At 42.2% G+C, this 109403-nt stretch overlaps 3 protein-coding genes across 4 annotated transcripts; 1 reads left to right on the top strand and 2 right to left on the bottom strand.

The window, feature by feature from the left end:
- The first annotated feature begins 6719 nt into the window (after window positions 1-6719).
- Ndf (Nucleosome-destabilizing factor) lies at window positions 6720-76407 on the top strand. Its single transcript, XM_080286536.1, has 12 exons — window positions 6720-6754; window positions 6863-6899; window positions 11379-11458; window positions 12687-12816; window positions 15477-15557; window positions 19747-19923; window positions 22196-22369; window positions 70930-71040; window positions 73065-73166; window positions 74034-74196; window positions 74612-74791; window positions 75662-76407. Exons 1-12 carry the CDS (start codon window positions 6720-6722, stop codon window positions 75859-75861), a joined length of 1470 nt encoding a protein of 489 aa, XP_080142662.1. The 3' UTR covers window positions 75862-76407.
- On the bottom strand, window positions 29122-67734 carry LOC145418107 (uncharacterized). 2 transcript variants are annotated; one of them, XM_080286639.1, is made up of 5 exons: window positions 67551-67734; window positions 34691-36510; window positions 34206-34338; window positions 33403-33543; window positions 29122-31593 (listed from the first exon to the last, which is right to left on the bottom strand). In XM_080286639.1, the coding sequence occupies exons 2-5, from the start codon at window positions 36493-36495 to the stop codon at window positions 30412-30414; spliced, it is 3261 nt and encodes a 1086-aa protein (XP_080142765.1). In that variant the 5' UTR covers window positions 36496-36510; window positions 67551-67734; the 3' UTR covers window positions 29122-30411. The 2 variants fall into 2 exon arrangements, with proteins under 2 accessions (XP_080142765.1, XP_080142766.1); XM_080286640.1 differs by lacking the exon at window positions 67551-67734 and adding an exon at window positions 36858-36928.
- Window positions 76408-96483: 20076 nt separating the features above from the next.
- LOC145418034 (synaptic vesicular amine transporter-like) lies at window positions 96484-105679 on the bottom strand. The gene is made up of 11 exons (XM_080286567.1): window positions 105571-105679; window positions 104679-105049; window positions 103784-104354; window positions 103342-103425; window positions 102138-102323; window positions 101586-101626; window positions 101095-101241; window positions 100323-100466; window positions 98857-99040; window positions 97047-97186; window positions 96484-96597 (listed from the first exon to the last, which is right to left on the bottom strand). The coding sequence occupies exons 1-11, from the start codon at window positions 105677-105679 to the stop codon at window positions 96484-96486; spliced, it is 2091 nt and encodes a 696-aa protein (XP_080142693.1).
- Window positions 105680-109403: the final 3724 nt, after the last annotated feature.

The raw sequence follows: 109403 nt of genomic DNA, 5'->3' as shown, positions 1-109403 counted from the left end.
CTTTTTATTTACGTCCACCAGGAGGGATATGTTGTTGCCGACGTTGGTTGGTTTGTCTGTTTGTCCATTTGCCTGTTAGCAGGATTACCTCACTCAAAACATTATGAATGGATTTTGCTGAAATTTTTTTGGAGGGGTAGGATATGGCCCATTGAACAATTGATTAGATTTTGATTGTGATCCAGAACTTTCTGTTTGTTTGTTCACACCATGTCTCCAAGAGTTCTCAGTGAATTTCAATGAAATTTTGAGGAAGGGTGGGCCTTGGGCTAAGAAAGAATTGATTAAATTTTGGGTCGCAGTAGGACCCGGATCCAGATCCTACCACGTAGTATCTCCAAGTTCTCAGTGAATTTCAATGAAATTTTGTGGAAGGGTAGGCCATGGGTGGCCAAGAAAGAATTGATTAAATTTGGTGGCAGATCCAGATTTGGATCTGGCATTGGTGGAGGTATGCGCTCTTTGAGTACTATCTAGGTATCATTAGTTTTTATTTGTTGATGCAAGAATGTTGCCAGTTTTCTTACTGATGTATCATTATTTTGGTAGAGTATATTGTATTTTAAGTAAATATGCTTGCTATTAGTTATCTTGGTGGAGTATATGGTAGATACTTTAAATGAGTAAGAATTATTATTATTTTTGATTTGATGCTAGTCCTTGTTTAATTACCTTTGGGAGGGTAGTTTATTAGCGATGAGTAGCAGTAAAGAAGCTTGGGAAGTTGTTTTTGTTGTAGCTGTTGTGATTGTACTGTAGGGAAGTACAGCAGAATATCTGTCTATCTATTGCCAGACGCCATAATCCCGTAAGGGGTGGCCATTTGAATTTGAGTTATTTGTGAATACCTGTATTTTGATAACAGGTTGTCACTTATTTTAGGTACAGTGATGTATGTTATGTAGTTCAGCAGAGTCAGGTTGCATGATAAGGAAACATTACCACTTAAGTAACTGACGTGATAAGTTTATGGGTAGCAGAGTCCCTTGCATTGTCACATTACTGTAGGATCAGTCAGAGCCTAAGATCATTGCACTCAGGTCCCATCAGTTCCTGCTTCAGCCAGCCATTTGGTAAGATAAAGATTACACATTTTTTGCAACAGGTTAACTCTGGAACTGTCTCCCTCTGTCTGTATTTCCTACTTCCTATGATCTCCAGTCTTTCAAACGCAGTGTGTCCAGACATCTCGAAATGAACGTATCTTGAATTTGGCTCTCTTTTGTATTGTTTTTGTTTTTTTCTTGGAGGGAACTGTTTTTGTGGGCTCCTAGCCGTTGGTTCCTTCTTCTTCGCAAAAAAAAATAAAAACTCCCTGTTTTTCTTTTCTGTGTGTGTATTTGTTGGGGGAGGGAGGGGGGTTGATGACCACATTTCTCCTGACCTCTGTATATCCCTGATGAGCTCCCATGACAACCTTGACCTTGCTCAGCTGACCACGAGCAGCTTAAGTGGTAGTGAAGAGGCAACAGTTTACTTATGCTGTTAGTAGTAGATGCCCATTGATTGTTTGTTTAATTTTCATAGTTATTTGCCAGTTTGGAACAGTTCAGTTGCTAGACCATTTGTGTGTAGGTAAGGCATACAGGGTAAAATTTGGAAGAGGTACAGGGATATAGGGGTAAAATAGGGTTTTTATGTCCAGGTGGTCCGAAGGAATTGAGACCTTTATATTTGTTTTCCAGTATGATTTCAGTATTTTTTTTTAATAGCATAGCAGCATGGCATAAGCAGTGAATAATGTTAACAGACAGACCATTGGAATTTCTCTTGGATTATTCCCAGCTGAAATAAAACAGGTTGCATCCCATGTACCGTAATTTCTTAAGCCCCTCACTTTCAGAGCACCCTACCCAAGATAAATATCATCTGGTGTGCCAGGAAGAAAGTAAGAGACATCATCATGCCAATGGGATTAGTGGAGAAATTGTCATGCCTCATCACAATATCTTTCATAAACTAAATAGGGATACTTAAAGTCAGGATTTTAAGAGCACTAGTGGAACATCCCAGATGGAACCCATACTGGCAACCAGACAGAAAGCTGTGAGGGGGAAAATGCTTCACAGTCTTAACAATAGTTTCAAAGAATTTAGAAATCATTGTCATCATCATCTAATCCTTTGTTGCCGCAAGAGGAGCATAGGAGCCTGAGGCTAGGTAAATTGATCCTAACATTTAAGATTAGAATGATCGGCCCCACTCATTCCTGAGTGACATTGCATGAGCAATAAACCCCCTTAATTACCCACTGAGCAGCCAGGTGCCATACTGAAGTTTGGTTATGTGGTTACCACTCAGCATAGTAAATGGTTTCCTGATGCACAGGAAACCATATGGCCTGTCACTCAGTAGACAGAAAGAAAGAAGGCAAGAAGGACATAAGAGGAAGGCCGGAAAGAAAGGAGGAACTGAGAAAAGGCTGCCACCTGAGAGCAGCGCTACATCTAGTGAGTTGATGGTGAGTGCCCCCACCTGCCACTAAGATGCAAGATATTAAAGGAGTTGGACAATAAATAGAGGGTCAGGTGCAGTTACTCTTCTTCGAGTAAACTCCAGCAAGAAGGAAAGGCTCAAACTGACAAAGGTAAAGGAGTTTGCCTATGTAGGATGTCGGCTCAGAAGCTTGGTTCTTGATAACAAAAGGAGGGACGTCATCAGGATCCTGGGTACAAAAATATTTTGAAGAACTTTTGATGTCAGGTAAAAGGAAGTCAGAGGGGGAGAAAGTGGAGGAACATCACCAGATTCTTTCAAAGAAGAGAAACTAAAGTTTGAACAAAGAGTTTACCTGTATCAGAGGAAGAAATTGTTATAAAGCCATCCAAGTGGAAAAGAGGAGAGAAAGAAGATAGATTTACTGGAGCACTTCTGATCCAGATTTAAGGAGGAGTGGGAAGAGTCTGTATTGGTTAGTTCACTACACAGAAAGGATGACATTAACTTTGGGCAACTTGGAAAAATTTGGCATGATTCCAGATAGAATATTAAGGTGCATATGATTCAGCTGTAAGATGACAATAGCACCTTTAGAAAGGTACTTCCTTTTTTGTGAATAATAATAGAACATGTGTCTCAAACTAAGTTTTGTTGGCAATAATAAGAGGGTAAGAAAAAGAACGTGGAATTTGTGCTTGCATGCCTGAAGGGATAACTTCTAAGATGTTAATTCAGATGGCTCTTCGTTAATTTCATTTTGTTTTTGACAGCTCCAACATGCTTGCATGCTGTGGCCTTGGTCATGTAATGGTGGCTCTCCATGCTGCTCAGTCTCTGGCAGCATCCTTTTTAGTCCCTTATTCTTGAGGTCACACTCAATGACCTCGTCCCAGGTCTTTTTTGGTGTACCTTATGCTACTGTACCCCTAACATTAACACTTATTATTTTCTGCACCCAGTTATCATCCCCAATCCTCTTCCTATGCTCAAACCATCAATCTACCCTCTCCTCATAACAACACCAATACACGCCAGTTCCATCTAACCTCTCAGCTCGTCCATTGTAAACCTAGCTCCCCCATGCCTCACCCTCAGGGACTCACTGCACATCCACCTAATCATTGCCATTTCTGTAGGTGTGAGCCTGCGAATATCCTCTCCTTTACTGCCTAGGTCTCACTGCCATGCAGCATTACACTCCTAACACATGCTGCATACAAAGATCCCTTAGCACGGAGGGAGAGCCCTCTCAATGTCAGGAGAGGCAACAGATCCCTGAACTTCTTCCAACCACTCCTTGCCCTAGCCACAGAGTGACACAACAGTCATTACAAGGAAAGTAAAATTGCATTGTTCGAGGGTCTCCCAATTTGCATGTGTAATATCCAGAGACACCATGTCTTAGGAGGATCTAAAGGCTCTTCTGGAGTGATAGGACAGGTTATTTAGATGAAATTGTGATTGGTGGAGTTCAGCAGGAAAGAGAGATCAACGTAAGCTCAGAAGGATTACTTGTAAGCAAAAGAGTAAGTATATTGGAACTCTTTTATGCAGTCAGGAATACATGTAGTGTGCTGTACTAAGCTGCTTTATGTCAATAAGGATAAAGAAGATTTATTCTTGTTCACCCACTGGATCAGTAAGTGGAAAAGAGATGAAGTGGTGTTGGTGACCACTGAAATCAGAGAAAGGAGCAATGAAAAGAATTAGCTCCACTTTAGAAATGAGATTATTGAATAATTTTGGATAGCCAACAAAGTAAGATAACAAGTAAACAACACAAGTACAAGTAGTTTAATACTGGCAGGGCAGCTGTTGCCAGAGTATACAGGTTTTAAAAAAAATTAAGTTTGGAAGCATGAGATCAAGTTAGATTTTGTACATATGCATGCAGCAACCACCTTTGGCTTAGTAATAAGTAGAAAATGGAGGAAACAGACAGAATAGTGGTTGCTCTTGGTAGCAGATAAGTCAGTGAGGAAAAAAATGTGAGTTCTAGAGCATTAGAAGTGATTTTCAACAAAGAAATGTTGACTAACAAATACTCCACCTCTTTTTATTTGTGTGAATGTGCAGGTTTGCCCTTGAACACCTTTGCTAGGGTTCTAAAGAGATCATTTTTTAAGTGATCAAGACCCTTCATATCCAACACCAGTGAGGGTGTGATGTTTGCTTGCAGTGGTGTATGTATCACTAATGCACTTGTCCAAATCCCAAGTATAACATTAATAACATTAGGGTATTATTTACCAGCCTCCTCCCCCATCTCTAGTTGGCTGCCACCTTCACATTGCCACTTTCGTTTCAGGCCTACACGCATTTTGTTCTTATTACAGGAAAGGATGGAGAATGAGACTGACCAGATGAGTATATGTGAGTGAGGGGGAGAAGAAGACAGGAGATAAGATGAAAGGATGGAGTGGAGGTATATGAGAGAGTAGTGTGTGAGTTGGATAGAAAGCAGCCAAATGGTAGAGGACAGGGAAACATGGCAGCAATTTGTTTTTGGCCACACCTAATGGGATTGAGGCATCTGGCTATATGTAGTTAGAAAAATACTCACTGATATTAAGGGCCCTCTTTACTTTGTTTTTAACCAAACATTTCTTCCTTAGACTACATGTGTCACATATTGGCTATTCATAAGATGAAGCAGAAAGAAGGGGAGGAGGCACCACTTTTACATCAGAGCCAGTGCAGTTGTGAGAGAGGTTTTGTCTTTGATAAGTAGGGCCAATGGTAGTTCTCTCGTTTGTCATTTGTGCAGGTTTAAGTCCAGGTCTTCAGATAATACAAGTACAGTACATGCATATGAGGTGCTGCTATCTAACATGAATATCTAGTACTAATTTAGTCACATTTATGGGAGCTGCTCTGCACATGCTAACAAAGCCACCACAATTATCCTCTTTTCTTATATTGTATAGTGACAGTAACCCATGTACAATTGCAGATATTTTCACTCACAGAGATAGACAGGTACATGACAGGCATAATGACCCACTCTGGCAGGAGCATGTCAGGCACAATGACTTACTCTGGCAGGAACATGTCAGGCATAATTATTCACTCTGGCAGGAGCATGACAGGCATAATGACTCATCCTGTTCTCACTTGCCAACCTGACCATTAGTTGGGGTATTATGGAATCACCAAGTCCAAATGGTTGTGCAGTTATTGTGAATCTGTTAGCTGCTTAAATTGTTGAAAAACATGTTATTATACCTCCTGCATATACGAGGGATAAGTGTATGGTGTGATGTGCAAGTGGATGTAAAGCCTTACCAACACTTTTCCAGACAACCACCAGTTTATTTCATTTGGCATGGGGAAGCTTTTTGCAAGTAAGAGGTGAAATGAAAAAATTATGATGATATGGTTCACATGAATTGTATAAAGAACATAAAAAGGACAAAAGGGGCATCATAGTAAAGTTGATGGGAAAAGGAGAGGAAGAGTGAAAGAAGCATTCAGGGTGAGTGTAGCCTGTGCAGGGAAGTTAAATGGCACAGAATGTAGTATTGCAATAGCTAGAAATGGTTCCGCTGAGAATATGCAATAATTGTCTCTGCCATTTTGGATGAGCTATATAATAACAGAAATAGGACATGCATTCATGGAAATGTAGTCTTCTCAAAGGTGATGTATTGTTGCTTATTTGATGAATAATGCATTATTTTGTAAATCACTTAGATTTATGTGTATTGACTGATGATATTACAGTTTTAGCAATGATTTTTTGCAAATAAATATTATATTTTATGAAATGACAGTGAAATTTATCAAGATTGGATAGTCCTACCTTAATTTTAAAAGGGATACTTTACTAAACTGCATTATAGTCAACATTATAAGTTGTTTAGTATAACCTTTTGCAAAAATGATGGAGTGACTAGTATTAGAGAAGAGCATATATGATTTTAGAGCATATTTCTTTCACTAATTGTAGTTTATTGGCATAGTATGGTCATAAATAGAGTAAATGCTATGACCCATGAGGAGGTAAACAACATTTGAAATTGGCGCCCTAAAAGTTTGTGTACTGTAAGCTGCTGCCACCTGGTAGTGATATGTGGCCCCACTGAACGCTGGGTCGGGGGTTTTCGCCATTCCTCCACATTCCCTGGTTATCTCGGTGGGTAAAGCGATACTATTGATCGAGGGAGGGTATATGTGTCTGGAAATAGTGCTCGTGGAGTGTTTGAAAGTGCAGTTCGGGAGAAATAAGTGGAAATAAGACAAGCAACTCCCAGAATCCCTTGCGCTTCCCAGTTTCAAACATGGCGGACACCTACAAACTTGGAGACCTAGTTTGGTGAGTTTTGTGAGTCATTTATTCGATTATTAGCCACTATCATGATAATATGGCCGTATGAGTGATCCAGATAGAGGTGACTGATGATTTTTTTATTGTCTTCCACAGGGCGAAGATGAAGGGCTTTTCTCCATGGCCAGGCAAGGTGAGTGGCCAAGCAGGGGGCTAGCAGGGGTAAGGCTCCGGGCCGGCACTGTCCTTTACTAAGGAAATATGGGGGGGAATAATGAAAAAAATACTATATTCATGTCTCGTAAACTCAGAGAGAACCACAGACGCCTAGCCATAGGAGAGTAAAGGAATTGGAGGAAGGGGAGACCATGCATAGGCTGGCTCCCCACCCAGCAACTGAAGAGAAATGACAACCACCCCATAGCCTAACACGTCCAGCCAGTCGCCAGTTTATTCAGATTTATATAGGACAGAAACACAGGGGCTCAAACATAACTTTGTGTTAATTTCAAATTGCAGCCAGAATTGACATTGAAATTATATTCTCACCACTTTGTTTATGCAGTTCAAACTAACCTGATATACAGTGTCCATTAGCTGGGTTTGATTCTGAAAATTAATCCATTTTTTTAAGTTTTCTTGTTGGCTATTACTTTCTGTGTCCTCAAAAAGTATTTGGGTGACAGGATATGTTTGCAATTGACACACTCAGGCCACACACTTGAGTACGGTCAGTTGGTCCTGGTTTATGTACCTATTAATCCAGCCAAATCTAATTTAACCTGACCAAGCCTTGCTTAACCTGTGGTAATTATCAAACTTAACCTATGATAAACACTGGAATACCCTGTGGGCAGGTGGGTTTTGGGGCTGGGTCAACCTGTTAACTATATTGCCCCACCCAGGGTTTGTAGTGTCAGTACCATAGAATGCCCGAACCCATCCCAACTCCCTAATCCTTAATTTATTTGGGAAAGGTCAGAACAGGTAATTTGTATGGATTTTCATTTGTTTTGTGATCCTGCCAAATAATTTTAGGCTGTGTCAAGGAATGTGTAGATAGTTTTCAGTAGTTTCTGTGTTTGGAGTGCAGTGCAGTATAATGGTACCGTTACACATATATTTACTAGGAGCATGAGTGAGTTGTAATTCCCTAGAATATTATGTAAGGTGCCCATAATGTAGCAGAAAAAACTTATTGTATGTAGGCCTATATGCACTAAGTTTAGAAATACAGGCTATATTATTTTGGTAAGGTGATACTGTACTGTACAGTAATCAGCGAAAATATTGGCTATTTAACAACTGGCTTTTGCTTTTGCTGATTGTTATGTATACTTAAGTAATTTTTTTAAATTGAGGCATATGTTTCCCCATCTATTTTATCCAATTTCCACATGTATGCTTTGTTTCCTGTGCTTAATGGCAGAGACCATCATACTACAGTATAATGGCTAGAAAACCACCATAACGTAACGTAATCAGACCTTGCCTCACCCAACCTAGACCTAACCACAGCATGATTTTACCTGACTTGGTCATATTTCCGTGTGTAATTATTTGGATAAACCCAGCCATAGGTTGCAATAGGGTAGAGTAGCTTAACCTGTGAATTGCAAGCCACAATTTAGGGTGGGTAGTGTCACGTTGCGAGCCACAGCTCAAGCTGTGCTGGCCATGCATCACCTTCTTCTTTGCTATTCTTATCTCATTCTAGTAGTTCAGTTACTCTTCTAGGAGCTGCCTAGCATGGGCCAACCGGCCTACTGCAGTTATCCTCTCCTTATGTTCTTATGTAAACAACTCGACCCGTATGCAAACTTACGCATAGCACTATGCAAAGACAGAGAGAGAGAGAGGTTTTTTTCTTTTCACCAGATGATGCCCTGGGTGCTTATCTTCAAGTTAAAAAAAAAAAAAAAATCCTTCATTTTTTGCACAGCACGGGGTGGGATAAATAAAGGTAATTGCGCAATCCCTGGGTTAAGTATTAGCTGTAACAATCAAGAAAAGAGCAGTTTGGAATATTGCCCAGCTTAAAATTGCAGTAACATTTTAACAGACCTCAACTAATTTAACTTAACTCACTGGGGAAGTGTTGTCTTGAGTGATTCCCCATACAGTGTTTCAACCTGAGGTAGGTTAAGTTAGATCAGTCCCGCTAGGCTCACAGGCAGGTTTAGCACCCCATTGCAGTGCAAGAGGAAAAATGCATCCAGTAAGAATAAACAGGAAATTATTTGAGAAAGCAGTGATAGAAGGAGAGGAAAAATAGGTACCGTACACCTAAAAAAAGAATAGGAAAGAAATCAAGAAGATTAGTTTCCTAAAACATTTCTGCATCTTCACTAAAGCCAGATAAGATTTTTGAATACCAGGAAAAGTTATGTATGCTATTGTGTATTGTTACTGTCTAGGACAGGAAATAACCTAGACTGATTTTATATTATTATTGTATTATAGAATTTTAAGTCTTATGCTGCCTGCAGATGATTTTGTGTAACTTGAGACCTCATACGATTGGGATAATTGATAGCTGTATCTTACACCTCTAGTTAAAAAGAAAAAAAAAATCTCACCTAAGCTGAATAAAATTGTCTGGAGGGACCAAGGATGAAATAATGAATGCATCACCAGACTCAACTGGTTGAGATGTAGGGAATATACAGCGAAACAGGCTGTAGTGTCATGAGGAGAAACAAAGCATGATACGTAGAAAGTTAAATTCATTGCATTTGCATTATTATTATTATTATTTTTTTTTTACAGGTATTCTTGCTGTCTTCAGGTTGTTTTACTTAGCTTTGGAGAAACTTCCTGAACTGAGTGGTTAGATACTGTATTCCCTTCATTAACCAGTCCACAATTAGACATCCTTCCTGTAGTTGAAGAAAATGGTATGGTGGTAGCAGGAATAAAGCAAAAAAGGAGACATTATGAATTATTTGGAAGTACTGTACACAGCTTGCCGTAGGCATGATTATATTAGTTCCAACCTTTGCAGAACCATCTTATTTTTTTCTGAAGCCATTTTATGTATTCAAAAATATTAATTCCAGTAGTACCAGATAGAATTTAGGCCCCATGCTGTATTAAGTTACTGGGTATAGTTGCATAAATTTCAGTGTTCTGTGGTTATAAGATGGAACTGGGTCTGTTCTGTTACTAGTCAGATCAGCCTTACAGTTTGACTCTGTTGCTTTTGGACAGCGACTGAGCAGAAAGAGGTTAGGGATCTTTGTCAGGTTAGAGGAAATGTATTATAGTTAACTCTTGACTCTGGGTGACATCCTTTTTATTTTATTCTTACTGCTACCAGACAGTATTATGGAACTTAGGATGGCTTTTGGTATTGAAGATGTTTGTTAAGGCAATACCTAATCCCTCTGGTTTGTCAAGTCTGTCATATGCTGGATAAAATCTCATGAGATGGGAAAAATAAAGCAAAAAAGATGTCCATGGGCTAAATGCGTTGATGTGTGTGGAGATATTGTACTGTATATGGATACATGACCCAACCCCTTGTATCCTGTGACATCCGTTTAGGCTAAATTTGTTCTTGCTCTTTGATACTTTTTGGACTGGGCAGATTAGGTATACATTTTTTTTTTTTATATATATAATAACAATAATAAACAAGCTCCACAGCCTGTTCCCAAGGTCCAGTAGTCCTCCTACATACCGTACACCTCCACATGTCACCACTTCAGCACTAACACCCACCTTCCATATTGAATACATGCTAGGGCTGTCTCATACAGACTGGTGTATTGGTATTGGCGAGGATATTTCTATGACATGTCGATAGGTCTTCTGGTAGGTCAGTAAGGTCTGCTTTATGAAATTCATATCCTTGAACTGTTCCCTGCCCCAGCCAGGATTTGAACCTAGGACCATTAGGACTGCAGGCAACCTCTCTGCCAGTTCAGCCACTGTCTGTCATAAGTTGTTTGAAAGTGAGTGGGGGTTAGCAAGAAACTTAAACATACTGTTGCTCCCTCTCTTACAATCTTTCAGATACACTTTTGGAGAAGCATATGGTAGGCTATATGGAGTTATTTTTCAGCAGTCTACAAAAGTTGTGCTGAAACTTTAAAAAATGATGTGATAATTAGTTAACTTGAAAGAAGTTGTCTACCAGTGGAATTTCAGTTTCTACCTGTGTTTGTAATGTTCACTAGTGATTTGTACATACACTGTTTAACCTCAAGAACAACACTTTGTGTTTTGCCATAAGAACAATATTAGTGAATTTCAGATGATGAAATTTGGGGGTTGCAGACCAGCTACTGTATTGGAATCCACTAAATTTGTCTGTAGGGAAGCAGCTGTATGTCACTGGATTTGAGGGGTTAAGATGTGGTGCTGGAGAGGGACCCTTGCATGTGTTGGCACTGATTGACCCTTTCATGTGTTGGCACTGATGGACCCTTTCATGTGTTGGCACTGATGGACCCTTTCATGTGTTGGCACTGATGTTGGACAGGTTGCTTGGTAATACAGGCATCCCTCAGCTACTTCTCTGTCTCCCCAAAAGGGTAAGGTGGACAGCAGAAGGGCAGTTGAAGCCTGTAGTCCACTGGGATCACATTTAAGATGAGCCTGGGACAATAACAAGATGATAATGAGTATAAAGTTGTGTAGTAATAATGAATGGTTTGTTGTGTTGCAGGTCATCCCAGCCCGAGACAATGTCAAGAAGCCTAGCAAAAAGCACTGCCACTTTATATACTTCTTTGGGAGTGAGAATTAGTAAGTACTGTACCTTGATTTACACACACACACACACACACACACACACACACACACACACACACACACACACACACACACACACACACACACAAAGCAGCGAGCGCTCACATATTGTGTGAATATTGTACCTGGAAAGTCCCGCTGTATGAGATTTCCGTGTTAAAGGGCCATATGTTTACATGTTAAAGGTTTTCGAGGTACCGTACCTATGCCAGCCCCAAGTTAACCTTTTGGGGCAACTTTCAGGATTTTTTTTTTTCCAGGACATTTACCTACCTAATAAAGACTTCATTACATGGCTACAAACTCTGGAGTATTCCTCACCTTGAATAGTTGAGGTTGTGGGCCTGCTGGGGGGAGGGGGAGTGGGGTTCCATGGCCCCAACAAAAGAGCAATGATCACACAGAGCACGTGTGCAGCCAGAGCAAGAGGAGAGGATAGGCTGAGCTGGTGTAGGAATGCTCAGTGGACTGTGACAACACCCCACGCAGTCACGTGACAGTCATATGTCATAGACTGATTCAACCCACACTTTACCTGTCACTGGCCACGTTGTCTGTTTCCACTGCGTTATGACCCTAATGTGCTGTGTTATGACTTTCAAATAAATTGGGGCCTCTGGCCGTGTTATGTCTATCGTCGCTGCATAGTATGGTTCTCAAAAAAATGGGCAGCTACATCTGCCCTTGTAATGTCTATCATTTTCGTGTTGACTAAATTTTGGCATTAGATTTTGCCTTCCATGTTATGTGAGCATCATGCTATAGGATCATGCATTATATGAGCGCTGACTGTAAATATAGGTACTGATATATATATGGCGGGGGACAGGGCGACTTGGAGGCGATTTGTTTGTGGCCACCCCAAACGGGATTGAGGCGTCTGGCAATAGATAGATAGATAGATATATATATATAAAGCACTGTGAGTAAAATGAATAAGTTAGTAGATTGGAAACTGTAATAAAGTAGAATTATGCCTGTTTTGCAGGATAGTAAACCAAGCTGAATTATACAGTAGCTACTTTATCATTAGTTGTTTATCCCTGTCAGTAGTTGTCACACTGCCGTAGGAGCTGCCTAGCATGAACCAGGGGGCCTAATGCAGTTATCATCAGTGCTTGTGTACTTCATATTACCTATTAAATAATTGAAGGCATTCATTTCTGATATACCATATGCAGTAAATAATGTAATAAGGTTCACTTATCTCCCACCCAAACAGTGCATGGATTGAGTCTGCCAACATGAAGCCGTATTTCCAGTACAAAAATCGCCTGATGAACAACAAAACCTCCACATTCAAAGAAGCTGTTGAATGTATTGAAAGATACATTGGGGAAAATAATATTACGGTAAGTTTATTGTAGCTTTGTTTGCTGTGTTTAAAATAGAGTTACTGGTACTTTTCTGTGATTTGAGGATAACCTGCATACTGAGTACCACGTAGTCGGTTTGTTTTCATTTTAATGACACAGGCCACTCCTTCAGATTGAATACTGGTACCTACTAAGTTATGGTTGCATGAAATGTTAGGAGCCTCGGTTATGAAATAGGAATGAGTGTTTGGTAACTAGTCAGATTGACTTTTCTTTCATGCTATACTGGGACATTAATCCCTGTCAGTTTTTTTTTTTTTTTCCTCTCACTCTCTCTCTCTCTCTCTCTCTCCATACTGTACTGCTGTGGCTAATTGTATGAGCAATTTGTGATAGTATAGATTGCATCCTTGACCTACATTGAGGGATGGCTACTATCAGCCATGGGGTACTACCATGAGGGAGAAATGTGGCTGCAGTGGTAGCAAATACTGTACCTATAAAGTCATCACTCTCAGGCAGGAAACATTCAACCACAAGTACCAAGAGTCAAGAGGCTAAGATTTGACTCTCATGTTATTGCAATTCTTATGACACTTGCCATGTTACGTATTTTCCCAAGCAGTTTCTAGCACTTGTTGGGATGTACTCAGTTCTTCACTCAGCTGCCAGTCCATTGAAAGTGTTAGTTGTCCCTTAATGAACCTCGGTATGGGGATTCCTTGAAGAGGCAGCATGGTCTCAGACAGTTGTTAGATTGATTGATTGAAATAAGAAATTTGATTGCCCTAAAATATTTGCCAGTGATATATTAAATAAAGGTAGGTGAGGGCACTCACCATCCACTCACTCAATGTAGTGCTGCTCTCTGGTGCCTTCCCTTTCCTCTCTTCCTTTTTTCCTTCCTTCCTCTTCTGTCTTTCTTTCCTTCATTCTTTCCTCTTCCTTCTGCCTTTGGATGACTCTACACTGAGTGACAAGCCAAATGGTTTCCTGTACACCAGGATGCCATTTACTATACTGAGTGGTAACCATATACCCTAACCAAATTATGGCGCCTGATGGTTTTGTGGGTAATTAAGGTGCTCCAGTTGGAGTGAGCCTCTGCAGGTTTATATCCAAGGGGTGGTTGGGGTTTATTGCACATGTAGTGTTACTCCGGGATGAGAGAGGCTGGTCACTCTCATCATAAATGTTAGGACCAATTTGCCTAGCTCCGTGCTCCTGCGTTGCTCATGGGACAACACGGGATTAGATGTTGAATGCATGAATGATGATAGATTGAAGATTCTTAATGTTGGTAGGTGGGGGCACTTGTCATCCACTCTCTCATTGTGATACTGCCTTCAGGCAACTCTACATTGAATGCTAAGCCAAATGGTTTACTGTAACCCAGGAAACTGCTGACATTGGTGGGTGGTAACCTTCCAGCCAGATAATGCCTGGTGGTCAAGTGGGATAAGGAGTTCTAACTGGATAGGGCCAGAGTAGTTTATCGCTCACAGAATGCCACTCAGTGGCAAGTGGGACTGGTTACTCATGCCTTAAATGTCAGGAATGAGTAGCCTATCCCTGGGCCTCTACACTCCTGATGAGACAGACAAGGACTGGATGATGGATGGATATACACTTGCTCCAAAACTTATAAATGCCCACTTTGTGCAAGAGAATCTAACAACATAGGTGATGGCTGTTGCAAAATGTGTGATGATTCCTCTCACATTGGTAAACCTGCTTTCTTGAAGGTGCATTATATTATATGCTTGCTACACATGTTACTTGCTCAAAAAAGGATCAGTGCCCACTTTGCGCAAGAGAATCGGACAAAGTACCCACTGACTGTTGTAAAGTGCCTGATGATTCCACCCCACATTGATATACCTGCTTTCCTGAAGATGCATTATGTTATATCATAGGCTAGTTATGTTTCGTAGTCAGTATTATCACGTAAATATTCAGGTCATAAAGTGTTAGCTATGTTATCATACGACAGTCATGAGCTGTACTGAACATATCGAATACCATTGAGCCCTCCTGGACTATTCTTTTTGGAGCTAGTGTACAGCTGGTATCGATGTTGGATGGGATACTTTCTTGCGGTGGCACTGGTTGGCTCTGCTGCATGGTCATACAAATGTCCCTCCAATTCCCTCCGTGTCCCTCTAAAGGAGGATGGTAGATTGCAGAGGGAGGGTTTACATTCAAATGAGTCTGGGGTTAAAATTTTTACCACTGCCATAACAAATATTAACCCCTTTGATCCACCAGCATCTGTATGTATTGTATAATTTTTTTTTTTTTTTTTTTTTTAAGCTTATTATTATTATTATTATTATTTTTTTTTTTTTGAGTTGGAGAGAGTAGAAATTGTTAGCCCGCTCACTGTCCCCAGGTCTTTCAAAAGCTGCATGAAATAATCTGTAAATATAAAAAATGGTAATGCTGTAGTAGTATTTGTAGCTCCGGGTTCAGCTGAAATGCAAACCTGGTAGACTGCAGCTTTCTGTGACAGTTCACCATCCACCTTTTGGGGGATAGGGAGACAGTTGAGGGATACTTGTATTACAGAGCATCATACATGCCCAACTGTATCTGTGTTGCCACATGAAAGCATTCTGGTTTGGCACCAAGTAGCAGTAGTAAGGTGAAACAGTTCTTCATTGGAATAATGGTATTTCCTCTCTTCTCTTTAACAGGTACCAGACGTTAAGGAGGAAACAAACGATGCAAACCACACCGAGAAAAGTGTCACACCATCCAAAGAAAAGAAAATCAAGGTGAGGACTTTTTATCAGTTACCAATGTGTTCTGTGATGTCTTCTTATTTTATTTAATCCTCTCAGTACTGTGTAGTCCTGGAGAGGGATGCCTTTATATGGTGGCACTAACATATCAGGGCAGCTCAAGTGCTTGGTTATATAAATGTCCCCTGGCTATATCCCTGTCCCCCAAAAGGAGGATGGTGGCTTGCAGAAGAGGAGCAGCTTAAGCCTGCAGTCCATTGGACTCACATTCCGATGAGCCTGGAGTTGCAACTGCTACTACTACTACTACTACTACTACTACTACTACTGCTACTACTACTGCTACTACTACTACTACTACTACTAATGAAGCTGCTGCTTCAGCTGCTGTTGCAGCTACTAGCACTACTACTGCTACCATCACTACCACTAGTAATACTACTGCATCAAATACTATCACTACTACTACTACTACTACTACTACTACTACTGCTGCTACTGCTGATACCACTACCACCACAACCCCTCCAGTTCAGTTTCTGTATTTGCATCCCACATGATTTATTTATTTGTTTTTAAGTGGATGGGTTTGATTTTTTTTTTTTTCATAAATCGCTGTTGTGTTGGAGGTCCTCGTTAAGTTGAGTAAATGGGCTCGTAGGAGTAGTAGTAAGAGTATCTGTCTGTCTGTCTATAGCCAGTTACCTTCATCTCGGAAGGGTTGGCCACACATGAATCATTTCTTTATCACATGTCTTCCGTCATCAAACTGCCCTCTCTCCAACTGAAATTCACTGATAAAAGTTGTCATTGGACTGAAGGGGTGAAAGGGTCAAGGTATTGTCGGTTTACCTGTACTGGACTTCAGTTGAGCGTTTTCCCACCTTCCAGTCACGTGATGTAGTGCAACCTTAAGATAGCTGTACACTGAGTGACAAGCCAAGTGTTTTTATGTAACTCAGAAAACTATTTAATATTATTGATAACCATATAATGAAATGATGTAAGGTGGTCTAGTGGGTTAAGGTGCTCCAGTCAGATGGGGCCTGCCAGGGTTGACATCCAAGGGATGGTTTAGGTTTATTACTGTGATGCAGCTCAGGGGTGAGCAACTGAACACCATTGCCTTAAATGACAGGACTAAGCAACCTAAACCAGCTCCATATGCTCCTTGAGACAGTGAAGAGTGGGTGAGAGAGAGAGAGAGAGAGAGAGAGAGAGAGAGAGAGATTGAGTGAGAGAGAGAGAGAGAGAATGAAAGAGTTGTGTTACTTTGAACACATACTCACATATGAGGACTTGTTTTTTTTTTTTTGTTTTTTTTTTTTTTTTTTTAATGTGTCCGACTCTGGGCATAGGCTTCACAGCCTGCTATCAAGGCCCAGCAGTCCTCCTACATACCATACACCTCTACGTTTGTGTGTCTAATCCCAGGATGACAACAAACTGAAAAAGTTCTTGATTTTGCACCTGTAACCCCTTGAGGTTCACTCAATTGCAGTTCAGCATTGCAGCAGGAAGGTGTTGCCAAGATACGCAGAATTAGCAAATATAGTCATCCTGGTAGGTAGGGGCATCATCCATCACTTGATATAGTGCTGGATTCAGGTAACTGCACAGGTATGAGCCAAGTGGTTCCCAGTACAGTACTGTAACCCAGGAAACCATTTAATACACTGGGTGCCAACCATATAACCAGATAGTTGCCTGGTGGTCAAGTGGGTCAAGGCATTCCAACTGTATGTGGTCCATGAGGCTGTCAGATGAAGATTGAGTTTTATTAGTCAGTTAATGCCACTCAAAGGAGAGTGACTGGTCACCCTCACTTAAATGTTGGGATTATGTAGCCTAGCTCTGGGTCCCTTTGCTCCTGATTTGGCAGGAAAAGATGGGCAGAGATTGAAATAGACTCTAGGATGTTACTTTAGCCTGGACTCTCTGGCTGAGCAGACCCATCAACCACAGGTAAGCAGCTGCCTCTGTGGGACCGTCCTACTGTTGCAGTACAGTACATTCACTTTTTAGGGATCTGGGACCTCATTGTGGCACCATAGACTGCACCTCACCAGGGTCAGACTAGGGTACTTCCCCATGGCAGGGTGTGGGAAAATATGAGGAAGTTTGGCTCCTGGGTGTATGCCACAGCTGCTTTGCTCCACCCAGGGTGCAGTGCACTACTATGTGTAGGCTCCCCATAGTCACTGGTGTAAGGATGTAATAACTCTCACAGTCAACCACATTATTATCATCACAAGCAGAAGCTTCTGACAGTCCCCTGCCAGCATTGCATTGTGTCTTACATATTTCTCTTTCTTCCTTAATTATCATAAATATTGCTCTTTCCTCCTTAATTATCATAAATTTTGCTCTTTCCTCCTTATTTTTTATTTTTTATTTTTTTTAAATGCGAGGAAGAAGGAACCAAAGGCCATGAGCCCGCAGTTACAGTTCCCTCCAAGAGAAAAACAAAATACAATAGAGAGCCAAATTCAAGATCCGATCATTTTGAGATGCCTGGACACACTGCGTTTGAAAGACTGGAGATCATAGGCAGCAGGAAATACAGACAGAGGGAGACAGAAAGTAGCCTTTGATCTCATCCTTTTTTGGTTTTTGCTTCATATGGGTGTCTTCTAAAGTGTAATAATACTTCATATACAGTTGGTTCTGTATTTTCTGGGAAACAGGCAAATCAGTTTTACTGGGAGCAATTGGCAGTATTCTGTAATTTACTGAGGATTTTGGTGGTAGGTAGTGGTGACCATGATCTATTAACTTGATATACTGTAGTCCTGCCTACTTTTTCCTTCCTCCTTGTCTTTCCCCCTGTGTGTCTTCCCTCCTCCCTTTCTACTTCTGCCTTTTCTTACTGTCACTTTTATTACTTTTCTTTCCGCTTCAGGTGACTCTATTCTGAATGACAAGCCTAATAGTTTCCTGTAACCTAGGAAACCATTTATAGTGCTGGGTGGTAACCATATAACCAAATAATGGGGTGAAGTTGAGCCTGCTATGGTGCCCTGGTTAACTTGATGGAGAGTGCAAATGTGGCATCCATCCAGGAACCAAATCTCCATGCTAATCCCCACACCTCTCTGTGGCTAGGTGCTGTCAGCTGCAAGAGAACATCAGTTCATCGTATTGGACAATCCTACAGGGGCAGTTGCTTGCCAGGGGTAGTAGTAGTAGTAGTTGTTCCCTAGGCAGTCTGGCCGAACAGCCCCGAGTCCCTTAGGAAGGCCACGGCCGAGACCGGGCTTTCCCACAGAACTCTCAAAGAGTGTATGTTGTGTTGTTGGTGTAGGTGATTGTGTGCAATGCAGTGTTCCATAATGTGCCTTATAGTATGGGGTGCTGTGTTGCATCCTGGACAGGCATCAGCGACGGAGTCATCCAGCCTCTTCTGGTGCTTGCCAGGGGTTGATGGGTGTGCTCAGCCAGACAGACCAGGAGTTATCAGCAACAACAACTGAGGATTTAGCTCATTGAATCAGTATTTTACTCTTGCCATTTCCAAAGGGGATTCACCTTAGTAGCTATACGGTACTGTTTAAAGTTTTCAAACTGGAGGAGCTAGATTTAGCCTTCATTAACCCCTTCACTACTGGACATGCTTTATAACGTGAATTAAAATGTCTGGTTAGAGCCAGAGTTCAAATGAATATTACATTATCTTAGTGAAAGGGTAATAAAGGATAATGAATTTCATAAAAGGCTGTATTTATTGAGGTCTGCCCAGTAACTTAGAAGAAAATATACTGTACTTTAACTTTCATTGTGGTACTGGATTGGGACACCTTCTTGTTATGGCATTGATATAGCTGGATGGCTCCTCTGCTTGAGCATACAGATGTCCCTTAACTTCCTCTCTAGCTCCAGATAGGAGGAGGATGGATTGCAGGATAATGGTAACTTCAGGATGCAGTCCACTGAACTCATATGCAGATGAGCCTGGGATTACTATTTACTATTACTACCGCTCTTACTGTCTTATAGCTTTATATGAGTTCTACATCTTTATAATTATTGTCAAGGTTGCTTCCTAGTGTTAACTAAGCAGTGGTGCGAGTAGCGGCAGCTGTAGTACCAAGTGAGTCACGGTGTCAGAGCTGCCAAGGCTGAAGGATGCTGCAGCTATGACTTATAATGCAGCAGCTTCTGCTCTTACTGGCTAATGATGTCATAGAAATTAGTTACATCGTAGTTCCTCTTCGTTGTACAGACCACCCCGAAACGTCGACCAAACAGTGATGCGAGTAGCGGCGGCAGCAGTACCAAGAGAATCAAAACATCAGATCTGCTAAGACTGAAAGATGCTGCACTTGACTCCCCTTCCAGTCACAATGCCAAGGCTCGGGTCTCTGCACTATTGAACAGACCAGTACACATCGAGAGACCTGTGAGTTGATCTGTGGTTTTGTTAATTTTCCAGTAAAGATATGTAAGTACCTTTTAATCATTTGGCCAGTACAGTAAAACTGGATCATTCAGATTAGCATTTCTGTATGCATGATGTACACCTGTGGTCAGAAATACTGCTCCAGTTTTCAGTCAGACAATTGTGAAGCTCATACAGTACTCTAGCATGTGTTTGGCTTCGAAGATCACAGTACTGGACTGGGTTCAAAAGTCTTTGCTCACTGTCTCATTATTTATTATAAGGAAGTAGATTAATATTTATGTTTACAACTGCAGTCGTGGCTCAGTTGGTTAAAGCGCTCCGCTCTGACCAAAGGGTCGGAGGATCGAATCCACCCAAGAGTCATTGGTAGACATCGGGAAGGGCATCCGGTCATAAAATGCTACACACTCCAAACCAGAGTCCTCTACCCAGGGGCAACGCCTTAGCCCTTATCCAAAAAAGGAGGGACCTGGCTTATTATTAAAAAAAAAAACAAAAAAAAAAAAAAAAGGCCATAAATTCTTAATTTTCATAACTTACTGAAAAATAAAGTTCATATTCCAAATTTTGCGGTAATGTAAATGATATGCATGACTTTAACCCCTCCATGCCGAGCTATTTATAGCGTTGTTGTTTACTCACTACAGGAATTTCCCCCAAAGTAGCCTGTTTTCAAACCTTAACACCTCAAAAACTATAGCAGTTAGGGAAATAAAATTAAAGACCATTATTACTCGCCAACTCCTCTTCTTGCGAATGAAAGTATCCCCAGGCCTGTAGGTCATTGCATCGAGGAGTATAGACATGAGGAAGAGGGCTAATTTTTGCCTGGAGAACAGGATGTGTTTGTGCGTCTGCCATTGGCAGCGGCCCCGACTATGGCTTTGCTCTCAACGTAATTACTTCTCCATTGCTAGATTAACTAGACAGCAGTGTCCAAGGCATGCCCTACGGCACTGTCACTGAGTCCTTTCCTGGTATCGTTGGAAAGAGGCTTGGCAGGGGTGGATGAGGCAAAAGTCCATGTGAGGTGGGAACGGAATTGGATGAGAAGGGTTAAGAAAATGTCGTCTTACACCCCGCAGAGTCACAGAAATGACTGGGGTATGGTTGGCTCGGCTGGTGGGAATCCCTCCTTAGCTTTTGGTGATGAGACAAAGGGGCAGCCACTTCAGACTGTGGCGTGAAAAACAGGTGCGGTTCCTACCAACACCCGGTGTTGCTGGGCCACCAATTTCTTGACAGCTCCAACTGACACCAGATGGTTAGAGGTTAAGCAGCAACAGAATAGACATTGCAGATTTTTGCAGTGCAAATACTTTGCAGTATTTAATTCTCTAACATTATTGAGGCCTTTGAATGCTCATATACATTTGGAGAAAAACACATCAGTTATCTGTTCTTTGGTATTTTCATATATCAGTACAGCACTAGGTACTTTAAATTAGCAGAGGGGGGTTTTTCCCGAGCTGATTGAAACTAGTCAGAATGAAATAGAAGACATCAGAGATAAGGAGTAAGTGAAACCATTGATATTTTGCTTATTTATTTATTGATTTTTATATATCCTACTGTATGTGAAGTATACAGTGTATTCCCAGAGCATGCATAAATTAGACAGTGTGTTTCCTGAGTTTATTTTTATATCATACTGTGAGCACAAACATTTGAGTATGCCATGCATTGGAGCAGTTCATCATGTTCATTGGAGAGACAGAGAGAGAGAGAGAGTTTCTTTAAATATAGTCATTTAAGTAATTTAGTTGGTAAAGTGTTTAAGTGGGCATCATTTTGATTTGCTGTTGTCTTGACCACCAGTCAATAGATGCAAGAACATAACCAGGAGATAACAGCCTTTGACCCATTTGTGGTAAAGTGGCAGTTTTCTTTGTATTTTGAGCTTTCTATATAGTAACCAGGGCGCTTAACCTTTTTATTTATGGATGGTCTCATTTCAAACCACATTAAATTGTCTTGGTAGCAGAAATTATAAATACAGGCCATAAATCTGAAGTTAATTATTTTAACATAGTTTAACACTGAATCCTCAGTCTGGCCACATGCATTAAATTTTACCATTATTCTGCCTTCAATATTGGGAGAGGATAGCCTAGACTTGGGCCTATACACTCCTGATGGGGAAGATGGGGTAAAGGAAAAGATTGGATGATAGATAGGTAGATAGATAGATATTTTGTAGTTTTTGTTGTATATGTTCTTCACATACACATGCCAGCCAAAGTCAGTGTTATTTTTATCCCCCCAACAGGACACGCCACCCCTGGATGTAGGTAGTGTAACTCAGACCTTAAAAGACAAGAAAATTGAGCCATCAGGTCTCAAATTTGGGTTCCTTGGATTGGGCATCATTGGGTCCGGCATTGTGAAGAACCTCCTCAACAGCGGCCACAGTGTTATGGTGTGGAACAGATCAGCAGAGAAGGTAGGTGCATGGTTACTAGAGTTTGCAATACAGAATAAAAGTGTGGAAACATAGGGAGTCATATACAGTACAGTACTGTAATGTTTTCTCAGTTTGTTGGTTTTCGGTGATTAAGTCAAAGAAAATGTACATCGACATCCTTCTCCATATATACTCACACACACACATATACACATTATGTCATTACCAACTTGCCTAGCCGCGGGCTCCTATGTTCGTCATGGGGAAATATAGGATTGGATGATGGATGGATGAATGGATACATAGCTGGTGCAACGAAGACCTTGATAAGAAACAGAGGCTTGAGTGTTGCAGCTGCGCAAGGCTTACATGAAGGAGTGTTAGTGCCAACTTTAACATATGGATGCTAGACTATGGTGTGGCATGAAAATGAAAAGTCAGGAGTAAGAGCAGTGGAGATTGGACTGCTGAGGAATGTATGTGGAGTACTGAGGGTGGATAGGATACAAAATAATGTGATTCGTGAAAGATATGGAGTGAGGAAGTCTGTTGACACCAGAATCAAAGAGAGTGTACTGAGATAGAATGGTCATGTGGAGAGAATGGATAACAATAGAGTGTTGAAAAAGGTATATCTGAGCAAATTTGAAGGAGGGAGGAGGTGAGGTAGGCCAAGGAGAAGGTGGAGGGATATGGTGGATGAGTGTGTGAGGAAGAGAGGTTTGGAAGTCGGTGAGGCTGGGGGAGTTGCCCCATGAGGAGCGTAGGAGCCTGGGACTGGGCAAGTTGATCCTGACATTTAAGATAAGAGTGACCAGCCTCACTCATCCCTGAGTGGCATTACGTGAACAACAAATCCCATACACATACAGTTTGGCACACATTACATTCATACATTGACATATACATACTCTACAGGATGGATATTGCATTAAGGATGAATATTGTTATGCCGTTTCCCCTATGTTTCCAGACTTTTGACATACCTTGTATAGTGAACGCACAGTGTGTTGTGCTATTATATAAGGCTGCATTGTACGTGAATTCACATTTTTTGCCTTGCCTCTTCATCATTATTTGTTCTCATTAAACATTCATGTTGTGTGTCTGTCATGTTGAAGCACTTCCTTGTACTAGTGATGTATTTCATGCCAAAGTATAAAACCTTGTGTCAACTACATGATTTTCGTACTAGTGTTGGGTGAGAAGTAATAGAGAATGAGTACGAGTAGGGAGGTGAGAAGATGTGTGAGTTTGGGGTGAGAGGTGTGAAAGGCATAAAAGAATGGAATGATTAGTGAAGAGATATGTGCACTTTTTCACTGGGAACTTTTTTGAGTACTAGTTTTCGTATTTTTAGACTTTCTTTACAGTTTTGCCCTTGTAATTAAGCAGTGATTTCCAAAATACCAGCTGTATAAAATAACTTCTACTGTAACTTTATGGGAAAGCCTGCAAGTTGTCATGGAAGGTAAAATGGAACTTAGTAGACCATTTTTCTCTGATATACACGGAACATAAAGGGAAAAATGGCAATAAAAAAGGCTATTAATAATGAGGATTGCCTGCAGCAGTACCTCAGTTTTTAATAGCCTAGTGTATAGTGGGTGGTGTTTGGGGAGTTGTAGTCTCCCATTGGCTCATAATGGGGGAACCAAGGGAGATACTAGAGGTGCATTCAAATACAGAAGTCCGTATCCCTCGCCTGCGTCTGTACCATTGCTGGGTTCATGGACACTTGGATGTGATGCAGTGGAGTGAGGTGCATATTACCATTCTTCTGTGGATTGTTATGTGCACCCTTGTCCACTTCATGTGACTGTGAATTCAGCAGTGACCAAGCAGTAGAGGAGGTGAACAGACTTTAGAACAGATTCTTGTTTTTTATGACTTAACTGACTTGGTTGGTTACGATAGTGGATGGAGCATAGGGGAGTGACATCACAAGTTTTGGTGCATCCAATTGTCGTAGAGTTTAGTCGGTGAGGGATAAGGGAGACTGTGAGGGAAGGAAGCATGAGGAGGGATAAGATGAGTGAGGCAGAGGGGGAACTGGAGATGCAGCAGGTAGAGGGAGACATAGAAGGAGAGAGGTAGAAGGACAGGTGGAGTGGGGGAGGTAGGAGGAGGGATGGGGTGAGAGAGGTAGGGGAAGGGATAAGATGAGGGGGGTAAGAGGAGGGATGGGTTCAGTGATGTAAGAGGAGGGATGGGGTTAGGGAGTTAAGAGGAGGGATGAGGTGAGGGAGGTAAGAGGAGGGATGAGGTGAGGGAGGTAAGAGGAGGGATGAGGTGAGGGAGGTAAGAGGAGGGATGAGGTAAGAGGAGGGATGAGGTAAGAGGAGGGATAGGGAAGGGAGGTAAGAGGAGGGATGGGGTGAGGAAGACAGGAGGGAAAATGGGGTTAAGATGCAGAGATAGTCATATCATTTATAATACAGATACACTACTGTAGACGTGCTAGTTAACTTGATAGTCCATTCCTAGAGGCCTAACCGTCCTCCTCCTTGCCACACAGCTTCATGTCACCACTTGGGTATTGTACTGATACCCACCATCTGTGCTCAATTAATGCTAGGGTTCTCATTCAGGATTGGTATTTTGGTACTGGTGGGCATTTTTTCTTTCTTTTTTAATTAACATGTTAATGAGTCTTGTTGAAAACACAGTTTTGCAAGATTCAGATATTCAGATGGTTCCTTGTCCCAGTTTGAAATTTAATTCATTCATGCAGACAGTAAATCACTTCCCTAACCACTTGACCACCACCTCCCTGTCAGTGGAGGGATATTGTAAATTTCCTGGTATTCTGACACACTTCACAGCTTGTGTATATTGTAGTCTAGTAACTGGGCTGCCTTTGATGGTGCAAATATAGAATCATAAGCATATTGTAAACATCACACTTTTAATCAGATGACATATATGTGTTGTTGTTGTGGGTATGCAGGAGAGTGTTAAGAGAAGTACCCTGAAATGGTTTGGTCAAGTGGAGAGAATGGAGAATGAGAGATTGACTAGGAGAGTGTGTTTACTTAGGTGGTGGGGGAAAGGAGACTGAGGATGAGGTGGAGGGATAGGTGTGTGGAGGTACATGGGGAGGTGTCAGTTGAAGAGATGGCAGTCAGGTGATGGAGATAATTTGTTTGTGACCACCCGCTCCAGGATTAAGGTGTCTGGCTATAGAGGGAAGGATATATGCATAGATAGAATTGACCTAAGTTTTTATCAGGATGTATATCTATTGTAGCACTGTTTTTCATACACCTGACATAGAGAAAAAGCTTCTATACAATTTCAATTTGTGTTTTATGGGTCTGAAAGAAAAAATGATTCGTAAGAACGTGGATTTCTGTTGCAGGAGAATTGACCTGCCCCCACCCACTACTTCACACTTGGGTATAGGTGTATCTCTGTTAGTTTGCTGGGAATGGCTTTTTTTTCATTTTATATATATATAAATTTTTCAGTTACCGGGGATTTGTAAGTGATACTGTAATTTTAGGGAGTTGAATAATTAATTATTAATAATTATTCAGTTATATCCCCAGGAATTTGGGAACATTAGCTATGTTTTTCTTGCCTTTAGTAAAAGGTGATTGAAAGGGGCAGAACTGGCATCCTGGACCCCAGCCCCCTTTGTTTTAGCAGAAGGATATTAAGGAGCATTGTGGTGTTGATATGGATGTGCAGGAAAGGGTTGGAAGCACCCTGGGATGGTTTGGTCTTGTAGGGAGAATGAGATTGACCAGGAGAGTGTATGTGAATGAAATGCATGGGGAGACTGAGGATGAGTTGAAGGAAGTGGAGAGGTTTATAAAAGCGAGGTTTAAGTTGAAGGGAGGGCAGCCTGATGGTGGAGGACAGGGTGACGTGGAGGTGATTTGTTTGTGGCTACCTCTTCTGGGATTAAGGCATCTGTCTACAGACAATTAAGAATGTGGTAGTGTTACCACTCAGCACTAATGTTGCAGGCACTTTCTTACATATTTTGGCACTGGACATAACCTTGTACTTAGGGTTTGTTTTATGGTTTGTGCCCCCAAGGAAATCAAGGGTCTGTGCTTTCTTTTTCCCCATCCATTGTAAATATTGGGATGGGATGTTGTTGGTGAAGTTGTTCTTGCTCAACCCTGATCCATCTGATCAAGCAGATCCATTGACTGCAGGTGAGCAAGCTCCCTGGTGGGGTTGTCTCATAGGTTTCGTACAGTGTTCATGTTGTGTCAGCATCTTACTGTGGCATATGCTGTGCTAATATACAGTATTGAATTTTGGTCCAGTAGCTGTGGGGATGGGAGAAAGAGCTACGTTATCTTTCCAGACATTTTTTGCATACGGTATCACGAAAGGCAGTATCAGAGGGCAAGAGTGGTAGATGGGACAGCCACCATCCATTCACTACAGTATATAGTACTTGCTCATTTTAATTTACTTTAGGAACTGGTGATAAGTCTTCAGAACTCACTATAGCATGGTCTTTGTCATAGAAATGAAAAGAAATACAGTAGTAAATATTTGCAGTGGAGGACAATCAGTTCACTAAGACCACTTCTGTAGCACGTGATAGTCCCACAGCAGGACTTGTGTGTGTGTGTTTTTGTGCAGTAACATGCTGCAAATTTTTAAAACATCATCATCCTGACCCCTTTACCCATATAATGGTGGGCTGCAATAAAAATAGGTAATTTAAGCCAATTTAAATTTGAGTAATTGGGAGAGTGATAGCCATAGCTGTGATTATGCACAGTTCTGCATTTTCTAATAACTATACAGTTGTTATTTACAATTTACAGTACTGTATGCCAGATGCTTAGGTGGTGTGTGCTTATATATATATATATATATATATATATATATATATATATATATATATATATATATATATATACATATCATCCAGTCCTATGTTGCCCCATGGGAAGTGTAGGAGCCCATAGCTAGGCAAGTTGGTCCTGACATTTAAGATGAGTGACCAGCCTCAACTTATCCCTGAGTGGCATTACATGAGCAATAAACCTCCCCCTTTGGGGGAGGTGGTGGCTCAGTTGGTAGAGACGTGGTCTGCAGTCCTATCGGACCCAGGTTCAAATCCCCTCTGGGGCAGGGAACAGTTTAAAGATTTGAATTTCATAAAATCAGACTTTACTGATCTACCAGAAGACTCACCGACTTGTAAAAATACCCCCGGTAATTCCAGTACACCAGTCCTGTACGAGACAGCCATAGCATGTATTTGATATGGATGTTGGATGTTAGCACTGAAGTGGTGACATGTGGAGATGTATGGCATGTAGGAGGACTACTGGGCCTTGGGAGCAGGCTGTGAAGCCTGTGCCCAGAGTTGGACAAATTATGGCACCTGGTGGTTTAGTTAGTAGCTCGTTAAGGCGCTCCAATCGGATTGAGGCGGTGCAGGTTTATATCCAAGGGATGGTTGGGGTTTTTTGCTCACACAATGCCACTCATGGATGAGTGAGGCTGGTCACTCATCTTAAATGTCAGGAACAGCTTGCCTAGCCCCAGGCCCCAGTGCTTCCCATGGGGCAAAGTAGGATTGGATGATGGATGGATTATTATCATTATTATTACTATGGTGGGGCATGAACATGAAAAGTCAAGAGTAAGAACAGTGGAGATGGGACTGCTGAGGAATGTATGTGGAGTACAGAGAGTGGATAGGATACGGAATAATGTGATTCGTGTGAAATGCGGAGTGAGGAAGTCTGTGGATACCAGAATCAAAGAGAGTGCACTGAGATGGAATGGTCATATGGAGAGAACGGATGACAATAGAGTGGTGAAAAAGGTATATCTGAGCGAAGTTGAAGGAGGGAGGAGGCGAGGTAGGCTAGGAATAAGATGGAGGGATATTGTGGATGAGTGTGTGAGGAAGAGAGGTACGGAAATTGGTAAGGCTAAGGGACTGCCGAGTTCAAGCTGGCTGGATGAATTTTGGGCGAAGAAGTGCATAACTAGGGATTTGGCATCCCATTTTAATGTGTCAGCGTTCGGATTGGCTCTGTCAGATGGGTATATGTGAAGCTACAGAACATGGTGAAATTGTCTTTTTTTGACCTATCTGATGGAGCCAGGGTTTCGAGGGCCTGAATGATGAGTGAGTGGAAGTATGGCCCATTGAACTGGGCAGACTTTGGCTGTCTGAACGTTGCTACTCCTCGCCCTGCCCTAGGATGGGAAAGAAGTTCTGGATGATAATGATGATTTTTAATATTATTTGTTTTAAGTACTTGTGTACCTGGTGTCATGCCATTTTTGTGTATTATAAATTTTAGTAAAATGTTTGTCCCCAATTTCCTTTGGGTTTCAGCCCCCTTGGTGCAATACAGTCATGGTTTTAATATTTTAGTCTTGCCATCATTGCATATTCATTTTTTGAGAGACCCTTGTAATGAAAACATTAGGCTAATGTTGTTTCACTTAAATTGATGGAGATTTTTGTCATCTTGCAGCTTATTTTTTTAATAGCTTAATGGCAGAATAAGACAGTACCATGACTCAGCATCTTTTCAGTAGCACTTCCTTGTGACTAGCATTGTATTTTTAAATTTTGCCATAGCACGGCCTTCATTTTCGAGATATTGGACAACGGTTTTAGACAAAGTATAGTTTAAAGGAATTTCAGACACAACCGTTTTAGACAAAGTATAGTTTAAAGGAATTTCAGACTCACCATAGAGCTGTGTTCAGTCCCACCCATTTCACTGGTCTTTTATATATATCATCATCATATTGTAATTAATAGGGTGAATAAAACTTTGATTCTACTGGAACTTATATTTTTTAACTATGCAAATAACAACCCTAAAAAATATGTGATGAATATTGGTTCCCCTGCTTATGGCACTAACCTGAAAATATATGAAGGATGATATTTAGGATGATGAGGCTGTGGATCATATTTCAGGTGGCATAGGATTCTTAGCACCTCTTCATTAGCAGTTTATTATGCGCATCACAATATGATGTTCTCTTGATTGTTGTTTGTATTGCTTTAGTATTAATATAGCGTCAGTTTCTCCTCCTTAGCTGTTTATTATCCACGTTCCGTGATATCCTCTCGTGGGTTATTTGCATAATCTAGCGTCAGTATTAAATGCTTCCCATCCCCCTTAGCAACTTTTCTTTTATATTTTATCATCTTGCTTTTGTTTTGATATAGTTTGCACCCATTGCTCTTATGTGGTCCCAGGTTCATCTGAAATTGGAGCCCACTGGAGTGCAGATACAAGGTGACCTCCTACAGATCACCATTGTCCTTGCGAGGGGTAGGAAGGGAGTTGAATGTTTGTACAGTATAACCAGGTAGTGAGGCTGCCTGGTTATATAGGTGCCACCACATGAAGATGTGTCTCTAGTTTTCATCCATAACACACAAGAGGATATCAAGTTGTAATATGCAGAATAAACTGCCAAAGAAAAGGTGTTAGGAAATCTCCAAAGCCACTTAGAATACAAGCCTAATGACACGTTGGAATAGCAATTAGACGACTGCAATGGAGGTCACTGCCCAGCCAAAGACACGTGCTTATACCCTCCCAGACTCACCAGACTTAGTCCTGTGCAATGATCTAATTACAGACAAACGTTGGCACAATTGGTCTCACTCTATGTCATTCCGTAACTAATAGATTATGCCTTAGCCCACTGAATCCACCTGAAGAAGCTCATTATTTTAATCTCATGGCTACTATAACAATTTTATTTAGCTCTGGAAAGGCCTCTTGAATCAGAGGGACTTATAATGCTGTATCTAACCCCTCAAGTTCATAAGTCTATACTAAGCTGAATAATATTGTATGATGGCAAGGTAAACTGATGGAGATATTTCTAGACTGAGTGGGTTAATACAGTATAATATATCAGTTTCTTGTTGGGTTATTGTTTGGACAATTTATACCTTAGGAAGCTAATTATTGGTTACCACAGATATATTATGAGCCTAATTGATGCAATTATTCTCACTACCGTACTTCCAAACTGGAGAAGAAAAAAAAAAGGCAATCTTACAGCATACCTGTTTGACTTTCTGCTCTGGCAAAAGTGAAGACATTGGTTGACTACAGTGATGTCTCAAAAGCTGAAGAATTACTGGCAGACTCATCAGCCACAGTGGTCAGAGGAGAATCATCTTGTAGACCATAACTTTCACTATCACTGGCTGCTCTAGGATTTTCACTGACACTTTCACTGCCTTTCAATATGTCACTTTCCCTCTCGTCACTTTCCTGCTCTGGGGAATCTTGCTTCTTGGTAGGAGTGACACACTGTTGGAGTGTGTTGCTAGTAGGAGAGAGAACTCCACCCACACCACCTTGCTGGAGTGTGGTGCTAGTAGGCGAGACAGATCCAGCCACACCACCTGTGTTGCTAGTTGATGGTAGAACTCCACAGACACCACCTTGTTGGGGTGGACTGCTAGTAGGTGTGAGTGTCCCACCCACACCACCTCTGTTGTTAGTAGGGGAGAGTGCCCCAGCCACTCCCCCTCCTGCTTCCAGCAAGAGCCTTCTTCGGGAGAAGTGGGTGGGGGTGGTGGGGACTGAACTGGGTGCTGAAGGTGGTGTTAGAGTGCCTCCATCAGCCACCTCCTCCCGCAGAGTGATCCTGGCTGGCACACCCCTGGATTCAGGTGCTGGTGCCACCCGGTGTGAAGGGTGGCAGGCACTCAGGCTGCGTTTGTGCACCCTCACTGGGTCAGTCACAAATGCTGCCGGGCCACCCACGCTCAGGCTGCGGCTGTGCTGGCCACGTCCATGTGATGGCAAGGTTCGGGAGGGGCTGCTGCTTCCTGCCGTGCCAGATTCTCGTCTCAGCCAGAGCTGTGCCTCCATGAAGTCACTGGAGGCATTGGAGGAAGTGCAGGAGGGCTGTCTGACAGGCTCCTGTCCTCGGGAGGACCGAAAGGATCGTGTGAGGGTGCTGGCGGGGGTGTAGTAGTCTGAGCTGTGGTGACTCTGGGTGTCTAGGAAATCCACCTTGTAATAAGCATCAATGCCATGTAGGGCATCATCAAACACGAGGGAGTCGGTGCGCTGGCAGCCACCCGTGCGACAGTTCTGCAGATAGAGGTCCGGCAGATTCTCCAGGATCTTGTTGAGGGTTTTCTGCTGATACTTGTAGGTTTCACGCAGCCGCAACAACTGGTGTGCACTGAACTTGCGGATACGATGACGCTGGAACACGTAATTCTCACGCACTCGGTTCATCTGGGATACAGAGTAGTCACGCACCTTGTTTACCTGCCCCACGTAAAAATAAAGCATCATTGTTTAAATTTGGTGTCTGATGAGACTTTGTCATGTGTTCATTATTCATGAAGGTATGACACTGCTTTTTGAAATTCAGATTATAGCTTATGGTAGTTTCAGTAACTAGGAATCTTGCAAATATTTCATCAGGTGACAAGAACACTGAAGTATATATGAACCAAGAACTGTATTAGCAGGTGGATTAATAGCATCAACTAGAATAGTACAGTATCAAGGACTGATCAGTCTTGGAGGAAGTTAAATAACTGACTGATACTTTCAATAATGAAGCATGGTAGTTTTGCTGAAGTAGCTGCATTCTTTTTTTTAATCTTTGCTTTACAATAAAGCAATCCGGCTTTGTTTTTACGATAAAGTATTTCAGCTTTCTTTTAAATTTAATTTGTATGGTGATGATAGGTAATACAGAATAGGTACATGATAGATTAGAAAAAAAAAAAAAACTACTGTGTATCTTCATTTAGATATCTCAGATCCCTAGAGCAGTTGAGCTGAAACCAGGGGATGGTATCAGTGACTGGAGAAGACACTTGTGGTTGAGCAGTAAGAGTGGTTCTGGGTGAGACAAGTTATGAGTCTGCAAGTGGCAAGCACTAGTGTTCAGTGTCACACCTTTTTTATTTTTTTTTACCCTGACTCTGCCAAAAATTGTCATCCTCCCATCTTGAATGCTGAGTGAAATTAACACTATAATATGATTCTGATTAAAAAAAAAGTGCTATTGAGAGAATGCAGTCTTTGCTGGCCACTGAGGTATGTGAAATAAGCTGCAAAAGGACAAAAATATGGGCCAAGTTAAGATAAAAAGGGTACATGGTGGTCTAGTGGGGTAAGGAGCTCCAGTCGGATAGGGCCTGCAAGGGTTTACATCTTAGAGGTGGTTTGAGCTTGTTGCTCATATCATGCCACTCAGGGGAAAGTGAGGCTGGTCACCCTCACTTTCACTCGTGGAAGGGAGTAGTCCAGCCCCAGGCTCCTATGCCCCTCGTGGGGCAGAAAAGAATTGGATGATGGATGGATGGTTACAAGAGGCAGTGAAATAATTGGTCTTTTTGTCTTGACCTAGATATTTGTATTCCTGCAGCTTATTTCACATACCTCAGTGGTAAAAAAGAATGTTATGGCTCTACATTCTTCCACTGCACTTTTTCATGATTTGCATCGTACTCAGCGTTCAAGATGGCGAGATGGTAATTTTAGGCCAAGTTATAGTAAAAAGTGGTACAAAAGTAGTTTACACAAGAATATGATGGTGCTAACAGTGATTATAAGGAGCGCATGTGTTGATGGCAGTCAAGTGTGGGAAATTATATTCATATAGGGAAATGTTAATCAGGACAACATAACAGTTCTTGCCCCACTTGGACCCTCTTCAGGTATTTACGTGCAATTCCTCCATCTGAACATTTCATAAGACACATGAAATTAGGTGATTTTAGTAAGGCCGTGATGGAGAATAAGATTAACAAGGAGAGCTTAAGTGAGTGAGGTGGATAGTGGGATAAAACTGAGAGGTGAGGGTGGTGTTAAGGTGTTCAAGGGAGGGTAGCCTGATGGCTAAAGACTGGGTGACATGGAGGCAATTTGTTTGTGGCCATCCTTTTGTTGGATTAAGGCATCTGGCTGTGGATAGATAGGCAGATAGCAAGTAGGTAGATAGATAGATGAGGAGGAGGCATGATGGTGATGATCAGGAGGAGGAGAAGAAGAGGAAGAGGAGGTCCAGGTTGATGATGTGCAGAGTGGTGGTGGTTATGATGATGATGATGATGTGCATACCTGATCAACATACTGGTCCCTGATGGTAGTAAGACCCTGAGTGCTGTAGTCCCTTAGGTCCCTCAAGTTCTTTCCCTGTGAACTGTAGCTCTCCCTGATGCGCTCCATCTGCTGGTAGCAACTCTCCTTGATGCTCACCACCTGAAGGAAAGAGCGAATTTGCTCATGTTAGTCAAAATTCAGTGTGTTTTATTTTATCAAACCTTCCTGCTTTGCTATCCATTTCTTTGACTCAGAATTATTGCATTAGTCTATTCTCTTATATAATAGACAGCCTCAAAAAGACCAGTTAGCCTTTTGCTGTCTGCTTCCTTTTATACCCATTTGTACTTAAGGTTATTTTAATTTTTTGCTATAGTTTAATGGATATCTGAACCCCCCAAACTGGGTTAAGTTATATTTTGTAACTACATTATAGTCCTTGTTGTTTAAGTGGTGGTTCCTGTATTAGTCATTCAGTGTTAATGTTGTTGGGGTGAAAATGTAGAGTTGTAATGCTTACAGAATGTTAGTGGGGTGAAGGAGAGCTGTGGTGCTTATAGGAGGTAGTGTGACCCTGAGGTGGAATAGTTTGTGATTGTTTGTATGGTGAAGATTTATGTAGTGTGACTGTGAGGTGAAGTTATTCGTGACAGAATTGGTGATGACTTATGACTTATGTGCACAATGTGTGATAATGTGACAGTGTGGTGAAGAATGATGATATGAGTAATGATATTGTGACAGTGAGTTGCAGTAGGCATGGCAATAGTATGGTGTGACTTGTGAGTTGCGGTGGGTATTGTAGTGATGGACTGACTTACCTGACTGTTATAGTTCTCCCTGAGTCTGTCAAGCTGCTGTGTCTTATATGCCTCAACACTCTCAAGTAATCTTCGTATCTGTCGTGCCTTGGGTGACAGCCTACCCTTACAACAGCAGCATTCACACCCAAGCCTGCAACACATAAACACACACAACTACTGTAGTGACATTCTGTTGTCAGGTTATATGCTGTAATATGTTGTTACATTACTTTATGCAGTATTTTAAGACCATTGACCATTCTGATATTTATAGGTCTTTTAATTTGATGTCACTGCTGTGCTGTTAAGTTTACATCATTTATTTATCATCATAATTGAGAGAGGGGAATGTTAACAGTATTTTAGGCCATTTCAACCAGATTTCAACATAAAGGATCAGTTCATCTGCTTCATCCTGCCATTTATGCAAAGCTTTGAATGACAGCTTGTATCTTATGCAAAGGAGAAGGAACCCAAGACTACTACTTGATTAATAACCATACCTGTCCATGAGGTAGTTGACCAGTTGCACCAACAGTGTGATGAAGAGGAAGAGAGCAGCACATGCGAAGCCAAAGAGAAGAGACTCCACGTACAGTGCCCTGAAGGGTGCGTCGCTTAGGGTGAGGAAGGCCATAACGGAGGTATTTCCGACACTGTTATAGGCAAAACACTTGTACCAGCCCACATTCTCTCGCAGCACATCTTGAATCAGAAGGTGGCCTGACTCGAGCACCTGGAACCTGGGGTCGTATGTGGCTGCGCCCTCTGCCTGTTGTATCTGGTGACTCAGCCACTCATCCTTGTCCCTGCCATCACTGTAGTTGTAACGGAAGACTTGGTGCTTGGCAGAGAACCAGAGGACCTTGTGGGGTGGATTAGCAGTCACATTACACTCCAGCGAAGCACCCTGGGCCTTTGTGGCCGTCACCCACCCGTCAAGAGGAGTGACCGGCTCTGGAGCTAAACAGCCCAGGGACTCAATATCGACAGCCAGGCGCCTCACACTTCGCCATTCCCCATCCCTGCACTTCACCGGGTCCACACCATTCCACAATGATATGTCACTTGTGATGAGCAAATCAGGAAGCCAAGAATGATAGCAGTCACAGCGTAGTGCTGTGCCTGCCAGAAAGACTGATGTATTATGCTTTACTAGCATGGTGAGGGAGCGAGGGAGCACTGAGAGACCAGAATCTCTTAAGTCGAGAGTACGGAGGTTTGGCAGGCCTGCGAATGCCACTTCTTCGATTTCCTTAAGACTTGGTGTATGGGTGAGACTGAGGTGTTTTAGATGGTGAAGCCCCGTGAATGTACCGTGCTCCACTCGCTGGAGGTGAGGGTTGTGGTCAAGCCGCAGCTCCTGCAGTCTTGGCACTCCCTGGAACACAAATTCATCCATGTTTACTAGTCGAGTGTGATGGAGATCCAAGTATAGCAGACTGGATCCCCCTGCCAAAACAGAGGGATCGACATGGAGTAGTGGGTTGTGATGTAATAATAGCTTCTCAAGGTTGCTTGCACTAGCCACTAAATGGTCAGGCAGCTGGGAGATGGCATTGTGAGAAGCATCAACAATTTTCAGATGCTCTCCTGCCAGTCGTGGCAGTTGATGCAGTGCTGTGCTGCAGACATTGAGGTAGCGCAGGTGAGGAGTGTCGGTCAACCAGCGATGGGGCAGCTGAGGCAGCTTTGACTGTGAGAGGTTTAAGCTGGTGAGATCGGCCAGACCCTGTAAGGAGCCTTCAGATACACTTAAAAGGGGGTTGTGGCTAAGGTCCAGTTCTTGTAGGTTGTCTAAGCCGGCCAGATCAGTGTCACTCAGTGTGGTCAGGTTGTTGTTGGCCAGCAAGAGGTGTGTGAGGCCAGGCCAGCTAGCTCTTATGTGACCTCCTGCCAGTGACTCGACGTGGTTTTGCTGTAGGTCCAGTATCTGCAGGTGCGGCAGAGGTGGTAAACTTGCCAGATCCTTCAGTTCACTCCTGGTGATCTTGAGGTATTGCAGGTTCTGTAGTCGGGCCAGCAGGTGAGCAGGAACCACTTGGTAATCCTCCAGCAGTAGGGTGGTGGTGTCAGCAGCAGGGTGTGGTGGGTACTCGTCCCTGGATTGGGCTTTACAGTATACCTGGCGGGGTAAGGAGCAGGAACACCCAGAGGGACACGCTGGACCACTTCTTACCCACCCACCCTCACGCTGCCCTCCTCCCACCCCACCCTCACCCTCAGGGACCACAGCCACCACCACCACACTCCACCACAGCCACAGCCACAGCCACCACAGCCACGGCCGCCGCCGCCACGCCGCCATCACCGCTCACTCCACCTGCAACAACACAATTCAGTACCGGCGCCACGCACACACACGCACACACACACACACACACACACACACACACACACACACACACACAGAGCCAACGTGATGTTGCAGTGCTTTATTACATTCGGCTTTCCACGGCAACAAACACCCTCCTCGGCTAGCTGTAATACTTCATCCTGAGCTCACCCGTGCCGAAGCAGACAGCTAAGGCTTAAGCAGATCTATTCCGTATTGGCTTACCAGTCCATGTATCCCCCTCGCTTTACCGGAAAGAACTGAGATAATATGACAAAGCCACTTGAATTGTGTATGAGGAAGGTTTGAGATGTATGGTTAAGTTGATTCCTGACCTGTGTTTGGACATAGCGGTGTGGTGCAGCACTGTGGTGAATGTGGTGAGGGAACGCGAGGTTACGAGACCACGGCTCTCAGCTGACTGAACCAGCAGAGAGCAGAGGAGGGTTGGTGGTGAGTTCTCCCTCCTTCCCTCCCTCTCTCCACTGGCTCTTCCATACCCTGCTCCCTCTTCCCTCCTCTCGGCCTCCTCCCTCTCTCCCTCCCTCTGCTGGCTCTTCCCTACCCTCTTCCTCCTCCCCCTAGTACCTTTCACCCCTTACCCATCTCCCTCCGCCCCCCAATCTTCCCTCCCCCTCCTCCTCCCCGCCTCTCCCTCCCTCCCATGCCCTCCTCCGGCTGTTCCCTCCCCGGTCCCCCTTTCCCGTTCTGCCACGCTATCGATCCACTGCCCGCTCTCTCTGTTCTCTCCCTCCCCTCTCTCACTTTCCCATTCCTCTTCCTCATCTCCCTCCCTCCTTCTCTCCTTCCTTACCTCTGCTCCCTCCCACCCTCCTCCATTACGTAAACTCACCGTACTCAAAAGTTCTCCCCCATAACCCCAAATTTCACTCATCATCCAGTCCACACACTCTTCACTTGGACTCAAATTGCCATCGCCCCCCTCGTAGTTACAGCAGGGTTTAACACTTGAATATGATGCTAGTCACGAAGAAGTGTTATAGAAAAAAGATGCGAAGGTGAAAGAACAAGCCATGTAACATTTTTCCTTAAACATTGGCGCAGGTATGGGACACCTTCACGTGGTGGCATCAATATGGTTCCATTGCTGGGTTATACAAACGTTCAACCCCCCACCCCTATCCCCCAGTAGGAGGATGGTGGCCTGCAAGGGATGGGAAACTGACCTGCAGTGCACTGGGTTCACATCAAACCACTCTTCACCCTAACCTGCTCACTTTAACCAACGCCATCTTGAAACCTATGCCAGCTTCCGGGGTGTTGTCATAAACGCTGTGTCACTTAACATGCGTGCAACGGAGGCTTTTATTTGTAAGTGGTGCGTGGTGCTTCTCATTTTTTCCTGCCGGTCTTAGCTGGGGGGTTGGTTGGGCGGGGGAGGTTGGGGCTGTTTGCTTTTATATCATTAACTTCAGCTGATAAAGAAAACCATAGTTATTATCTACAAATAAACAACCTGTAAAAGACTACACTGTTTTTCCTGAAATTGCCATCACAGTTTTGAATACTGAGTTGTAACATCAGATCAACACTAGGCTGCTAGGTCGAAGTGCTATGGAAAGGATGTAGAGCCATATTGTTCCCCTTATTCTGCCATTAAGCTTCGTGAAATAAGCTGCAAATGGACGTAAATCTGGGCCAAGTTAAGGTAAAAGCGCCATGCCAACTAATAACTCGCCCACTGCTTTCCTCCAGGCAGACAGACCTAACCCCATTATTTAAATCTGTGCTAATTTCAGGAGCATTATCTTAAGCACTTTGTCTCAACTTTTGTGCGGTAGTTTATATATCTGATTATTTATTTTTATTGCCTGGGTAATATTATATAACCCAGCATTACCATAACCAAACTCAACCCCAACCTGGTCCATTCAGAACCAACTCCATCTTTAAATGTAGGGCAGTGGACGGGGTATTGTTATAACACTTGTCACTGGATTTTGTTTTGCAGTGGAGGTTTTATCGTCAGGAAAATATTATTATTGCCCCATTTGTTGGATGGAATTGGGACGGAGTGTTATTCTTATATATGTTTCACTGTTTCACCGTCCAAGAGAGAGAGAGAGAGAGAGAGAATGTGCGTGTGTGTGTGTGTGTGTGTGTGTGTGTGTGTGTGTGTGTGTGCGGTCAGCAAAATGTTATTCGTACTCATATATTGGCTTGAATCGGGAGTGGGTGCTGTTCCTCCATACATTTCGCTGTTTAACCCTCGTACAATAGACGTTTTTATAATACGTAACGTCAGCGAAATACTTGGCCATGTGGAGAGGATGGAGAATGAAAGAAGATTGTATGTGAGCGAGGTGGAGGAGGGGCAGACCAAGGATGAGATGGAGGGATGGCGTGGATATATGAGGGAGGTGCTTGTGAGTTGGAGGTCTGGTAGATAGATAGATAGATATAAATGTTATTAACCATTAATTGGATGGAATCAGGACAGCGTGACATGTTTGCATATATCTTATGTGATAATTTTGATTGATTAAATATTGAGCTTACAAAATATTGGTGAAAATTTTCGAGGCAATCTTGTCTCGGCAACCCCTGATGAACTTTGGTATTAAGCGCCATTCATTATGATTAGATAGATCGATAGGCAGATAGATAGATAGATGTAGGAAAAGCTAGCCTGATAGACATGAAGATACAGAGATGGGTAGATTTATAGATAAAATAGATTGACGATGTAGTTTATGGTGGCAGCAGATAACCATATTGTAGATAGAATGGGAGATATGATACGGTAGGTAGGCTAAAAGATAGGTAGATGAGAGAGAGAGAGAGAGAGAGAGTGATTCCGGGTCGTAGCAAGAGCGAGCTAATCTTGATATTGATGTGTGTTAAGATGTTCGTAATGATCCTCAGTGATGATGGTGATGGTGGTGATGATATTGCTCTTAAAGAATATTGATGATGATTATGGTGATGATGATGATGACTGATTTTGACAGAGATGACGATTTTGATGGTGATAATGGTGACAGCGATGATGATGATGATGATGATGATGATGATGATGACAGGCCATGTATACATTTAGTGATCGTGATGATGCATATTATTCAAGGGGATAATATTGATCACGTTGGCATGATGTGGAGGTATGAGGGTAGTGGAGGGGAGGGAGGCTGGGGAGAGGTAATGTTAGGGGAGGGGGAGTGAGACGAGAGGGGAGGATGGGTTTAAGAGAGAGGGGAGAGGGTGTATGGGAGGCGATGGGGTGGGTTAGGAGAGGTTGGGAGGGGAGGAGAATGAGAAGTAGGGGCGTGATTGGAGGGGATGGGGAGGGGAGAGAGGGGGGTCAGGGGAGGGAAGGGGAGGAATGGTTTTGACATAGGAGGGTGCGTCGAGGGAAGGGGGGAGGTGAAGGGGAGAGGGGTAGATGACAGCACGGGAACTCGTAACCCAGGTGGCTTGGCAAGGGACCATATGTTCATCATCATCATCAACAACACATCGTCACTGAAGTTTTTATTTCTTCCATTTCAGTTTTCACACCACCTCCATTACCACCATCATCACTACCACCACCACCATCGCAAACATAATTTTAAAGACCAGTTTCTGTGTTCTTACGTTCATCGTACGTATCCTTAATCACCACCACCACCATCATCATCATCATCATCATTATTTTTCAGATCAGCCTCTCATATTTCCATCTTCTTCTCATCACCACCACCACCACAGTGTCTCTTCACCTCATATACTGCCACCACTTGTTAAATCACCCTATTACTCCGGTTTTCACTCTTTTGTTTATATTTGTTTCTACAGCCAGACACTTTAATCGTGACTGGGGTGGCCACAAACTATTAGTATTGCGTCTGTTATTTCCTGACACTATCACTCCCGTCGTCTGTAAAGTTTCCTTATCTTCTTTATCATACTGTACTGCTTTCACTACCTTTATCTCGTACACGACCATTACTCCCTTATCGTCGTTATCGTTTTACCACATCATTATCACATCCCCAGCTGCCCTAGATTTTCCTTTCACTGACCACCATCACCACCACCACCACAGTGTAACCTCAGCTCTTTCATCACCACTGGCTATTACTATAACACGTTTCTTCTCATCTGACAAAGATCTGTAATCTAACTTACGACCAGGTGTAGTCAGATTTGGAGTGTAAAGTTGACTAGTAACCAAGGAGACTCATTCTCATCAGTTTCCACCGTTGCATCTGCCGTTACCACAACACTGCCATTACAAACACAGCAAGTTTCCTCTACTGACCCAGTACGCGGAGTTAAAGCTGATAGGGAAGGCAGAAGCAAGTCAGGAAGAGGAGGAGGAGGAGGAAGAGAAAAGAGAAGAGGAGAAGGAGGAGAAGGAGGAGGAGGAAGAAGAAGAGAAGAGGAGGGAATTTTGTAGTGTAGGCAAAACGCTGAGTGACCTTCAGTGTTTTTGTGACTTGCAAGGAGGTGGAGTGGTTACGCTTTGTGGATTTGGAAAACAATGCCTTATTTTATGGCTAAGGGATTTATTTTAAATTCAAGAATAGGTGTGTGTGTGTGTGTGTGTGTGTGTGTGTGTGTGTGTGTGTGTGTGTGTGTGTGAGTGAGAGAGAGAGAGAGAGATTCTGGAGTGTTTTTACGATGCCTTATGTATGCCTTGAGTTGTATAATATTATGTTTCGCAGCGTTGTGTGATATATATGGTGTGCAGTGGTCAGTATGTTATAGCTAGTGTGTGTGTGTGTGTGTGTGTGTGTGTGTGTGGCAGTAAGGCAGGTGGTACTATCCTTTTATTGAGACGCAACAGGTCCCCCCTCCCCCCTTGTCTGTCCCAGCTCACGGCTCGCCTCTCAAAAATGCAAGGACTCCCTGTGTAAGTGTCTGCCTTACCCGACCCGGCCGCATATCTTAATATTGAAGCGATTTTCGTATTTTATCATCAGTTTATATCTGTCTAGCTATCTATTTATATCTTTAATGTCTATCGTTGTTTGTGTACAGTATATCTATCTCTGTATCTACTTGTCAGTCTGTCTGTCTGTTTTATTTTGATTCGTCTGCCAACTCGGTGGATGGCTTGAAAGTTACCATAACCTGGCTCTTTTGGGCAAATTTGTATGAGTCTCGACCATTAATTTTAAATCACAAATTCTGATCCTATCGTGAACGTCTGAGAAAGGAAATTTACCTAGACAGACAAAACCAGCACGTGTCCTTTACATAATAATGGAAAGTATTGTTTGAGAAGTTGCGAGAAAATGAACGTTAAAGAATAGAATTTTCGCTAGACAGGCAAACACGACGTATTTATGTATTTGATCATAATACATGAAGGTGAGGGACGCTACATGGAAGGAAAATGAATGTGGACAGTCTTTGGCCAGAGAGGGAGAATCAATACGTATCGTTTTTATATACCTAGAAATGAGAGGTGAATGAACGTTAGAGAATAGATCCTTTCACTTAATAGAACGAACGTGAATCTTTTTTATATATTCAAAAAATTAATGATTGAGAAGTTGTCAGTGTACTTTTAAAGGAAATTAACGCTAGAGACTGGAAATTTCTCTCGGCAGACGAAATTGGTGCATTGGCTTGCTTGAAGTCGCTCATTTTCCCTCCTATTGTTTGGAGAGTTATGTATCTGAGTCACGTGTGTGTGTGTGTGTGTGTGTGTGTGTGTGTGTGTGTGTGTGTGGAATGCAGGGGCCTTCACGGTTCTGGAAGTCCATGGGAAGCCATTTTGTGTTTATTTTAATCAGTTGAACAAGAGGATGTTAGTCTGTTCGTGCTGTCTTTATACAGTTTCATTCATCTTAGGGAGATATTTCTGGTGAAAAGGTTAGTGGGTATATTTCAAGCCCCGGTATTTCGTAGTTCATTCTTTCTACTACTACTACTTCTGCTTGTTCTCTACTACTACTATTGCTACTGTCATAGAAATAAAAGTTTATGCATCAAACTCACGTCACACAAAATCCTTTCCCTGGCTAGGTTAGAGCAGCTCATCCTCCCTCCCTTATTTTTAGCGTTACGTAGCTTAGTTGCGCCCATTATTTATTTGTTATTTATTCGTTTAGTTATTTTTGAAGACTTATTCTGCGGTAATCAAGCCAGCACGAAAGGAGAATGAACGTCTGTGAGGTAAACCTTGGCCAGACAGACAGACAATCGGCTTCTTGACTAGGTTGACGGCGTTCATTGTCCCTGCTGTTGTTGGCAGTGGTAGATATCTGAGTCACTTGTGTGTGTGTGTGTGTGTGTGTGTGTCGGTGGAGGGAGCGGTATTCTCACAGCTTCGCTATCGACCTTACCTAGACTACCTGACCCCCAGCACACACACACACACACACACACACACACACACACACACACACACACACACACACACACACACACACACACACACACAGTCACTTCCTCCTCATCTCTACTTTCTTCTCTCTCTCTCTCTCACACACACACACACACACACACACACACACACACACAGTCACTTCCTCCTCGTCTCTACTCTCTCTCTTTTTCTCTCTCTCTCACACACACACACACACACACACACACACACACACGCACACGCGCGCGCCGCCACGTCCTCCTCGTCCCTACTCTCTTCTCTCTTTCCCTCCCTCCTCTCGTCTCTCTTTCCCTCCCTCTACCCCAATACTGCTCTCTCTCTCTCTCTCTCTCTCTCTCTCTCTCTCATATTACCTTCAGACCTCTCTTGATTTTGCGTTGTCTTAATTTTTCTCCGTCATATTCTCTCCTCAGTTCCTCCCTAGTCGCCTTGTTCTTTCTCATGTTTTATTGCTTTTCACCACGTCTTCATTCTTTTCCTCTATTTCTTTTATGCCTTGGTCTCCTCCTTCCCCTCTGTTGTCTCCCCCAGCGTCACTCCCTCTTCTTTCCGCTTATAATTCTCCCCAGTTTCTTTCCTTCTTGTCTCCCTCGCCTCACCTCTATATTTTATTCCATTCTCCCCTCTTGCTTTCCCTTACGTCTTTCCCCATTTCCCCCTTTAATTTCGCCACAAATACGTTTTGTTTTTCGTATTTTGGTACATGAATATACAGTGATTTTATTGTTGTGTTCAGTAGCTTCATGAGGACGAATGTACTTGTATAAAAAAGCAGTGTTAAACGAAATCCAGCTTGGGAGAGTCTTTAGATACAACTCCTGTTCCTTCCAACCCCCACACGATATCCAGCCTCATTCCCTTTCCCTTTCTTCTAATCTCCTTGCCCTTTTGCTCCCCCCACCTCCCTCCTCCTCCCTCACCTTTCCTGCCTGGTTTTTTCCCTCCCTTCCTCTCTCCGTTCCTCCCTCCCCTGCTGTTTGTCCTTCACCTCCCCAGCGTTGTTTCCTTTCCTCCATGTTTCGCTTTTCTTTGTGTTATTCGCTTCCATCTTCCTTTCTTTCCAGTTCCCCTCCTTTTCCCTTCCGCAAGTATGTTTCTTTTCATTCTTCCTACTTCTCTCTAATACCATCTTGTTCTCCCCTCATCTTCACATTTTCACAGCTCTTATCTCATTTCCTCTCATTTCCTCTGCCGTACTCATTCCCTCTTTATTACCGCTCGTGGAAGGAGTATTAAGCCCGACTTGGATCCACGTTACATTTGGACTCACCTCTTTCCTTCACCTCCAGCATTCATTTAAGTCTTGTCCTGTTTTCCTACACACACACACACACACACACACACACACACACACACACACACACACACACCTCCGTCCACTTGTCCTGGTAGTCCACCCGTGTCGTGATGGAGAGTGTGTGGGAAGATTTCTCTCTCTCTCTCTCTCTCTCTCTCTCTCTCCCCCCCCTCTCTCTCTCTCTCTCTCTCTCTCCCCCTCTCTCTCTCTCTCTCTCTCTCTCTCAGTTCCTTCCTGTTTCTTATCTTATCGTCCTTCCCACATCTCTGTCTCATCCTTCCCCAACTTTCATTCCATTTCCCCTCCCTCCTATCTTCTCTTCCTTCATTTCCTCCTCCCTTCATTTCCTGTTTCCCCTTATCTCCCTCCCTCTCCATTTCCCCCTCACTAGTATCTCCCCCTTCTCTCTTTCTCTTTCCCCTTTCCTCCTATCACTCCTCCTCCCTTTTTTCTCCTTTCCCTCCTTTCCTTCTCTTTTTCCTCTTCCATACATTTCACTCTCATTTTCCCCCATTCCCTCCTGTCCCCCATCCTCTTCTCTCCCTCCTTCCCTTCACACACACACACACACACACACACACACACACACACACACACACACACACACATTGAACTCGTAAATACTTAAGGATGTGGGGAAGATCAGGTATCCCCATATGGAGAAATTATACGAAGAGAAGAAGATGGAAGCGAGTGTGGTGTGTGCCTGGGTGGGAGATTTAAAGAGAGGATGTGATTAGGTGTGTGTGTGTGTGTGTGTGTGTGTGTGTGTGTGTGTGTGTGTGTGTGTGTGAGAGAGAGAGAGAGAGAGAGAGAGAGAGAGACGGGGGGGGGGATGCAGGTAGGTGACCTCTGTTGGTGTGAGGTCAAGCGGTGTGCAAGGTTAAAGCGGCGGCTGGGTTGGGTCGGTAGGTAGGAATGTTATAGTAGGTAGGTAGGTAAGTAGGCCAGGTAGGTGTAGCAGAAACGTTAATAGGCAGGCAGTAGGTAGGTTGTAGGTCAGTGGGTTGGCCTGGTAGGTATTCCAGGGATGTAGCAATAGAGGTAGGTAAGTTGTTAATATGTAGTTAACAGGGAAGAAGTAGGTAAGTAGGTAGATAGTTCTGGGAGGTAGGTGAGGGTGGGAGGTAGGTGGATACGAGAGGTGGGTGGGTAGGTAGGTAAGTAGAGATGGTTGATAGTCATAGGGAAAAAGGGAGGGCGAAATGTATAAGGCAGGGAGTGAGATGAATGTTATTCGGGGACAAAACTTTTGACAGGTACTTAATTGTCGGAGAGGTTGGTTAGTAGGTAGGTAGGTTGGTAGTTTGGTAGGTAGGTAGATACGCAGGTAGGTACATTTCCCAGAGAGGCAAGTTGGTGGATGGGTAAGCTATGGTGGGATGCATTTAGGGAAGGATAAGTAATGAGGGATGTTTGATTGATAAATACATTGTCGAGGGAGGGAGGGTGAGGGAGGGTTAGGAGGTAAGGTAGGGAGGGAGGCGAGGTGTAGTGGAGGTGGCTGATCAATATCTGGCTCCGGCTTACCTCTGCACGCCACCCACTGCCCACTTCATTCATCCTCACGCACTCACACCACGCTCTCTCCACGCCGCACCACACTCATTCCACGCCCACACGACACTTCCGCACGCCACTCACTCACTAGCCACTTCATTCATCCTCACGTACTCACACCACGCTCGCTCTTTTGCACGCCACACCACAATAATTCAACGCCCCACTCACGCCTACACCACGCACATTCCACAGCCATTGACCCCCACCCTAACCACTTCATTCGTCTTCACATACCAACAACACATACTCATTCCACGCTCCTCACACCTACACGCTCTGCCACACCTACACGCTCTGCCACACCATCATCACTCCACAACATTGTAATCCCCTCCTCTCGTCTCTTACTCTCTCACCTTAAATGCATCTACAACTTAGCAGATCCACGCACTTACCTGCCACTCCACGCAATCCACCTATCGCCTCTGACTCACACAAGGCGGATTCCATATCACGACGCAATTATGCTTTTACCACTGAACGCTGCCTCTCAACTACCACTCCACGCAGCCCACATAAGGCACTCTGTTGACCCTTACTAGCCCGCACCTCCACGACGCACCACGCTGATTCCACACCTCTCTTACCTCACGCATTCCATGCACCTGTAGTTCATTCACTTTAAGTTGGCTGAGATTTCCGTCCTTTTACAGCCTATTCTTCTCAGCTCAGTTTCAGAATAAGACAATACAGCGGCCTGGCATCTTTTCTGCAAAACGACACTTCTTCCTGACTAGCATCATATTTTAGTGTCATGTCTTATAGCTTAGAGGTCAGTATGGCGAGATGGCAATTTTACGCCAAGCTAAAGTGAACAGAGTATAGCATCTCAACCAGCCCGCCATCCCGTGCACCCCACTCACCACCCCACCCAGTCCTTCCTCCACGCACCTCTCACCTTTAATTCTCGGTTTCACGCAGCTCTGTCCTCTGCCTGAGCTCCTCGTGCTTCACCCACACACGCAGTTCACGCACAACGGTACACGCGCCTCACAGGACCGCGTTATGGGTGATACAGGACTCTTTGTAACACCTCGTCCTTAGCGATTTATTATTTGTAATACCCTTCATCACTTACACCCTTCTGACTCTTTCCACCTCGCTCAAAAGTGTCAGTGATTCTTTTATTCATCCGGGATGCAGATCGATTTGAGGTCAAGGCCGAAGTTAGGCCACCAAGGTCAAAATTAGGGCACCATGGTCAGAGTTAGGTCACCAAGGTCAAAATTAGGGCACCAAGGTCAAAGTTAGGGCACCAAGGCCAAACATACGGCACCAAGGTCAAAGTTAGGGGAACCAGGGTCAAAATTATGGCACCAGGGTCAAAGTTAGGGGCACCAAGGTCAGTTAAGGCTCCAAGGTCGAAGTTCAAGTCACCAAAGACAAGTTATGGTACGAGTCGCTGCCGCCTTAAAACACCCTCTTTAGGCAGTTTTTGATGCACGTTCGAGTGTTTGAAAGGGTCATCAGCTCCGATATTATGGCTCCCGCGCACCTCACATCAACCAACGACACCCACCATTCCCACTCACTCCAGTCTAACCTACCCCAGTGCATCCCGCTGACCAACCCCACCTACCCCCAGTCACTCCAGTCTAACCTAGTCCCGCTCACTCCAGTTTAATCTAACCCCACTCACTCCAGTCTAACCAAGCCCCACTCACTCCAGTCTAACCTACCCCATCCTATCCCTCTAACCAACCCCAGCTATCCCCATTCACTTCACCTTCACCTACTCTACCCAAAGCTACTCCACCCACCTTACTCACTCATTTTATCTACTCACACCCACCGACTCGTCTATCAGCCCACACACACTTATACCATCCCCACTCACTCACTCACTCACACTTCTTGATCGTCACTCACACGCACTTTCACACGCCTCACCGCCATGATAAACATTTACTTACAAATCTCACTCATTTTCAGTCGTACAGTTGATTTCGTCACTTCTGTTTCCTTTTATCTGTGTGTGTGTGTGTGTGTGTGTGTGTGTGCGTGTGTGTGTGTGTGTGTGTTTCCTTGGCCTGATTACACACACACACACACGTCACTCCCACACACACAAACTCTCATCACTCCCAGGTCTTTCTATAACTCTTTTGTTTCTCGTATCTGCCTACGTCACAGCGACCCAAATCCTCACACATTCCACACACACCATGCATTCATTCATTCATTCATTAACTCACTCACGGATACATTTAGTCACACATTCATGTACTGATTCACACATTCTCGTGGTCACTTTTCCCCTCATTCATTCATTCATTCATTCATTAACTCAATAACTCAATAACGTATGCATTTAGTTACACTCATTTACCCATTCACACATTCACGTGGCCAATCTTCCCCGTATTCATTTTCACGCCGTTAATATTCAGTCATATACATTTATTCATTCATTCAGTCTCTTTCATGCATTTATTCACTTAGTCAAGGCCACGCACCTTTCATCACTGTTTTTGTTGAATACGTCATCCTCACCCACGCTGCCTAAAACGTCTCTTTCACTCCTTTATATTCTTTTGCTCCCTTCTTAATAATTTTCCCCCTTTACCTGTACTTACCCACGCTGCCTAAAGTTTCTCCTTACCTTTTCTTTTTTCCTGTACCTTTATTGTATTTTATTTGCCTCATTTTATTCTTTTTTACTTCTATTGTATTCCATTAATACTTTCAACTATAGAGTGTTTTGTGTATATTCTTGCTATCTCCAGACGATTTTATTTGGCTTGGGGGGGAGAGAGACACGCACGCACGCACGCACGTACGCGCGCGCACACACACACACACACACACACACACACACACACACACACACACACACACACACACACACACACACACACACACACACACACACACACACACACACACTGCACCACGTTCCTGTATTTGAGCCCAGCCAGAATATCCCTCGCATTCTTTCCGCTAGCCCAGTGTATTGACGTCAGAGCTGTGTGTGTGTGTGTGTGTGTGTGTGTGTGCCCTGTATTTGGCATTTTTCTCAGCCAGTCCTGCGGCGTTGAATCAGGCAGTTCGATAGAGACTGTGCCAACGCTGATAATATAAGCACCGACCCAAATTGATTGCACTGACACCTTGTTAGATTTTTGTAAGTGTAACGTGATTAACTTTTTGCAGCTTTTGAGTGACGCTGTTATTATTATTATTATTATTATTACTATTATTATTATTGTTATTGTTATTATTATTGTTATTATTATTATTATGTCAACTGGATGTAATGTACTATATGGATGAGAGAGAGAGAGAGAGAGAGAGAGAGAGAGAGAGAGAGCAATAGGTAATAGTACTATTCCAGTGACTCAGATGGAACATGCTTTATCGTCCTATTTCCAAAGCTTATTCCCTGATTTCTGTCTTCTTATCAGGTGAGATTAATGTTAGTCTCTGATGCCGGCTGACTATATTGTCCTGACCTGGCTGATGCAGTGGAGGGGGAGTTTTATTTCATGTGTATGAGAATATGTTTGCAATTTGCTTTATTTTTATCATAACAAGCCGCGGGAACGTTACTGCTATCATCAAATCATCACCACCACCACCACCACCACCACCACCACCTGCAGCAACAACAACAACGCTTTACCTCGCACCATTACGAAATATTTCAGAAACAGGAAAACATGAGGTAGTAGTATCGGTGACATGTGAAAGTGTTGAACGCCATCTGTTGCGAGCAGAAGGGCTATAGGCTTTTGAGTGTACGTCTAGAGTAAGGTAGGAAAAAAAAAAAGAAAAAAGCTCAGAACAGTGAAATGCGGCCTACATCAATTTACAGGTCATTCACGCCTGTGGCACACTTGAGGGGTTGTGATGTGGCCTGTGAATGGATGTGTGGGGCAGGTTTGCTGGCTGCTGTCCTATGATGCTTCACCTACCGGATTTTTTTTTTTTTTTTAATACATACATTACATACATTCATGGAAAAATAGATAGATAGATAGATAGGAAATGGAAGTAGGGGGACGGTTCTATTTTTTTAAAACGTACATACATACATGGGAAAGTAAATAGGTACATAGATAGGGAATGGAAGTGTGGGAGTTTGGCTGCATACTCTCCAATGACGTTTGTCCTGGTTTAGTTATACGTACATACATTACATACATACACAATACATGCATTACATACATATATACTTACAGACATAGAAAGAGATAGATAGAGAATTGTGTTTGCTGGGCGTCCCTTAAGTTTGTAGGGGTTTAATGGTATGGTAATGTAATTAGTTGGTGGTGGTGCGGGAAGGGACGGGAAAGGAGGAACAAATAGGTAGATAGATATAGAAAACTAGATAGATAGAATGGTACATTGGTGGATAGATGGCCGTCGATAGATATATGGATTGAGACATGCTTGGATAGATGAATGGATAAATAGATGGTTGGGTTCGTGTTTGGATGGATGGATGTGTTTTTTTGAATGACCTCGTAATGGTCACTTGAATTTTGTATAGAGATTGTGTGTGTGTGTGTGTGTGTGTGTGTGTGTGTGTGTGTGTGTGTGTGTGTGTGTGTGTGTATGTGTGAAGATTTTATGGTGTTCTGGGATAAACGGTGTGGTTGGTGGTGCGCTTGTGTGGTGCAGGGAGGGACACTAAAGGCGGAAGTCACGAAAAAATGTATTTGGTTCAGATCTTTGTTTGTCCATGTATTTCGTAATGTTTTTTTCTCAGCATATACTTTAACTCAAGCTGTGTTCCTCAGTTTGAATTTCTCTCCGGTCTTTTAAACGCGTTGTGTCCAGGTATCTCGAAATTAACGTCTCTCTCTCTCTCTCTCTCTCTCTCTCTCTCTCTCTCTCTCTCTCTCTCTCTCTCACACACACACACACACACACACACACACACACACACACACACACACACACACACACACACACAGAGAGGAGGGAACAACTTTGCGGGTTTGAAGCCTTTGTTTCCTTTTCTTCTGCATTAAACAGGTGAAAAAGTCTGCAATAAATGTCATGGAGGTGAGGTGGGTAAATTAAATCACATGATGGTTGGACAGTCAAAAAAAATGTGCAAGACGGCGTGGTAGTGAAAGGCTTGGCAATATTTGGAAGCGTGGGCGTAGTTATGAGGTGAGAATTGGTGGTGTTGCCAGATTAAACGCAGGCACGTGGTTGGCGTGTGTGGTTTGGACATGAACTGACGATATAGTTGTGTTTGCTGCATAGGCTAGTTACACGAAGGAAAGAAAAGACGCAAAAGTATAATGTCCCTACTTAATTCGGCTAAGATGGGGTTAGGATGATGATAATGGTAATAACATAATAGTCATGATTATTGTTGATCATATTACTGTTTTCCCTCAGTAAAAGACTAAGGCAGTATACATAGAAAAATATAATTCAGTCGTATACAATGAACGATATAAATATTGTATATGACTGACGCGTATTGGATGTGTGTTATTTTCCCATGCCAGTATTTATCAGTGCTACAATTGGGCGTGTTTTGTTTTCCATACACGAGTGTTTGTAGCGATTTGTAAGAATTACGTATTTTCAAAGCATCCTGTGGTTATGAGACGGAAGGTAGGTGGTGTAGGGAGGGGATAAACAGTGCGTGCGTGCCGAGACCCCCCCCGCTCCCAACACGCAGGAGGCGCGAGAGGGGGGAGATTAGCTGGGAGGGATAGAGGAGAGAGTATGGAGGGGTGGAGGCATTGTACAGGAAGGACACTGCGGGGGAAATACCCGCAGCTACTAACACCATCCACCTCCACTGCACCTGTCTTTGAGCTTCATTGAACCATTAACTTTCACCTTCCATAACATCTCAGCAGTAGTGTTAAAACGAGCAAATTGATGATGATAGTGGGGATGCTGACCATGTTTGAGTGTTATCTATTTCAGCCGCCGTATTAAAGAGTATGCAGCTTGACGGCCAGTATTATTGGTATTAGCATTTGGTGTTACGAGGCGGGTGACTGGGATGAGTTTATGGTGTTGACACTGCCGACGCATCAAGGAATTATATAACGAGCTTAAAATGATGTGAGATCCACGTAAGATGTGGTGAGTTTCCGCCTGGGCCTCGTACCCTTACGTAACTCGGGAGGGTCCGGCTCGGGTCATAGGGAATGCCAAATGCCAGGCAATTTGATAGCAGGCCAGTATTTAGGTAGCCTCATACCATCTCCAGTGACATGACATGCTTTATATTGTATAATTGGTATGTATATACATGATTTTATTTAGCTTCGGGAATACTTCACAATCTGGAGGATTTAGTTATAGCCTTCATCGGGGAAGTGAGGGAAACCGATAGATTGAGATGGTTTGGTCGTCTTGGGAGGAGGGAGGAGGACTGGCTAAGGAGGGTGTCAGTAGTGGGCGTGGAGGGAAGTATGTCCAGAGGCAGATCGAGAAGACCTCCAGTGGGATAAGTTTCTCCCAGAGGTAAACAGAATTGTGTGAATGTTGCAAATGTGAAATATGAAGGACGTCCTGGGAGTGAAAGGCACGAAACATTGTAATCTATAAGCCCCAGTGTGATGACGAGCAAATATTTCCTGTTGGCGTTTCGTGTTACTCTAAATCCGGCACCAAAAGTCCTGTGGCGTGTTGTTCTCTTCTCCCCCACGGACTTTGAAAATCTGTGTGGTGGACCTGCAGCAGACGGCGCTTATGACTGCGCTGAGGCCTGATGAATTCACCAGTGTCGGTTGCTAAGGATTCACCACATTGATCTTCAGAGTGCATGGAGGGAAGAGCAGGGGAACCGACAGGACTTAGTGAATTCTATACAGCGATTTATCCTTTCCGTTTATCTTACTGTCTCGAAGCTGTTTATTTTATTTAGTACGGTAACTTATCAGTTTTAATCGTGCTGTGTCTAGATTATTTCATTTTCGGATGGAAGGGGTTAGATATAGCGTTCAGTTAAACAGGCGTAATTTTGTCCCCGATTGTACGTGTTAGTAGCCTCGTACCTCCACAGGCCAAAGTCTAGTGAGGTACAAGCTCTAGTGCCACAGCCTACGTAGGGTTCCTCCCGTACCAGTCGTTTTTGTCTCCGTACCGGCTTTCCTTGCGAGCCTACGTGCCGCCGACGCCCTGTGATTCAGCGGAGAGAGAGAGAGAGAGAGAGAGAGAGAGAGAGAGAGAGAGAGAGAGAACAGAGAGAGAGAGGGGGGGGGGGTAAACTGTTTTAGACTGGCTATTGCTGGCATCCCCTGCGTCACTCAACAAGGCTTCATGACCTACTGCGTCGACTTTTATGAACGTGTTATTGCTTTACTCCTTTTGCTGTAAATTGACCTAAAATGACCCTCTGTCCGTCTTGATTGCTAGTTGTAACAAGAGATTAGCACTAGAATATGGTGCTAATCACGAAGTGCTGTCGAAAGGATATTGAGCCGTACTATAGTCTTCTGGCATTGAACTTCGTGAAATTAGTTGCAGAAGAAGGAAAAGTTGGTCCAAGTACAAGTGAAAGGAGTATAGCACTTTAGTCTGGCTTCATGACCTACTCTGTCACCTTTTGCGCCGCACTTTATGTGTCGTGGGAGACTTCTAAGCAACTATTTTTACCGATTTAATTTGTCTATTACACCTGAACATTCGGTGTGATACTATTTCAATCGTTTTATATCCACATACTTTACATCAGTAACACAGAAGGATATCCACGTACAACGTGCCGAATAAGTGACAGAGGAAGGGTGTTACGAAATAGTCACTTAGCGTACCAGTTTACTTCTAGCACACAATAGTCCATTTTGTCGCGCTTCATGACATACTTTCATATATATATATATACACACATATATATACACCCCCACACACACCCCCACACACACACACCCACACCCACACACACACCCACACCCACACACACACACACACACACTGTTGATTTGTTTTTGTGTGATGTACCAGGGCCTTTCCTACGAGGTGGATACTGAGCCGTGATTGCATGATCCCTAGATGAGCTTTGGTTTTGATGTAGGAGTGAGTCCTTGGTTGTTAGTCAGATTTTTCCTCCAGTTATACATCTGTGGCCATAGGACTGAGTCTCCATGGTTACTATTGAAATTTATCCACCAATTATACGGCACCTAGGGCCTGAAGTCGGATTGAAAGGGGTTCTGGACCTTTGTCATATGGAAAAAAAATCAAGGCTTTCCTCTTGATGTCCGTTCACAAGTTCACTACAAGTAGGACATTTCCGCTTTATTCTTACTGCACCCTGACCATTGGACCCAGCTTAACCTCTTCTGCTCAAGGACTTTATAAAAATATCGAGTCCGTTTCTGTGTAAGCCATCTAAGTTGAAAGATCATTTCACTTATCTGATCCGGTTTGGTTCACATCTGGGATATACATTGTTTGTAGAGGGGAAAAAGTTATTTGATGTTAGTGGGGGGAAAAAAATTGTGGGACGAGGACAGTCTCAGGGGTCTTTATGGGGAGGCTGCCAGAGATCAAGCAGTTAGGTGACCAAGGCCGACGTATCCAAGCATGTTGGAGCCTTATAAACGATCGAAGGTCAAGGTTATAGTTTAGGATGGGGTCGCTGTGCTGTCTGAACGCCCTTTGTGGTTAGATGTGGACTGGCGTTAGTGTGTCAGCGTCCACCCCACAAACTCAGTGCTGGTCAGGGGATTCGAACTCATGACAGCTTTCCTTCGAACGTGAGGCCAGTACTAAACCGACCGAGCCACCGAGTCGCCCCTAAAATCCTATCCGTCTGTTTTTCCCTGAGGGTGTTTAGACTTCCCCCCCTTCCCCCTCCCCGTCCTCCCGGGTTAGCAGCTCCCCCTCCTCCTCGCGAACACTGCCTAGTCATTGTCATTCCTTTCTCAGCACCGTCTCTGAGTTGTCTAAAACTGCCTCCGCTTTTACAACATTATGATAGTGGGAGTGACAGTTGTTGTTGGGAGACGGTGTTGTAGAAGATTGAGAGACAGATGTTGGTGATTAATTAGCACTGATGAACTACACCCTTGTGACTAATTAATGAAGTTGAGAGAGAGAGAGAGAGAGAGATTAAAGCAAGAACAGAGAATTAAAGTGTGTCACCAAGGCCCAGAGAATAGATGTACAGTCATTCTAAGTACCCCTTGTTTGAGTTTATCCATGCTTAAAGTGATGATGATGATGATGACAGAACCCATGATTATAAACTATCTTACAGGTTTGCTTGATGCTGTGAGACCTTTTCTTTCTTTTTTACACCTTTCCTTTTTTTAACAGTTCCAGGTTTTTCTTTCCATGCTTTCGTCTTTCTTTTCTATATTTTCGTGCATTTATTTCATCATCTTCAATCGTGCGTTTCTTTCTTGTCTTTTTCCTTACTTCCACTCTCCTTTTTTCCATGTTCCAAGGCGGTATTTCCTCTGGTTGGCTTCAAGGGACAAGGAGGTTTGGCGGTCGTTTCCTGTCAGTTCCCTCACCCCCTCTCTTTCTCTTCATTCTTTCCCCCCCCCATCCCCTCCCTTTCCCTGCGTCCTACCCTTCTCCCCTCCTTCCCCCTCCCCCTATTTTCCCGCTCCCTTCCATCTTCTCTTTCCTTGTGCTTCTCACCACCATGCTTGCTCAGAGGTGTATCTCTCTCTCTCTCTGTCTCTCTAATAAAATAGTCATGTGTAAGCTGGTATGGAGGATTTGTGTTATTATGACATTGGGTATTGGTATTAGAGTTCCAACACCCAATAGGAATTTTCAGCTTAGTTAATACCTCAGTGTCCTCAGACTGGCTGGTAAATTTGACTAGTAACCAAGGAGACGCATAACTATAAGGCTCGTCCATTTTATATAAACACAACATATTAGTCAAGGTGTGGGACTGGCCCGGTTCTGTCAGGTGAAAATAAATAGGATATAAGGATAGTGTGTGGGTGAGAGATAGATAGATAGATAGATAGATAATGTGGATGAGAGAGAAAAAAAGTGTGTGTGTGTGTGTGTGTGTGTGTGTGTGTGTGTGTGTGTGTGTGTGTGTGTGTGTGTGTGTGTGTGTGTGCGTGCGCTCCCAATCTCAGTTTCTCCTTCCCCCCTCTCCCCCAACCACCACCCACCTCTCATTTTAGACCATCGAACTCTTCTCTTCCCCTCCCCTCCCCCCCTCCCCTCCCCTCCTTATGTCCCTCCCACTTCTCACGCACAAACACCTCCCCCTCTATTTACTGCACCCCCCCGTCTCTCTCTCTCTCTCTCTGTTCTCCCACTGTCCCTCCCTCCCCCCCTCTTGTCACTTTTACCCCTCCAGACCCTCCGCTGAGATGGTGTCCACGTGAGAGAGAGAGAGAGAGAGAGAGAGAGAGAGAGAGAGAGAGAGAGAGCAGATAACGAGATTTTTCCCTTCCTAGTAATATAATCTTATCAGTATTCGTTGTGTGTGTGTGTGTGTGTGTGTGTGTGTGTGTGTGTGTGTGTGTGTCCCGCCAACAATATTGCCACTATACTATACATTGGTCAGTGTATCGCATCTTATATTAATTTATTGTCATTAACTATATTGCCCCATCATAGAGATGTACCGGTATAGCCTGGGCAGAAATGAGATTGCGCCCTCTCTCTCGCTCTCTCTCTCTGTCTGATAATAATGATGGTGATGGTGGTGTATGATGGTGACGGTAACCTAAGCATAACATGTACATTAACCTCGCCTCTCCAGTATCACCACCAACCAGACACTTAGATATAGACTCGCCTGCCTGTCATTGCACATAGTGGAGCAGGGGCCCGAGGTTAGGCTGTTGATATTATTGATGATTGTTGGTTTTTCCTTGGGAGTAATTTGGGGTGTGGGTGTGTGTTGAGTGGTCTAAAGCAGAAGGGACACACACACACACACACACACACACACACACACACACACACACACACACACACACACACACACACACACACACACACACACACACACACACACACACCCACACACACACACACACACACACACACACACACACACACACACACACACACACACACACACACACACACACACACACACACACACACACACACACACACACACACACACACACACACACACACACACACACACACACACACACACACACACACACACACACACACACACACACACACACACACACACACACACACACACACACACACACACACACACACACACACACACACACACACACACACACACACACACACACACACACACACACACACACACACACACACACACACACACACACACACACACACACACACACACACACACACACACACACACACACACACACACACACACACACACACACACACACACACACACACACACACACACACACACACACACACACACACACACACACACACACACACACACACACACACACACACACACACACACACTGCTTGGGGTGTGGAAGGATGTGGTACTGATATTATTAACGACATTTATAATTTTCTTGCAAGTCGTGTGAGGTGTGAGTAGAGGTTGAAACACGCGAGTAATGTGTACAGGTATTGGGAATAATTTTGCTTGAGATGTTGGAAAAATAATAGTATTAATACCAAATTTAACCCCCTCCCCCTCCCTTTTTCTGTCCATCTTACACTGATTTTTTTTTCTTGTTTTTTTATCGAAGTTGGTTCAGGTTTCTGGTCAGCAGCGAGTTATCATGTTCATGGCCACAGCCGCTTTAATGTGCACTGAGTTGCCAGGTGCTTGTGTGTGTGTGTGTGTGTGTGTGTGTGTGTGTGTGTGTGTGTGTGTGCCCGCTCAGAATATGTTAGTTAATCGGGAGGTATGTGCGGATTTGCCATATGTTAAGTGGATGGTGTATGTGCCGTTAGTAGCCATCGTCACTGGTATCTTTTTGCGTCGTATATAATGTGCAATAGTGTTAGTGTAGTGGTAGTAATAGGAACGTGAACCCAGTGGACTGCAGGCTGAAGCTGCCCTCCTCCTGCAGCTTTCAGTCGTCTTTTGGGGAGATAGAGAGTAGATTGAGGGACGTTTTTATAACAGGGCACCGCCACCACGTGAAGGCGTCCCTCTCCAGCACGGCGTGGGTCTACAGTGCTCAAGTGCTCGATGTGTTGGGTGCTTTGTATGTCATGTGCAGTGCTGTCAGGTGCTCATTATGTTGTCAGGTGTTGTCATGTGGTCAGTTTGTTGTCATGTGGTCAGTATGTTGTCAGGTGTTGTCATGGTCATTATGTTGTCGGGTTTTGTCATGTGGTCATTATGTTGTCAGGTGTTGTCATGTGGTCATTATGTTGTCAGGTTTTGTCATGAAGTCATTATGTTGTCAGGTGTTGTCATGTGGTCAGTATGTTGTCAGGTGTTGTCATTTAGTCATTATGTTGTCAAGTGTTGTCATGTGGTCAGTATGTTGTCAGGTGTTGTCATTTAGTCATTATGTTGTCAGGTGTTGTCATGTGGTCAGTATGTTGTCAGGTGTTGTCATGAAGTCATTATGTTGTCAGGTGTTGTCATGTGGTCAGTATGTTGTCAGGTGTTGTCATTTAGTCATTATGTTGTCAGGTGTTGTCATGTGGTCAGTATGTTGTCAGGTGTTGTCATGTGGTCAGTATGTTGTCAGGTGTTGTCATGTGGTCAGTATGTTGTCAGGTGTTGTCATGTGGTCAGTATGTTGTCAGGTGTTGTCATGTGGTCAGTATGTTGTCAGGTGTTGTCATGTGGTCAGTATGTTGTCAGGTGTTGTCATGTGGTCAGTATGTTGTCATGTGGTCAGTATGTTGTCAGGTGTTGTCATGTGGTCAGTATGTTGTCAGGTGTTGTCATGTGGTCAGTATGTTGTCAGGTGTTGTCATGTGGTCAGTATGTTGTCAGGTGTTGTCATGAGGTCAGTATGTTGTCAGGTGTTGTCATGAAGTCATTATGTTGTCAGGTGTTGTCATGTGGTCAGTATGTTGTCAGGTGTTGTCATTTAGTCATTATGTTGTCAGGTGTTGTCATGTGGTCAGTATGTTGTCAGGTGTTGTCATGTGGTCAGTATGTTGTCAGGTGTTGTCATGTGGTCAGTATGTTGTCAGGTGTTGTCATGTGGTCAGTATGTTGTCAGGTGTTGTCATGTGGTCAGTATGTTGTCAGGTGTTGTCATGTGGTCAGTATGTTGTCAGGTGTTGTCATGTGGTCAGTATGTTGTCAGGTGTTGTCATGAAGTCAGTATGTTGTCAGGTGTTGTCATGTGGTCATTATGTTGTCAGGTGTTGTCATATGCTCATTATGGCGTGATGTGGATTTGGTCATTATTCGAAGGTATTGATAAGAGCACTGTGGCGCTCTCTCTCTCTCTCTCTCTCACACACACACACAGTATATGTACACACAATAAAGTGAACTTCCTTAATCATTTTCTCCATCTCTTTACACACACACACACACACACACACACACACACACACACACACACACACACACACACACACACACACACACACACACACACACACACACACACACACAGGCTATTTACAAGGCTTCCCTCCCACGCCGTTGTCAGTCACCAGAACCTCCTCTTCCTGTTTAACATTAAGGTCAACGCTTGCTTCAGTACGTTGTTAAGAAAATATATATTGGGATACTAAACACTTTTCTTTTATATAGCCGTTTAATCTCTCTCTCTCTCTCTCTCAGTATTCAAATTTTACGTGATCGAACGGCAATAAAAATGAAAAGTTATTTAGCTTAGCAGTAAACAGAATCACTAATACACCTTGCACACTCTTTTCACTACCACACCATTTCCTACCACACCTCAGACACACCACACTGCCACACCTTAAAAATACCGCACATTACCACACCTTGCCAAATATTCCACATCACTACTCTTTTCCACATAGGTCTACACCACATCTCAGCGTACCACACACCAAATCGTACCACACCTGCCGTCTTCTACCACACCTACCGTCTTTACCACACCTGTCTTTTACCACACCTACCGTCTTCTACAGCACAGCACATACACTCGCATAACATCCACTACAAGGGGTTGCTTATCATGAAGGCAAGACCACTGGCGTCATTTTAAAGCCTAGACGCGAGGGATTTGACACGTCTGCTGGGTAAACTGATCCTGATGTCGCCCAGGCCATGTCGTTCCTCTGAGCTGACCAAAGTGTAAGAGGATTCATAGTCAAGTGGATGAGTGGATGGTGGATGTGGGTGGGATGGGGTAGTGGTAAGTGTATGTGCGGGTAGATGGAGAGATGTGTGGTTGGTGGATGTGGGTGGACGGATGGAATGTTGGTGGATGAATGTATTGGTGGAGAGTTGATATAGTTGATGGATGGATGGATGGGTGAGTGGATGTGGATGAGGGTAGATGGAAAAAATGTTGGATGTATTTGTGGGTGGGTAGGGAGTTGATATGGATGAGTGAGTGGGTGAATGGAATGGATGAGATGTTGATAGATGGAGAATGGAGGTTTAGTCGACTGGTTTTTAACTGATGGAGCCGGGCCGCTCCAGAAGATTGAATACTAAGTCATGGTGGTTTGATATTTGATGGGCCTTGTATATGAGGTAGGAATGAGAGGTAAGACACATCTCTTGGACATCCTGATAAATGATGTATGGCAAGTCGTTCCTCTGAGCTGATGCCATTACAAGAGGATGAGCAGTGAGGTGGATGATTAGGAGGAGGGATGGGGATGGAGGGGTGGGGAGATGAGGATGGTGAAGGATGGGAGGTTGAGTATATTGTGCCGGTTGTTGGACACTGGGTAGGTGGAAGGCTAGGGTTGCTGGTAGGTGGATAAGTGGATGGGAGTGGAGGACAGGATGCTGGTGGATCGTGGAGGAGAGATAAGGTTCATTCCTGAGGTGAGTTAGTGGTGGAGTGTATTGATTGGAAGAGTGGGGTTATATTGTGTGTGAATGGAGTTGGTGTGGGTGGTGGCATGAATGAACTGCTTGTCAGAATTGGGTATACTGGTTATGGAACAGTGTAGGTAATATATTTTTTAGTAGTATTTTTAGGTGTCTGTGATGGAAGGGAGATCTATGAGATAAGCTGGTGGGTGAATAGTGGAGTGGTGTTGAGTGTGAATGGAGGTGATGGTTGGTGTAGGTGGATGCATGAATGGAGGAGTGAGTACGTTAGGTAAATACTGGTAGTTGTAGTCATTGCCCCAGGTTCACCAGTAATGCGAACCTGGTGGGCTGCAGACTTGGGTTGCCCTTCCCCGAAAAACCACCATCCTTTCGGGCGATAGGTAGTTGAAGGACATCTATTTAACCAGACAGCTCAGCCGACCAGTTATATCGGTGCCACCACGTGAAGGCGGCATCCCTCTCCAGCACTACGTTAGCCGGACGTGTAAATGTATCGACTGGGGAAGTGTTGTGTAGTGATAGTCAAGGTGGAGGCCTCGTGCTGTAGCTGTACAGTAGACATGACTGAAATTCCAAGTAGGGTGGGTGGGTGTCGAGTGGATGAGTGTGTTGAGTGTGCAAGAATGAGATGATGTCTTTGAAAGTATGAATACGGTTGGCATTAATGAAGTACGGTATTTAGTGAGTAGGGTATGTGAGTAGTGAATAAGTGTGAATGAGTTGCTGTAGGTTGTAAGTGTGAAAGAGAGAGAGTGCAAGTAGTGAATATGTTGATTGTTGAATAGGGTTGGTAGTATTTTGAGGTTGTTAAAGGCGTGGGTGTTAGTGGGGACATGATTGAAGTACTTGGGTAGAGAGAAACGTGGGTAATGCAGTAAAGGGTATGAATGGAAGCATTGTAGGTGGGGGCGTGAATGAATGACTTGAGTACCGTACGTGGGTAGTGAAGGTATTGATTATTGTAGACTTGGGCAATGCAGTTAAGGAGACGATTGTTGGTGTGGGCATGAATGAAGTTGGTGAGTAGGTTGGCACTGAAAAAAGTAGTAGTAGTAGTAGTAGGAGAGAGAGAGAGAGAGAGAGAATAATGTCAGGTGGTGTTGCGTGAGTGTAGGTGGTTTTGCATGGTGGGTGAATAAGCTGATGCGAGCCAGTGAGTGAAAGAGTTTGTGGTTGTGTAAGACTCTGTGTGTGTGTGTGTGTGTGTGTGTGTGTGTGTGTGTGTGTGTGTGTGTGTGTGTGTGTGTGTGTGTGTGTGAGAGAGAGAGAGAGAGAGAATCAGCGGATGGATGAATTGATTGCTATGTAGGTGAGGATGTGCGTCAGTGTTGGTGGGGAGCACAGATGTTTAGCGTGGTGGTGGTGGTGGTGGTGGTGGTACAGATTAAATAGTAATCCTGTGCAGCTGATAGGAGAGGGTAGAATAACAGCTATAGCCATTTTGTTTTCATTTGACGGAACTGTATCACTCATGGCTTAAATGCAAGTTGTGGTTGCAGGGAAATCTATACAGTAAGCCTTAGTTATGGGGAGGGAATGAATCTCCATGGTTACTAGTCGGATTTCATCAACTGAGCTGTTCTGGACCCACAGTTACTTATGACCGTGTGGGTGGAAATGGTCTTCCTTATAATTCATCCATGAACCCATCAATAATTATAACTGCAGTGGTTAAGTCTTGGCTCCTTGTTGATAGCATTTTCTCCTCATCATTAGCCTTTGAATAATCTGAAGTTTGTCCAAAAATCTCGAGGTACACTCTGTACATGAACAAAATGAGTGGCTTCAGATCACCACGTTGTCAGTAGGAAAGAAGTAACCTCAGCCGACGAGAGGCATTATTAGGAGATGTGAATCTTGGTACAGGTGGGCTGGTGTTGAGCGGTGGAGTTAACAAAGGGTATTTGTGAACCTTTAAACTCCCCATTGCGGGAGGTTCTATTCAAACTGTGAGGATGGGTTGATGAGAGCAGAGAGCAGCCTGGGTGAGACACAGCGGATGAGCGGCTTTATTGCCTATAGTGGATGGCTAAGTAGGTGTGTGATGGTGGGTGGGCACAGGTGTTGGCATTGGTGGTGTGTATACAGGAACAACTGTGCTCTGTTCACTGTTACTTCGCCTAGAATAAACGGATGTAAGGCTCTGGATAGTTAGGTGGGTATGTAATGAAGGGTGGGTACAGCTGTTGGCAGTTGTGATGTGTATATAGGAACATCTATGCTCAGTCCACTGCAACTTGGCTTAAAATTAGTGGAAATACGGCTGAATTGCTAAGTGGGTCGGTAATGATGGGTGGGCACAGGTGTGAGGTGTTGGACAGCTGGTGTGTGTTCAGTCAAGAGGGAGTGCCATTGTTAAGAGGTAGAGGTGAGAATGACGTGATGTGGAGGTGAGAATGAGGTGATGTGGGGGTGAGAATGACGATGTAGAGGTGAGAATGACGTGATGTGAGGGTGAGAATGACGATGTAGAGGTGAGGATGGCGTGATGTAGAGGTGAGGATGACGATGTAGAGGTGAGAATGACGTGATGCAGGGGTGAAAATGACGTGATGTAGAGGCGTAACTGACCAACATACAGAACTCCAGGACTAAGACTGAGAATGTTTTGGCAGTAGTGTGGCCAGTGTTTGTAAAAATCTGAGGGCGAGGGTGTTTTGACGGAACTGTGAACATTAATTTAAACTTCAGAACTAAGGCTTTGAAGGTTTTGGCAGAAGTGTGACGATTATTTTAAACTCTGAAAACGAAGGCTGAGAATATTTTGTAGTACCGTACAGTGTGATGATAGGAGATGATAAAAGTCCTAGAGCTTCGTTGATGATAATAATTGTAAAAAAAAAAAAAGCGCTTGAACTTTAGTAATAATAATAATAACAAAAACATCAAGGCATCAGCAGTAGTTATAATTTAAAAATCTCGAGCTTCCGTGAGGTATAATAAAAGTCCATTGAGCTTCAGGAATAATAACAGTAATAATAATAATAATAATCTCATCATCATCCGGACCTCCTTTCCCACCGTAGGACAGGGTAATAATAAATTTCGAGTCTCATTGCCAGATAGAATGAAAACAAAAATCTGAAGCTACAGAAGTGGGTGTTTGTTCTGCGTCCAAAGATAGGCAGAGCTTGAAGGGGATGAAAGATGAGAGGGAGTGAGAGGGGGCTTGACACACACTTGACACGGACTTAAATTCGTACCGTGGGAGGTCTGGACACTCGCTTATTCGCACCACTGGGAGGTCTGGCTGGACATTCTCTTATTCGCACCACTGGGAGGTCTGGCTGGACATTCTCTTATTCGCACCACTGGGAGGTCTGGCTGGACATTCTCTTATTCGCACCACTGGGAGGTCTGGACACTCTGTTATTCGCACCACTGACTCGGAATTTATCGTGTCATGGAAGCTGCGGCAGGGAATTATTGGTACCATTATAAGGACCTTGACAGATTTAAGGAATTATTCGTACCGTCTCCAGTGCTGTGCTGTACAAAAGATTAACACGAGAATATGATGCTAGTCACGAAGAAGAAAATTCTCTTAAACTAATTTTACTCTAACTTGGCTCAAAACTGACATCTCTCCATCTTAAACTGTGAGTTATAACAATAGATGAACGCTGGAATACGGTGCCACTCACGAAGAAGTGCTATGGAAAGGATGCAGAGCTGTAGCATTATCGTTTTCTGCCATTGAGCTACGTGAAATAAGCGACTAAAAGAGTAAAAAGCTGGACCAGGTTAAGGTGAAAGTACTACCAGGTATAGTTAAAGTGAAGAATAAAGAGGCATAAGGTACGTAAGAAAGTAATACAACTACCCTACCCTGGGGACCATGATACAGGGCTGCAGTCTTGCCGGTTAAGGAAGCTCCCTAACACCTCCTCCTAAGCGATTTATTTTGCTTATTATACATTACCATCCTCCTCTGTGTTGCGTAAATCGTTCTGATATCGCCCTACTCGTATTAAATACGGTACAAAATTTTAAGTAGCAGGATCCAAAAATAAATCGCAACGGTGGAGGTGTTAGGGATTAAATATTACAATTCTCTTCTGTGTTGCATAAATCATTCTGCTGTCGCCTTATTGTTTTTAAGTACGGTACAAAATTATACGAGTATCAACGAGCAGGATCCAAAAATAAATCGCAACGGTGGAGGTGTTGGGGAGCCTCTTTAATTGACGCGAATACGGGGCAGGGATATTATCGTAGCCAGCGAGGCCTTGTTGACACCATTGCAGGTTTATAGCCAGTGGGGGAGAGTTGGTCACCTGGGTTAGAGGTTGAATATTATACTGAGTCAGGTGTGTTGGAGCCATGGTGGTGTTTGCATGAAGAGGGGAGCACTATGCCAGTTATTATTATTATTATTATTATTATTATTACTACTACTACTACTACTACTATTACTATTATTATTATCTGACGGAACTTGACATCTCCCACAATTAGATACCAAATCGTGGTTCCGTGAAATTCTGTGAACCTTAGTAAGAGGTAGGAATCAGTCTCCTTGGTTACTAGTCAAAGTGACCCCTCCAGTCTCCAGTCTGACCATACTTGGCCATCAACTGAGCTGAAGAGGAATAAGAATCTTTGTTAGCTGAAAAGAAACCGACTGTGGGAATGAAATGAAGATGAATGTGTGTGTGTGTGTGTGTGTGTGTGTGTGTGTGTGTGTGTGTGTGTGTGTGTGAGAGAGAGAGAGAGAGAGAGAGAGAGAGAGAGACATATAGAAAAACCTTAGCCATACTGTAACCTTGTGTAGGAATTTGTAATCCATATAAACTGCTGGTCTGGCATCAGAACTTGTGTAACTTGTTCCCCCCTTGACATTAATATAACTGTCTCTCTCTCTCTCTCTCTCTCTTTCTCTCTCTTTCTCTCTCTCTCTCTCTCTGTCCACACACACACACACACACACACACACACACACACACACAGTGGGTTGATTGTGTATGTGATAGGATATCGTAAAAACACGATTGTCTATGTGGTACGGTAATTTTGTATCCATAGAGTAGCCGGCCTGTGAAACTTGAAATATACTTTTTTCTTTTTTTACTGACGCGATTTTTGTTACCGCCATTTAATTCTTCCCACAACTGTTTTTTTTTTTTTTAATCATTCCATAGTACTCGTTATTATTTTATTTTTTGCATCAGTATAGTGCAGTTATATAATTCAAGAAAATATGTACAGGCTTACGAGGAGGTCAACGGGGAGGTAAGGTGGTAAGGCTACTGTTATTACGGTTAACTGTGACAATGAATGTTAATCAAGGCAGCCATGGTCACAAGCCCACCGTACCCTCTCAGCAAGGATGCTTTTATCTCCTTTGTAAATGCTACTTAATGCCCTCCTCCGTTTCGCTCTTCTCTTTCCTCCCCTCTCATGCTCTCGCTTCCTCCCTTCATTCCTTCTCTATTTTCTCTTTCACCTTAACACTCCCAGGACCTTATGATTCACTCCCAGCCTAATACCGGTGTAAACTAAGAGTTAGTTGGAAATGAACAGGATGGTAGAGTTGACCCGAGTGCGAGAGGGTTGATGCACGAGAACATAGCGTGGTCTGTCTGGAAATATACTGTTATGAGGCACAAGTGGTCGACAAGGCTGTTAAGGACACGGTAATTACGGTTAACTGTAAGAGTAAATGCTAATCAAGGCAGCCATGTCACCGTCGCACCGTAATCAGATGGCAAGGTTACTGATGGAGGCGATATCGTTCCCGGCTCGTATGACTAACTCGAAGCTAACTGCAGTCATCTGGTGTTAGGTGAAATAGAATAGTAGAATAATAATTGTTCCTATCATGAGAGTGTTAGGAGACAAGATAATATTAACGTAGCCTGTGCATTGCGTAAATTGGTAAGGCAAGAGGTAGTAGGCAGCCATCTAATTGTCATAATGTTAATGAAGCCACACATGGTCACCCTCTCACCGGCCAAATGGCAGAGATACTTTGACGTTCCTGGCAAAAACGTTTTCTGCCCTCACCACCTTAGCGATCTGTTTACCCTAAATCATCTTTTATTATTGCCTTGTAAGCCATCTGTGTCCTTACTGTTACCCCTCCTGTCATATATTTGGCCTTAATTATGTTATATCTAAAGGTTACGCAGTAGGTTATGTATACCCGCAGGAACTGGCCGAGGTCCGTAATAATTTCTGCCCTTGATCAGTTTTCCGGGTGTCATAAGTCTGTGTCGTGTCAAATGTCATGTGTAAGCACACTAATACACTCAAGCAAGCATACCAAGGAAAATTTGCCGCCTTCGTTTTCGATGTTTAGTTATATGGAACTGAAACCCATTTGTCCACATTGCAGTAATCTCTAAGAAACTTGAAGATTATTGGGATCAGGAAATGAAAAATTTTACGCCCAAAAAGAATTTCTTCAGAATATATGTAGATGCCATAGAGGCTTATTCATCTTACATGTTGGTGAAGGTCATGCATAAATTCTTCCCCAAATCAGTTTTAGGCTTATGTAGAATCAGCGTCATGTCAGAGTGCGTCATATCCTGTACCGGGTAAACAGTTGCACACACAAACAAACCAACGGGCTTTGGCATTCTCATGGTGCTAAATATTTAAACTTTTGTCCTGAACTATTCGTTGTATTTAGCTAAGTTTATGAAGCCCTCACCCAGTTAGTTGGTGGTTAGTTGAGTGATGATGATGATGATGAAGAGACGGGAACTTAGATAAAACTGTCACAGGGTGTGCCAGTTCACATCCCATGCATTTAATGGAGGGGGGGAAAAAAAAAAAAACCGAAATGACTGATGATAACTTACGACGCAACACGATATGAATGATGATAGTTTACAACGTTCACACCGTGTATTAACCCCCCAAAATAAATAAATGAATAAAATAAATAAATGGGAGAATGCTTAGGATCAGCTGACTGCCAGGGCCGGCTCTGGTTGCAGCCAACTCGCCTTCCCATCACACATACTAACCAGCTCCTCCAGTCAGACGTTAATGTTTCACCGTCGGCGTCCGCTTTCATCCACTTGTCCACCATAACGTAACCGCTACTTATCCACAGACATCACAGGAACAGTAAGCATAATACTGGACGAGAATACTATAGGGGTTATTTAATTTTAATGCCTCGTGGTGCGAGCGAGATTACCACGCAGGCAGCGTTAGAGCCAGACTGAGGAGGCGCGACGAGCTAGTGCACCGTCTGAGTTGCCAAGTTTAGCGCTTTGTCCGCCTCTATATACCACAAGTCTTAATGGCGACAAGAAACCTAGCGATATTCTAGAGATGTTTGTAAAGATCTAGTGATATACTTGAGATTTTAACACATCCAGCGGTTGCTTCAATTTTGCGAAAACATTAGCTAAGATATTTATATGTGTATTTAACATGGCCCACTTTTTCGTCCTTTCAAAGCTCTTCACGTACTTTATCTCAGTGGCAGAAAAGCCAGTGCTACGGCTCTTTATTCATTTTGTATTACATCTTAGTGTTTAGCAACATATTCTTGTGGTATCAGGATGGTGAGGTGCCACTTTTGGGCCAAGTTAAAGGAAAAGGGGTATAGTCAGGATGAAGTGGAATGGTTAGGATGTCGCCGTAGCACTGCCCTTTTCTGCCAGTGACGTACGTGAAATTAGCTGCATATGGAAGAAAATCTGTGCCAGGTTAACATGAAAAGAGTATAGCTGGTGCCAGTGGTCTTATGCAGTGGTACTTGTGGATTGTCAGATTATTTCTAGGCTTTGAGCACTTGTTAATTCTTTGAAGAACTGTTGCTACTGAGAAATCAAAGATTATTATTATTATTATTATTATTATTATTATTATTAATTATTATTGTAATCATTATTATCATCATTGTTACTACCACCATCATCACCACCGCCGCCGCCACCATTAGACTACTACTGCTACTACTACTACTACTATTTCTACTACTGCTGCTGCTATCCAGTGATTTTGTGAGCAAGTGTAGCGATGTCTGTGGATTTGGGTTGGCACTTCTGGCACCAGTGGAAAAAGCCTCTAATAAAGACGAAATGGCAACTACTCCTCGGCGGATGTTGCCGACGCCATATTGGTTATTTTCGAATATATTGTCAAATTATAAATACGAGTAAAAAAAAAAAAAATAGCACAATTTTAGGTACGGATTTTGTCTTTGGAATTTTACTGTGGCAGGTGGAGACGCCCTGCCACTAGTGGTCTCTCTCTCTCTCTCTCTCTCTCTCTCCGGTTGTGGTGATAAAAGTGTATTGTTACTGAATTCATGTAAAAAAGAGGGAGGAGGACCAGCCAGAATTGTAATGATAAAACTGTATTGTTAATCTAAAAATAGAGAGAGGGGGGGGAGGGGGAGGGGATTGGACTCATTGTAATAAAACTGCTTTGTCAGTAGACATTAAATGAGGGAGGGAGCGTCGTCGTCCATAGGGAAAGAGGTGGTGGTTGGGGGGGGGGGAGAGAGTTTTGTTGCCACCATCCCTACCAAGGTGTTAAAACCCATGAAACTGTAGAGCAGGTTGTGTTACGTAAGAAGCTGGTTCCATGTTCGCAAACCTCTTGACTGTTTCCCTTCAGATTGGTGATTTCTTCTAATTATTGTTTTTGGTGGTGGTGGTGGTGGTGGTTACAGCTACTACTACAACAGCAATTGTGCTACTCCTCCTCCTCCTCCTCCTCCTCCTCCTCGTATTACTACTACTACTACTGCTACTACTACTACTACTACTGTTATTTTGTACCTTTTGCTGCTTGACGACAGTTACACTCAGGGGTTTCATTTATTTTAAAATCCAGCTGTAAAAGAAAGACAGGAGAGGCGAAAGGACACTTGTATTTGACTGAACGAAGCTTGCAAACTTAGCCAGACGAAAGACAGAGAGAGAGAGAGAGAGAGAGAATCCTTACCTCTCGAACGCATCAAGGTCAGACTAACCTGCTACACCTTCCCTGTTTCCTCTGCTCTCTCTCTCTTCCCCCATCTCTTTTGCGTTTTCTCCCCATCTTTGCCTCTCTCCCTATGTCCACTTCCTCTCCCCATCTTTGCCTCTTTCCCTATGTCCATTTCCTCTCCCCATCTTTGCCTCTCTCCCTATGTCCACTTCCTCTCCCTATTCCCTCGTTCTTTCAGTCACCTTTCATTCTCTGTCCCTTCCTGCTCTACTCTCACCCTCCCTCCCTGTCTCTCTCAGCCCGCCTTCCCTGCGTTCTCTTTATCCTTTTCCCTCTCCTCCACTCATAACATTTCTCCGCATTCCTTCTCTCCCTTTCCTCCACTTCTACTTTCTCTCCGTTCTTCAAAGTCACTCAGTCCTAACTTCCCTTCCTCCTTTCTTCGTTGTCACACTAAATATAATGACCATCCCTTCTTTTATATCCACGACTCATTTCTCGCACCTCCCCCCCCCTCTCTCTCTCTCCCCTTGTTTCACCCTTCCCTCCTCTCCAGCCTCCTCTGCTTTTCACTTTCCTCCCGCCTCTCTCATCACCTCTCTCATCTTTCCTGCTTCCTTCCTTCCTCTGCCTCCTCACCCGTCCCCATTCACCTTCCTTTCCCCTCTCTTTTTCTCTCCCATCTCTCCTCCGCATCTCTCCCATCTCTCCTCCGCATCTCTCCCTTCGATTCAGTGGCCTCTATCCTCTCCCCTCCCATATATACACTACATCAACATTCAGTGCAGGGTGATCCCAAGGTGACTCTTATTCTTGTATTCTGCACCACCTCAACAAAATTACTGTGTATACCTTTTATCCAGGTTTTCTTATTTCTGTCTATTGCCAGACGCCATAATCCCGTAAGGGGTGGCCATTTGACTTATGAGTTATTTGTTTTATGGGGAGGGGCACTAACCCTCCACCAACCCACTTGTTGACATGTAGGGAGCACGTATGGTTTGGTTATATGGTTACCACCCAGCATTGTAAATGGTTTCTTGGCTTATAGGAAACCATTTGGCTTGTCATTCAATGTAAAGTCACCTGTAAAAGAAAGAAAAGGAATAAGAAGTGACAGGAAAGATGGGAGAAATAGGAAGAGAGGAGGGCAGGCACAGAAAAAGAATGATAAAGGCTAAGGAAGAATTTTGGATGGAGTTGGATTCTGAGTGAAATGGGGAGAATGGAGGACTTAACTAAATCATTCCACTCTCTACTGTTTGTAGCATAAAGGATGGGTGTCTGTAGATGATGATGACGTATTATCATCATCATCATCATCATCACCATCATCATCATCGTCTATATTATCTTTATCTTCAGTCTTCAGTCATCCATCATCCTACAGTATATTCCCAATGATTGAAGGATGATGGAATAAAATTTAATGCCTTCCTGATTTTCTGGTTACAGTGCAGTGACTTCGTGAATGCTGGAGCGAAAGAGATGATGACGCCTTCAGATGTCATAGCTGCTGCTGACATCACCTTCTCCTGTGTATCAGATCCTCAGGTTGCCAAAAATGTAAGCCAAAGGACCTCTTCCTCTCTCTCTCTCTCTTTTTTAATTCTTGGGTCACCAGAAATGTATATAAGCCAAAGAATTGTAATTTTTTTTATGCAGAGAAAGAATCAGTTTTGGAAGCTTACAGAAATATTGTATGCAGAAAAATTGTGTCTCTTGCATCATATTCATGCCATCTCCAGACAGTTTTGTCAATTGTAAGTTAACCTTTGAACATGAGGGGTTAAGTAAAGCCCTCATCATAACTCATTGACCTTTTTTAAGTTTGATAAAATCGTCTGGCAGCACTGATAACCAGAAATTAATGTCATAGTTGCTGCAGACATCACATTCTTCTATGTATCAGAGTCATAGGTTGCTAAAAAAAAAAAAAAAGTAAGCCAGAGTAGTAAGGAGTCATAAACTCATGTAAGCTTAAATTGTGTATAAAATTGCCCATACGCTGTATATGTGTGTCTTAATTCATACAGCTGCCAGGCACTTCACAGTCATTTCATAGTAAATAATGAAGTGGAAAAGATTTGAAAAGTAAAGCAGTCCCTGATAACAGTAAACTTTTGTGGAGATTTGTTTATAAATTGGTTGAGATCATGTGTATGTGGCCCCAGGATGTCTTTTGCGTCATATTCTTGCTGTTGTTGATCTTGGGTGAAACTTCAAACTGGATGGATTCCTTAACACCAACCAAACATTGACTTAAGCTAAATAAATAATTTGGCAATACCAGTTAGCAGGAACTTCTACCTATGTCAGACATCACCTTCTGTGTCTTAAGATCCTCACCTCCTCCCAATTGTAAGGCAGAGTCAGTTTCTCCAGTGCAGTAGATAATTTTGAGTTCAGTATAGTATGGTGCTTCAGTAGGTGGGGGTGCACACCATTCATTCGCCTCATGTAGTGCTAAGTCAAATGACTCTACACTGAGTGACAAGCTAAATCGTTTTCCATAACCCAGGAAGCCATTTACAGCGTTGGGTTGTATGTTGGTTTAGTGGGTTAAGGCGCCTTATCAACATATGACTCAGAAATAGTTTAAATCTAGGCTGTGATTTCAGCTTTGGATAGATTTTTGTTCTTCAGGGTCAGATACTCATACAGCCTTCATTTTCCTTTTCACTGCACTCTGTTTACTCAGACTTGGCCCAAAATTGTCCCTTTCCATCTTGAATTCTGGATCGTGGCAAAACTAGATACGGTGCTAGTCACAAAGAAATGCTGTGGAAAGAGTGTAGAGCTGAAGCATTGTATTTTTCTGCCACTGAGTTACAGGATATAAGCTACAAAAAGATAAAACTCTGGACAAAATTAAGGTGAAAGAACTGTATTAGGGGAGCTTCCTGTGTTAATATATATATGCCTTGTGGTGGCAGGAATAAAATAATAATCAGGGTAGGGTACTTTCTTGGGTTGGAGGGGTTGATATAGCACATTTGCTTTAGCCTGATGGACTTCCATTACCCCTTCCAGCTCAGTTGATGGCCATGTGTCGTCATATTAGAGGATTGATCTGACTATTAACCAAGGAGCCTTATTCCTACCACATAACTGTGGCTCATCAAATTTCCTGCAACCACAAGCTAATTGATAGGCCCAGTTTCATCAGGTAAAACAAAATGACTTTTTTTTTTTTTTTTTTTTTTTTTTTTTTTAAATGTGTGTCCTACTCTGGGCAAAGGCTTCACAGCCTGCTATCAAGGCCCAGCAGTCCTCCCACACACCACACACCTCCACATGTCATCACTTCGGCACTAACACTCACCATTCACACTGAGTACTTGCTAGGGCTGTCTCATACAGGACTGGTGTATTGGTATTAGCAGGGGTATTTTTACGACATGTTGGCGGGTCTCCTGGTAGATCAGTAAAACCTGATTTAATGAAATTCAAATCCTTAAACTGTTCCCTGACCCAGTCGGGATTTGAACCTAGGTCCGTTAGGACTGGAGGCCGCCTCTCAAGCGATTGAGCCACCGCCTCCTCCTGTAGTACCTTTATGCAGTAGATGATTGTAACTTGTATTGCAGATGGTGTTTGGCAACTGTGGTGTCTTACAAGAGATGTCTGCTGACAAAGGTTATGTGGAGATGACAGGTATTGATGCAGAGACCTCTCAAGATATTGCAGAGGTAAGTGCAGCATACTTCATATAAAAATGGAGCATCAAAAGCCTGAAGCCTGCAGAAATTTTGCACTTCCAAGGAAAAATGGAATGATAGAGAGAGAGTCAGAGGCTTCATATTGAGATGCATAAACTTGTTGCTTGATCATAGGCAGAGGGAAATACAGATTGAAGAGTTATCTAGGTTTGACAGATTGTGTATTTGAAGGATTGAAAGCATTGGCTAACTCTTTCATCAGAGAGCCAGCACTTGCTTGATGAATAATCTGTTTAATATATGACATGTTCGTACTGTATATCTTTACTTCCACTTCATGAAATGATAGTGTATATCCTCATTTTCCATCACTGGTTTTATATGTTTTTGCCAGTAGGTCCAAAGTAAAAAACAAATGTTGCTAAATAAGTTCTCTATGTACAGTACCAATGAAAATGATTAGCCAGTTTCCCTAAGTTTACAGTAACAGTAGTGTGAAGCGCTACGTTACATAATGTTTAGAGACCATGCTCCATGGTAGCATGTGTAGATGTTTTCACTCAGCTCTCCAGGTGTAGTTATCATGAACCATTTCCATTCTCAATTCCCAATACCTGATTGTAATATTTAGTAGCAGTAATAATATTCTGGTTTTTTGTTTCTCAAAAGGTCCAGTTTTTCAAAAAGAATTTGCTAGTTCTCAATACATATTTACTCATACAGTTTCAAAATTTGTGGTATCACTCCTTTACAATACAAACTTCATCAGTAGAAATGTCAGGAATTAAATTTTATGATCATTGGTTGCAACACCTCCCATCCATTACCACAGCTGTCAAGGAAGTGTTGGTGAACTTTAAACCTGAGGGCACTGATTAATTTTTGTCACATCCATAGGCCATCGGAGGTCGTGGTGGGAGATACCTTGAGGCACAGGTACAGGGCAGTAAGGTACAGGCGGAGGAGGGTACATTGGTGATACTGGCGGCAGGGGACAGGTCTCTATTTGATGACTGCCAGAGCTGCTTCCAGGCCATGGGCAAAAACTCATTCTATCTGGGTAAGGGATGCAGCCCAGGTTATTGTGGTTAAGCTAGAAATTGTAGACATTATAAACCCCTTCAGTCCAATGATGTACTTTCAGTTTTACTCTTACTGCCACCAAGCAATTTTGCTCAATTTAAGAGAGCTTCCCAGTAGTGAAGGGAGTCACAGCATGGTACAGATCTTGTTGATGACAGTCAGTGCTGTAAAGGATTAAATGATAGACAGAATGATTAACTCATTTCATTCTGCATCACCTGTAGTTTAAAATGGGGAACTTTTTTATGTAAGTAAAAAGTTACCATTTTACCTTACCATACCTTACCTAATCCAGCCTAACGTACCCTTACCATACCTAAACTAGGATCACCAAACCTAGCCAAATCTTCCCTTCCCTTCCCTCCCCTAATCCTGCAATGAAACACATACAGGTGAAGTTGGCAATGCAAGCAAGATGAACCTTGTGCTGCAAGTGATGGCGGGAGTGACACTGGCGGGGCTGGCTGAGGGTATGGCACTGGCTGATAGAGCAGGCCTACAGCAGAAGGACGTCATGGAGATCATGGAACTGACGTCACTTGCTTGTCCCCTTATGGTCGAAAAAGGCAAAGGTAAAATGCACAGCATTTAAGTTTAGCTGCTTTCTGATTCATCACTGCTTTCTTCCATCAGTGTGTGAAATAGAGGTACGGAGGTTGATCAGGCAAGGGAACTGACAAGGGATTGAGCTAGTTGATGAATTTTGTATGGGGGATTGCAGGAGAAAGGTTTGGCATCCCTTTTGTAATTTGACAGTCTTTATACTGACTTTCTGTATTATTGTGAAGCTGTGGATGAAAGGGTGGGAAAGGAGGTCTGGATGATGATGATAATATGTGGAAGGTGTGTCTGTGAGGTGGAGCCAGGACTCCTGGGGCTTGAGTGGTGAGTGAATGGATGAGTGGCCCATTTCACTAGACATGCTGTTGATTAGTTGTACTTCTGCCATGTGTTTTTCTTTTTTTGCTTTCTGGACTCTTCTTTGCCCCATCCATTGGTGGGAAAAGTTGGGATGATGATGATGAAATCCATGTTTTTTAGTTTAGATTTTTATATTCTTTTTTTTGGTATTTAATCTGCAATAAATAGATTGCAGAGAAGGCTTTAGTGATGAGTGAACGACCATGTGGCTTATTTCAATTGTGATGTTCCCTACATTTGTCATACTCTTATGGTTCTTCTTTCTGTTTCTGGATCCTGTCACATTCTATCTGAAGGTCATGATTTTAACATCTTCATATTAGAGGTGGCAATATTAGCTTACCTGTTACCATTTACCTGTCGTGGCATTGGGAGTGGCCCAGTTTTGTTAGGTTAAAACAGACTGCTAATGCCTAATCTTAATGGATTATTTAGCAGACATCAAAGTGTGGGTTCTAAGCAAAACCATATTCACGGATATATATACAGTATTAGCAAACTCAGGACACAATCTTTTTCAGCAATCATCGAGGGTGGGTTCCCAACACACCTGCCTCTCCAGCACATGCAGAAGGACCTACGCTTGGGCATGTTGATGGGGGATACTCTGGAGCTGCCTTTGCCCCTCACCGCTGCCACAAACGAGGTGTTCAAGCATGCCAAACGGCTGGGTTATGGTGAACACGACGTATCCAGTGTCTACATACGCACTCGCTTCTAACACATCATCCTGTCTGCACTGGCTTTTGTCATAGATAACTCTTTGAAGCCAAGTCATGTGATTCTTACTTCATTCTTCCTGCTGCTGGGTGATTATATTCAATTTAGAAAAGGCCTTTCATATTGAAAGGGTTTTTTAAGGCTTATGTCTAACCCTTCTTGTTTGAAATGTCTATCCTAAGCTGAATAAAATTGTCAGGAGGGATCAAGAATAAAATAAAAAAGATCAGCGAGCTGTGGGAATGAAATCACAGGAAAGCTTTCATCCCACTACACATCTGACAGAGATATACTGGAGTCATACTCTTGTTGGTTAAGGAAGCTCCTCAGCACCTCTTCCTTACTAGTTTACTTCTGTATCTGTGGCTGTAATTGTTTCTTGTATGTCATTTATACAATCTGTGTTGATGTAAAAAAAAAAAAAGGTGTAGATAACATATGAGATTATCATAAGCTGTAATATGCAAAACTTAACAGTTAAGGAAGAGGTGTTTTAAAAACTGCAAAATTGACGAGAATACAAACACTGACGTATGTACAGACAAGTATGCTTCTGAGACATCATGTACAGTAAGATGTAGTCTGTTCACCTCTCCTGCCTCTTATTCATGGTTGGATGCAAAAATGTTTGAGTGTGACAAAGTGAATAGATGTGTGTATTACTGTCCATCTGTGGGTGATAATATGGACCTTTATCCACTGTGTATCTGTAAAGAATCTGCGACTCCAGTGATGAAACAAGCAAGAGAAGTGAACAGACTTTTGTATTTGAATGTACATCCATTTCAGATAAACCATAACTTGTACAAGGACTGTTTACATGTTTTATATGATTTTACTCTCCTGAATCACACCTACTTCTTTATACACACATGCTCCTATAATTTGGTTACTCTTACACATTTGATATCTCTCTAGGAAATAGTTAGTTGTTACATTTTATACACCATATACTTTTCAGTTCAATGATATATTGTATTTTGTTTTTTTCTTGTTATCCCCAGGTGGTATTATTTAGCTAAGGGTAGACTTTAAATTGGAGTGGTTATACAGGGTGTTGCGGGACTTGATGTACTAAATTCTAAAGGCAATTCTTGGGCTGACTTTGAATAAAAATTATTGTATCAGCATTGGTCCAATTATCAGTCATTACTGAGCTACTGTTACAGATTACCTAATGAATGAAAATGATCTCCCTCATAATTCGTTCATAAGGTTGGTCACCATGGTTGTGTAATGGTTGAGATTTGGACACATGTTGATATAACTTTCTTTACCCAAAATAAGCCCAAGAATCACCTCCTGAAGATAGTATGTTATATCCTGGGACATCCTGTATACCAACCTTATATATTGGCCTTTACTGACCCCTTTACTTCTGCAGCTTGTTCCTAAAGCTGAGTAAAATCATACAGAGGTAGCAAGAAATAAATAGAAAATATGTCAGATTGAAATGGATACACATTGTCTACATATGCAAGCACTCCTAACCCAAGAACAAGAACCAGCAGATGTTGGCTCACCATTAGACCATTACAACATGTGTATGGGCCACTGCCGTTGTTTGCAAATACCGCACTCGTTTTTGAGAGTGTGCGTGATTGTTTAGAGTTATGTATGTTTGTTCAGTTGCAGCCAAGGGACGTTTTCTTGTCAGTTGCCCCTCCGAATCTGGGTATGTTATTCTTTAGTTTACCTCTACTGTTACTGAATGATTTTTTGCAACTTAGGAAAGGCTTCTTGTAATGAAAGGGTTACTGAAACAGTATCTAACCCTTTCAGTTTGAAAAGTCTGTCCTTAGTTGAATAAAATCATCATGAGATGCAAGTGAGTGAAAGAGAGAGAGAGAAAAAAAATCCCTAGTTCATTGGGTTAAGGAAGGTTGCTAACTCCTCTCAGTGTTTTGTCTTCAGTATTACACTTCTGAATTATCTGTAGTGCTATTTATATCCTTTAAGGACTGATATAGATTGTATAAATAACTTACAAGATAATATTAATAGGGCCCATGCAGAAATAAACTAATAAAGGAGAGGAGCAAGAAGGCCACCTTATTTATGGGAATGTGGATAAAAGTGGGTGAATTTAGCATGAGGCAGGGTAGAGTGATAGCTGCTGTATCAGTTATCTAGTGTCCTATTCTAAGAGTTTTTGGAGAGTTCTTAGTGCCTCTTCTGTAGCAGTTTATTATGCATGTTACACTTAAGTATTGTTTTGTATGATATTGATGTAAACAGAATTGCCAAACCAGATTCACAGAGGTCGCCAAATTTGCTTTCCTTGTACAAATTGAACTGGTTATCTGTAACACTCATATCTGACACATAATTGTATTATATTGCAGAGCCATTAAAATGTTGCTAGAGAAAATTGCTAAGTAAGCTCAAATTGCTAGAATATTGCTAAAAGTTGATAAAGATTTTAAAAACTTATAATGAATACCTCAGGCCTTGATATAAAAAAGCTGAATTGACAACCCTAGATACGAAGTAGGTCTATAAGGTGATATGGGGGCACGGTGGCTCAGTGGTAGAGCATCAGAGTCGTGATCGGGGGATTGCGAGTTCGAGCCTTGCGCGGGACTGCCGTGCTGGGAGAGGTAGTGCGCTCCTGTAACCTAGTGGGGCTATATGGCCATAGTTGCCTAGCTCGGGGATTAAATCCCTATAAGGTGATATAAATAGCATACAAGAGAATGTCATGATGTAATACAGAAAGAAGTAGTTAAGGAAGAGGTGCTGCAATGCCTCCTCTACCACCAAGAAAACGACCCCCAGAGCAGTGACTTATTACTTCACTTTCTTCTGGAATTACTCCTTATTTTATTGTGTAATACTGGTTATCCGTAGATTGCCCTCTGTTTTTATGACATGTTAGACATGTAATCGTAAATGCACTGGTACCGGTACTTTTTAAAAATAACATAATTTAAACATCTTGCTACAAACTGTAGGGTAGCTACACAACTTTCTTTTGGGGTTATTTTTTTTTTTTTTTTTTTTTTTTTTTTTTTTTTTTTAATGCATGAAAAATCAGGTTGTATAGGTATTGGGACATGTGGGAAGAAAGTGGAAGAAAACATGGGGAAATACAAGATGAGTTTATTCCTGATCCGCTTCCCCTGAAGTCATAGGTGAAACTATTTTCTCATTACACTAACTTGGCCTAAAGTTGCCATCCCTCCATCTTCAGTGCTGAGCTGTAATCAGAGTATAATGCAAGAATATGATGTTAGTCACTAGGAAGTGCTATGGAGAGGATGTAGAGCTATAGTATTTATTATGTTTCTGCCACTGAGCTATGTGCAACGAATTGCCAAAGGAAAAAAATCTGAGCCAAGTTAAGGTGAAAGAACTATTGTCAGGAATAAACTCACCTTGATTTGCCTGTGTTTTCTTCCACCTCCTCCACAAATCAAATTGTGTTTGTGACAGGTGGCCAGAACATGTAGTCATTGGTATCACAGAGTTGCAGGCTGCATGAGTGGGTAACTTCTGAAAGTGCTGACCATTTTGGATTGGTGGTGGTGTGGCCCTAAGTTTCATCTGGAGTTGAACAGAATGGACTACAGGCAGAAGCTGTCCATTTCCTGCGGTCCACCATCAACCTTTGGGGGATTAGGGAGTTTAGGGATGCTTATATAACAAGGCAGTGGAGCCACCCGGTTATATGTGTCACCACATGAAGGCATCCCTCTCCAGTACATGGATTAGAGTAACATGTAGAAGGTTGCAGTGTTGCAGGATCTTTGCTTAAAAATCTGTGGCTCACACCCATGTCTTCAATATTCCTTCACTCTAACCCCTAAGCTGGTAGGTATGAGTTGTGCAGGAGTGAGAGCAGTGATGTTGTACTGACAGAATGACCTGGTGATGAAATGGAATAATTGTACTATAACTGTATTTGAAAAGGTTGCTTTATGGGAAAGCTTGGGCCCAACTTTGATCCTCTTCAGGTATGAATAAGTGGGGAAGATAAACCTCTTCTGTCCAAGGATGATTTTTAAATGTAATTCTGTCGACGATTTTATTTAGCTAAGGGGAGATGTCTTGTAGTGAATGTGTTAAATGAAGGCTGTATCAAGCCCTCCAGTTCAAAAGGTCTGTCTCTTGGTAAAGAAAATCATTAGATGGGAAGAGAAGGTATGAAAAAAATGTACTGTATGTAGATTGAGCTCTGTATATGATGGGGTATAAGGGTGGAGGATGGGATGGCAGGGAGTAGGGAGAGGTGTGAGGGAATAATTCTTCCATTAAGAGCAATAGCCGTTTAAGATATTTTTTCCCCAGGTTTTAACTTGAATGGTACAACTCCATTTATCCAAATAGAAATGTGAAGCCTTATTCATCACTTATTTCTGACAATGTAGGGGTTATCATTTACATAATTTTCAGCTTGTTTGTGTTTTACAAACTTTACTTTATTTTGGATTAGGAAAATAGGTTCCTCACCCTGCCCTAGGGTGGGAAAGTAGGTCCGGATGATGATGATGATGATGATGATGAGGAGGAGGAGGAGGAATATAGGTTGGGATGATGACAAATCTGCTGTCTGATAGAAAGTGATGTATGGATAAAAAATTATATGGAAACTTGCACTGAAGGACGGCAGTGTGTTTATCAAACTTTGCATGAAACTACATCTAGTACAGTGACATTCTGTTTTTTATGAAGTACCAGAGATGCATATTTTCAAAATGTAAATAGTATGAAGGTGATATGTAAATTTAGTTCATCACAAGTTGATTTTATTCCTGAATTGCCAACATTTCTCTGAAAGTGGATGCAGTGGATTATTGCTGTGATCCAGATTACTGAATGTTTCTTTTGGCCTTGGTAGGACTCATCCAATCCTTTGTTGCTCCATCAAGTGCATAGGGACCAGGATCTACAATTTTCTATTTACAGTTTTGCCAGGGGTGTGAGTTGGTATCCTTTCCTTAACACTCTGAATCTAGGTATTCATGCCGCTATCTGATGCTTTTATTCAGCTTTGGTATGGCCTCTAATAGGGAATGGGTTCATTAATGCAGCATCTAACCACTTCCATGCAAAAAGTCTGGCAAGAATGAAATGAAGCACAGAGCTGAGAGGAAGGATAGGGCTGGAGTGTATTGGTGTTGTGATAATGAGAGTAAGAAAGAAGATGGTTTGGGCATGTTGTGAGGATGGAGGATGACAGTTGGGTGCTGAAGGTGAGAAGTGTGCACGTTGGGGGTAGGGTTGCAAGAGGCAGACCGAAAAAGACTTTGGATGAGGTCATAGGGTGTGACCTCAGTGATAAGGGACTGAATAGGGAAGCTGCCAGAGATCAAACAGCATGGAGAGCTCCCATTAGGTGACCAAGGCCGACACATGCAAGCATGCTGGAGTCTTTATCAGTGATGCAACATGTCTCCGGGTTCAAAGGGTTAAGTGTTAGGGACTGTGTTAGCCTCGCCTCAGGTCCCTGTGCTGTGAAGGGGGCAAGATGAGATTGCCAGTGACCATTTAATTGTACCATATTTAGTTAATTGGAATTGTTCTGTTCATAGTTTATGTTTTGTCGTGGTACTGTGTGACTGGTTTTAGTATATTTAATAGAGGAATATTTTATTGCAGTGTAATGGTTTGTGTTTTTGTTAGGTAAGTTTTGTTGGTCATTTAAATTATTATTATTTTTTTTGTGTGTGGCAAGTTAGTGGTCATTTACTAGATAAAAGGATAGATTGTTATGCCATATTTTCAGAGTTATATGCATTTTCTTAAACTGTAACCCCTACACTATGATAACATATTGTACTTATACATTTTGTTGTTGCTGCTGCCAGTCTATTTGATTCAGCTTAAACAAGTTCTTGACAAGATGAGGATGAGAGTTCCCTAGTGGTGCCAGGGTTAATGAAGGATAGATCTTGCTGTTCAGCTTAAAATAAATCTCTTCTTGGGTGAATATCATTGTGTGGAGGTAGCAAGAACAAAATGAAAATATATGTACCTGTACTGAGTATATGTAATTGGATTGAAGGGGTCAAGATAGTTACTGTACTACCAAAATTTCATATTTTTGTGTAATTGATGATGACGATGATAAAGATTTGTCCCCCCCTTTTTTTTTTTTTTTTTTTTTTTTTTTTTTTTTTCAGCATTTGCCTCATCAGGTTCATTGTTTTGATGATACTGTGCATTCTTCAGTAGTAGAATTAAGCTTGGTAAATTGGTGTGTTTTCATTTGATGCAGCTGGGCCACTCCCACAACTTGAATACTGTACAGTATGTCAGGATTGCATGACATTGGATGAGTCTTTTATGAAGTAGGATGGGCATTCTTGATGACTAGTTAAGTTCACCCTCCAGTCTAACTACACTTGGCCATCACATTAGCTGAAGGAGGTGTAGGATCCTTGTCTGGTTACGGTAAACACACTGTACGGCAGAAAGTCTCCATTGTCATTTTTTTTTTTTTTTTCCTGTTAAATCCATGTGTTTATGATCAATTCACATAAAGATTATAGCTTAGGAAAGATCTCTAGTTGTGATGGGGTTCAAGATCATATCAAACCCCATCAAGTTGGAGAAAGTCCCTGCTAAGCAGAATCAACGTATTTCAATGTAGCAAGATTGAAATGGTGTGTCATTGGATGGAAGAAGTTAAGTTTATAGTAAATTGCAAAAAATTTGGGAAAGTTCTAATACAGTATTGCTTATTAAGCATACCAGGCATATTTTTCATCACAAGTTGAAAATAATTGGGCTGTAACAAGAATATGATTGGTGACGTTTAGCTGGTTGCAGAATTAATGTTCCAAGATTAATGAAGTTGTTTGTTAATGGCAAGAATAAAGCCAAATGATGCGTGTTCAGGATTCTGGGGGCTTGAATTGTGAGGGAAGAAGAGCGTGGCCCATTGAATTGGACTGACTGATTAGTTCTCATTGTCCTTTATTTTTTTTGATTTATATATTTATTTATTATTATTATTATTATTATTATTATTTTTTTTTAGACCCTGTCTTACCCCATCCTTTCTTGGGAAAAGAGGTCTGAGTGATGGTGATGATGATGATGATGCCAGTGATGATTATGATAAACAGTATCACTCTACAGAAGGAATAACTTACCTGTTTGTAGGTAGTGTTAAGAGATGAATAAATAGTTATAAGAGGAATATGAGATTGGTTTGGTAGAAAATTATTACAGGAAAGCAATTACTGTACTAGTGATGAACAAAGTAGAGTGTGAGCTGATATTAGAAACAAGTTTAATTGTGTTGGCATAATGCAATAACTTATATATATTATTAGCTTTAGTTTATGACTGAGCAGTTCTTTGCTCAAGAACTTGAGGTTTCCAGCTGTGCATAGGCTCTTAATTGATTTTAGCATCTTCCTTAATTTACTCAGTGTGGAATTTGGAATAGCACAGTGCAGTATAAGACTACAGTATATCTGTGTTGTAAGTTGCCTTTTTGGTTACTCTTTTTATGCTCTAAAGTCAGCAGCTAAATCATAGGAAATTGGTTAAGTCTCATTGCTAACCATAATATGCTGCTGGAGAGGTATGTCTTCATGTGGTGGTGTTGATATAATGGTTGTTTCAATGCCCAGTTATTCAAACATCTTTCAGCTCCCTCTTTATCATTGGAAAGGAAATGGTAGACTGCAGGAGGAGAGTAACTTGAGCCTGCAGTCCACAGGGTTCATATTTTAGATGAGCTGAGGGCCAGAACAGCAACAACAAACCAGATTTACAGTATTGTTTATTGTGTATATTTTGGAAACATCCCAGACTCATATCTAGGATTGACTGTAGTTCATTTAACATAGCATTGCCAGCTTCACCAAAGTTTGGTAGTGTGGTAAAAATGTGTTATCGAGTACTGTACCTGTACCTGGCTCGTTAATATTTTACTGTATGTTGAATATGAAGTGTTTGAGTATGTTTGGTTAGGCCTGTGATGTGGAATCAGGATTCTGGGGTCTTGAATGTTGAGTGAGTAAGTGTGTTGCCCATTTTATGACATGGTGTTGATCAGTTCTTCCTTTATAGTGATTTTCTTTTTTCGTGTTTTCTGGACCCTGCCTCACCTCACTTTGGGATGGGAAAAAGGCAGGATGATGATGATGATGATGATGCCGATGATGATGAATAAGTAAAAGCAGGGTGATTGTGTGTGTGTGTGTGTGTGTGTGTGTGTGTGTGTGTGTGTGTGTGTGTGTGTGTGTGTGTGTGTGTTTGTGTGCAGTGAATGTATCAGTATGGGAGGTAGGGGCAATAAATCCTTGTATTATATAAAGAAATTATAAATTATTATCGTAGTTTGAAAATGTGTCAGGTCTTTCCATTGCCTTTTTATGTTCTTATTTTTTGTCATATGAGTACAGTACAGTATATGTAAAGCAAGCCTGGTAAAAGAACTTTAATAGGATTAATATTTTTGTCTGAAAATGTGTAATCTTTCCATGTGTTTTTTTTTTTTTTTTTTTTTTTTTTTTCTCTCTCTCCCCTCTCCACCTTATGAATGCAGTACATAATCTCATGTGTTAAAAGGTTCCCCAGCACCTTTTCTTGACTTGTTTATTTCTGCATTTGTCATGCTAATATTGTTATGTTTGGTATTAATACAAACTTTGTCTGTATGGAAAATCTACAAATGACACGTGACAGAATGTTAAGATGTAGGATGCAGGATAAATCACTTGTGCTGTCTGGATGTTGCTACTCCTCACCCTGCCCTAGGGTGGGAAAGGAGGTCCGGATGATGATGGTGATGATGATGATATAGAGAACTACTTGTATAACTTGTGAGAGAATGTTAAGGTGGAAGAAGCATGAGAAATCACAACTGTTGCAATACAGCCTCCCAACCCACCAGAATATTTAGGGAGGCTGTATGTGTGGCTGCAATGTCACAGAAAAAATAAAGAGTATGTGTAACCACTTCAATCATGTGAATTAAATTTCATTGTAATTAACCACCTCCAGATGATTTAATTAAGCTTAAGAGAGATGTTCTGTAGTGAAGGGATTATTGAAGGCTGTATCTAACCCCCTTCAGTATGAAAAGTCTCTCCAAAGCTGAATAAAACTGTCTGAAGGTAGCATGTATGAAATGAAAAATGATTAATCAGTTTGAAGGGGTTATGATTTCCCCGCTCCACATGACCATGGGAAGCAGAGATGGGATGGTGATGGATGTTAGTGGTAGTGACACTGTATTTTGTGTAAATTATTGATAGTGAAGTTATTGTATAAGTAGAGTTTTATGAGGGCTATACAGGTTGCCTGTTATTACCACTCCACTAAAAACTCTCCTGATGTTATGTCTTGCAAGGATGGCTCAGTTTGTTATGTCTGGCAGGGATGACTCAGTCTGCTGATGTGGGTGTGAATGTGGCAGTGGGAGTAAGAAGTGAATAAGTGGTATAGGTTAGATATTGATAATGCTGACTAAGACATCTAGACAACACAGAAGAAGGCACCTGGCTGAGTGGAAGAGGAGTGGTATGTTTAGGCCACACTGTATGTACACTATTATGTATAATATGATTTTATACAGTGCTCTGACATAATTAAGACAGCACGGTTTGAGATACAACATGTGATAAGTGTATTTCAGAAGATGTTGTTTTCATACTTCCAAAAATATATTTGTCGAAATCAGTGAATTGTGAAATCTGTTGATCATATCAAAATCCTAAATTGCTGTATAGCTAAATTTTGCCTTGTATGATACCTGGGAAATTGACTGCGCTTATTTATTATTATTAATTATTATTAGTATTATTATTTTTATCTTTATTATTATTATTTTTTTTTCTGCACGGAAGAATATGCTGTATAAGACATTCACTTTGACATGTTGGATTTGCACACAGTACTGTATGGGTATATTGTTACTTAGTAAAATTATGTAAAAATAGCCTTATACTTTATGTTTTCATTATTCTTTTCTTTTTAATATGAAGTATTTATGTGTGGATAGTTAGGTCTGTGAGATGGAGTCAGGATTCCAGGGACTTGAATGGTGAGTGAAGGAGTGTTTGGCCCATATCATTAGGCATGCTGTTGATTTAGTCCCACCCCCACCCCCCACTTTTTTTTTTATTTATTTATTTATTTTTTTATTTTTTTATAATACCCTACCAATGATTTGGAAGAAGAGGTAGGATGATGATGATGATGATGATTGCCAATGTCGTATACTTTGCTGCTCCCTTATATGAAATAGCTGATATTTTTCCCCAAAGCACAAAAAGGACTTTTCTGCTTAGTCCATTGTTGACCTCGTAAGAGTATTCTTGCTTTCTCTCTCTTCTTATTACTGTTTCCTTCGTTACTATTTCTTTTGCTGCTGTGTCTCTTTATTAACATTTGTTATTCATGCTGTATTTTAGGTTTCTTAGTGGTTTAGTTGGCAATTAATGCACTCCAATCAGATTGAGCCAATGCAGGTTTATATACAAGGGGTGGTTGGGGTTTATTGCCCACATAATGCCACTCCGGGATGAATGAGGCTGGTCACAATCATCTTAAATGTCAGGACCAACTTGCCTAGCCCCTGGCTTCTGCGCTCCTCATGGGGGAACACTGGATTAGATAATGAATGAATTTTTATTGTTGTTTCATATTCATGCTGTTTCTTAAATGATTTAGTGTCTTGTGGCCTTTATTGCCTGGTGCTGGGAGTTTATTTTCCAGTTTATTTTTTGCTATCTTAAATGATTCTGTTCTGTACATGGGTGACCTTTCAGTGTGGAGGGGCTAGAGACAGCATAAACTCATACGTTAATAGGTCTTTCTTGGATTACATAAATCATGTGGAGGTAGCAAGAGTAAGATATATAATGACATAGCCAGGCTGAAAAGGCTTTGTAACTTCCTCATCTGTAGTTTATGCCCCAAGAATACAGCAATTCCTTATATATATTTTTAACTTGCCATCATTGGACTGTTTTTTATCTGACAAGAGTGACATCTGTTGGTGAAGGGATCAGGAACCCCTTCAGTGCCCAAGGCTTATCTGGACATGAACTTAGTGAAATGTAGATTCAAGTTGCCCTTCTCATGCAATCCACAATCCCGCTTTCAGGGGACAAGGAGGGAGTTATGTCTAGTTTAAATAAGTAGGCAGTGGAGCCACACAGTTATATCTGTGCCAGCATGTGAAGGGATTGATTATGTAGAGATGTGTTGCCCCTACCTCCTACCACTGTTAGTGCAAACAGTCCATTTATTCATGTTCTTGAATGTAAGAGTTGTTTCTTAATATTTCAATGCTGTGAACTATTCAAGTGTTCTACCTGTGTAAAGCATTTTGATAACCACAGTAGTATTTTCCCTATTAAATATATCCATTTTTGAGCATAATTCTTCCATGGACTTCTGTCTGTATGTGTCTCCACTCTGTTTCAATGGGAAGTATGGGTGTGAAGATGAAAATTACTCTCATTTACTGTACTATACTGTGTGCCAGCCAACTTTTCCATTGAGCTGCACCCTTCCAGCCACCGTCTGAGACTCTTGGAAGGTCGATGTGAAATCTGTGAATATATACAGTATTAACATATTGTGTATCTAATCACCATTTTATCAACTGGAACAAACTTAAATTAACCAGTTAGAGGTGACTGTTAGGAGAAGGTGTGAAGCTACAGGTAATTTGGCTGGTAAAGAGTACAGTATGGCACTTTGTTACAGAGACTGCAACATAATATCTCTGTTATTTCTCCCTGCTTCATAGACCCTGCTTCACCCTATCCTTGAGTTGCAAAAGAGATCAGGATGATAATGATAACTGATAACTAGTCTGTTTTTGTAAGTGCTTGTAGTAGAACATATACACAACAGTCTCAATTTCAGATATATTAATTTTTAGCTCCTCACTTTATCTTGCACCTTCCAGATGATTTTATTCAGCTCTGGGGATATCACGCATTGGAAGAGTACATGAAGCATGTGTCTAACCTCTCAGTATTTAGATGTGTCTCCAAAACTGAGTACAGTTGTCTGGAGGTAACAAAATGAAGTTTAAATATGCGTCATCAGACTGAAATTATTAATATCAGTATCATGGCTGTTATGGAGTTGTTGATAGACATGACACAGGTGGCCTTGATTGTGTTGTAGTGGGTGTGTGCATCTTGTGTGATGGATGGACACTTGTAATGTTGGAGTATGGTGATGAAGAATGGCTGGAATGACTTTTTACACTTGAACTGAGGCACCCACCTTGCTCATGTAGATATGATGAACTGAGGCACCATCTGCTTCTGATCCACCATCACCGTGCATCAGAACTGATGAGCATTGTACTGTACACAGACACCACAGGAACATGTTGATAATATGGAAGGGCCTTAATACTGCACATGTGGTGGAAGTCAAGGACAAAAGCATGTATTGTTGTATAGCTCCAGTCCAAAATATTTTAAGTTTTAAAGGATTTGCAGTGAGTCATAAGAATTAGCATATCTGTATTATATGAAAAATTTAACAAATAAAAATTAAAGTGAATTATTAATTTAGAGCTTATAAAACTGACTAGTTGAGAAATTGTTATTTTAATGACAATTGTGGTGACATGGAAATAGCCGCGTGTCTCCACTGCCTGCGTATACACACGTCCCTCAACTCCATTGTCCTCTGCATGTCCCTCAGCTCCCTCACTGTTCCAGAAAAGAGGATGGTGAACTGCTGGAGATGGGCAGTTTCAGACAGCAGTCCACTGCGTTCACATTCAAATGAAGTTATGACAACAATGATAAGTGGAGACCGACTGTAAGTACTTTACTAGTGAAAGAGCAGTATAAGATAATCAGATATTTCCCATCTGTCTGAACCACTTCAGTCCAGTGACATTTGCATATTTTATTTTTGCTGTTATCAGTTGATTGGTGCTGGAGAGGGACATCCTCACGTGGTGGCACCAAGATAAGTATGTCTGAGCTGCCAAGGTATACAAATAACAGTCATTTCTCTCTCTGTCTCCCAAAAGGAAGATGGTACACTGCAGAAGGGTAACTTGGCTGTAGTCCATTGGGTTCACATTCAGGTGACCCAGGGTTTGCAACTACCACTGCTGGTACTACTACAGTTGATTTTATTCATTTTGGGAAGGATCTCTACCCAGTACAGTTTTTGTCAACACTGTGTTGAATGCAGCACAATGGGAGATATGGCACATGCACAAAAATTTAAGTCTGTTCCTAATAGGAATTACAGTGAGAATGAAGGAATGAGGGAGTTGGAGCAGATATGGAAGGGTGAGAGTCATGGCGGAGTACAGTATCATTCTAATTTAGGATGGTCTTTTACACCTCATGTGCGTTGGTCAGTTGTAGCACTGAGTTTGTTCATTATAAAGTGCCAGGAAAGTGAATGGATCTGATTTAAATAGTTTGTATTGTCTGTAGATTGTGAACATAATTTGCCTCAGATATATTGGTTAGTTGTAGCACTGAGTTTGTCTCTTGTCAGATGTCTGAAATGCAACTGGATTTGTTTCTTTTATTCGTGGATGGTGAAGGTGTTTGCCTGAGACATTAGTTTGGAGCACCGAGTTTGTAAGCTGTTGAAAAGGTGAGTGAATCTGTTTTTGTTGTATGTAGATGGTGAAGTGCTGGACAGACACACCTTTAAGTTGTGGCTCTGATATGTCTGGGTGGTGGAGCTGCCTGGCTAAACAAACATCCTTCAGTCAACTCCCTGTCCCCCAAAAGGAGAATGGTGGGCTAGAGGAAAAGGATAGCTTCATCCTACAGTCCACCAAGTTCATGTTCAGGTGAACCTGGGGTTGCAACTACTGTACTACAATTACTGTGTAGACGGTGAGTGTGATTTGCCTCGGACACATTGCTTGGTTGTAGCACTTGAGTTGGATTGTAAACTGTCAGGAATGCAAGTAAATCTCTGTTGGATCTACTTACTGCATTATGTTTGTGGAATGTGAAAATGATTTGCTTCGTACACTTGGTTGTTTTTAGCACTGAGTCAGGATGTTGGACCTACTGTGGCTCTGTTCCTTGCATTTGTAGGCAGTGAAACTGATTTGTCTATGTCCAGTGTGTGTCCTAAGCTGAGGTCATAAACAGCAACCCCCACAAGTACAAAGGCTGTTTTCCCATTCATTGAAGATCAGCAAACACAGTAAGATCTTGTTATATGTCAACTTTTCCAATCAAGCCCTTCCTTCTGATGACAAATTACTGCATATATTTTATTCTTGTTGACTCAGTGTGATTTTTAGTAAGCTTAGGAGAAACTGTCCGGATTGAAAGAGTTATAAGGTATAGCTTTCACTAACTCCTTCACCAACTGGTAGAGGGGGCTCACCTTATCTGTATGAAATCATCTGCAGGCAACAAGAATCAAAGGGAAAATAATTATTTCCAAGGGGTTAAGGTTACAGCATATTAATAAAAAAATTCTGTCAAGCCTCCATTGTTACCTGTAAGACTGGATTATCAGTTTCCCTACCTCACCCCATCCTTATGTGGGAAAAGAGATTTGGATGATGATGATGCCAGTTTCCCTCAGTTCATAGTACCAGTTCTTTAGAAAAATTTGATATTTTTTGACACATCCCTGACATATAACAGGAACTTACTGTAATGTGAAAATGATGGACAATTTTGCATAAGTTGTAAGCCTTCTTTTGAGCCATATCACTGTTGAGCATACTGTATTATGTAAACCTACTTGTGTATATGATAATGCAATGCAGTTTCCATAAAATAATTTGAGTGTGCAATACCCATACTTAATAGTAAAGTCAGTGCATTGATGACCATTGTATAGAAGGTGGTTGTTTTACTTTCAGTGTAACATCATTGTATATTATCGTCACTGATCATATTTAGTGTTTTTAAGTATGTGTTGTCACTAATTTCCCTTACCAGATGGATGGTCGCATTCCAAAACCTGAGATCATAGTCTGAATTCTTGTCAGTTAAAGAGGCTACATACCTCCTCTTCCCTAACAGTTTATTTCTGTAGGCTATATTGTATGCCTTGTATATTTTTTATTCAGTATATTGTATGTCAGTATTAAAAACATATTAACATAAGAGAGAATCCAGTAATAAGCTGTAGTATGCAAAATACACCATTAAGTTTGTATGTCATTAATTAAACATAAATAATGCAAATGAAAATAATGATCTGTAATGAGCAAAATAAACCATTAAAGAAGATGTGCATGATAGCCTCATAAGTTGACAAGGGTTGGGTCCCTTGAAGAGGAAGGTAAACCTCCAAAATGATGGTCATTTTTAGAACACTCTGGGATGAACTGTAGCCAGCATTCATGTCTTACAATATAATGCAAGTAGTAGTAACTGGAACAATATAACAAGATGGAGAGGTCAGACCCCATTTTCATCTGACCTTGTGCTTCATTACTGACATAAGAAGTTTGAGATTTGCCTTTCTCCTTAAAGATCTTGATTTAATCCCTGCCATTATGATAAATTAATGTCTCATATATATATATATATATATATATATATATATATATATATATATATATATATATATATATATATATATATATATATATATATATATATATATATTCTCTTGATAAATCCAGTTGATTATATTCAGCTTATGGGAGGTCTGATGTAGGGAAATGGTTAATGAGGACTCTGTCTAACTTTCCATTTTGAAAATTGTCTCCTATTCTGAATAAAATTGCCTGGTTAACAAGAAGAAGGTGAAAAGTACATTATATTGGAGGGGTTACCAATATCAGCTGTAATAAGCGGCCAGAAGCCTTTGACCTGAGACCTTTGTGTATTTCCTATGATGTCCAGAAGAGAAGTGAAAGCAGAGACCATGAGCTTTGACAGGACCTTGTAGAATAACCTAGCCTTATTTTATTTTATTATTTTCCTCTTTCCTCTGACACGGCTACTTGAGTGTGGATCCACTGGAACCTACTGATATATATTTTCCCATGTACTAGTTTAAGCAGAAATGAGAGTTTTTAAAGAGAGCTCAAATAAAGGAAATGTTTTCACTGTCATGTCACTAAAACCTTGAAGTAAGGACAGTATTATCATGCCGTATATTGCAAGGTGCTGGAGAGGGATGCCTTCATGTGGTGTCAGACATGTAACTGGAGCCACCCACTTATACACACATCCCTTTTCTCCCTCTCTGACCCTACCTTTGAAAAATCATGGACTGCAAGAGAAGGGCAGTGTCAGCCTGTGGTCAACTGGGTGTACATTCAAATGAGCCTGGAACCGCAAAAATGTGATCAGAAAGTCCTTGTTATAATCAGTTTCAAACCATTTCAGTCTGATTATGTATTTCTTGCTTTATATTAGCTACTGCCAGTGGATATTCTCCAGCAAAAAAACACCTCATGTAGTGATGGGGAAATGGTGTTGTTGCAATCCCAGCTTCATCTAGACTTGAACAGTGGACCACAGGTTGATGTTGCACTTCTGCCATTCACCATTCTCTTTTGGCGGATCAGCAGGGGGTTGAGGAGTATTTATATAAGCAGGCAAGAGAATCACCCTGTTTATATAGTTGCCACTGTATACCTCTCCAGCACCAATCCAAAGTTAAGGATGTAAGATAGGTAGCTGTTCTGAGGTACATTTAATGCGTATGGAGCTTCCACAGTCAGTACATATATACATACATTTTATCATTTATAAAGATCACACTTTTGGCACGGGACATTAGCAAAAGCTAATCAGATATATGGTACACACTGTACTGTATATATAATATTACAAATTTCTTTAGTTTAAGCATTAAGTAATTCACCAATGGTTGATCTGTTAACATCAGCAGTCCTTTGACACAATTTTTCATTTATCATTGCTGCCTGACAGTGTAAGTTTAGAATGTCCTGTCATACTGAAGAGTTAATACAGGCTCCATCTAACCCCTTACGTTCACTGAGTCTCATAAGCACAGTTAAATCAAATATATATCAGGGCTGAAGAGATCAACAACAGAGCTTTGATATCTGGTGCTAGAAATACATTATTCAATCCAATACATTTCATACAGGTATATCTTATCCCTGTTGTTGTTGTTGCCCCAAGCTTGTCGGGATGCTCCCCTGTAGTCGTTTGGATGTGTAGCAGATTATTCACCCAAATATTTTGGGAAACAAGGTCATTACATCATCTACATTTCCATGGTTACCTCCCCAAGGTGTTACACTAAATAACTTTTATGAACCTACATTGGGTGGATGGATACCTGAGTTGAATGATGTCAGTTACCCTCACCAGAATTTGAACCCTGGTGCTAACAGGTCCTCAGCTTTATGGCCAGTATTGTTAACCACTCAAGTACCATTATAGTTTTACAAAATCATCTGTTGGTAGCAGGGATTTAATGTCATAGTAGTGAAAGGATTATTCTTAGTTCTAATAATAATATTTCCATTCACAGGTTTCTTCCTTCCCCAAGAAACTTCTCAATACACCACTAAGACGAGACATTGAAGACGGCAAGTACAGAGTGGTCCATATTTTGCCTTGTCCTTTGCAACTCATATGCAGAGTTCTCGTGTGTTGTGAGGACTGCACAGGTCAGCAATACCAGTGTCTACCGTGCATCATTTTCTACTCATAACACCTTTCATGCTTTAGTGTCGGCTTACATGCATCCATCGATTGCCTTATTGGGGTTGTGTGAGTTGGAGGGAGGGCAGCTTGTGGACAAAATGATTTATTTTTACCACTCCCCCTGACTGAAGACGTCTGACTATAGACAGACAAAATGTCTCCATTCCTCAGACAGCCAGCCCCACAACACACAGGATACTGCAGCTGTGGCAGGGAGTGCAATATATAGACAACCTTTTGTTAAGTAGCTTTTAACTCTCTCAATAACTTAAATTATAGACTGTGAATATATATTTAAACCCATATTTCGTCATCATCACCATATTTTGTCATCATCACCATATTTTCACTATTCAGGCAGACTCATAAATAGTAAGTCCAGTGCATTAGCAATTATTATCACAAGAGAGTTACACTGTACAGAACATTGAATATATACTTACAATTAGGGAGTTAACAGTAGCCATATGATGCTGTATTATTATATGTAAATGAGTTTTATAGGAAGGTGATTAATAATTATGTTATGCCCACAGGCTTATGTGAAACGTGAACCCTGTGTACTGCTGGCTATGTTGCCCTTGCAGTCCATCATTTTCCTGTTGGGGGATAGAGAAACATTTGGTTGACGCTTATATAACCAGGCAATTGGGCCTCTAGGTTACATTGGTGCCACCACATACAATATAGGCGTCCACACCAGCAACTCGGACAGAATGCCAGGAGAGGATCATAGGTAACAGGAATGCTCAGCTGAGAATAAAATAATCGAAAAGATTCTTATACAAAACCTATAAGAGAAAAATCTTCATACAGTGTATAGTTAATTCACTTTTCCATCTCCGTACGGCCTAGTTCTCGTAGCTCAGTAGGAGAATAGGAATACCACGGCTCTACATCCTGCCCATAGTACTCGCGATTAGCATCATATTGTAGTTTTAATTTGTTGTTGAACTCATTACAGTACTGAAAATACAAAGGCTAGTTAAAAGGAACGGGTATGGTAACCAGAGAGACCCACTACTACCTCATACTTAAGGCTAATCGAATTTTATACAGTCAGCTTAATACTGAAGTTATAGGAATGACTCCGTTCATTCAGGTGAAATTAAAACCGATTTTATGCGAGAAACTTTCATGCAATATGGTAAATTCTAACTCCGCCCTCAATTCCGCAACGCAACTGTCTTTCGTTTATATCTTAATCCTTAGCGCGCATGCGTTATGGCGGTCGCGTTCGCGGTGGCCCATTTGCTTTAACGTCGGTGCTCGCTTGGATTAACGTTTCACTCTTATTTTTGTGCTTTAGTTGTGCTTGAAGTGACCAGGATCATTGTGGTCGTCGGCTTTTATTGGTAAGTTATTTTTTTCTTGCAGATTTTTCTTTTGATTCCTCCCCCACCAGACCTCCCCGTCCTCCGTCACTTTCTTGCGTTGTGACTTTGATTTTGACATTCCATGCTCTCCAATAGATTTTCATTCTTGCGTTTATGCTCTTTCTGTGCTTGAAGTGGCCGATATCATTGTGAGCATTTTTTTTTTTCGATTTTTCCTTGCTTTTCCCTATCTGACGGCCGCCTTCCCGCTGTCTTCTGGTGTATGTTTTATTTTCATTTTGTATGCCTTCCTTCGTCCCGAACTCTTGTTTCTGTGCTGATTTTGTGCTTGAAGTGACCAAGATCCAAGGGAGATTTAACATTTGACGGGTAATAGCTATGTTCTTTATCTGAATTACCTGTGAATGTTTCTGACTGCTCGCTGATCTTGTGGGCAGCGTCTTGTCATTTACTCGCAGTTCAGGATCCTTTTCTAATAGTTCTTTTATAGTTTCCCCTGGCTTCATTTTCACTGTTAAACCTCTGTATGATGGGTGTTTAAATAGATATACTGTACATATATACGTATTTTCCCAGAGTTTAGCGAATACCTAATGCGAATGTTGAGCCATCTGAAACAAACACTATAATAGAGACTCTCCATTGCATTTTCCTTTTCAGTTTTTCTGTTAAAGGTTTTCAGGTCTCCGCCCCGCATGTATTCTCATTAACTTGTCCCCAAATTAGCAACTGTCCTTGAGTGCTGAGATGTAATAGATTAGCACTAGTCGCGAAGAAGTGCGCTGAAATGACTGCAAAACCTTGGTATTCAACTTTTTCTGCCGCTGAGCCACGTGAAATAGCTAAGATGCAAATGGACGAAAATCTTGGCTAGGCTAAAGTAAAAATGCTATAGTAGAGACAATACCAAGCACTGTTCACACAGTTTTGGTCTCAGTGAAATTGTTTAACTGACCTTTTTCTATTCAAATAAGTTTAATGCTTTTCCATGGAAATATGTATACGGTATATATATTACCGGATTGACAGGGTTCACATCGACTTAGTTTGTATCAGTAACATACCGTACTTCATTATCATCATCATCATCTTTTATTCCATCTCAAGGTTGCCAGTCTGTACCATAAAAAACACTGAAAAGAAAAAGTTACACCATTAAAGAAACCTTGACTGCGATCATGTGAGAGCATTTGAAGGGACATGCTTCATCATCGTCTTGAAAGTCAGTTCTCTGTATACCGCTACTTCATTCATTTTGACATTTTCGTCCTTTTGCAACCAACCGTACATCCAGTAGCTTAGTGGCAATATTATTACTATAAGCCCCACAGCCTTTAAATAATACTTCTTCCTGATTAGTAAACGGTGTTATCTCATACAGCTTTTGACAGAAACATACAATACTGTGGCTCAACATGCTTTCCATAGCTAGCACTTCCCGTGACTAGCATGTTTTAGTGTCAGTCTTCTTTCACAGTGTCATCACCATCACCATCCTTATCTTCACCGTACATCATCATCATTTATGCTAAATTTGTGAATCCCTCCTCCTCCTCCTCCTCCTCCTCCGCCTCCTCCTCCTCTTCGTCCCACCAAATTGCCAAGTATACTTAAGTGATTCTTCTACGTCTTTTTCTTTTTCTTCATCCCCTAACCAGGTATAGTTACGTGATTCGCCTTCTTCCTTGTTTTCTTCCTTTTCCCTCCTTAATCATCCTCATCAAATAACCTAGTATACTTAAGTGAGGATCGCCGTGGTTGCACATGCGCAGTGATGTGCCTTGTGTAGTCTTGTGGGCAAGGCGCCGACATCAGGATAGCCTGTCGGAGGAACTGCCTTTTAGAAGTGCTTTTGAGAGAGAGAGAGAGAATGTATTACTAAACTTGTGCATTTTTCAGTAAGATCAGAGAGATGTAGTGTTATTCAACTCTGCTGTGCATTTTTCATTTATATCAATGAGAGGAAGCGTTATGAGGAACACACTGAGGTGGTTTGGCCATGTGGAGAGGATGGAGGGTGAGAGACTGACGAAGAGTGTGTATGTGAGTGAGGTGGAGGGGGGAAGAGGGAGGGGGAGGCCGAGGATGAGATGGAGGGATGGGGTGGAGAGGTATATGAGAGAGGGGGGTGTGAGTTGGGAGCAGGGCAGTGAAATGGCGGGTGACAGGGCGACTTGGAGGCGATTTGTTTGTGGCCACCCCAAACGGGATTGAGGCGTCTGGCAATAGATAGATAGATAGATAGATCAATGAGAGAGAGAGAGAGTTACCTGTGTCTCCGGCGTCGAGTGTTCTGACGTAGCTGAGAGGAAGCAGAGGGCGGGGCAGTAGATGAAGTTAAGCAATGCCATAGCTCGCATCAGCCACGGAAAGCCTATTCTTTCTACTACAGCGCCTCCTACAAGCGGACCTGCAAATCATCATCATCATCATCATCATCATAGCTTATCTCCTGCCACTGCTCCGCCAACAAGCAGTCCTGTAAATCATCATTATCATTATCATTATCATCATAATAGCATATCTTCTACCACGTCTCCTACAAGTGATCCTGTTAATCATCATCATCATAGCCAGTCTTCTACCACTGCTTCTACAAGCGACCCTGTACGGTGTTATTATTATTATTATTATTATTATTATTATTATGTTATTATTATGTTATTATTATCATTATTATCATCATCATTATCATGCTGTCATAGATGTATAACACATTATTATCATTATTGTCGTTTCCATGGTTTATGTTCTCGCTAGCTGACTACTTTGTTAAAATTGCCGTCTGTCAATCTTGAGTGTTTGTAACGGAAGATGCACACTAGAATTTGTTGCTAGTCACGAAGTGCCATGGATAGGATGTTGAGTCGAAGTACACTACTTATTTTCATATTCTGACATTGCTGTAATAGGAAATTATGACTGGAATATTATGCATGTCGCGAAGAAACGCAGTGGAAAGAATGTACAGCCGTAGTAGGCTCATTGTACCACTGAACTATTTGCAATACACTCCATTAGGACGAAAATATTCAAGCTAACGTGAATAAACTAAGGAAGTTACCGGTACAGTTGAGCGCGCCTTTTACTTGCCAATAATATAAATTCATCGTCAGAATATTATGTTAAAAAAAATCCCAGAACACTTAGAAAAAGTACCATTTGTAATTTTCATTTATTCTCCATACCTATCCCAATTTTCCATTAGGCTACATAGGATCATGGATAAAGAAATATGTAACATTGTACGAGAAAACACTTTAAGCTGAAAGTGTTATAATTATTCATCATTTGAGTAATTTACGGCACTGGAACAAGACGGTTTTATTTAGTGCTGTACGTATGCTTTAAAGACAGCATATTAAAAAAAAATCCTGAAATCCCTGAAGTTAGTGCGGAGGTCAGGGAATGGAAGTCAAGGTATATTTTGTGGCACCAAGTGTCGTTCCGAAACCAAAGTGTTCTTGCGCACCGCCTGCCTTGTTTTGTTTTTAGTGCTCCTCCAAATGATACTGTTGTTGTTTTCTTTGTACAAGTTTCTTTGCGCCCTTTTTATATGTGTGTGTTTGGAAATAGTGTGTATTTATGTATGCATGTATCTCCATTATGGTCTTGACTGTTTATCTCGAGTCTGTGTTGGTTCGTCTTCGTGTTGCTCGTCACCTTGCCTTACTCATCACCTCTCCACCCTACCATCCCTTCCCTTGCACCATTTCCCTGTCTCCCCCACCCTACCATCCCCTCCCTTGCACCATTTCCCTGTCTCCCCCTCCCCCCACTCTCTTCTTCACCCCTGGCTCTCTCAACCCTGCCTCACTCAACCGTGCTTCACCCCACCACCATGCCTCGCTCATCCCACCTCACCCAACCCTACCCTAGCCACATCCTACGCCACCGAAACCTGCCTCTATCTTACCTTACCTTTCACCCAGCTTCACTTTTCCATCCTTCCACACTTAACCCTGCCTCACCCTTCCACTCAATCAACCCTTAATCGCCTCACCTATCACTGTGTCACTCACTCTACCTTACCTCATCCATCCCTCTGCCTTAACCCTTCCTAACTGTGCCCTGCCTCACCCAGGAAATAAGCCAGCGCGACCGCCGCCTGAGCCAGTGCATACACAGCCCCATACGCAGCGACATGGCGGGCATCGACGAGGGCTGCTAAGTGAGGCATGAGTGCGGCGTCCACGGTACCCACGCCCACGCCTAGTACGAAGTGGGGACCTGCCAGCCACAGCATAGAACGAGCCTCAGGGACCTGGAAGGCAAAGCAGATGATGGAACTAGAAGAAGGCGGCTGGTACTGTTAAGGTAGGCGCTCTGTCGTCTGCTGTTATACGGTACTCTTTTTACCTTAACTTGGCTTAAAATTGCCACCTTTCCATCTAAATAGCGGAGATATAACAGTAGATTAAAGCTGTTACATTGTGCTAGTCACGAAGAAGTGATATGGAAAGGATTTAGAGCCGTAGCATTGTCTGTCCGTCACCAAGTTACATGAAATAAGCTGCAGAAGGTCGAAAATGTGGGCCAAGTTAAGGTGAAAAGACTATAGTGACTGGATGGATGAATAATTGATAGAAGGATAAATGAATGGATGAATGCAGCAACACCCTGGAGCTTCAGGGACTTGGAAGGCACAACAGACTGTGTAAAAGTTCCCAATGAAGATAGGTAGAAGGACGCTGCAGATTAATGAATGATTGAAGGAAGGATCGATGAATAAATGAGTAGGCTTTTCTATATTTTCGTTCGTATAAACACAATATTTTATTCATTGGTTGTAACCTGATGTGATGTTAAAGGCAACAATATAAGGAATTTACGTATTTCTGAAATTCAGATTGGTTTATATCACTGTACGAGGTTTAGTTGATTCCTGGTTGTGTGTGTGTGTGTGTGTACTCCTGTGTATATGTATTTGTGTGTATAATACTGTTGCATCCGTGTGTGTATTTTTGTGTGTATTTGAGTGTGTTTGTGTGTGTGGGGGGGGTGGATGTTTTCGACCCGTATATATAGAACGTACAGATGTAGTTGCCACACCTGTATCAGGACACACACACACACACACACACACACACACACACACACACACACACACACACACACACACACACACAGTTATCTAGGGAAGCCACTAGCAGGGAAGGGGAGGGGGGTGAAACAATCTCCGTTATGGTACACTAGTGAGATGACATTTGACAATACAGTACAGTACGTTTTTACTTTAATTCGGGTTAAAATTGCCATCCCTCCGTCATGGATGTCGAGATGTAACAATATATTAACAGCAGCTATTAGTGACATGGGTAGGAGTACACTGCGAGGAAAGATAGTGGAGGGAGATTATGAGTTACTTATTTTGCAAGTGAGATGCGAGTTATCTTTATTTCACTGGTGAGATAAAAGTGCTTGCAGTTATAAAGGTGAGGGTGGAGATGGTTTGAGAGATTAGAGGGAGGTAGGCAGCTTTAATTAACAAGTGAGATTGTGAGATATCTTTAATTTACATATGAGATAGCACTAAATATACTTACGGCAGCGGCAGCAATCCCCACGAGTACCATAGCTAGTATTGCCACCCTCCACCTGCCCATGCGAAAGGCAGGACCCGCGGTGCAACTCGTGCCCAGTAAGTAACCAATGCTGTCTGGTAGGAATGCCGTGCCCAGCTGCCATTTCTGGACGAGAGAGAGAGAGAGAGAGAGATTAGCATTATCGTTAGTATTTTCATTATCATCGCCGTTGTCGTCGTATCCTATGCCCCCACTAAGAATGGGGTGAGGTAGGATCCACATGAAGGAAAACATTATTACTACAGACATGATCATCGTTTCATCATCATCATCACTTACATGGTTTTGTTTACTTGAAAGAGGTCTGTATTAGGTGGCAGTTTACCTTATAATAGAAGATGGAAATGTGGATAGGTTGTGGGTGGGGAATGGATGATGTGGGTGGTAGGAGTAGGGGCTTAAAAGGTGTAGGTGGGGTGGGGGTGTGGGCAAGGGTGGAAGGGAGGTGTGTTGTGGTGGAAAGGATATGAACTTGCGAGTGGAATGTGGATGTGACCCAGATGGGGAGACAAATACCCTGGGCAGTGTGGATGGGGGTGGAAGTGTGGGTGGAGTGAAGGTGTAGGTATTGGTGAGTGCGTCTGAGGGTGAATGGGAAGTGTGTGAAGGTGGAGAGGGTGTGGAGTTACCTGCGGGTGGAGTTTGGAGGTATGAGTGGAGGTGAGGATTTAAGTAAAGGATGTCAGTAAGAGTGTAAATGACATGTGTTAGAGTGGATTTGATGTGGAATTACCTGCGGGTGGAGTGTGGTTGTGAGCCAGATAGGTAGGCAGGGTTCCAGGACAGCTAGTGTGGATGTGGACACCATGATGGCCCCGGCGGTCACTAGGATGTATGGGTCTCTTACCAGGTGTAGTAATGGGGTGCTGCCCTCCACACGCTGAAAACACACACACACACACACACACACACACACACACACACACACACACACACACACACACACACACAATAGTCTGTTGTTAATCAGAAGGCCACTGAAGTAGTATCTTGGTTATCTATTCTTTCATGTAATTTTTTCTTCATATTTTGTCACTTTAATAAAACGCTTATTTTATTGTGAAGTGTTTAGCTGCTGGATAAGTTAAGATAAACATATATGCAAGGACACGTACGCAACTTAAGCTTAGCAGTGTTTATAAGGTTCTGCATACCCCAGGCATATATATATATATATATAGGTTAATTCCTACAAACCTTTGGTAGACCTGGGCCGACACTTACCTCTGGCTGCGGGCGTAGGTTGAGCACTGCTAACTGGGCCACTGGAGGAGAGTTAGGGAAGGTTTGGTTAGGTTAGTTTGAAGTGGGGTGGATTGGGTTAGGTAGGCCAGGCCAGGGCAGAGTAATGTAGGATAGGTTAGGCAAGGCAGGTTAGGTGTGATAAATTAGTGTAGGTTAGGTTTGGTTTCGGGAGGCCACGGCAGGTTAGGTTAAGTTTCATTTGGTTTGGTTTGGTATGGTTACAGGAAGCCAGGGCAGGGCAGGGTAGGGTAGTGAGGTGGGAGAAGGGAAGAGAAGCGATTCAGTTAACTTTCAGCCATGTTAGGAATTTTTTTTATCTGTTGAATATTTATATATATATAGCAGGTGTTTGAACACACACACACACACAAACACACACACACACACACACACACATTTGCAAACATTACTAATTTCTCTCTCTCTCTCTCTCTCTCTCTCTCTCTCTTTGTATATCTATATCTGTCTATCTGTCTGTTTTTTTGTAAATGTCTATCTGTACATTTTTCTGTGGCCACGTCACCCACTCACCGGCTAGTATAGCAGTAAGGGCAGCAACAAGAAGGAAGGGTGGGGTCTTAGAATTAGTAAAATCATAGAGTAGACTGCCCAGAGGATAGCCCGCCAGTACTCCCAGGGCTATCCCCCCCATCACCAGCCCCTGCATACGCCCCCTCTCACCGTCATCTGGATAGCACTCAGCAACCAGCCCCATCCCTGTGTGAGTAGGAGGAGACTGAGTGAGGCTTGCGTCAGCATGGATTTCGTTATGATATGGTGTGTGTGTAATTCACCGGATCGGTCAGGATCACCTGATGGTCGTGATCTTCAGCTTTTACCCTCCCGGAAGGGAGCTGAGAGCTCATATAGTCCGATCTAAGGGCAAGGCTGTGACCTTCACACACTCACACACCCGTCCCCTTGCTCAAGGGGGACAGTAACCACCCACTTCGCCAGTGAAACTTTTCGCAACCTGAGCGAGGCGCGAACTCCCGTCTACCAGATGGCAAGCGAGAGCGTTACCACTGCACCAGCGAGCGGTGTGTGTGTGTGTGTGTGTGTGTGTGTGTGTGTGTGTGTGTGTGTGTGTGTGTGTGTGTGTGTGTGTGTGTGTGTGTGTGTGTGTGTGTGTGTGTGTGTGTGTGTGTGTGTGTGTGTGTGTGTGTGTGTGTGTGTGTGTGTGTGTGTGTGTGTGTGTGTGTGTGTGTGTGTGTGTGTGTGTGTACAAATGAATGCCTCTTGTTTACAAGCTGATCACAGGATGGTTAGAGGTCCAGAGGAACACACAGGTGTGAGTTGGAGTTTATTCTCTGGTTAAGACCTTTCGTTTATATGGCTGAGAATAAACTAAAAATCTCATGTGTTTAGTAGGCAGCTCCGTCCAATGTATAATTTTGTGTGTGTGTGTGTGTGTGTGTGTGTGTGTGTGTGTGTGTGTGTGTATAACATATGTCATGGTTATGAATATATTAAGTACGATAAGAAGTAAATGAACGCAGCTGTGTACGGTCACCGTACATGGTTTGGTTTTCATGTGAGTGAACTGGGCCAGTCCAGTACGGTAATACTAAGCTATAGTTGCATGATATGCAATGAGTCTTTGATAATTATGAAAGAGGAATAAGTCTCCTTGAGTACTAGTCAAATTTACCCTCCAGTCAGAGTACACTTGCCTGTAAATAACGCTAAGAAGGGGTTGCCATGCTATGTGGGATGAAAGACGGGCAATGCATACCTGATATTGCGATGCAGGAGGATGCCACTCCCTGCAAGCTTCGTGCCAGGAACATCAGGCTGTAACTCTGGGCGTAGGCAAACACTGTCGGGGGAAAGGAAAGGGAGGAAGGGATTTAGAGAGTGCATGTGTGCGTTTTGTAGAGTTTAAAGGATGTGTTGGTGTATGGGTCTCTCTCTCTCTCTCTTTCACTAATTGGTAGATAGAATGATGGATATTAGTGTATGGAGTTACAGTTAAAATTGACTTCATACTTAGGCCTGCATAGGGCGGAAATGATAAGGTTTTTTTCCCTACCACGGGAGGGACACAGTACCCTACTGTATTTGTGAAGTTAGGCAGATAAACATAGATAGATAGGCATAGACAGACTTACAAATAGGTAGATAGATTGATAGATACTATTGAGTGGAGTTACATCTAAAACCGACTTCAAACTTACGTAGGGCGGAAATGATAAGGTTATGCGTGCCCACCACGAGAGGGACACAGTACCCTATGTGTGAAGTCAGGGGTCCCACCAAAGGATTCACCAGCAGCTGCACCAGGGCCTTGGACGAAAACAGGAGACCCACGCGACTGTTCTCGTTGATGATGTGTTGGGGTAGCTTCGTGTCAGGAGCTGATGTGGCGTTGGTCGTGATGTCGGATTGCGTTGATTTCGTTGCGTTGTTTGTCGTGTCGGGTTGAACTGATTTGGTATCCGAGTGCGTTGATTTTGTGGGCCTCGTTGCGTTGTGTGTGGTCGATTGCGTTGATTTGTCGTCCAGTTGCGTTGACTTAGCTTCCGATGGCGTTGTTGTGTCCAGTAGCGTTGTTTTGGTGTCCCAGTGCGTTGATTTGCTTGAAGTATTTGTGGGGTAAGCGTTGGGATTTGCGGATGATTCTGTAGGGGAGGTTTTGATGTCTCTTGTTTTTCCGCCATTGCTGAATGTATTTACGGGCCCCGTAGTGCGAGTCTCTTTTGTTTTGATGTTGGTGTCTGTTGGTTCTGTGTAGGTGTTGGCGGTGTCCTGTGGTTTTGTAATAGTGGAGGCTGGGAGATCTGTTGTTTTCGTGTTGGTTGCGGGGATTTCTCTTGTTTTTCCGGTTGTTGTATAATTTCTGTTTTCTGTGAGTCTCCCTGCTGACTTGGAGATTAAATTTTGCTTGTTTTTTACTTGTGCAGGACTGAGGGATGAGTTATTATTATTATTATTATTATTATTATTATTTTGAGGTGTCATTTTCTCCAATTCCCTCTGTTTTGGTGAATGGAGACGGTGTTTGAACATTTTACGACCATGGGAAATTTCGTACTCATGGTCTCCATATTGTAAGAGACGCCGAATTTCTACCTGATCCTTATTTCCGTCATTCTGTGAACTCGCCGGCCAAAATCTTCTATCTTTAAGATCCTGCTGGAGATCTGACGAGATGGGGGAGACGGAATTGTCCCTGGGTCCGAAGTACCGTCTTGGCGTACGAGCAGACCGAGCCGAGACGAACCTGTTGTTTTGTTTCTTTACCCAAGCGTCCCATGGGTCTTGAGACAGTGGGTATGTGTGGGATGGAGGCTTGGAGCGCTTGTGGTGGGAGGGTGAGGGCGGGGCGGGCGTGGGTGTGGGCGTCAGTAGGCGGGTTGTGGTGTGGTTGGAGGAATATTGAACCTCGTCCTGTTTGATCTGCTGAAGTTCTTGCTGGTATAGGTAGTCTGGTATGATCGGAACTGGAAAAAAGACAGTAGTGGTAACAGTAGTAGTAGTAGTAGTAGTAGCACCAGCAGCAGTGATAGTAGTGGTGGTGGTAGTAGTAGTAATAATATTAAAAATAATGGTGATAATAATAATAATAATAATAATAATAATAATAATAATAATAAATAAATAAATGGTTAAATTATATTCCGAAATCCCATGAAACACGCTGTTGTGTCTTTCTAACCCCTTCTGTTCAATAATGCCTTTTATACCGTACTCCCTTTCTCCCCTCCCTTCCCCTCCATCCTCCCTCCCGCTCTCCCTTCTCTCCCCTTCACCCCCTTTCACTTCCCTCCTTTTCTCCACTCTCTCTCTCCCTTCTGTCACTCTCCCCTTTCTCTCTTTTTCCCTACATACATTCCGGTACATACATATATTTCTCATTCATTCATTCATTCATTCACCCACACACTCGCTCGCTCACATACATCATACCTACCCACCTACCATCTACCTACCTACCTACCTACATACATACATACATACTTACCTACGACTGTGAGAAGCATGTTGTCTAGCACAAGGGCGAGATATACTAGAATCAGAATCACCACCCTCCTTCGTCTCCACCTCTCTAGAATCTCCAGCACGCCTAGCATCGTTGACCTGTGGAGAGAGAGAGAGAGAGAGAGAGAGAGAGAGAGAGAGAGCATACAAGTGTTAGTATTGGAGTCGTAAAAGTAAGGGAGATTAAATTTGTTTCAGGGAAATTAACAAACATTATTAATAAAACGTAATTAATATGTATTTTGGCGTTAATTAAAGATATTACACACACACACACACACACACACACACACACACACACACACACACACACACACAGTCTGTATCTGTGTTGGTTTTTATCCATATATATTTAATTTTTCTATTACCTCCGCCAACGACTTTGGACGGAGGCTATGTATTCACTGCAGTCTGTCTGTCTGTCTGTCTGTATATCTCAACACGTTTTTATCGAGTGCCAATGAAATCTGGTGGAAAGATTGGTGCCGAGTCAAAGAAGAGTTATTAGATTTTAAGATGAAGCCGAGTGTAGTAATAAATCATAATTTTTATTGTCTACTCAGTCCAGATATTTAAAATGAGTGTGAATAGTCTTAAGCTGGAGCGCCTGGGACCACTAGACCACCAGGCGTCTTCATATTAGTTTTATATATTCACTTACCTCTTGATTTTAACTGGACAGGATGTTATTTGAAGTAAGTTTGTCGTCCGCCATAATTACCAGTACTTTGCGAGTATAGTTGTATGATTATTATTATTATTATTATTATTATTATTATTATTATTATTACATGATTCTTTTCGCCGTTTATCGTTTCTGTTCAGTATTAAGAAATGTTCAGCGGTTACCGTATTTGTTCAGTATTTACTTGTATTTGTTCATTATTATTTCCTCAGCATTGTTATTTTCGTTAACAGCTTTATTCGTTCACCAGTTATCACTTCTGTTCAGTAAGGATGGGTATTTGTTCACTAGTTCTCTCTCTTAAACATGTATAGCGTGTTCACTGTATCGATTCTGTTCAGTGTCGTTTCATTTCATTATCTGTCGTCTTCATGAAGCATTTCCGTTCAATATTATAATTGTTCTCAGTTTACCGTTTCTGTTCAGTCTGTGTTCACTGTTCACACTTCCTGTAAATTTATTCACTGGTTTAGGAATTCAGGTCGCTGCGTATTTTTTCTGAAGTTATTTATATTTTTATTGTATATAGTTTTAAATCGTTTTGTATGTTTCGTTCAGTATATATGTCTATGGTCAATGGTAGTATAGTCCTGTTCACTAATTATATAACATTATGTATATCGTCATGTTCATTGGTTGGTCTTCCTGTTCAGTATATATAATTTTTTGCGTACAGTATCAGTTCACTATAGCGATGACGTTCACTGTGCATCATTCTGTTCACCGTTGATGTAGTGTTCAATGAGTATATATAATTTTTGTTCACTCCTTATACTTTCTGTTCATCGTTAAAAATTTTCTGTTCACCGTGTCTGTAATCCTCTTCTCAATTATTGTTCATTAATGTTTCTGTTCATATCTTTTCTGTACACTGTCAAGCTCCCTGTTCACTACTTTGCGTTTCTGTTCACTGTCTGTAGGATTCTGTTCACTGTTTGTCTTACTGTTCATTGTGTGCTCATTACCTCGTCCGTTCAATAATATACACCGTGATCACTTCATATCGCGTCCGTTCACTGTTTCATTCCGTTCACTTGATATCGTTTTTTGTTCACTATGTGCCAATACATCATAACTTTTGTTCACTAAGGATATTATGTTCATTATCTGTCTCGTGTTCAGTTTGTAATCACTTCTTTGTTCAGCTAATTTCTGTTATATACCCCAGTCCTTCGTACATCAGATTAAAATAGGGACATTGATATTACATTTGACGGTTGCGAATATTTACAAATCTTATATACTGTATTTCTCATCCTTTATATTCTCTCCTTTCTCTTTTCTCTTACCTCCTTCCTCTCCGTCTCCCCCTGTCTCACTTTCCTTTCCTCCTGCTTTTATTTTCTCCCTTTCTTACTTTTTCTTCCTCTTCCTCCCTTTCTTTCTCTCTTTTTCTCAGTTTTCTTTCTCCTCCTCCCATTTTCTCTCCATTTCTTCCTCTGTTCCTCTTTCTTTCTCTCCTCTTTCTCAATTTTCCTGCTTTGTTCTCCTTGATTTCCTACTTTCTTTCTCTATTTCCTACTTTCTTTCTCCTTCTTTCCTTTATCCCTTCGTATCGTTCCCCTCTTTTCCACACTTTTCTCTCTTTCCTCTTGATTTCTCTCTTTCCCTCGTTCCTCCCTCTTTCGTACTCTTATTTTCACTATGTCTGACCCAGCCTGAACTAACAACACCTCATTGTTTCTGTCTTTAGGCCAACACAGCACACTCCAGCCCCTCAGGTCTGTGTTTTACCTTGTCTGTATAGTTGCTGTGTGACTCACCTGTGCTGCCTTTTTGTGCAGGTGTTGTCCTTTACACACACACACACACACACACACACACACACACACACACACACACACACACACACATCATTAATAGTAGTAGTAGTAGTAGTAGTAGTTGTAGTACCGTAATAGTGGTGGTAGTAGTATTCACACACACACACACACACACACACACACACACACACACACACACACACACACACACCATTAACAGTAGTAGTAGTAGTAGTTGTAGTGCCGTAATAGTGGTGGTAGTAGTAGTAGTAGTATTCACACACACACACACACACACACACACACGCCATTAATGTTAGTAGTAGTAGTACCGTAATAGTGGTGGTAGTAGTAGTAGTAGTATTCACACACACACACACACACACACACACACACACACACACACACACACACACATATTCACTGACGAAGTGGGTGGTTACTGTCCCCCTGGAGCAAGAGGATGGGTGTGTGCATGTGTGCAGGTCACAGCCTTGCCTGTAGATCGGACTATATGAGCTCTCAGCTCCCTTCCGGGGGGGTAAAAGCTGACGATCACGACCATCAAAGTGACCCTGACCGACCCGGTGAATGATAATTACACACACACACACACACACAAGCTTCTTTCTACCGCAGTCTACGTATACGTCTGTGTACACCCTTACATGTATACCTTCGTCTGCGTGCGCTAACCGGTCTGCACCTCAGCATGTGCACAGTAGTAAAATACCTTCATGATCATAAAACAACGCTTATTCACCTGGCGTAATTTTTCGATTTTTTTTTTTCTTTTTAATATCTCATGGCAGGTGATTTAATTTTATGTGACTTAGCTTCCTTTGGCGTCATTGAGTTTCATTATAATTCGTCTTCATTTGTTTCGAGTAATATTTCGTTGCGTTTTATGTCATGTTCTGCTTTATGTTTCGTGTCGTTTCGTTACTTGCTGAATATATCGTTTTTTTCTCTATATTATTTTCTAGTCCAATTTATTTTGTACTTTTCATCCACGCAGTATTCCAGTTCATTTTCTACGTATTTATGTCTAGGTTTATTGCACCGCTCGTCAGTTACCTTCACATCATGTCATTCATTTATTCACACGTATCGGGTATTCATTTCCCTTCATTTTCTTCCCTTTTTGTTTTTCATTCATTCATTGTTCACTGTCTTTGTTCATCACTTTCATTTTTCCTCAATATATTTTACATCAGTTTGGAAAGCATGTGGAACTTGGGGAACTTTAACCGACCATTGATTTGTTACATTGTGATGAGGTTGTGTGGTGAGATGTGGTGACGGTGTGTGATTAGATGTGGTGGGGGTGTGTGGTGAGATGTGGCAAGGGATGTGTGATGAGGTGAG

The sequence above is a fragment of the Coenobita brevimanus genome, chromosome 112 (genome assembly GCF_032717465.1).
Source record: "Coenobita brevimanus isolate Jiangsu-jjx chromosome 112, ASM3271746v2, whole genome shotgun sequence".
NCBI classification, from domain to species: Eukaryota; Metazoa; Arthropoda; class Malacostraca; order Decapoda; family Coenobitidae; genus Coenobita; species Coenobita brevimanus.
This window is presented reverse-complemented; position numbering and strand designations above follow the sequence as displayed.

Coding starts and splice junctions, on each gene's coding strand:
- Ndf (XM_080286536.1), top strand. CDS start 6,720: ATGGCGGACACCTACAAACTTGGAGACCTAGTTTG. Junction 11,459..12,686: donor TTCTTTGGGAGTGAGAATTA/GTAAGTACTGTA, acceptor CCACCCAAACAG/TGCATGGATTGAGTCTGCCA. Junction 15,558..19,746: donor CCAAAGAAAAGAAAATCAAG/GTGAGGACTTTT, acceptor TTCGTTGTACAG/ACCACCCCGAAACGTCGACC.
- LOC145418107 (XM_080286639.1), bottom strand. CDS start 36,495: ATGGCGGCGTGGCGGCGGCGGCCGTGGCTGTGGTGGCTGTGGCTGTGG. Junction 34,339..34,690: donor GTCAACTACCTCATGGACAG/GTATGGTTATTA, acceptor TATGTGTTGCAG/GCTTGGGTGTGAATGCTGCT. Junction 31,594..33,402: donor GGGACCAGTATGTTGATCAG/GTATGCACATCA, acceptor TACGTGGGGCAG/GTAAACAAGGTGCGTGACTA.
- LOC145418034 (XM_080286567.1), bottom strand. CDS start 105,679: ATGCTAGGCGTGCTGGAGATTCTAGAGAGGTGGAGACGAAGGAGGGTG. Junction 104,355..104,678: donor ATGACGGAAATAAGGATCAG/GTAGAAATTCGG, acceptor ACAAAACCACAG/GACACCGCCAACACCTACAC. Junction 102,324..103,341: donor CTCCTGCATCGCAATATCAG/GTATGCATTGCC, acceptor CTACTCACACAG/GGATGGGGCTGGTTGCTGAG.